At 32.7% G+C, this 138,148-nt stretch overlaps 13 protein-coding genes and 2 non-coding genes across 24 annotated transcripts; 4 read left to right on the forward strand and 11 right to left on the reverse strand.

Annotated features, from left to right (window-relative positions):
• Window positions 1-6,286: 6,286 nt before the first annotated feature.
• On the reverse strand, window positions 6,287-8,471 carry LOC112418504 (protein FAR1-RELATED SEQUENCE 5-like). The gene is made up of 2 exons (XM_039829005.1): window positions 6,455-8,471; window positions 6,287-6,300 (listed from the first exon to the last, which is right to left on the reverse strand). The coding sequence occupies exons 1-2, from the start codon at window positions 8,469-8,471 to the stop codon at window positions 6,287-6,289; spliced, it is 2,031 nt and encodes a 676-aa protein (XP_039684939.1).
• A 9,772-nt stretch (window positions 8,472-18,243) lies between these two features.
• On the reverse strand, window positions 18,244-19,520 carry LOC25479398 (uncharacterized). Its single transcript, XM_024774901.2, has 7 exons — window positions 19,504-19,520; window positions 19,237-19,413; window positions 19,055-19,159; window positions 18,899-18,962; window positions 18,703-18,798; window positions 18,500-18,602; window positions 18,244-18,347 (listed from the first exon to the last, which is right to left on the reverse strand). Exons 2-6 carry the CDS (start codon window positions 19,407-19,409, stop codon window positions 18,510-18,512), a joined length of 531 nt encoding a protein of 176 aa, XP_024630669.2. The 5' UTR covers window positions 19,410-19,413; window positions 19,504-19,520; the 3' UTR covers window positions 18,244-18,347; window positions 18,500-18,509.
• Window positions 19,521-28,279: 8,759 nt separating this feature from the next.
• Window positions 28,280-30,664, reverse strand: LOC25500948 (WRKY DNA-binding transcription factor 70). Its single transcript, XM_013589484.3, has 3 exons — window positions 30,302-30,664; window positions 29,910-30,017; window positions 28,280-28,789 (listed from the first exon to the last, which is right to left on the reverse strand). Exons 1-3 carry the CDS (start codon window positions 30,607-30,609, stop codon window positions 28,342-28,344), a joined length of 864 nt encoding a protein of 287 aa, XP_013444938.1. The 5' UTR covers window positions 30,610-30,664; the 3' UTR covers window positions 28,280-28,341.
• A 4,674-nt stretch (window positions 30,665-35,338) lies between these two features.
• Window positions 35,339-39,007, reverse strand: LOC120577466 (uncharacterized mitochondrial protein AtMg00810-like). Its single transcript, XM_039829006.1, has 2 exons — window positions 38,831-39,007; window positions 35,339-35,842 (listed from the first exon to the last, which is right to left on the reverse strand). The coding sequence occupies exons 1-2, from the start codon at window positions 39,005-39,007 to the stop codon at window positions 35,339-35,341; spliced, it is 681 nt and encodes a 226-aa protein (XP_039684940.1).
• Window positions 39,008-45,642: 6,635 nt separating this feature from the next.
• On the reverse strand, window positions 45,643-45,713 carry TRNAG-GCC (transfer RNA glycine (anticodon GCC)). The gene has a single exon. It is a non-coding gene; the product is annotated as a tRNA-Gly (tRNA).
• A 250-nt stretch (window positions 45,714-45,963) lies between these two features.
• TRNAG-GCC (transfer RNA glycine (anticodon GCC)) lies at window positions 45,964-46,034 on the reverse strand. Its single transcript has one exon. It is a non-coding gene; the product is annotated as a tRNA-Gly (tRNA).
• A 530-nt stretch (window positions 46,035-46,564) lies between these two features.
• On the reverse strand, window positions 46,565-50,559 carry LOC25500952 (protein CELLULOSE SYNTHASE INTERACTIVE 1). Of its 2 annotated transcripts, XM_013589486.3 has the most exons (3): window positions 50,157-50,559; window positions 49,922-49,968; window positions 46,565-48,506 (listed from the first exon to the last, which is right to left on the reverse strand). In XM_013589486.3, the coding sequence occupies exon 3, from the start codon at window positions 48,452-48,454 to the stop codon at window positions 46,769-46,771; it is 1,686 nt and encodes a 561-aa protein (XP_013444940.1). In that variant the 5' UTR covers window positions 48,455-48,506; window positions 49,922-49,968; window positions 50,157-50,559; the 3' UTR covers window positions 46,565-46,768. The 2 variants fall into 2 exon arrangements, with proteins under 2 accessions (XP_013444940.1, XP_039685272.1); XM_039829338.1 differs by lacking the exons at window positions 49,922-49,968; window positions 50,157-50,559 and adding an exon at window positions 49,177-49,195.
• A 5,954-nt stretch (window positions 50,560-56,513) lies between these two features.
• On the reverse strand, window positions 56,514-60,860 carry LOC25500953 (serine/arginine-rich splicing factor RS41). 4 transcript variants are annotated; one of them, XM_024773382.2, is made up of 7 exons: window positions 60,713-60,860; window positions 60,462-60,592; window positions 58,052-58,164; window positions 57,515-57,753; window positions 57,081-57,365; window positions 56,883-56,987; window positions 56,514-56,794 (listed from the first exon to the last, which is right to left on the reverse strand). In XM_024773382.2, exons 2-7 carry the CDS (start codon window positions 60,565-60,567, stop codon window positions 56,758-56,760), a joined length of 885 nt encoding a protein of 294 aa, XP_024629150.1. In that variant the 5' UTR covers window positions 60,568-60,592; window positions 60,713-60,860; the 3' UTR covers window positions 56,514-56,757. The 4 variants fall into 4 exon arrangements, with proteins under 4 accessions (XP_024629150.1, XP_024629152.1, XP_024629154.1 ...); XM_024773384.2 differs by lacking the exon at window positions 60,713-60,860 and adding an exon at window positions 58,336-58,587 and having other exon boundaries at window positions 56,567-56,794; window positions 60,462-60,595; XM_024773386.2 differs by lacking the exon at window positions 60,713-60,860 and adding an exon at window positions 58,328-58,587 and having other exon boundaries at window positions 56,567-56,794; window positions 60,462-60,595.
• A 9,905-nt stretch (window positions 60,861-70,765) lies between these two features.
• On the reverse strand, window positions 70,766-71,614 carry LOC25500954 (ethylene-responsive transcription factor ERN1). The gene has a single exon (XM_013589491.2). It carries the CDS (start codon window positions 71,612-71,614, stop codon window positions 70,766-70,768), a length of 849 nt encoding a protein of 282 aa, XP_013444945.2.
• Window positions 71,615-86,617: 15,003 nt separating this feature from the next.
• LOC25500955 (beta-glucanase) lies at window positions 86,618-89,491 on the forward strand. The gene is made up of 2 exons (XM_013589492.3): window positions 86,618-87,121; window positions 88,541-89,491. Exons 1-2 carry the CDS (start codon window positions 86,737-86,739, stop codon window positions 88,840-88,842), a joined length of 687 nt encoding a protein of 228 aa, XP_013444946.2. The 5' UTR covers window positions 86,618-86,736; the 3' UTR covers window positions 88,843-89,491.
• Window positions 89,492-90,364: 873 nt separating this feature from the next.
• On the reverse strand, window positions 90,365-93,041 carry LOC25500956 (heat shock 70 kDa protein 4). The gene is made up of 2 exons (XM_039828551.1): window positions 92,794-93,041; window positions 90,365-92,049 (listed from the first exon to the last, which is right to left on the reverse strand). The coding sequence occupies exons 1-2, from the start codon at window positions 93,011-93,013 to the stop codon at window positions 90,383-90,385; spliced, it is 1,887 nt and encodes a 628-aa protein (XP_039684485.1). The 5' UTR covers window positions 93,014-93,041; the 3' UTR covers window positions 90,365-90,382.
• A 13,669-nt stretch (window positions 93,042-106,710) lies between these two features.
• Window positions 106,711-108,679, forward strand: LOC25500957 (RING-H2 finger protein ATL39). Of its 2 annotated transcripts, none has more exons than XM_024772377.2 (3): window positions 106,711-106,982; window positions 107,279-107,373; window positions 108,301-108,679. In XM_024772377.2, exons 1-3 carry the CDS (start codon window positions 106,818-106,820, stop codon window positions 108,572-108,574), a joined length of 534 nt encoding a protein of 177 aa, XP_024628145.1. In that variant the 5' UTR covers window positions 106,711-106,817; the 3' UTR covers window positions 108,575-108,679. The 2 variants fall into 2 exon arrangements, with proteins under 2 accessions (XP_024628145.1, XP_024628144.1); XM_024772376.2 differs by having other exon boundaries at window positions 106,716-106,982; window positions 107,275-107,372.
• A 2,703-nt stretch (window positions 108,680-111,382) lies between these two features.
• Window positions 111,383-114,823, forward strand: LOC25500958 (protein-ribulosamine 3-kinase, chloroplastic). The gene is made up of 9 exons (XM_013589495.3): window positions 111,383-111,541; window positions 111,715-111,868; window positions 111,983-112,073; window positions 112,342-112,413; window positions 112,484-112,572; window positions 112,694-112,812; window positions 113,837-113,977; window positions 114,309-114,385; window positions 114,541-114,823. The coding sequence occupies exons 1-9, from the start codon at window positions 111,472-111,474 to the stop codon at window positions 114,685-114,687; spliced, it is 960 nt and encodes a 319-aa protein (XP_013444949.1). The 5' UTR covers window positions 111,383-111,471; the 3' UTR covers window positions 114,688-114,823.
• Window positions 114,824-115,604: 781 nt separating this feature from the next.
• Window positions 115,605-122,370, reverse strand: LOC25500959 (two-component response regulator ORR22). Of its 5 annotated transcripts, XM_013589496.3 has the most exons (11): window positions 122,259-122,370; window positions 120,032-121,329; window positions 119,881-119,945; window positions 119,547-119,760; window positions 119,373-119,459; window positions 118,141-118,311; window positions 117,586-117,738; window positions 117,045-117,482; window positions 116,881-116,954; window positions 115,964-116,567; window positions 115,605-115,852 (listed from the first exon to the last, which is right to left on the reverse strand). In XM_013589496.3, the coding sequence occupies exons 6-11, from the start codon at window positions 118,277-118,279 to the stop codon at window positions 115,830-115,832; spliced, it is 1,431 nt and encodes a 476-aa protein (XP_013444950.1). In that variant the 5' UTR covers window positions 118,280-118,311; window positions 119,373-119,459; window positions 119,547-119,760; window positions 119,881-119,945; window positions 120,032-121,329; window positions 122,259-122,370; the 3' UTR covers window positions 115,605-115,829. The 5 variants fall into 5 exon arrangements, with proteins under 5 accessions (XP_013444950.1, XP_024627531.1, XP_024627530.1 ...); XM_024771763.2 differs by having other exon boundaries at window positions 118,141-119,459; window positions 119,547-119,756; XM_024771762.2 differs by having other exon boundaries at window positions 118,141-119,459.
• An 8,983-nt stretch (window positions 122,371-131,353) lies between these two features.
• On the forward strand, window positions 131,354-134,699 carry LOC25500962 (uncharacterized). The gene is made up of 3 exons (XM_013589499.3): window positions 131,354-132,551; window positions 133,193-133,295; window positions 133,990-134,699. The coding sequence occupies exons 1-3, from the start codon at window positions 131,892-131,894 to the stop codon at window positions 134,529-134,531; spliced, it is 1,305 nt and encodes a 434-aa protein (XP_013444953.1). The 5' UTR covers window positions 131,354-131,891; the 3' UTR covers window positions 134,532-134,699.
• The last annotated feature ends 3,449 nt before the right edge of the window (window positions 134,700-138,148 follow it).

A 138,148-nucleotide genomic window follows, 5' to 3' on the forward strand; every position in this document is an offset into this window, starting at 1 on the left:
CTTTATAATTAGGGGACCAAAATAAAATCCGAAAATAAACTAAGAAATCAAAGCATAAATTAAGCCTTTACAAATATCTTCTTTTTATCAAAATTATCTATTTTTTTAGATGCACTACCCACAAATGCAGTCTGTCCTAACATGTTCACAATCGGATTGATTAAGTTCGGGCTTGATAATGAAAATGTGTGTTGAGTAAAGAACCCAACTCATTGAAACTTGAAAGGATTGGAGAACAGGTTTGACAAAACCCAACTCAATTCAACCTATGTAGACCTCTAAAAACAAAACATTAGTTAAGGATAAATCTTCATGGTAATTTGTGTTTGACTTTTAACGAATCAGACTTTAATTACCCATTTATAAACTTAAGATATGCGATTATTAATTTTCCCTTTTCTTAATAATTAAAGACTTAAGACACAGAAAAAATAAAGACTAAAAAATCAAGATTTGTAATATAAAAGTATTCCAATTTGTAAATGACACGTTGGTAACTACTGTTATTTTTGTCGTTGCAAGCAAAGATTCGCAGCACAACCTGCAAGGTTCACATTAGTATAAATAAATTGAATAGCATTCAAAAAAATTCCCTAACGTCATCCCAATGACACAATCACAACAACATCACCATTCCATCAGCACACAAATCTCACGTCTTCATCGGTCAGATGCCAAGATCTATCTGAATGGTGAGAAGCTTTTCTTTGACTCATGTGAATGGGGAGAGGTTAGACTATTATATTTTTCAATGTTGATATTTTAAATATAACAAAATATTCTCTATGTCGCATTGTATTTAGGCTATTATGTTTGTCACCTTTTTTCATTGAGTAATCTAGTAGTTAGGAATTCATTTTTAGAAAGGAATTCATTTCTTAAAGTTAATAAATAGAGTGTCTGATATTTGAACTTTGATCACTATATATATATATATATATATATATATATATATATATATATATTGAATGTCTCAATCAACTGAGTTAAGTTCACATGAATAATTTAATTACAATTTTAATCTCCCTATTTTACTCCACTTACGAAAGTGGTCCATCCATTTTAAAATCATATAGTTTTGGTTCATTTTTCATATTTCCGAACTCATAAATAATAATATGACATATTCTAAATGAAGTTTTATACAACTTGATAATGTGGAATTATCACCGATCATGAAATTACCGGAGAAAACGCTCTAACAACTTCAATTGAAATATGATATACCTTCACTTTATAAGTTAAAAAAATATGATTAAGTATAATATTTATTGTATGTAAAAATAAAACAGGAAACTTTTATATACACCTTGAATTTGATTGGGTACGGATTCCTTCTTGGTAAAATAAGGTTAAATTTATTTTAACCCACTTTGGTTGGCCTAATGGTATTGGTTTGGGATTTGAAAGTGTGCTTCTCTTCGAGATTTTAGATTTAATTCTCTCCGGTGCCAATTTAGGTGGGTTAATTTATCTTCTTAAAAAAAAAAGTTAAATTTATTTTAAAATAAATTAGTATAAAAATGTGATATTGTATTGAATGATTGGATAACAAATACATATTCAATCAAACTCCAAGTACCAAAGTGTTCGCAAAGAAAAACCTCAAATAATTGTTATTTCTTGTTTTTAGTATAAATTCGATTAATTTCTTTTTAAATTATATTCTCTAATTAATATTTTTTTAAGAAATCAAAATGAAATATATTAAAATAAATTGACTACCTTCCTAGCATAAGGTGTGCTAGAAACAATAGCCAAAAATATAACCGTGTCCGACAGTAGCACAACAGTTAGCCAATACCCACACATGATGTAGGATTTTAGCACTAGTTATGAAACGAAAAATTAAAAACAACAAAATTAGCTTTAAACCACCAAAAGGAAATGAGCTTTATACTCTTCAATATCTGATGGGGAGAATTTTCTTTTCCTCCGAATAGTCTTTCATTTATTTCCTTCCAAATTACCCAAGAATTAGCAAACCAAATCCCAGACAAGAACGAACACCACGATTTTGCATAATCTTAAAAGGTTATAAACTAAACACAATGATCCATAATGGTGGAAGGATCTTCTCAATAAACTCCTAGCCAATTTCTAACAAGTGCCAAATTTGACCAAAGAGAGTACAAGTCAAAAAAAGATGATTTTTTGTTTCTTGCAAACCACAACCAGGAACACATAACTGAGCCTCGTGTGAAATAATCCCTCTAATTAATAGTATGTGTATATGCAGTTCTAAGTTAAAAAAATATATATTCAATTTACATTTATGTTGATGAGAAACAACGATAATTAATGATGTAAATGTGATTTTTTTTTAAGAGACAATGATGTCGATTTGATAAAACCGTTATTTTGTTTTTCTTCATTCATAACTTGGGGCGGATGCATTCAAGTGCCATGTGTTGCTAAAGCCCCACATGCCCTTTCTCTATTTTTTTCTATAATAAATAAAACACATGCATAGTGCTCAATTTTCTGTAATGCAATTGTGTTGAGTTTGCTCATACATAAACATTTCAAAAGATGAAGCATGTGATATCTAGTTGAGAATAATAAAACTAAGTATTTTGGTTGCGAAATCTAAGACCTTATGTTCTTTAGTAGTAATGTACAAAGTGAGATTAAATACATATTCATATGATCATTTTTTAAAATATGTTCAGATTCTCAAAAAGGATAAGCCGTTTTGTTTGTCAAATGTCAAGTGTTGAACGTGTTTTTTCAACTATGAAGTTGTGAAAAGTAACCTATGTGACAAAATGGATGATTAGTGGTTAAACGACCGTTTTGTAACTTATATATAAAGATATGTTATTTTAACAATTAGCAATGATGTCATTTTAGCTCATTTTCAACAAATAGATAGGAGACGATTTTCATTGTAATGTATTGTACCAAACAATGTTACTTCTTATTTTTAATATAGTTTGCATTATTATTTCTTTAAATTTTTTAACCCCATATATACTAAATGTCTAGATCCGCTCCTATTCATAACTGGGACATAATTAATATTTGTGTGAAATAATCTACATTAGTCATTTTTGTGAAACCAAGGGTGTAATATGCTTTAAGATTGAAATTGGATTACTTAATTATTTTTGGTAAATAAGATAGGTTATTTTATTGAAAGAAGATAGATTATTTTATTAAGAAAGTGCATCGGAATATTATTCATCTAATTTTCTTTGTTAGAAAAAGAGCAAGTTGGAGTTGGAGGAAGATAGAAGGAAAGAGAATAATAATGTATAATAACTTAAGAATTAAGAAGGAAAAGGCCTTGTCAAAAAAAGATGAAGACTAAAATATCAAGATTTGTAGTATAAACTTAAGTATTGCCATTTGCAGATGACACGTTGGTAACTACCTTATTTTTGTCGTTACAAGCAAAGATTCGGGATTTGGATCCTCAGCTGCAGTATCTTCTGCTGCAATGTCTACGGCTAAATCTGAGCCATTGGATTAAATAAATAATTAATTAAAATAAATAATAATAAAAATATGAAAACTGCCCAATTACATCATGTCGTGCGCGCGTTATTTTGTTTTCGAATGGCAAACAAGAACACACAACTCAGTGAGTGAGAATGACAAAATCTTCAAAAATCAGATACACCGTCTCTTTCAACAATCACCTATTCAAACCCCTAAATTTCTTTTGGGTGCGGTATGTGCCGATTCAAGTTGCGAAACGCGATTTGAAGAACCAGGGATCAAAATTTTCATCGTTGAGTGATCAGTGGTCCTCTATTCAATTCTCATCATCTCACTTCTCATCTTTCTTGCGGTTCAAAATCTGGCATATACATGTTATTGGGTTCTGTGAATTGGGTTAAACCGGGAGATAAGTTTTTCAGGTTTTAACATTGATAAAACTAAAAAGAAATTTTGTTAGAAATCACTGCTTAGTGCTTCCTATAAAATGGATAAGTTATTGAGTGTGGCTCTGTGTGTTTTGCTATGTGCTTTGAGGTGGATGGTGAATTGGTGAGTAATTTTACTAAGGAGTCACAAGTGATTTTAACTAATATTTCTTCTGCAATTTTCTGGTATTGGTGGCTTAGCTTTAAAATTGCCTCAGTCTCAAATTCGGACAATTATTAGAATTGTTTTTGGAGGATGATCGCATTTTTCATTGAGTTCGAGTTGGACATCCACATCTCAAGCCATGCTCTTGTCATAGGATTATGTTTGTATTTTGCCATGTGAGTTGTTGGGTTGCAATTAGATTTATTGGCTTTACTGGATTTTGTACTGCATTTAGGAGGTTTTTTTAGTAAAAGTTAGTTCTCCTTAAATAGAAATATGGTCATTGGGTAATGGAGCAAGTTGTGTGGACTTATTATGCATGCCTTGTGGCTTGGTAGAGTTTGGTTTGGTTAGTGCATACTAGTTTGTAGGATTTGAAAGTGCAAAAGAGATTGTACAAAACTGCTATTAAGCCTTTATTTTTTTGAACATGTACTGGTTTGGAGTATTATATCATGTTGCTTGGATTTTAAATTAAAAAACTTATTTTAATGACGGTACAAACTCATTTTAGAGAAGTTAAAACAATATAACTTTTGATTATTTAAAAAAAAAATACATTATTAAATTCATTTCTTTTTTACTTTTGGAAGTCACGGAATATGCAAATTTGGCAAAATGTGTCGGAAACCTGTCAAGTTATTTTTGAATGTGCGCGTAAGTTGTTACAAGGATGGAAGGAAGCATATATGTGTAAAGCTAGGCTGGGGGAGGGCGAACAACACCGTATCAGCCGACAGGAGCAGCAGTTCAGTGCTGGGAGAGGGCGAACAGCAACCTGCTATGCGTGCTGTCAGCACCATATCAGCTGGCGGCAGCAATTCCACACAGCAGCAGCACATCAGGTGGCAGAAACCAGGCACGGGAAGGCTTAAGTGTAATGTTGACGTGGAATTCACGAGATCCTTGAATGTTATTGGTGTTGATATGTTTATAAGGGACGAAGCTGGACAGTTTGTGGCAGCCAAGACGCTACGGTCTAGTCCTATATGTGAATCGGGTATAGGTGAAGCTTTGGGCCTCTCATACGCTATCCAATGGGTACATGAGCTGAAACTCACTAATGTCGACTTTGAGATGGATGCCAAAAGGGTTGTAGATTATTACAATAAGGTAAGCAATGATATATCTGAATTCAGCGCAACCATTGATGATTGTAGACGTCGATGTTGTTATTGGTTTGAAAACTCTAAGACAAAAAGAGCTGCGTAAGGGCCACCTATATGTTAATTATACAAAAACAGCTGCTCCCGTATAACAAAAGAACGCATACCCCTTCCTCATAATTCACATAGAAAAAACTTAGACAAAAAACTCCAGCAAGGCTGCCACCCCCCAATACCATACCATTACCTACACTACTGTTTGAAAGAAAAACAAACCAAAAGCCATAGCAGCCAACATCCGTGCATGACCAGCCCTTGAAGCATGAACTGGAAAAAAACCACCCCACAAACAAAACCAAAGACAGCTACTGCACCTTCAATTTGTGTGAGTGTGTCCAAATGTTTTACATTTGTGGTTTCCACACAAGTATTCATCCTCATTTTATACTTTGGTTCTAATTATAACAATATAGAATTCATTTACTTTTGTAAACAAGAAAAGCAAATGGATGTTTTACTTGCATTGACATTTGACAGCACCTAATCAAACAACAAAGAAATAGTACAATAATTGTAAAAGGGGCTTATGTAAAGCAACACCTAATTAAAAATTCATGATAACACTTAAATAACTAATCAAAAATAGCAGCTAATAAAAAAAAAAAACTCATGTCAACACTGAATTTGTATCATAAGCTCTTCAACATCTCGATACAACTATGGGCCTCAATTCAAGTCTCTGGTACCATCATCAAGTTGCTCCTATAATTTAAAAAATGCAAATTAATATTATATATATAGATTTGAAAGTGAATCGTATAATTTGAAATTTACCATCAATAAGCTAGTAAAACTAGCAACACCGAATTGACTAGAAGTTCCATCGTCTCCCTACATAAAACCCAAAATAATTTAAACACTAAACATAGTTAAGGTCATTCACAAATTCAAATTGTTATTAGCTAACCATAGATGGTTGATTGTATGCATTATTAAGCCATATAGGTGCACTTGTAATTGACGATGCAAATGGTTGTTGACGTTGTAAATCACTAGTGTTGGACACAACATATTGCTTTTGACTTTGTGGAGCACTTATGTTTGACACTTCATCCCGCCTCTTTATATTTTTGGAACCCTGCTTACCTTTGTTCTTCTACACGAAAAAAAGGAATATAAAGGTAAGCTTATGTAGTCAACAAAAACAAAAAATAAAACTAAATATATTAATAATACCATAGGTTCTTGAATTTGTGAAGCAATGGACTTCGCACGTTTCTTTCTCTTGGCCAGTTTTGTTTCTACCCAACCTTTCCAACGTTTTGAACCCTTTGGACCTTCGTTGTTCTTAAACCCCTTTACTTGTGTTGCACAATCATTAGTAATTGATATCTCTTTAATATTGTTAGAGGTTCCATTCACTTGTTCACTACTTATTTGCATATTTTGAAACTTTAGCATTTGCTCGTCCAATTCATCAGCAGCTTCCTTAAGAAACTCAACAGCTTCTGGACTTCTACATCCTTCTGTGACTATCCTAATAAAGCGGGGACAAATTTCCTTATAACATTGTGCTGGAGATAAATCCAAGTCTTCTACCACATGACTAACACCAATAGTTTGTGAAGCTCTACTTCTTGCTATCTTTGTCCACCTCTTTAAAATATAAGGCTCAGGCACTGATGTAACGTCCATATGAATGAAGACTTTTAAGCAATGACAACAAAGTATGCCAAAGCTTTCAAATTTACGACAAGAGCAACAAATTGTATTCTTTTCCAAATCGAAGGTCACTTGCCATTCTCCCATATTCCTTTTCTTGGCAATAACATAAGTAGATGATGATGTTTGTATGTCCATGCTTTTCACAAAGCATGCTTCAAACAACTCATACTCACGTTGGAATAAGTCGAAAATAGTAGGAGTATAAAGCTTGGACACTTGTTGCAAAATATCAGAATATGAGTTCTTCAATCTTGGAATTTTTTGGCGTGCTTCAAATTCACACTTCAATTCTTTATACCGCTTTTCTTCTACAACATCTTCAAAACGCTCAAAAAATTTAATTAAATCCAAGTTCTTACTCATAAAATTTTTAATATCTGCATTCACACTTTCACTAAGTTGAGTGCTTCGCATCCCTAATGTCAAAGTCTTCTTCATGTAACAAGATGCCCATTTCTCCTTTATATTGTACATTCTTTGCAACCAATCATTTTTCTGAACACCATACTTTATAAGGAGGGATGTCCAACCATCTTCAAATTGTTCTACATCTTCATAACCATACATGCATTTCTTAAAGTCACTAAGAAAATAAGATTCCCCCTTCATTAAATTTCCTAAGTGTTTAATTCCATTTTGCATCAAGTGCCACGTACATAAACCATGGTAAGCTTCAGGCATAACCTCGGCTAATGCTTTTGCCATTGATTTGGCTTGATCAGTAAAAACTGTTTGAGGCATTTTCTGCTTATGTGCTTCTAGAAATGGCTCAAATAGCCACTCGTATGACTCAGCAGTTTCGTCATATAATAATGCAGCTCCAAAAATTACGGCTCCTCGATGGTGGTTAAATCCCGAGATGATTGCTAGTGGTCTGTGCGAACTATTTGTGCAATATGTTGAATCAAGAGAAACAACATCACCAAAATAACTGTAATCAACCAGCATCCTAGCATCTGCCCAAAACACATTGGTGATTTGATCTTCAATATCTAGCTGATAAGCATGGTAGAAAGTTGGATTTTCTACCGTCTTTCTTTGAAAGTATTGCAATAAATAGCCGGCCTCCCCTTGTACCAAACTTCTTTCTCTTTTTTTCCGAAGATAATTCTTTTGATCAAGACGTATAAAACCCAAGTTAGTTCTGCCTCCTACTTCTTTACTCAATAAATCAAACGATTTCTTTTGTTGTACACCGACACTATCAGCTAGTTCAATTTGTTGACAATGAATTTCAGAAACCTTTCGTTGAGACGACAACATATGAGTTGTTTCTGGCAAAAGTAACTCGTGGTTGTGGTCCTCCACAAAATCATGCACCATCAATTTTCCATCCACATTCTTAAGTCCTAACCTTGCTTCACAATTTGTTCTGGTCTCTAGTCTTGGATTCTTTGTTTTATAATCTCGCTTGTCTGGCTTTCGCATGCCTTCTTTGCAGCAAACAAACCTACAAGAAGAAACTGAACCATCCTTTTTCCTGTGTGTATAATCTTTCCTCACTCCGAATCCAACCTTACCACCGTAAGTGTTCCAGAACTCCCAAGCATCTTCAAAGCTACAGAAAACCATATCTACTTTTGGCTTCCAATCTTCATTCATCTTGTATCAAAAGTCTTAAAAATTCCTAAAAACAAAAAATGTATATCTTATTTGCGGTAGCCAAATGTATACCTTATTTAATTATAAATGAGTATAAACAATCTAAATTATCATCGTAAAAGAGTATATATAACTCACAAAAGAAACAATTATACATGAATATAAACAATCTAAATTAACGTAAAAGAGTATATATAACTCACAAAAGAAACATATATATAATATTTAATGTATCACATTTTAAAATCAATTCTCAACTCTGTTGGTTAGTTTTTTGTAATCATAAAAGTGAATGAGGACAAACATGTGAAATAATTTGTTTCTTATATAAGTAATGAGGACAAGTAAGTGAAAAATATTACAAGTAAAAGTAATGGATCAGCATATGAAATTAGTTATGACCAATGGAGAAAAAACAATAGACGTACCTGAGATTTGAGACAATCGAAAAAGTAAATAAGGGCAATTGAATATTAGTGTTCTTTGTGTTTTGGCACAAGCTAGTTAGTTTTTGCAGCAACGATGAATAACTTCCCTGGTAGAAACAAAATAACGCACGCACGACATGATGTAATTGGGCAGTTTTCATATTTTTATTATTATTTATTTTAATTAATTATTTATTTAATCCAATGGCTCAGATTTAGCAGTAGACATTGCAGCAGAAGATACTGCAGCTGAGGATCCAAATCCAAAGATTCGCAGCACAACCTGGAAAGTTCACATTGTCCTTTCACATTAATATAAATAAATTAAATTATTTTTTATCTAACGTCATACCTATGACACAATCACGACAACATCACCATTCCATCAGCACACGTCTTCAACGGTCAGATGCCAAGATCTATCTGAATGGTGAGTAATTAGACTATTATAATTTTCAATGTTGATATTTTAATGTAACAAAATATTCTCTATGTCCCATTATATTTAGATGTAGTCACAAATTTTCTTCGAGTAATCTAGTAGTTAAAAATATTTGATATTCAAACACCATCTATATATATATATATATATATATATATATATATATATATAATGTAATGTCTTAAGTTAAGTTCATATGAACGATTTAATTACAATTTTAATCCCCCTATTTTAACCCACTTAGGAAAATGGTCCATCCATTATAAAATTACAAAGTTGTGGTTCATTTTTCATATTTTCGGACTCGGATGATAATGTGACATATTTTAAATGAAGTTTCATACAACTTGATAATGTGGAATATAGATATTTAACAAGTATACTAAATCTATTGAAGTAATAATTCTAAGTTTGTATCAATGAGTACTGTGTTAATCTCAATTTTAGCAATAAGATTAATATGTCATATGTATAAAATTTAGGGTTACCCTAAGCAGTTGGATTTGGTTGCATAAAAAGTAAAAATAAAGCAATTAACTTGGTATGAAGATTAGATTAAAACATATGATCAAGCCTTCGAATTGTCTATTGCTCACTGTGAATAATTTGCTCCTCTTCTCTCAATGTTCACCTAGTTTTACGACAGATTAACCCAATAGTTTTGATCAATCTCTTGAATCAAACCCATTTCCCTTAATCTCTTGTTGATTCCTAACTTCATAAGTGTTACTAGTTCGTTAATCCATAAGTCATAACTCTCAATTTCCTATCTCTAGCTTAATATATTAAGTCAACGAGCATTATTAGGCCAGAATCAATAGTTATGGCTAGTAGTCAATCAATTTCTAAGGTCAATTTATATAATCAAGAAGTTAGGGCTAGTAGTCATACATAATCAAATAAAAGGCATTAAACACAAATAATACTGAATAATACTAGGATTTCATTGATGTCAAAGAGAGTTCTTACACAAAGTTACATGCTCACAACTTACAAATAAAGTCATATCGGCTTAATCAATCTAAAAGCTTAGCTACTCTTAACTAAGACAATTAACAACATAGGAATAATAAAACATACATAAATCAGGACCAACTATGAGTTGGTGTGAGATCCACTGTGTGTTTCCATATATGCTCTGAAATCGTTTAAAAATCGAATCATTGCCCTAAATTCACATCTGACTTTTATAGCTGAGTTTCTGTAATTGTCTTATTGTGCCATGTTACGAGTCCATCGCGGCACGATGGCTTCATCAATCTACGTGGCAGAAGACTTAAACTTTCATCGTGGTACGATCCATATCCAACGTGCCATGATTTTTCTAGAATTAAAAAATCACAATTTGACGCTCCGTCAAACGTGCCACGATACAGGTCCATCGTGGCACGATTTTTCAAGTAGCTTACACTTCCAAAATCTTCTCAAAATCGTGCAAAACTGGCCCATTACATTGTCATACGACCTTCCAGGCAACTTTTATCTAATGCTAGCATGTAAATCAAGAAAAAGACTATCTATCTTGTACATCAGGACATCAAATTATATTCTTTTTTAGTATACTTAGTATTACGTGTATACGCAGTTCATAAGTTAATATTTTTCAATTTACATTTATGATGATGAGAAACAACAGATAATTAACAATGTTAATTTGATAAAGAGTTGTGTTATTTGAACAACTATTTGGATGATAATTTTTGTAAAAACCATAAATTTATAAAAAAAAATGAGGTATTGATACAAAAATCAAAGTAATGGAGAGAGAAAGTAATAACATAATGTGAGTGTGAGAGAGAAAGTTGTCACAAAAATTATCAAAAAATGGTTGTACAAATATCTTTTTTCTTTGATAAAACCGTTATTTTATTTTTCCTCAGTCATATTCGTGAAACCAAATAATCTACTTTAATCATATTCGTGAAACCAAGGTACTAGTATGCTCTAAGATTGAAATTGGATTACTTATTTATTTTTGGTAAATAAGATAGATTATTTTATTGAAAGAAGATATATTATTTTATCAAGAAAGTTCAAGGGAAGATTATTTATCTAATTTTTTTTTGTGCAAGATTATTTATTTTGTTAGAAAAATAGCAAGTTGGAGTTGGGGGAAGATAGAAGGAAAGATAATAATAATGTATAATAACATAACAAGTTGCTAGGTTAGTCCAACTTCAATCAAAATGGCCAAAAAAGGAAAGGAATATATATATATATATATATATATATATATATATATATATATATATATATATATATATATATACACACACACACACATATTAGCCATTATATGTACATCTATATAAAGTAGCAAGTGAGAGAGTTGATTATTATTTGAGAATATGGAGAATCATGGCAAGGCAATGGAGGAGGTTATTTTATTGAAAGAAGATAGATTATTCATCTAATTTTCTTTGTTAGAAAAATAGCAAGTTGGAGTTGGGGGAAGATAGAAGGAAAGAGAATAATAATGTATAATAACATTACAAGTTGCTAGGTTAGTCCAACTTCAATCAAAATGGCCAAAAAAGGAAAGGAATAAGATATATATTTGCCATAGATGTACATCTATATAATGTAGTAAGTGAGAGAGTTGAATATTATTGAGAATATGGATAATTATGGCAAAGCAATGGAGGAGGTTATGAGAGGGTGTGAGTTGGCTAACCAACTAAGGCAAGTACTGCTAAAAAATAATGAGTTGACAACAACTTCATTAGCTCAAAATCTTGTCAACAATGTCATCAACTCATTTAATAGTGCCATATTCATCTTGAGCAATGACAAAAACATCCCTATAGACCAAGTACAAAATGACTTTTCTTCCATTAATCCAGTAATTAGATCTATCGACTTCAAAGAAACCTCTACTACTACAAGAGGATGCTACAAAAGAAGGTAATTATATCATTTATTTGTTGCATTTTGTATTTTTAAATATGCTTACATATTGTTTTAAAGTAGACAATGCATTTTTAAATATAAAGTAGTATCTATAGTGGATGAATAAGTTAACACCATAATTTATGTGTAAGACTTAATACTCAATTTACAATATTAATATTGTTAGACGGAACATATTTACTTGAGTTCGAATTTAAAACTTTGCGGTTGTGTGTGTGAGTTTAAGAGGATGTTGGACACGTTGTCCAAAAAAAGAATTAATACAATAATTTTTCATATTTATATTAACAAATTATGAATGATTAGAATATTATAATTATAATACTAGTTGTTATTTGGTCAAAAAATAAAATAGTTGTTACTATAAAAATAAATTATGAATGATTAGAAATAATTCTTTATCTTTTTTTTACTATTTACGACGTTGAATCTAATATAAAGGGCTAGAAGACACTTTTTATGAAGGTGTTTTTTAGCAAGTTATTCTATGAACATTTGTTAAAAGACACCAACTAATTTTTATGAAGGTGTCTTTTAACAAAGTTATAACTAAAAAGTGAAAATCAGGCTTCTAAGACTGTTATATGCATGTGGAGAATATTCTTTAATCCCCTTATATAGACTTAGCATTAGTTTGACTCTGAGAAACTCATAGATAATGTCCCCTTGATAACCTTAGGGGCCATGTGGAGTAGTTTTTAAGTATACAAATCCAACTAATACATTTGCCCAAATCATTTAGGCTGGCTTATTGTATAATTGAATTATAATAAGTTTATAATAATTAGTTTATGGATCGATCAAGGATTAGAATTAATTAAAATTTACATGCAGAAGAACTACACAAACATGGGAGAAGGTGACAGAAACTCCAACAGATGATGGGCATCAATGGAGACAGTATGGGCAGAAAAAGATCGCCAATTCTCAATACTTCAGGCGAGTAATAATTTTTATTAAATATTATTTGAATATAATTTGGATTTTTTCTTTCTTAATTTCATTCTAAATCACTAGGTTGAAATAACAACGGAAATTAGTTACCGAAAAAAGATTAGAGAAATTTTTTAATTTTTCGTATCTCTAAATTTTTGTTGCTATTTCAATTCTTTCTAACAGCAAAAAATTCTTATGTTGTTACATTTTTTCTAACCTAATTTTGGTCTTATCCAATTTGATATATACAGGACCTACTATAGGTGTACTCACAAGTATGATCAAAGATGCAAAACAACCAAACAAGTGCATAAAATTCAAGAAAATCCTCCCTTGTATAAGATCACTTATTATGGCCACCACACTTGTGAAAACATGTCTAATCTTCCTCACATCATAGATGACCCCAATGACACTTTCCCTATAATATTACTTAGCTTTAACAACACATTTTCAACTCCATCAAAGCATGAAGGTCCCTTTTTATCATCATCACATTTAGTGGAGTATAAGGAGGAAGTTCCTTCATCTTCCTTAGAGATCAGTAACCCTATATCCCCTAACCCTACTTTAGATAATTCTATATCTAGACTTGAATCTGATCACACGCAGTGGCGGAGCCAGGAAATTTATGGAGCCTGGGCGAAAAATTAATCGTAAATTCACATGTGATATAATATATAAACAGTCATAAATCGTTTTTTTTTTTTTTTTACCTAAAAAAAATCAAAATAAATGAAGTTTATCATTTTATCAACAAAAGTACAATTTAAAATAGGGTTATTAATTTAAATTAACCACGTAATATACGTGAAGTCTGAAAATTGACCCTGTAATTAAATAACATGTATTCTGACCATGTAATTCGAGATTTTTATTATTTATAACCTGTAATATACGCGAAGTCCAAAAAAGCAACTGAGAGATTGAATTTTTTCATGATTTTCCAGCGACGAGTTAAGAACGTTAAAATATGGCTTTAACAAAAAAATTATAAATTTTCGACAAACGACAAATTAATTATGAATTTTTAAAGTGTCAAAAGCTCAAAAAACAAAACAACAGAAATCTCGATCTATAAATCAAATTTTGAGCTCATTATTTGCAAAGACATCTATAAAAATACATAAAAGGGATTTGTAAAGTTTCATAGCATTTCGAAATCGTTTAAATTTATTTTGATTTTTCAACTGAAACGTGCAAAATTGAAATTTTGTTCCGCGTAAGCGTATACTCACAAGTCAAATTTAGTTCCCTATAGGCATGACTAGAACATGATAAGAAACATTCACAATGAAATTTTGTAAATTTTAAACGAGATACAAATTAATTATAAATTGTTTAAGAAATTCATAATTATGAGGGAATAAAAATTCATAATTAATTTATCCCTGGTCGAAGAAATTTAATTTTATGTAAAGCTATATTTTAACGTGCTAAACATGTAAGAAAAAAATAGTGAAAAAATTCAACATTTAGGTCACATGTTTAGACTACACGTATATTATAGGGTGATCAAAATTAAATAAGAAAAAATTCAAGTTACAATGTTAGAGTATATATTTTGTATTTTATTGGGTCATTTTTCAAACATAAAGTATATTAAAGAGTCAATTTGAACAATTAACCCGTTAAAATAAGAGAGATGAAACTGTCAATAGTGTGCCAAATAAAATTCCAAGACCTATTTACGTGTGACAATTTTCAAATTGCCCAAATTTTTCTTTTTATAAATGTGTTAATGAGCTTTTTGGTTGAGTCTAATGTGCAAAAATTATCGATCGAGCCCGGGCGACCGCCCGGGGTCGCTACACGGTGGAACCGCCCATGCACACGGATTTGATGTATGGGTTCTTGTATGATTCTGATGAGTTTAATGGTGATGATTTCTTTCATCCTTTTCATGGTTTTTGATGATCTATAATTTATTTCATTTCCATGTACAAGATCGATGAAGTTGCATTGTAATTTAATTCCAAGATGTGAAATGATTATGACTACCGCATTGATGATTAATAATAATTTTGTTGTGGACACTATAATATGCTGGAGTGTTTTGTTAGATGTATATTCATCATTTAATTATTTAATGTCATGTCGTTTTTATATTTAGTTATTTCGAAATAAATTTAAATTGTGAGTTAATTTAACGCACATAGATATAGTATCCAACAAAACATAAGAAAACCAAAGAATTTTCATAATTTTCTTCTCCTTTATATAAAAATAAATAAATTTAAAGTTTCTAAAACTTCTTCCTATTACTAGTGAAAATAATGATATTTAGGCCCTGTTTGCATAAATAGTTTATACTTATGCTTATAGCATTAGAGCTTATAGACTAGAGCTTATAAATCGCCATAAGTATATATATAATGATATTAGTGATTAAATGGGGGATTCACAACAAGAAAATAATAGAGGGAAGGGTAAGGACAAAGATGGCTATGTAGCTTGGACCATGGAGGAAATAATGAGTTGTTGTATCTCTTGGTGGATGCTATAAATAGAGGGTTATGTGATGCCAATGGGTCCCTTTGTAAACAAAATGTAGAGCGAGCTATCTGTTGGAACAAAATGTGTTTTAAAATAAACCTTAATGAGTTTTGATGATAACAAGGTATTAAAAATTGTCAATTGGATATTGCTAATATTTGTTCAAGTGTACAGGACCATAGACAAAGTTGATCAATTTAACAGGTCTTGGAAGAACAAAAGAGAGCAAAGGAATCAACGAGAAGAGAAACCTAGAAGCATCTGAAGAAATCTGCCTCTGAAGTTGAAAGTGCGTCTGAAGCCAAAATGCATCTGATGACGTCATCAGAAGCAAGACCTTCAGAAGCCAATTGTTCAGAAGCTGTATAACATCAGAAACTGAAGTTAATCAGAAGATTCAACCTGAAGTTTCAAATAGCTGTCTATTGGATTCAACCTCGTCTAAGAAAGCGAAAGACTAAAGGGAAGGTGGCAACTGTTCATTTGAAAAGCATTGGGTGCTTGTCCCTCAATGAGAGTTGACAAAGTACAAAGTGTACAACCACTACCTCCACGACTCTGCTTGTGTCTACGCTACAAGACAAGATAAACAGCTCTGCCTGCAGAAATGTTCCTTCAAGATAGGAATGAATTTGAACATGATCCTTCATAGGACAACTTCCAAATCAGGCAAAAGATCATTGGTATTTGATCAAGGTTTCTTAACGACTCTATTGACGTGCTTAAAGATCTCAACGACTCTCTCACACCACTATATAAAGGAGTGAAGACTTGAAGATCAATAGTGAGACAAGACATCAAGATAAAAGCGCCCAAACTCTGCCAAATTTGTTTCACACAAAGCACTTTGAATTTATGTGTTCATTTGATATATCTTAGAAATTCTTAAGTCTAGAGAGTCTTTCAATTGCATTGTATTGTGAACACCACTGATTGTATATCAAGTGTTCAAACTCAAACAATTTTCTGTGTAATTCTTTTTGAATAGAAGTCTCTTGCTTTAGTGCTTGAGCATAGGAAGTCTCTTGCTTTAGTGCTTGAGCAAAGGAAGTCTCTTGTCTGCGTGCTTGAGCATTTGTGAAGTCTCATACTAGGTGTAGTATTGAGCAGTTGTAATATGTGTGATTAAACTTAGTGGAAATCTCCTTGGAAGTGCAAGGGGGACTGGACTACTTCCAGTTTGTGGAAGGAACCAGTATAATTGCTTGTGTTTCTCTTTCTTCTCTCTACTCTGTTGTTAATCCGCTGCGTATCTGATTCTAAACTTCACATCAGAAGCAATTTAATTACATCTGAAGTATTATCACATCAGAAGCACTCTTAAACAGCTTTTGAAGTGATATCAGAAGAAGAATTTTTTTTTTGGAAAAAGAAAACACAATTCAACCCCCCTTCTTGTGTTTTTCTCACCTTCACTATCCTTCCTCAGCTCAAAGCCAAAACTGAATCACATAAAACTTATAATCATTACTTGAGCCGAATGAAGTGGTTTAGAACTCAATACAATAAGATGTCAACGTTTATGTGTAACAACTCTGGTTTTGGATGGGATTCTGTTGCAAAGACTTACACAACTACTGAAGAAGTATGGAATAATTACTTCAAATAATTACTGAAGAAATATGATTTTTTTTATTTTTTTTTGTAATATGTATAGTGATTTTTTTGTTTTTTAGTCCCATCCATCTCACAAAAATCTTCAAGAAAAAAGTATGATTGATTATGATTATTTGAAGATTGTTGTTGGAGGTGGAGTGTCTAGCGGGAATAATTCTATAGCATTAGACCCTGGGGATACTGACGCAACAACTTTTGAGCAAGAAAGTGAAAGTTTTGTAATGGAAGGTTTTCATATGATCCCAATAGTGATACATTCATAGCACAAGATAACTATGAACCACCTAACCAACCTCCATCACCTAACCAACCTACTCCACCACCCCATTTTTCTTTAGACTCAGAGGTTCCTATTGAAAAACGAAATCGCCATAAGAGAAATAGATCCGAGTACAGAATGGAGTTTTTACATCAGTTGAAAATGAGTTTTCACTACATCAGTTGGAAATGAGTTTTCACATCAGTTTGCCACCGATGTAAGGTGTCATGATGTGGTAAGTTCACACCCTTTCATATCAGGTTGCGGCTGATGTGAAATATTGAATTTCTACACCAGTTCCGCTTCCACTGTTGTAATAGACCCACTTTGAAATTTACGACTGAAGTTAAATATGTATATTTCACATCAGTTTTCAAAATCACTGTAGTGAAATAATATATTTTTTTTTTGGTGTAAATATTTCTCTTAAATGGCTTATCAAATAAGCTTGACACCTGCTCTTTATTTTTTTTTAGTAACAAAATGAAAACAAATTATGGATAATTTTAATGCAAAAAAAAAAGTTATATTATCTAATTGGATATTACATAATCAATCCTCTATTTTCCACGCCAATATTTCAATCTATAAAAGAGGGATATGAATACAATATAGCTAGAAATAATCCAATAAAACAACTTTAGGCAGAAATTTCAAATAAAAAAAAAATCCACAGCAAAATCATCATTGTAAATATGCTAAGCTTCAGCTGCAAAAAGCATCTCATTTCATCTCAGTCGTAAGCACCGACAATGTCTCATCTCAGCCACATCATAATCAATTTTCATCTACAAAAAACAAAATCAATTGAAAAAGTTATCTCAACTGCATAAACGCACTTGACACACCAAAACCACCACACATTAAGACAGATACAAGTCCGTTCAAAATTCTACTCTCTCTACAAATATCAAATTATGAGATTGGCTTTGAAACATACCATGTAAATCCTACGCGTTATACAAGTCAAGAAAACAAGTTGCCCATTGGTTTCGCAAATCATATAAGTCATCTTCAGTTAATGTCGTTGGATCATTGAATACCTACAATGTGTAGGTTAATATAAGTAATTAATATTAATAAGGATATATTTATATTTGGCAATACATATAGTATAAACATGTTATCATAAAATTAAAATACCTCCATCCAAGACTTAGTAATATTAGCAGAGATGATATCTAGCATATTCTTCATCACATAGTATCCACAATCATTGCCATTAGGTTGCTTTCTTGGCTACAAATGAATGGCCATTTTTATATAGTGATTAGTTCATATAATAAAAAAAAAATCATTTATTAACGTAAAAAAATGACAGAATCTACACCATACTTACTTTGGGACGAAACCATTTAGCCTTCTTTCTATTGCCCTGAGCAAGTTGATGAACCTCTAAAGCTCTGTGTCAACCAAATTAAAAAAATCATCAAAGTTATACATTTTAGTGTCGTAGGAAGTAATATATCAAATACAACGTAAAATATACACTTACTTTGAAACAATCTTAATCATTCCTTCATTAAGATCTCGGTGCATTGAACAAAGGACAACTAAACTATTGCCCTTGTGACAAATAATTATTAACTGCCAGTGTCCTTTGCACACGTAGAAGAACAATTATTAAGGTTTAAGCTATCAAAGATAAATAAGAAAAATATTAATTTAAATATATACTTAAATAGATATGGTGCTAAGTAACACACTTTGTTCAAATCACGCAACCTAGTTTGTATGTGTCCCTGAACTTTAGATTTAGTACTAGGATCAGTTGGATTAAAATCCAAGCATACTGGGTCCAAAATGCCAAACACTTTCGATCTATTTCTTGAGATACAGAGACGATGCATACACCTAGACAAATTTAAAATTAACACTTAAATATTGAATTGTGGATATACTACTAATCCATATTGATAATAGTAAAAAAGAAAATGTACTTACGTGCACCACAGTTGTAGAATAGACAAGTCAAGCCAAGCATTACCCACCAACAACTCTCTAATACACTTTGTTGGAATAAAAAACCTTGCGGTATTTGGCTCATGTTCTAATGGTATGCGTATATCTTCTTCACTTCTCCAAACCATGCATAGCAATTTTTGAACATTGTCGATGGTTAAGTCCTCCTTGTAGTTTTCTTGTGCAGCGGTACAAGAACCTTTTGTGCTTCCATGCACAACAACTTTTTCAGGACTACTATGCTCAATTTCTTCATTTATTTGCAAGGTTTGGGAGAAACCCATAGTCTTAAGTTTATCCAGAAATGCTTGTTGCATCAACTCACGTTCAACGGTCATCTTTTGTTCAAACTCTGCATCAAATTTTTCTTTAATCTCTCTTTCGAGATTTGTTTGAAGTTGTGAGAGATGCTGGTTAACATCTATGGTTTGGGTAAGACGTGAAGACCTTCCAAAGTAATTGCTCAGAGTATAACCTGGTCCAACACCACGGACACGACCACCATGCTCTTTTATCCCAATTGCCCTTGTTAAGATATCGTCACGTCCTTGTGGAACAAAGGTGCCGGGAAAAGTCCATCTTTGTTTGGAAGATTTTGTTCAGCAAACTGTAGAAATTCTATCACTCCATTATCAAACTCTTCACTTAATCGATTAGCTTTCATCCAACTACGATCCATAATGACGCACTGAAAATGAACACACGTTGAATCAAAGAATTGTGATGCCTACATAACTATTAGAACTTAGAAGACTTGGAGTTTGACCAAGTAAAAAACTTGGTGCTTAAGCAACGTAAATACTTACGCGGAGGTACGAGATTACTACTAGCTAGAAATCTCTTAGATGACACGCAAAAACTGCTATAATTTATTAAGCTGAGGTGTAAGACACACCTAAGAACACAAGGAACCAAACAGCTACAACCGGTAAAAACACGGCGATATTAGTTAAGCAGCGGACAGGCACACAAACTTCCGCACTAAAACAAAAAAAGGTCAGCAAAGTTGTTTTGACAGCAGGACAGAATTCACAATAATCCAATTAAACAGAATATCATAATTCATATATCCAATTTACATTTATTACAATAGCATGCATGTATTCTAAAATGCTTGACCAAAAAAAAGTTTGGTCAAAAAGTCACAATATTTAATTTATTCATATATTTATCACAAACATTTAAATTTTCTAATATAATTGCAATATAATACATATGTGCATTACCACACTAGTTATTATATATACAAGGTATCCTTCAAAAAAAAAAATTATAAATACAAGGTAGGAGATGATTTCAGTTTCAGTTTGAGCACATCACCAACAAGAAAGAAGAGTGAGATTACTCTCCTCTCACAATCTTGATTTTTGGTTCTTCTATAGCTGGCATTATTTTAACCCATTCTAACATTTTCCAACTCCAAAAATCTAAAAGAAAACGTATACTTTTTGTTACATTTTGCTTGGTTTTTTGGGATTATAGAACATGCATGTACTATTGTCCAAGACCATATGATGCTTGTATTCAATTTATAATTTCTTTCATATCATTGTTTTCTTCTTATATGTGACAACTAAAACTATAGACACAATTATTGGATTTTTGAAAATCAGATTCAAACATGGATGTATCAGAACTGTGTCCAACTGTTGATGCAATCAGAGCTTTCCTTGAATACTTGGTAGATCCATTGCTGCAAGAAGATCATTCTACCAATGATGATCTTCCATTATCACAACATGAAATGTTGGAATTAATTGAATTGACTAGTTTTAGGGATTTGCTGTAATTTGGAATTCAAATTAAAGTTGACTGATATCCTTGTATATCTTTCCATTTATTTCTTGTAGTTATGTTTTCATTTTTTATCTCCTATAATCATGGAGGAAACCTTGTATATATTCCCTACTTTCATATCAATGAAATATACCATTATACCATTTTCTTTTACATGGTATCAGAGCCGACTCCAATTACCTCTCATTTCTAGGAATTGGAGATTAGCTTCTGAATAAGAAAATGGCGAATGGGTCAGATAAATCAGATTCTGGTGATAAATCAGATTCTGCTCAAAAATCAAATTATGCTCCACATACACATGATCTGTATTCATCCCTCACACCTGAACGTCTTGATGGCACAAACTATACCGAATGGGCCCTAAATGCAGAAAACAAGATCAGAGGTCATAAACATTGGGGTTACATCTCTGGAAAGAAGGTCACACCTGCAACAAAAACCTCTGATGAATATGAAACTTGGGAAGATGAGAATTGTTTGGTCAAGTCTTGGCTTCTGGATGCAATGACAAAAGATGCTAGGTCGCTTTTCATCCGGTTACCTACAGCCAAGAAGATCTGGGAATCGGTCAAGGAGACTTACTCTGTCAGTCAAGATGCATCAAAGGCATATCAGCTTTATTGTGAGGTAATATCTATTAAACAAGATGGTGGATCCGTTGTTACTTACTTTGCAAAATTACAGAAACTGTGGCAGGAAATTGATGTGATTGAAGATTGTACCATGGTGTGCACTAAAGATGTTGAGACATATACCAACAAACTGAATGCGCAACGTGTATACATATTCCTAGCAGGACTTGATTCACACTTGGATGGGGTACGTGGTCGAATTCTTGCAACCATACCACTTCCAGGTATACAAACTGTGTATGCAAATGTCTGTGTTGAGGCGAATCGCCAAGAAGCCATGCTTTGTACAACACAAAGTGAAGGTGCTGCAATGGCTATGAAAAAGCCATTTAATTCCAATAAAGGAAACCGCAAATGTACACACTGTAATGGAAACAACCATACCGCAGATACTTGTTTTAAGATACACAATTATCCTCAATGGCACCCAATAGGGAAAAAGGAGGATGCTCTCAATAACAATACTACCGGTGCTTCTGGATTTGTTGCTAAGTCAGGTACATCTCAATCTGCTTGTTGTTTTTCTGTTGTTACTTGTGGTAATGAATGGATAATTGATATTGGTGCAACTCATCATATGACTTGTAATAAATATATGTTTACACATTTATCCTCTAATAGTCATGTTCGAGTCATTATAAATGCTAATGGTGTTTCTTCCCATGTTATGGATATTGGTACAGTGTCAATTTCACCATCATTATCCCTTTATGATGTTCTCTTTGTTCCCTCTCTCAATTGCAATCTTCTCTCTGTTAACCAACTAACCGAGTCCCTTAATTGTGTCGTCGTGTTCTTTCCCACACATTGTATTTTGCAGAATGTTCATACAAAGGAGAAGATTGGCAGTGGTAAAAAAAGAGAAGGATTATACTATCTTGAAGGTAACTCTCAACATCCCAAAGGAAAAGCTCTTGTTCACTCTATGAGTGATGGATTACAAGTTAGAAATATAGAAGATATTTGGCAATGGCATAAGCGATTAGGACACCCATCTTTTAGCTATCTCAAGAGATTGTTTCCTTCATTGTTTAGTCGTTGTGATATCTCTGATTTTAAATGTGAAACTTGTGTAATGGCAAAAAGCCACCGTGTTTCTTTTCCTATAAATAATAGTAGAGCTGATGCTCCTTTTTCAATTATTCACTCAGATGTTTGGGGACCATCCCCTTTCCCACAAATAATGGAATGAGGTGGTTTGTGACCTTTTGGATGATTGTACAAGAATGACTTGGTTATATTTTCTTAAACACAAAAGTGATTTGTTTAGTGTCTTTCAAGTTTTTCACAAAATGATAACAACACAATTTAAAACTCCAATCAAGATAGTTAGGTCTGATAATGGAGGAGAATACCATAATAATAAATTGACAACTTTTATGAAATCAGTTGGTATTCTCCATCAAACATCATGTCCTAATACCCCTCAGCAGAATGGAGTAGCTGAAAGAAAAAATAGACACCTTTTGGAGATTACTAGGTCACTCTTGATTGGGAGTAATGTTCCTTCTTATCTATGGGGTGAAGCTTTAAGCTCTGCAGTTTATCTTATTAATAGAGTCCCCTCAAGGGTGCTAAATTTTAGAAGACCTATTGATGTTCTTTCTAATCATTGCACACTTAACTCTATCAATAATTTACCACCCCATATTTTTGGTTGTGTCGTATATGTACATTTACATCCTCACCAAAGAACAAAATTAGAATCTAGAGCAATGAAATGTGTTTTTGTGGGATACAGCACCACTCAAAAGGGATATAAAGCTTATCATCCATCTTCAAAAAAATATTTTGTTTCAATGGATGTTACCTTTCATGAACATGAATTGTTTTTTCTTTCTAAAACACTCCATTCTTCACCCCAGAGGGGAAGTGATGTAGAGGTGCAGAATCATGAAATACGCATCCATGAAATCATGTTATTTGATACTATGCCAATAGAAAATCAAAATGAAATTCAAGATATTGAAGATGAGAATCAAGATATTGGAAATGAGAATATGACCGAAGATGATAGTATAATTTCCTCTTCAACTTCAAGCCCACTGCTGATCCAATCCTCAGAAAATTCTGCAGAGGTACCATCTGAAACTATTGCTTCTATTCATTCTATTGCCGATACAGAAAATTATGTTTCCGCTAATATAGAAAATAATGACTCTTCTTCTAGTCCATTAAATTTTGACCATGTTGTTAGCACTTACACTCTTCCCCCTCGTACTAACAGAGGACAACCTCCAATAAGGTATGAACCTGACCCTAATTGTAAGGTAAAGTACCCTATAAATAACTATGTGTCATTCCAAAAGTTGTCTAAGTCATATGCTAATTATGCATCTCAATTATCCATTGCATCTACACCTAGTAACTTGCAGAAAGCTCTAGCAGATTCGAGATGGACACAGGCAATGACAGCAAAAATGGAAGCATTGGAGAAAAATGCTACTTGGGAACTTGTCTCCTTACCGGTCGGAAAGAGCACTGTAGGTTGTAGATGGGTGTTTACTATCAAACATAAGGCTGATGGAAGTGTTGAGAGGTTTAAAGCGAGGTTAGTTGCAAAAGTTTACACTCAATCCTATGGAGTTGATTATGAAGAAACTTTTGCACCAGTTGCAAAACTCAACACAATGAGGATATTACTATCATTAGCAGCAAATCAAGATTGGCCACTACTTCAATTTGATGTAAAAAATGCCTTTTTACATGGAGATTTAATAGAAGAAGTGTATATGGATCCACCCCCTGGCATACCAAGGTACTCAAATATTTCTATGGTGTGCAAGCTCAAATATTTATATGGATTAAAACAGTCACCAAGAGCTTGGTTTGGAAGGTTTACTAAGTCTATGAAGTTTTTTGGTTACACACAAAGTAATTCTGATCACACCTTGTTTCTTAAACATAATCATGGTAAGATCACCGCATTGATAAGATATGTTGATGATATGATTGTGACTGGAAATGATCCTAATGAAATTTCGAGCTTGCAACGATATTTAGCTTCTAATTTTGACATGAAGCAACTTGGAGATCTAAAGTATTTTTTGGGGATCGAAGTTGCAAGGTCCAAGCATGGTATCTTTCTTTCTCAAAGAAAGTATGTGTTAGATTTGTTAACTGAGACAGGAATGCTTGGATGCAAACCAATTGAAACTCCCATAGAACAAAATCACAAAAACTTTTGTTGTGCTGATGCGCCTAGTACGGATCGTCAAAGATATCAAAGATTAGTTGGGAAGTTAATTTATTTGTCTCATACTAGGCCAGACATAGCGTATGCAGTTAATGTTGTGAGCCAATTTATGCATGACCCAAGAAAACCGCATATGGATGTGGTTGAACGAATACTGAGGTACTTAAAATCTGCTCCAGGAAAAGGTTTGTTATTCTCAAACCATGGTCACCTCAAAGTCGAAGGTTATACCGACGCTGATTGGGCCGGATCTGCGGATGACAGAAAGTCTACTGCAGGCTACTTAACTTTTGTGGGAGGAAATTTAGTAACTTGGAGGAGTAAAAAACAACAAGTAGTTGCTAGATCAAGTGCCGAAGCAGAATTCAGGGGGATGGCAGTAGGAATATGTGAACTGCTATGGATTAAAAACCTTTTAAAGGATCTTGGATGTGAACAAGAGGATGCAATGAAGCTTTACTGTGACAATAAATCTACCATAGAGATTGCTCATAACCCTGTCCAACATGATCGCACAAAACACGTGGAAATTGATAGGCATTTCATCAAAGAAAAGATTGAAGCTGGTATTATTGCATTTCCGTTTGTAAAATCATAACAACAACTTGCTGATATGCTTACTAAGGCAGTAACCTCCAGGACTCTTGCTGGTTCTCTTGACAAGTTGGGTATGTGTGATATTCATGCACCAACTTAAGAGGGGATGTTGGAATTAATTGAATTGACTAGTTTTAGGGATTTGCTGTAATTTGGAATTCAAATTAAAGTTGACTGATATCCTTGTATATCTTTCCATTTATTTCTTGTAGTTATGTTTTCATTTTTTATCTCCTATAATCATGGAGGAAACCTTGTATATATTCCCTACTTTCATATCAATGAAATATACCATTATACCATTTTCTTTTACAGAAAAAGTTGCAAAACAGGTTTTTTTTTTTCTTTCGTTCACCTTGAAACTTTTGTTATGGCAATCCAAATATTAACTAATAACATCTAGGTGACTATTTGGAACAGATTTCAGTTAGGCCTTTTTAAACAAACTTATTTTAAATTTAATTTCATTAATTAACATTTAATAGAAGTCGGTTTAAACTTGAGGTGATTGCTCAATCGTACGAGCTTAGCCTTGTTACCTCCGGGTAAAGAGGTAAAGAGTTCAAAATCCCCTCAAAGACTGTTATGAATTGGTCATTGGTGCCAATATTGTAAAAAAATTCTCATTTGATTTTAAAATTGAAAGATTAGTTAACATCAAATTGAAGTTCTTATTTGATTTTAATATCTAATTGGAGTTCATGATTTTAACATCTACTTAAAGTAACTATTAGATATGGCAATCCAAAGATTAATTAACATCTAATTGAAGTTCCTATTTGATTTAAAAGTTGAAGATCCACAAGTATTTCATTATATGATTATGATGTAGGTGCGTGCAGTCGTGTTATTGAACAACTACTACCACAGAAAACTGAATCAAGAGCTAGCATTTTTGCCATACAGGGAATTTTGCAACATCATTGTGGATCTGAGACCCGCAATGTTGGCATATATGAAATTTATGTTGCAGCCTAATTATACTGACTAAATTATGAACATGTTCAAAGAATTTCAACCAAAATTGACTGACACTAAGATAGTCCAACCCAACTGCAGTTATTTGGACCAGACTAGCCATTCTAGTCAATAATCATTGCATGTTTATCAAAAGGAAGAAAAATAAAAAGAGTGAGAATTCAGTTCTAAGAAGGGGGAAAATATCAATTTTGATAGAAATAAATCAAACAACTCAGACCCATAAATAAAATCAGGAGCCAAACTATGAAATCAATAATATCAGCAAGAACTTACTCTAAACTCAATTAAACACAAATTCATGATCAAGTAAACACAGAATTACAAATTAAGCATCACAATTTTGAAAAGAGGTTAGGGCTTCACGATTTTTTTTTTTTAACAGCAAAGGGGTTTCACGATTGAAAAGTCATCGGAGAGAGAGAGAGAGAGAGAGAGAGAGAGAGAGAGAGAGAGAGAGAGAGAGAGATGAGCAGCGACGGTGAGAGGTTCCGATTGAGCAGCGACGGTGAGAGCTTGGACGGATTCGATTGAACTTGGACGGTAAGAGGTTCCTGATTCGATTGTTTTTTGACTGAGTGATTTTTTTTTTTTTTTGACAGCTTGGAAAACATATGGATGTGTTTTACGGTGAGGAAGGGATAAGGTTGAAAATTTGTTTTACCTCAGGCAGTTTTAACCACCTGATGTGAAAAAAGATAGACAAAGTTTTCCCACAAATTGCGAAAATGCCACCGCGTGTTTTTCCCTTCATTTCAGTTATCCACTGATGTAAATGCCATATGCTATTAGGAATTCCCTTCATGTGTTTATGTCAACTGATGTAAAAACTCACACTGTGTATCTTTCTCTTCAGTTATTTTCCGTGCTGATGTGAAAACTAAAACCCCCTTGATGTTAAATCTATATTTTGTAGTAGTTCCTTCCATGGATGCCATGTTTCCTAACATAAGTCATGGAGCTTATTGACTTATCTTGCAAGATAGATCATGAAAACCCCCAATAACTGTATTATAAATCATGAAGATTATATTATGGTATTAAATTGGCGAGCCAACTATATGGAGTGGACTTTCAATTCCCAACCCATATGAAATGGCGGGTTAAACAGGTTGGTCCAACGAATCATACCCATTTTGCCACCCCTACACACACAGAGAGGGAGGGGGGTGGGGATGGAGAGGGGGAGGGGTAGGGGTAGGGGGAGAGGGAGAGAGGTTTTCTAAAAATGTGTTTATTTAGTTAGCAGTTACCTAATTTAAGGAACTTAGTTATAAACTACTTTGATTGGTTTCTTGTACATGGATGGAAAATGGATTCGAGAAATTGATTTACCACAATGATGAAGCTGATCAAGCTATATCATTCATAATTTAGGAAGAAGATGTAATATAATAACATTTTTATTTATAATTATCATGTTTTACTACTATATATAGCAGTCTTTTCACTAGGGAAAAAAATTACACAATAAAAATATGATTAGAAGGATGAAATTATTATCAACTAAAATAACAGAAATGATTATTTTTAAATTTGAAATTACAAAGTCATAAACTATAAATTAAATAAATCAAAGCCAATTAAATGAGCATCACTGTCTATAGTGGCAGCATCTTATTCCACTACGAAGCCATCAAAAGGTTGAAAGAAATCATCATTAAACTGAACAGTATCATACAATAAACCATGCATCATATCATTGTGACCATATTCAAGTGTAGAATTATGTAAAGTGAGATCAGAGCAAGGCAGGTTAGTATTCACTAAGGTTGATGAAGGAACTTCATCGTTATACTCCTCTGAATGTGTTGAAGAAAAAGATGATGGTGATGACAAAAAGGGACATTCTTGTTTTGTTGGAGTTGGGAATGTATTATTAAAGCTAAGTAACAAGGAAGAAGTGTCATTAGGATCAAGTATGATGTCAGGGTTGGGCAAGTTTCCACAAGTGTGGTGACCATAATAGGTTGTCTTATACAAGGGAGGTTTTTGTTGAATTCTATGCACATGCTTGGTTGTTAGGCATCTTTGATCAAACTTGTGAGTACACCTGTAGTAGTTCCTGCATATATCAAATTGGATAGGGAAAAAAATAAATTTTAGAACCAAAAGGATTATTGGGAAAACAAATTATGAAAGAGGGAAGGAAACAATATTCAATATTTAATACGCATGTGACATGTCAATAATCACAATGGAGCGGAGCGGGTACAAGTTTCAACTTTCTCGTCCTTGTCTTTGATTATAGTTACACGTTACCCTATCTGATTTTTGATGGGGGTGAGAAATTGAACTCCGTCTCCGACGAATTTCAAGGAATCTCCTCATAGTCTCCATCTCCATAGTGCAATAATTTTTTTAATAAAAAAAAGTATTTCCAATTAATTCCCGCCTCGAGCACAGATTTTTTTCCAAAACCTTAACCTACTATCAGAAATTAATTTCCACCATTTTTCTATTAATATAATCCATTTGGGGTGGAAATTTTTCTATTAATATAATCCATTTGGGGTGGAAAATTACCAAATACCATGTGTATTTGTCAATCACAAACTAAGAAAATGTTCACAGTATTTGAAAATTCAAAAATATCTCAAAAGTATGGATGACATTTAAAGGCTAGCATGTTGTATATCAGTGTGCGTACCAGCTATATCCACATTTTGTTACTCATCATGTATCCGTTTTTTGAAATTAGGGAAAACTCAAACTCAATCAAAGCGAGAAAAACCCGTTAAGTTGAGGTGGGTTTGGACGGCTACCCGTAGATACGAGTATTTTTCCATACCTACTCCTAAATATAGGATTTATTTCACTAAAATTAAAAAAGTTGGTTGTAATATTAAATTTGTTCACAATTGATATTGATCTATTTATTTATTTATTTACACTTAAGTAGAGAACAATTTAATGTTTTCATTAGAGAGATATTTATTACAAAATGCAAAACAATGTAACATAATAAGCGATGAAATTGAAATTTGAGAAGAGTCTTGCAAAAAGAGACAAAAAAAAAAAAAAATTAAAGTGTCTTAGTAATAATAACAGAGGAGAGATAACAACATAATCTCTAAACACCAGATTATATGAATCTCATAAATTTGGTGGAACGATTTTAACCAATAAATACAAGTGTGCTAAAAGTGTGATGATGATATTGTTCGACCATGATTAATTCTCACCTTAAGTATGGAGAATTGTTGATCTTTTTTTTGCCATATTTTCTCCATTGATGCCCATCATCATCTGTTGGAGTTTGTGTCACCTTCTCCCATGTTTGTGTAATGTTTCTGCATGGATATGAGTACATGTAATCCATTATTTTCAATGATCCATTAAAAAACTAATTATGGAAGACTACATTAAGCAAATCACATTCAATTATACAAATGCACAGCTTAAAATATATGTATAAGGACCTTAAATAATTTGGGCATATGCATTAAATTTATGGGTCATGCTAACTTGTACACTTCACGGTTATATTATTTCGTGCATCATTAACAAATATAATTAGTGTATAATAATTTTCATCACATTTGATGTAGAAAGAGATAATTCAAAAAGCTATTACCTTCTTTTGTTACATCCTCTAGTTGCAGAAGTCTTCTTCCAATTTTCTTTGAAGTCGACAGATCTAACTACTGGAGCAATGGAAGAAAATTCCTTTTGAATTTGGTCACTAGGGTTTCCTTTGCTCATGAGAAATATGGTATTGTTAAATGAGTTGATGACATTGTTGACAAGATGTTGAACAAATATTGAGGTTGGTGTTTTCATCAAATTATTAGTATTATTATTGAGCAGTAATTGCTGAAGCTGCTCAGCAAACTCACACCCTCTCATGACCTCTTCCATTGCCTTTATGTGATACTCCTCCATTCTCTTTATATAACACTCAATTCTCTTTCACACTTTCCCTACTATATCATGTTTCTATTTCTCTATCTCCTTTTAATCTAATTTTATAGGAGCTAACCTAGCAAATTGTAATCTTATCTTATACTATTATTATTCTCTTTCCTTCCATCTTCCTCCAACTAATTTTTTCATTTTATTTTATTTTTTATAAATTATACTTCCTTTCTTCATTATTATAAGCAAAATTTCAATTTTTAAATTTATTAAATAAGTGGCAAATAATATAAAGAAGATATATCAATTATTAAATAAATTGAAACGTAAAATTTTGTTTATAACAACGACCGAAGAGTATCTACAACTTGATAAATAGGCATGGAAACAAAATTTGTACCCACGGGTACTCGCCTGAACCAAACCCAATTTGATGGGTTTCTCCGTTTTGACTGGTTTGAGTATGAATTTGGGTTTTCCTCGATTTCGAAACACGGGTACGAGACATGTAATGGGATGTAGGTACCAACCCCGAACTCATACTCAAATTCGTTCCGAATGTAGAAAATCAACTTATTACCCTTTTTATATAAAGAGAAACGCAAATCCTAAATTATTTCACTCATACTGTCAGAGTCTCGGTCTATCAAACGACACTCGATTTATGAGTTCTCTCTCTTATCCTTACACATCTGACACCTTCAGTCTCTCTTCTCCATCACTGTAGCCATTGATTGTAATTATCTCTTTGTTGGATAATGCATTACAACATTGCACCCTGTGATTGTAAAATACTTTTTTTTTATCAAACAAAATGTCCACTGCGAAAATGGGACGGGAACACCCAAACGAAATGGGACGGGGATACACAAACTCGTCGGGAGTGAGGATGAGATTCAATTTCTCATCCCCATTAGGCATGGGTAAAGCAAAGGGTAATTATGTGAGAGTATAGTATGAGGATGGGAAAGATAAAACACTTCCTCACCCTGTCTCATTGTCATGTCTATTGATAAATTCCAAACATAATAAATATCTTTCATCATCTTATTAAAAAAATAAGAATTTAATGATGGTGGGTCGACAATCCAGCATAATTTTGTATATAAAATCAATCAAAACATTCAGAATTACCACTTAAATTAAAAACATTAATTGATGTATCAATTTTAAATGTTTTAATTAGTTGTATGTGCAAAATTGTTTTAGACTATCAATAAACTCAAAAGAATAACTCATCTTAATTCTCAAAAATAAATAAATAATCCTTAACAGTATGATGTCGTCGTGATTGTGTCATTTGATGACGTTATTATTAAGAAACAACCATGTGAATCTGACTCCTTTCAAAAAAAATAACAATGTGAGAATCTGACTAAATTTATTATTGTTAAAGCTCAATGTTATCATTCAATTCCGGCTTGTACGGATCTTGGCTATAAACACCGATTCTAATACGGTAGTTGTCCACTTGTTTTAAGTTAACTTCGGTTTTGCTTCATTTACATTGTTCAATTTAGAAAGAAAAAAAATATATCAGTAGTATATTTAGGTTAAATATGTTTTTGATCTCTATAAAATTGAGATTTTTTAAGTTTAATTCTTACTTGATTTTAATAGTTTTTTTAGTCTTTTAAAAAAAAAAATTGCACTATTAATCCCTCCTCATAGTGTTCTAAACTTGTCTTAAAAAAATTATTCAAAAATTTAGGAGTTTAAGGATAATTAAACAAACTTTGTTGTAATAGGGACTAAAATTAAAAGTAATTTTTTTTTTAAGAACTAAAAAAATCTATTAAAATTAAGTAAAAGACTAAACTTAGAAGTTCCTAATTTTATAGGGACCAAAAACATATTTAATCTATATATTTTATTGAATGGATTCTAAAAAATCTACCATCTGTGTCTATCTCTCGTTATTAGACAAATTCTACCACGGTGTCACTCTCTTCTCCTTCCCGCTCGTTGTTGCTGCCATCTTTCTTCCTCGCATATTATTGAAGAGGCGAAAGTGAAGGGCACACTACAAATATTAGGGACGAAACTTTGAATAGTGAGGACACCATATATCTCTTTCAATTATTAGCATATGCAGAGTTCTAAAAGGATACTGGTAAATAATTATTTTGGGTTGTTAAATGTGTTAAGTACTTGTCATCATAATACATGAATTTCTCAAAGTTACAAAAACATCCTCAAATATATATTTTGTCAATAATTTTATAGCTTAAATTTACTAGAAAGAATATATATGAGGGTCAAATTATTACGGTTAGTAATTTTATATGAGATGACGTGAGTCTCTTTTAACATAACTAAGATTAAGGGTTTGAATTCAACATTGGACATGCAATAATGTTAAAACTTGTATGAAGAGTTTGCAACCCATTCCGATTTTACAAGGCTCGAGAGATTAATCTTCCCAATTGTCCGCAGAGGATACCTGGTTCACGCAAAAAAAAAAAAAAAAAAAAAAAAACACATTTAAAGACCAAAATATCTATAAAAAACACATTTATGTTTAATTTTTTAATTTTAATATATGTATATTATAACAATTTATGTGTTTTTATTGAAAAAAATATATCTTGAGGTATCTCAATGACATATCAAACGATTTTAAATTTGTGTAACATTTTCTCTGAGTGATCTATTTCGGTTGTTAAATTTATAAAAAAAATTATGCATACATTAATGTTTATCGGTATCGAATACACGTCGGACACGATACTTCACACAATTTTGGACTATTGTGCATCACAAAATCCTAGCCATTCTATTATTTTTTGCCACATGTCATTTATCTATGGGATGAAAGATTAAATGGAGCATATCCAGATTTTCAAAACACTTGTACATTTTTTTATTCCTTACTTGCGAAAAGACGGCCACACACGTGCCCGTCTTTCCGCTATTTTATCTATGGGATGAAAGATTAAATGGAGCAGATCTAGATTTCCAAAACACTTGTACATTTTTTTATTCCTTACTTGCGAAAAGAAGGGCACACACGTGCCCGTCTTTCTGCTATTTTATCTATGGGATGAAAGATTAAATGGGGCATATCCAGATTTCCAAAACACTTGTACATTTTTTTATTCCTTACTTGCGAAAAGATGGGCACTCACGTGCCCATCTTTCCGCTATTTTTATTGCGCTAACTGTGTTTTTTTATGAAATTCTGATTTGAATTAAGACTAATAATATAAATTTTTGTTACTTTCGAGTTATAACAAACCAAACTAATCATGATTATTTATTTTAATGACGCCAACAATATAACAAAAAATTATATATAAATTTTTTTTTTATTGACACCAACAACGATTTTTATTATAGAAAAAGTTGCTTAAGAGCATAATTGGGATAATGAAAAAGTAAGTATAAATATAACATCCATGAAATTAAAATGGAATTTTTTTTCTTTTACAACATAATTATATCCTTATTTTTTAAATTTTTTTTGTGTGTAAATGTAATATTCTTCATTTTTTTTGAAGAAAAATTTGATATTTATTATGATTGGGGTGAATAATAAATTGCACAGTAGTAAACATTTGCACACATTCACAAGATTTGTATTGTTTAGTTATTTTTAGGGTAGGAAATGATATTTAGTTAAATTTTGTTAACCAACTTTTTAGCATTTCTACCAAGACCTTTAATTAGAAAGGATTTTGGTGGCAATCTTGCTTTGAAGGATTGATATTAAAAAAAAAAAAACTTGTGATACCATAGACCTGAAGTTAATTCCTCTTTGAAGTCTTGTGCATTTTTTGTTTTTGCACTAAACTCTCTATTTCTATCAATGGAAAGAATTCTCGATATTTCTCTTGTAAAAGAGGCGTTAGATAAGGTAACCCTTTTTCTCCTCTTTTCATTGTTTTTGATTATATGTTTTTTTTTTTTTTTAGCAAATGTTGTTTTTGTTGATGTTGTTTTGCATGAGATTTACGTATATATTGTTTATTAGGGGTCTAGGGAGGAGGATTGTGGATGTTAAGATGGAATTGAATTTGGAAAACAAGCAAGGGTACCTCGAAGGTTAAGGGTAGCAAATTGTCTCTTCGTCTGATTCTAGGCTTATTATTTCTTCTTTTCTAAGGGAGGTTGCTTGTTGTTATTGGCATTTGTACTAGATTTTGAATCCAAATGAAAATAAACTCAAGTATTAAATTGAATGTCTGAGAAATAAGAAATGAGATGTAATTCTTATTTTATTGTTATGTAAAAATCTGATTTACATAGAGAGCTGCTATTGATTTATATACAAAGTTCTAAAACTATTGAAGTATTGTAACTGACATAAACTAATAACTAGGAAAAAAGCTAACTGATTTCTCTACTATAAATGAGATAAATTAGCATATTTATTAAGTAATATCGCCCTAGAAGTTGGACTATTAATGTCACAAAGGCCAAACATGGAAATTAAGGAGCCAAAAGCGAGCGATAACAACGGTTTGGTCAGCACATAACAAAGTTAGCTGAAGAAGGAATGGAAGGAGATGAATAAGCCCACTCTGGATTTTCTCACGGATCGCGTGACAATCGGTCTAAATGTGTTTAGTTCTCTCATGACAGGTGGGGTTATGAGCGAGATAAATAGCAGATTCATTGTCATAGTAGACAGAGGCAGGTTGGGAAAAAGTAACATCGTGAAACAAATATTCCGGCCACTGTAATTCACAAGAAAGGCTAGCGAGAGTGCGATATTCGAACTTGACCGGTAAACCGTAGATTACTTTTTGGACTTCTAAGAGATGAGAGAAGAACCAATAAAGACACAGTAACCAGAAATAGAGCAATGGATAGCCGGGAAAGATGCCCAATCCGAGCCAGCAAACCAAGACAACTTCAAACGAGAATTGGCATAGAAGAAAAGTCCCTTTTCTAGGAAGCGCTTCAAATATTTCAAGACACGAGTAGCATCCTGGAAATTAATGTCTTGGGGGCGAGAAACAAATTGACTAAGTTGCTGGGCAGCAAATGTAATATATGGTCGACTTGTAGTGAGATAAAAAAAGCGTCCAATTAAGCTTCTGAAAGCAGATTCATCAGGATATAAGGGAGAATCTGGATCATGTAGTTTCAAGGAAGAGTCATGGGGAGTAGAACAAGGGTTCACGGCAAGATGGCCTCTGTCAGAGAGAAAATCCAAAGTATACTTGTGTTGATTGAGCAAGATACCACTCGGAGATCGAGTTATCTCAAGACCAAGAAAGAAGCGAAGTTTGCCAAGATCTTTAATATTGAACCGCTGATCCAAGGAATATCTGACATGTTGAATTTAAGTGAGATTATCACCCGCGAGGACAATATCATCCACGTAAACTATAAGAGTTGCTATTTTTGTACTAGAAGTCTTTGTAAATAAAGAGTATTCAGTAGAGGAATATTTGTAATCAATGGAAACAAGAGTTGTTGAAAGGTTGGCATACCATTGTCGGCTTGCTTGTTTAAGGCAATAGAGAGATTTTTGAAGCTTACATACGTTGGTGTAAGAAGTGGTAGCAGACTATGTAACACTCCGTTTTCCCAATATAAAAATTTCTTAAACAATTATCAGAGTAAACAACATAAACAAACGGGATATCACATTTAACATAATCCAATATCAGTTAAATAACAATTTAACCAAATAACTTAAACGTTGCAGTGGAAAATTGTTTCATAATTCATAAATCGTTTGGCACGTAGGCCCCATCAACATATCTCAAATGAGTTAATCAACATCATAAAAATAATCATAAATGTTCACGTAAAAGAATGAAGCATGCATAACAAACACCCCATCCCGTTACGTATCAGAGCGACCTAGACGACTCAGTGAGGAAGGGCCACTCACGACAGCAACTGCAAACTTAAGCACGATCACCTGCAAGTTACTCATACGAAGAGCAACATTTTCAAGCAGAAGGGGTGAGATTTCATAACACAATAACATTAATCAATGTAATTCGAAATCATAAATAACATCATTATCAGTCTTAAACAACATAGCATCTTTGATAAACAATTATCAAGTAATCACAACTTCAATCATAATCAATAACATATACATCTTTAAACTTGACAAATGCGACAATGCAACTTAGACACTTATATGCATGTGGTACCAATCGTCATCATAAGTATTAATATACTTTCATCGTGCGGAGGACAAAGCTCCTAAACGTGCAGAGGACAAAGCTCCTATCATGGTGAGGACAAAGCTCAATGAATGCTAATGCATGGACTCTAACAACAAAACATCTTAATCAACTTAACACATATACATCCAATAATTTGGAGTTCATCATCAGCTTATTCATAACATGCAACTTAGTTAAATAACATTTGCAGCATAATCAAATCACAACAGGTTTAATAACAAATCATTCTCAACAATTTCTTGATCATTCAACAATAATTCAAGTAAAGGCAATCAATCCATATTTCATTTCATAATCTCTTAACAGTTCGTAAAAACTTCACAGTTCACAGTCATTATCTTTAATAGGTCACATTAGTACCTAAAGTTCCTTTCCTAACCAAACTAAACAGCTCAGGTCTCACAATCCTCAAAAGCACTCAGTTCTGGAAGTGCTCGCGAGGCGAGAGCATCTGCTCGCCATGGCGAATACGAGCCAGAATCCCAACTAAGGTTTTTCCAGGTTCAATCTCGTTCTAAATCCTTTCCTAATCAATAGTAGGCACCTAAAGGTACTCAAAGGCATCTAAGGTTCAACTCAAAAGTCAAAAACTCAGAAAATGACATGCTCTCTGGTCAAGCTCGCTAGGGCGAGTAGGGTTGCTCGCCGTGGCGAGCTACGACTTGTAACTCGCGAGGCGAAGGGAAAGGGCTCGCGTGGCGAGCGATGAACATTCATCCCTCGCGAGGCGAGGATCATTGCTCACTATGGCGAGCGATGAATTTTGGCTCGGACAGAATGCAGTTTTCACACAATTTTCATCAACTAACATGGTTCTAAGCTTAATTTCACATCCATAATTCATCCTAAACATATTCTAAGGTTATAGGATGGTTTCTACATCAATCTAAGTCAGTTTTACCGTTTGATCATCAATTTTAGGGATTTGACCTAATTTCAAAACTTTTCTAAATCAATCCTAACTTTGTCAATTAGTCATCAGAACTACAACAATCAATATTACTGAATTATTAGTCTCACCCTTACCTTGTATTGAAGAAATCAGCCCTCCTAGTGATTGATGAAGGATTTTTACCTCTCATAAAACTATTTACACGTAAGTATAATAGGATCGTGTCCACAGGGAGTTGCGTATTTCATAAGCATTTTCACAATATTTGTCGCATTAATTGTTTGGGTATAAATTGTTTGTTTGTGTAAAATTATTTTCCTAATCGACATAATAGTAAAACGAGAAGAGATAAGGCTATTTTGCTTGCGGTTAGAGACATCAACCAAGCGTAACAGCTGCAATCTCTCGATCGATTAACGGATTCTAGCTTTTTAAACTATATTATCACAATCACTCGACAATATCATTCGTGTTCAAATGATATCGTTATTTCTAAGGGATCGTTTAAACATCGATTTCCCAAACATTTAAACGATCACAAAGTCGTTTGGGTAGTTTAATCGACGATTTCCGAACCGATTAAATTACCCAAAAGCATTAAGTTCTAGATTAAAAGCGATTATCAAATATTAACATCCATGTCTAGAGTGATAACTTAAGATAGATTGTTATTCTATTTCTAGATTCAAAAGTATGTGTCCATATCATTTTGAATCTCAATAAAACAATAAAAGCAAGAATAACAACAATATTGAATAAATAAGCTAGAACCATATATTAAAAGATCAAAAGATTACATAATAGCTTGTTTGAATACCTCAAAACTACAAGAGTAGATGTAGCTACATATGTCTATGATAGCTTTGCAAAGGATGAAGAAAGGGTGAAGATTCCATGACAAGATCCATGATGTCTCAACAAATCTTGGCTTGAATCTACTCCTAACTACCTTGCTTTGTGTTTCTCTCTCTAGAAAAGCCCTAGTCTCTCTCTAAAACCAGAAAAATATGAATAAAAATGTAATAGAATATATTGGAAAGAGAACAGAAAACTATTTATATGGGTTGACTGCGTGCCAGTTCGCTTAAGCGAACATCCAGGAAATCTAATGTTGACCATTGAGGAGCTGCCACGTGGTCCTTATCTTCTGAAGTTGGATGAACTTCGCTTAAGCGAAACGTAAGCGAACGTGTGAGCGAACTTTCCTGGAGCTCTCTGGAACTGGTTCGCTTAAGCGAACCATAGGTCGCTTAAGCGAAATGACCTTTTCTTCATGAGCGAACTGGAAGCGTGCTAGTAAGCGAAGAATCCTGGTGCTCTCTGGAACTGGTTCGCTTAAGCAAACCATAGGTCGCTTAAGCGAACAGAGCTTTGTCATGAGCGAACTGAAGGCGTGCTTGTAAGCGAACAGAACGGTTGCTCTCTGTAACTGATTCACTTAAGCGAACAGGGGTTCGCTTAAGCGAACAGACCTTGGTTCAGGAGTTTCCTTCTTTTGGTCCTTGCTTGTCATTTCCTGCATAAATTGGGTAGAATCAGACATGTAAAGCATAAATGGTAATATTACACTCAAACGGTAGCTTTTCCTTAGATAACTTGCAAAACAAGACACTAATTTGCCTAAGTTAACACATGAAATATGTTACTTTTGAGCACTTATCAGTGATTCTCTCTTCTCTTGGCTTTTTTCTCCTTTTTCCAAAGTTTGATCGTACGTGCAATTGTTTTCTAAAAACTAGGTCTATCTCTTATATACTTCTTCCCAATATCTTATCTTATCTCACTTTCTCCCCCAAAACTATCTAAAATCTCAAAACAGCCCTCAACTAAATATTTTTATTTTCTTTTCAAATCTTATTTTATTTAACAATAAAATAAGTCTCATAATCTTATCAAATCACCAAAACACATCAAATCTTTCAAATCAACTTAAATCATCTTAAATCAACAAAACTCACACATATATTATATAAACATAATATAATTGCCTAAACTCGATTAAATAAATAATTAAACGAAAGTGGGCGTTACAGACTACAGTGATAATCTTCAAGATATTTTTTGTTTAGTTTTAGGTCTTGTAGAATGTTTCAATGCATCGGTGGTAGGAGGAGGAGAAGGAGCTGCAGGTGCAGGAGGAAGAGTAGAAGTCGGAGGGGTAGGCTTAGATGATGGAGTAGAAGATGGTTTAGGCTAATTATTAATCTAAGTTGGTTGATGAAGGATGGAGTCCTACTCGTCAAGAAGAGTGAGATCATAGGAATCAAAAGATGTTTGGGGACTAGATGAAGTAGAAGAAGATGTAAAAGGGAAGAAGAAAAAAAAAGGAAACTTACTTTCTTCGAAAATTACATTTCTTGACAAGAAAAAGGAATTGGAATGGATATCATAGGAAAGATATCATTTGGTTCCTTCTCTATATCCAAGAAAGACATATTTTCTAGCACGAGCGTGGAAGTTAGAACGGTTGTGTTGGATAGTAGAAGCAAAATCTAAGCAACCAAAGACCTGTAGGTGGAGAAGAGTAGGTGGTTGTTTATGGAGTAATTCGTAAGGGCATTTATTGTGAAAGAGAGGAGAAGGAATACGATTTATAATATGCACTGCATACTGCATAGAAAAATGCCAAAAAGGAATAGGAATGTTTTATTGAAAGGAAAGGGCTCGGGCAACATTAAGGATTTGTTGATGTATCCGCTCAACAATGCCATTTTGTTGAAGGGTTTCAACACAAGATCGATTATGAATAATACCTTTAGCTTGATAAAAGTCAGACATTAAGAATTCAGGCCCATTATCACTTCTTAAACACTTGAGTTTACAGTTGAGCTGAGTTTCAATGAAAGAAATAAAATTGGCGAGATGTTGTCTAGCCTCATTCTTTGTTTTCATGATAATGATCCATGTACAACGACTAAAATCATCAACTACTGTAAGGAAATATTTATGGCCAGAAATAGATGGGATGGCATATGGTCCTCAAATATCAGCATGTAATAAATCAAAAATATTAGAAGTACGAGTGAAACTATAGGGAAAAGATAATTTTCTTTGTTTTGCATAATGACATATATCACAAGGAGTCGATATTCTTTAAAATTTACAAAGGGAAACTGTGATGAAATACATTTCTATATTGAATCCAATATGTGTCCTAGTCTAGTGTTCCATATGGAAGATATTCTTTAAACATTAGTTATTGACACTTAACAAAGCACCAGCGCCATTAACTTCGGGGGACGAGCCACCCCAGCTAGCCTGGGCACTAGCCCAGGATCAACTTCTACTTTCTTTGTAGCAAGTCCATCTATTGCTAGAACCTCTCTCTTTTCCTGCGGGTTTACCTGCGAATTTTGCCAAGGATTTTGGTTCCCAGGTAAATGTAATATCTTCGTGGGTAATTGTTTCCTTAGGATTTTAGGATCCGCAGGAAATGTGCAATTATCTGCAGGAAGGAAGTACCATTATATGGGAAGTCTATAAAATTATCTGCAGGAAATGTGCAATTTTGCGCAGGCTCTATAAAATTCCTAGCTCCACACTGATTAACTTGGGGTATTTGTATCTTCAGAATAGAAAAAGGGACAAGAATATGTGAGCCATTAGAGGTCTCAAAAATTAAAAATGTGAGTGCAATTTTTCTTTGAAAAAACTGGATAGAAAAGGAGGTGCGAATAGTAGCATCCGTTCAGCATTTGAACCATAGCCACCCCTATGCAGAAATTAATAAATTTGATAAGGGTTAATAGTGTTTTACCCCCCTGTAATATAGGTCATTTCCGGTTTTACCCCCTGTAAAATATTTTTTTTGGATTTCGTCCTTGTAATTTGATGATTTTTGGTTTTGGACCTTCATGAATTTTGACAGTACAAAATCAAAGATATGATAGGGGGTAAACCGAAATTTGCTCAAATTAACAGGGGGGTAAACCGAAATTTTCTCAAATTACAAGGGGGTAAACCTAAATTTGCTCAAATTACAGGGAGTGAAATTTTCCATGAAGGTCCAAAACCAAAAAATCTTCAAATTACAAGGATGAAATTCAAAAAAAATATTTTACAGGGGGGAAAACCGGAAATGACCTATATTACAGGGGGGTAAAGCACTATTAACCCATTTGATAACTTTGATGGAACTTGTTCAGCACACTCATGAAAATTTCAACAAGAAATTATAAAAAAACAGAAAAAGTTGAAGTTAGGTATCTCTTTCATCTCATATTAAGGAATTAATTCAACATTGGAGGTATAGATTGGTTAGATGTTAGTGTTATGGTGAGATAGTAGAAGTTTGAACTTAATGCCTATTTATAAGGTTTTTTTTTACTCATTTGTAATATTCTATTTGATCAATACAAAAAATTTGAAGCTTTTCTCTCATTTCTTTATGGATGATGTTTCATAACATTTAACAACCTGACAAAAATATAAAACATACATGTTTTTCTAAATGAAGCTGATATTTAAGACTCATAAATCTGAGGAAGTTAAAAAAGAAGAAGAAGAAGAAGCTCAGAGGTATATTTATCATCCAGTTTTTCAAGATAGGTGATTGTTATCGCGATTTTCGGGTGTCAAGTCATTAATTAGGCTTGAACCTTTCAATCTTTGATATTCTCTATTTTTTCTTGGGAAGGGCAAAATTGAGAAAAACCCTTAGAGTCTAAGTTCGGGGGTCGTTTTCGCTACGGGAAGGTGTTAGGCACCCGGAACGATTATGGTATTCCATAAGAACCGTTCTCCTAAGTTTATTCTTACGCTTTATTTTTATTGCCTACTTATTAAAAAAGAAGTTTTATTTGAGTGAAGAATGGGGGAGAGAAGATGATTGAGATTTTATTTTACTTGGCTTGGAGGAGTTTTAACTCATTGCCTACGTACCCTTTTAAGGGATCAAAACCAAACGTAGTTCATTCTCGAAAATTGTTTTTGTTTTTGTCAGTTGATTTTAAGTTTGAAAAGAAAAAGAGGAATTTTGAAGAATGGAGATGAGAGGCCTCAAGGGCGTGAGATTTGGAAAATGTGAGGTGGAATTAGTTATTTTGCAAAATAAAGTCTAAGTATGATTAAAATTCATTAAGATTTTTACTTAAGAAAATAAAAGGAAAATGAGGAGTTTTGACTCCTATTTTGGAAAAAAGGTTTTCAAGTGAGGTTATTCACATTTTTTGGGAAAATGATTTTTGTCTAAGCGTTGTAAGACCTAAGCATACATCTAAACATACATTCCCTAATCATACATCTAGAATATCCATGTGGGGTGTGTGCATGTGTCGGTGCTTGTGTCGGTGTACATCACTTATAGTGTCTATAGTCCTTTACATCGAGTCCTAAATACATGCTATGGTCTTGCAAGAATTTAAAAGATGAATTTAAACTAGCCTAAAATATTACATAACCATCTTAACATAGAAATTAAGAAGAAAAGAAAAAAAAGAGATAATGCCTAAACTATGAGAAATTGAAATGAAAGAGGTGAGATGCTCATGGGATAAATGAAACATGAAATGAAATGGTTAGTGATATAAGGCATGAAAATGGTAAAAAAAAAAAAAAAAAAAGGTAAACAAAATTGAATAGAATAGCAAAAAAGAAAAGAGCAATGAAATGAAATAAAATGGCAAAATATACCTAGAATTGGTTATAACACTTAGACATGCACATGACCTATAATTCTCTCATCATAGCAATGTTAAAGAGGTTTGATTTTGAGCTATAATGTGAGGATAATAAGGACACATACAAGCTAAGCATTATAACACAATTATAGGAATATTTTACACTTTATTTCTTGACACAAAAAAAAAAAGCACATATATATTTATCAATTTTAATGATGAAAAAGAAAAAGAAACAATCAAAAAGAAAAAAAAAGAGAGAAAAAAAAATACATCAAGAAATATATAGGAATTTTTAGGAATTTTTCTAAACACAAAAATGTCAAAAAAGGTGTAAAAACAGTATTTTAAAAATAAAAAAAAAAAGAAAAAAAAACAGTTAAAAAAAAGAAATAAAAAAAGACTCAGCATGGTTTAATCTGGACCGTTGGATGAATCCAGAGGTCCGGATTTAAACCTCAAGATCTCATCACAACCATTAGATCAAAATGATCCAAATCAAAGAGTTTTAAAGAAACAGGAACACAAAAGACCTTAAATGACTACACACACATGAATCCACCCAAGAGCATCCTGGATCGTTGGATCTGAGATCCAACGGTCTAGCCTTGAGGTCACGTGAACGTCAAAGGCCACTCATACATACAATCAGGAAAAGAGATGCAAAGCAGCCCTCAGATCTTGGAACGATCCGGATCTGAGGGCTCACAACGTGAGGGAGCATCCAATAGCATGCACGCGCGCGCGTAGGAAAGCAAGGTAATATAAAAGGGAATTCAACAAAAAAAAACACAAAATCCACAAAAAACTTCTCTCCTCTTTGAATTCTAGAGAGAGAGAGTCTGAACTCTCTCTAGAATCCAGTTGTCTTCTCCGGCGAGCCATATTTTTCCGGCGAGGTGGCGGCGCCGCCGCCGGAAAAAAAAAAATTTGCTCCGATTCAAAAATTTTTTACATTTTCAAACATCCTTTTTTCTCCCATGCATGAATCTGAGCTTAGTTTTTTGAAAAAGAATTTCAATCGGAGTAGATCTGAGTTTGAAGTTGCGGTTTTGAATGAAGCTTTTTCAAGTTTTTTTCTGCTTTTTCGGTTAGAAACTTCTAAAATTCTACAGATATACACTTGATTCGCCTTTGTTGATGTTCTTGAGAAAGAAAGATGAAGTTTGAGTTTTACCTGTGATTTTCGGTTGGAGATTTCGGATGAGTTCTTCGGAAAACTTCGATTTGATTCTGTTTGTGGATTTTTGCTGTGTGAATCCGAAAATAAATCGGTTCTTCTTCTTCACCGGTTCGACTTTTCTTTCCCTCTTCTTTTTCCTCAAAAAAAAACGCCTCTGCGATCGTGCTTGAGTTTGCCGCTTTCAGTGGTGAATTCGTACTTGAATTGTAGAGCAAAAACGATTCAGTGATGAAGATTCTTTGATGAATCTCTGAGAATCGGAGAAAAACTGATGAATCTGTTGAATTTGAGTTCTGGAAAATTTTAGGGTTTTTTAGTTTGTTCTTGGTGATTTTTCTGTTTTGATCTAACAGAAAAGAGAGAGAAAATTGAAATCTGTTTTTGGTGATGTGTCAATGATTGTGTGGATCTGTGCAGAATAATGCTATTTATAGACTGCCATGTGTATTCCTGGACCAATGGGGGAATGCCATCTGTTTTTGGACTTAGGGACTCTTCTGCAAAAAAGAAAAGTGAAAGGACTGGACTGCAATAAAAAAAAGGACTGAAATGAAATTTTTAAATGTTTTGGACTAAAATGCAAATTAAAATAAAATTGGATTACAATTGGTAATTTGAAAAAACGTAAAGTGAAACAAAAAATAAAATCAACAAAAGGACTAAAACGAACCAATTACTGACATGAGGTATTTTAAAATACCTCCCTGTCGAAATTTTGACAGGAAAAGACCAAAATGCCCCTAGGGACTAAACTAACTCAAATTGACTCAAATGCAATTTTTGAAATGATTTTAAACAGAGATTCAACAATGATTTGTACAGACAGGTTTAAAAGACTCAGAGGCAAACACAGGGACTAAAATGGGTTCCACTGCAGGAAATGACCAAAATACCCTTTTGTATGATTTTTTTTGAAATAAAACGCAAGAAAAGTAATGCGATGTTTCTGAGAGTTCTTAAATGACTTATAATGCAAGAAAAGACACTTTGAATAGTTTTATGCAAGAAAATTGAGCTTGAACGTGCTTTGAGACAGAGACAGTAAAATATGCAGATGAAAAGAGAGTAAAGATTCAGAGTAAAACAACAGCGAATTGACAAATATCAGTGTTAGAAAAGAAATTTGAACGAGTATTTTTAGGTCCAAAATCAGGGTATAACAGTGATGTTACCCAACACCACATGCATTATCATCATAGCTCATTCAGGGGTTGCACCAGCCAGGAATTGAACCCGGGTCTGTACCATGGCAGGGTACTATTCTACCACTAGACCACTGGTGCTTTGTTGTTACAATCTATGAGAACATAGTATATCTTGTTTTAGTACACCAGCTCTTCAATGTCGTTTCAATATGTTGCACCTCTTTAATTGATTGAATAAGGTTCCCTAGCACAAAAAAGGATGAAAAGAAATAATGAAAAAAAAAAAAAAAAAAAGAAGGAGCTCAGGGGTATATATGTCATCCAGTATTTCAGGATAAGTGATGTTACCTAACATCACAGATGTCATCATCATAGCTCCATCTGAAGTTGCACCAGCCGGGAATCGAACCCGGGTCTGTACCGTGGCAGGGTACTATTCTACCACTAGACCACTGGTGCTTTGTTGGTCAATTCTAATAATATACTATATGTATCATCATCATATTATTCTTCTTTTTCAATGTTGTGTATTCTTCCTTTGTTGCTTAATATACATTGTAAAATATCATTTTGCAATTCATTCAGTAAATTGAGGAATAAAAATTCTTTTGGTCCTTGTTATCTTGTCATCAAGTTTTTTTAGGAGAAAAATGATTGTGTCACTTGTGACAGTAAGTAAAAAGTGTTATGGTGTTTGACATATTGAAATTGTGTATGGTGTTTTACATATATCGACGCAACATCAACACATGTTACAATCAAATATTTTATTTTGTTAAGAGTCAATTTTATTTTAGTATATGGGATTGTGCTTCATAATTTGTCGATCAAAATTCAAAGTAATCGTACTACTATTAGGTTTTAGTGCACCGGATGGTGGGACCCCTTCCCGGACCCTACATATGCAGGGGTTTTAATGTACCGGGTTGTCGTTTTTTAGTACTACTATGAGGTTTTACTGATTAGAGACTACACAATCTAAGCATTGATTGATACATTGATTACAAGATTGATTAAATATATAATCTAAACATTGATTACACAAATTACCAAGGTTTTGCATACCACAGTTTTACATTCTAAGCTACTTGTTTCATTCAGACAATGAAACAGCAACATTGATAAGAACAAAAGTGAATAAGAAAGTGCTTAATGATACAAAAACTAAACAGTTCCAACATGGAATTTTTCCATTATTTTCTGCTAAACAAACTTCTCAATTTCCCTCTTTCCAATCTTTCACGCAACTTTTTAGCTCCTGGAATCTCTATGTCAATAAGCTTCTTCAAATACCCTATTGCTCCATATGATATCATCAACCGCTTACATTTCTTACAAGAAGAAAGTGATCCAAGGCAACAAACTGCGTATTTTTTCGCAGTGTTTTGTGGACTAGGATCAAGCAATTGAACCAAATTCGGCACGCTTTTATCATCCTTTTTAACCTCTCGCCGATTCTGAGACAAAATCATCAAACTGGCAATTGCTTGTGCTGCAAGTTCTCTAGCAGTGTTTGCTTTAGCCTCAAGCATGTTGATCAATAGAGGAATGCAACCAACTTCACCTAACATTTTCTTCATCTCAATTGAGCTACAAATCCTGCATATAACTGATGCAGCGCATTGTTTCGCACCTAACGATCCTGACTTCAAAACATGAACTAAACAAGGAAGCAATCCAAGAGAAACCAGAGTTTCCTCGGAAACCGATGCAACGAGATTCCTCAATGCACCAACAGCGGATTCTTGAGGAAGTGGACCATCAAGATAAGCCAGAATGCTCCGAACGCCGCCTTCTGATATAACAGACCTTCTCAGATTCTCATTGCTAGCAGTCAGATTCTGCAAACACTCAGCAGCATACTCTTTAGTTCCTAACAACATTCCATTGTTAAGAAGATTGATCATAACCTTAACAACACCTTCTTCATCCAAAACCTGTCTCACTTCCGGAACAGCCGAAATGTTCTTCAAAGTACAAGCAGCTGCAGATTGTGAAACAGAATCACCAATCTGACAAAGCTCGACTAACGGACGAACCCCTCCATGTCCGACGATTGCACGAGTTGTGTCTTCCGTCATAGACAACCTTTGAAGAGATACAATAGCCTTTTCTTTACTAACAGCACTACCTGATTCAACAAGCCTTATAAGTGGTGGCAAAACACCTTCAGCAACTAACCAACTTTCGCAGCTACCACCGGATTCAACGAGAGAGCATATAATACTAACTGTTTTCTCCCTTATCCTTGTTGATGTTGCTGTAAGCAACTGAACCAAAGCAACAACATTGCTCCTGCAAAAAACAGCCAAAACATTCTTCTCATCTTCTCTCATAATATCATGAAGTCTATCCAAAGCTTTGTGTTTCGATTCCAAATGACCGATTTGAAGGCGCGCGAGTAGCTCCTTTATATTGCAATGTGTTTCAATATCTGATTCTGTTATAGAACCAGAAACATTGAATTGCAAAGTAACTTCACCAAGTACACCAGTTTTTGTTAACAAGCTACAATCCTTTAAATTCAAATCAAGCTTACCAATTAATGCATCAAGATCACTTTGCATTCTTAGTTTTCCTTCATACTTTTCTTTCAAACATAACTCAGCTAATTCAATACCTTCTCTTAGTGTCTTTGACACAGCCTGCAATTGTTCCTTGCAAAGTGCATTCTTTGAAAAACAAGGGTGGCTTGATAAATCTGATAGCTTTGATGGAACTTGTTCCAATTTTGAAATGATCATTTTCCACCTACCTTGAAATCCTTTTACCTCTCTTGCTTTTGTAAGAGCAATAGGAACAAGTTCTTGTGAGTTCAACAACCATTCTTCTGTTGAGCATGTATCCACTGTGACAGCAACTGTACTATCTTCCACCATGGTTTGAAAATTTGTAGGAGTGGTGTTGTAGAAATGATGTTGATCACCAAAGCTGTAGAACAGAAGAAAAGCAAGCTTAAAGAAATGACCAAACAAAGATACCAATTGTAGAAAGACAATGATATTAATTTATTTGTTAGTATATAGAAAGTTAAGAAGGTTGTGGAGCAGTAGTTATCATCAAATCCTTATATTATAAATCAAGACTCCAATAGAAAAATTCTTATACATATAAATATAAAGAGTAAAAAATATTTTTAAACCTTATAATTATCTAAACTTTTGTTGGTTCTTACAAATTATAAACTTGCATGCTTTTAGTCCTGAAATCCCTCTCTAGGTGCTAAAAGAGTGCAGTTTTACAATTTGTAAATAGATACAAGATCTATAAAATAATTAGGGATTAAAACTTGGGTTTATTCGCTGATGTTGGCTTGAGACCTTAGAGTGTGCTTTTCTTAATGTCTGAAGTTTGATACCCCTGAGACAATTTTAGTAAGTTAGTTCATAGAAAGTTTTGTTCTGGTTTTAAATTGGACCCCGCAAGTAGACGGAGGGATCAGACTCTCAGATTATTCGGTCCTTAGACTGAATACCGAGTTTAAATAACTAAAAAATATCAAAAGAGTAGGCCAACAAAAATAACTTATGAGAATCTCATAATCACACAAGAAGCTTGTTTATTAGTTCAGATCATGACTTGACTATAAAATGTGATGTACCTAAAGATGCCACCCCATGAGTATTTCTCTTACTTTAGCAAGTGATCATTTAATACCCTTTGGAAAATTCCAAAACACATTATTAAATTTTGATATGAAAGATAAAGTATGGTTTATGAGAATGGCTGTTGATGAAAATGAAGGAATTGGCGTGTAACTACTAACAATAACAATACATTTCAATTAAGTAGCCGTCGGTGGATATTATTATTTTTTATACAAATCTAAATCATTAGGCTTAAAAATATCCACCTCACATACATTAACTTGTACAAAATGTAATAATGGTTACTTTATAAGGGTGTTTTGGTAATTGAAGCAAATCATGGTTGGTGGAAAGAGTGTCAAAGTTAATGTAAAAAAAGTTTCGACATGATATCAAAGGAGAGTTCTTAGATGTGATTTTACATCTTTGTCCTCATAAAAAAGGAGAAGCCTTGCTTTGAAGGGAAGACAAGTAAGTCTCTATCAACAAGTTGTATTCAATACAAGTATATATCTCCAATCAATAATCAATTATTACGGTGGAATTGAACCTCTCATATTAGTACGTTCATGTGTCACATATCGAGTTTAAAAAAATAAATCAATTATTGTAATAACCTATCACAAAAATTATTATTATTACTGTTAAATTCAGTAGAGATCACAAAAATTATTATTATTACTGTAAAATTCAGTAGAGATGAGCATGAAAATAAAAACAACCATGAGAAATTAAGATAATTAATTTGAATAAATTTACCTCTTACAAACTTGACTTGCTGAAAACAACTGATCCTTTCACTGTTTCTGTAAGCAAAAAATAAAACTGAAAGAAATTAGAACTCCACAAACATAAGCTACAAAAAAATAGCTCAATTTCACAAAATAATTCAAAAATACAGAAAAGAAAAACATAATTTATTTTTCCTGTAAAAAGTGATGAAATCAAAGCAAAAAAGAAAAAAAAAATTACAAAATGAAGAAAAAGAACCAACCTTTAAGAATGAGTAAGTAAGAAAACAAGCTTATGTAGCTTAATCTTCAAACTTCAAACTCAATGTCACACTCTGTGTAATCCAGAAAATGTCTATAGAGAGCACTACACCAACCTTCAAAAACTTTGCTTATAACATTCACAATTTCAAATGCTTCCAAACTCATCAATCAAAAATACAACTGGATTTTCATCAAAACCGTAACTTTTGATTTATGAGAATCAGAAACGCTTATATATTATAATTTATAATTGAGAATCAAACACCAAAAGGGTACAATTACAAATTACAAATAACAATATTTACTCACAACCCATGATTCAAAAATCAAACTTTTTGACTCACACTACAAAATGGAAGTGAATGTAGATTTTGGGTGGTTATAAGAGTTAAATGTGGAGAAGATTCAGTGATTGAACGGTTGAGATTGTTTTTAAGACAGAAACGTTACCGTTGGGATTAGTTAAAATTTGAAAATGCTAAGGTTTTTGTTTTTGTTTTTTTTTTATTATCTTACGTTACCTAGGAATCTAGGATGAGATGGAGAAAAGTGACACGTGTCATGTGGGGTAGGGTAATACTTTTCAAAATAGGTTTGAAATCACACGTGTGTGAAGTGGATAGATTATTTATGAAGATCTTAGAACTGTGTTCACTGTTTTGAATTTGAATATGTTTGACATTGATTTGTGGTGAAATTGCGAAGATGCCACTCATGTTTTATGAAGCAACGTATGTATTTTTCTATGGTGGGGATGAGGAATCTGTCTTGTAATTGGAGGGAGCGTATGTGATTGTTTTTTTCTTTACTAACAACACAAGTGGGGTTGTATTGTACTTGGTCATGACAAGAGTTTCAAGATCATTCAAATTGGAAAATTGTTCTTCTTCTATTAACTTTTGCTCATTCTCCAGGAAAGTACCGAAAGTATCTCTATGTGACTTAAATCACATTCATAGCATCAGCGTAATTTAAGTTACATTGAATCGGTGTGAATTAATTCACGTTTAGTACATATCAACGTGACTTAAGTCATGTAGTGTTATGTTATAGAACTACAAATTCAGAAACAGAAACCATTGATATTCAAAAACTTCAAGTGTGATTTTGCTTGCTTCAAGTGCGATTTTCTTTATTCTTGCGTCAATCAATGTTGATTTCTACTCCAAAATCAAGTAAATGTTTATTATTCTATTGCATTTTTTTTTAATTGTTAAATTTTTTGGAGAAATTTCATATATTTAGGTTTTTAAGATTTGATTTGCATGTTTGTTTTTAGAATTATTAACGATGAATTAAGTTACAAAATTGTTGTTTAAATATTGATTAGAGTAAGTTTGATTCAAATGTGGTAGGTTAGAGTTAGGTTAGAGGTACAATTTTTTTTTAAAATTACCCAAAAATAACTCGTCTTTATATTTTTAGGTATGTTGTACTTAGGAATAATTTTTGAGTCTTTGAAATAAACGCACCCTTAAATTTTCTTTCCTACAATTTTATTTTTCTAACAAAACAAGGTGTTAATCATGAGTTTGACACGTATGTGAAATTAATATGAAATTGCTAGAAAATAGAAATGATGTTGGATTTCCAAATTTGAATATTTGTGAATAAAAAGTAGAACTTCACACCGTGTACGTGACTGGCGGAGAACCAGCAAATACTTACAAAATGATTGAAGAAATCATGCATGCATGCTTTTTGGTATTGTTGACATTTTTGTGTTCAAGTTCAAGGTTATTTTTTTATGCCAAAAATCAAATTGACATGAATGGGAAAAGCACAGAAGATACAATCAATGTTGTGACTTGTGATGACAGTTCGATTATGGATGTTAGTGAGAAATACATTTTCACTTCTTTTATTGCATACACACACATATGCATGTTGCCCATATACATAGGGAGAGATGCATACTTACATTTTTTTTACATGGTGAAATATGTTTAGAATCCTTATATTTTGTGCATTTTTTGAAGAATAGTCCCTACATTTCATTAAATATTTTTAAAATCCTCGCATTTTATCTTTGTTATCAAAATTAGTCTCTGCTGTTAATTCTCTAACGGAATGGTGACGTGGTAGTTAGTGGGTTCCAAAATGTAAGGACTACTCTTCAAAGTCACGCAAAATATAGCGACCAAAAAATATATTTAACCTTAAAATAATTGAAACTCACTAACTGTCACATCAGCATTCCGTTAGAGAATTAACAACAATGATTATAACAGAGATAAAATGTAAGGATTTTAAAAACATTAATGAAATGTAAGGACTATTCTTCATAACGACGCAAAATGTAAGGACTAAAAACATATTTAACCATTTTTTATATGAACATATACGTGCACACACGTTTACATGTCCCCATGCACATAATTGCTAAAATAACAATTATTATCACATTTTTAAATGTCTTTTTATAGTTTTCAAACTATACTACTCTTAATCATTTATTATCTCATTTCATATATTTTTCTTTTTGTAATATATAGTTAAGGGTATTATTGACAAATCAATAATTGATGTTTCATTGAACTTCAAAAACGACAATTTAATTGAAACAAAATTTTCCTTCGAATGTGACATTTCAAAAGGAACATATGGAGTATGAAGTAGGATCAACTTATTTTAGCAATAAACTACATAATTTCTATAATTTTATATAAAATATTAAATTAATAAACTCATATATGTGAATAATACAATATTAGCACATGCATTTTTTTTTTTTTGTAAAATCAAATTTACTTTATTATATTGAAGGTAAAATTAGTAAGATATACATCAAAATATGGGATCATACTTTTTAAACTTCAAAAAGTATATTTAAAAGTTTAAATTCAATTATAAAAATGAATTATCAATTTGTTTAAAATTGTGTGAAATTTTGTATATTTGATTTACATAATGACAATTTTCAAAGTAGAGCTTAATCAAAATTAATATTAAAAAATACGTTGCTTTGACATACAGACACACATGACACATGTGTATAGAGAGAAAGAGATATATGGGAAAATAAGGGTAAGAAACATCATTGGTTTTATTGATAGATTATTATACAACGAGATAATTATCATAGTGCATGCATACCTTCAACAAAAAACAAAAAAAAAAACATAGTGCATGCATACATTTTTTTCTTTTTTGAAAAGAGGTGCATGCATAGAGTAATCAAATGGGAGAAAAATGCATATAAATAGGGGGAAACCAGAAACATCATTGAGTACGCCAACGCAACTAGATAGGTGTGGCGTGGGGCTCCTTTTCCGATTTATGACCTTCAAAGTGGGTGTCGAGAGTACTTTCCAGACTATACCTTTTAGAGGAAACAAAAAGTTTCTCTCCCTATCATCTCTCTTTTTAAGTAGTGATAATTGAACAACCATTTTAAACAATTTTTGATACAATTTTTTTTTTTTCTTTTTTTATTGGTCAAAAATAATTGAGAGAGAAAAATGAAGAGAGAGAATAAAAACATAATGTGAGTATGAGAGAGAAAGTTGTCTAAAAAGTTGTCACAAAGTGGATGTACGAATATTTTTTCTTTCTTTTAAACGTGTTTGCATAACCAACGAGATGGACATGTTCGCACGTCCATTCTTTCCGAGAAGAAAATAGTTATGGTGATTTTTCCGTTAAGTTAGATATTTCCTCTAGGATAGACTATATGATCCTTCACCGAGGCCCAGCCTCTAGGATCTTGTCATGGTTGACTATGGGAATCTGGTCTGATCTGATCGATATGTATTTTGTCTACACAAGTTTAATAAGAAACCAACATAACTATTTTCTTAAGAAATATCAATTGTCTAAAATAACAATTGTTATCACATAAGGAGTATACAACAACTAAGCCTTATCCCACTAAGTGGGGTCGGCTACATGGATCAAATGACGCCATAGTGTTCTATCATACACCAAATTTGGATCCAACTCATTGACCTCTAAATCCTTTCTAATGGTTTCTCTAATAGTTTTCATAGGTCTTCATCTACCTCTTTTAACTTGACTCTCCTTCATTTGATCTACTCTTCTTACCACGGCATCTACGGGTCTTCTCTCTACATGCCCAAACCATCTAAGCCTATTTTCTACCAACTTTTCTACTATAGGTGCTACCAGGGGCGCAACCCTTCATTGACAAGGGGTAGCCTTGGCTACTCCAAAAAATATATTAATCTTTAATAAGTTGGTGCAAATTAATATTCGGCTACCCCAAATAACAAACATTGAGCTGCCCCAAACAAATTCAGTTGCCGAAAATTAACATAAACAAATTAAATGGACATTGAGTTTCTTGCAAATAACCTATTTGTTTTACATTGGAAAAGACATTATTAATCTATTTAGTAAACGGTCAATTATGGATACAATTGGTTTCTTGAAATGCATTTTACACAACTTTTTTAAATAGCTATTGTCAATTTTAATCCTTTGTTGATGCTTTAATTTACATTTCATATAAGTAAAAATTATTGTCATTTTTTTTTCATGTATTGATTAATTTTCAAATTAAATTTGTTTTTAGTCTTTAGAACATTTGCGATTTTTGAGTTGTGTTTATAAGATTTTGTTTGATTTTTGTCCATAATTTTTTGTTAGAGATTAAATACAAGACTAAAAACACTTTTTTAGTAAATTTTTTAAAAATTGAGACAAAAATTGAATAAATTTTTTGTAAGGACTAAACCTAAAAAACTATAATCTATGGGACTAAAATTATTTTTATCCTTAAATTTAATATATTTGTTTTAAAAATATTTTATTCTTCCTTTATATTTGGCCCCTGCATAAAAAAAATTCTAGCTTCGCCGCTGGGTGCTACCCCCATTCTCTCTAATGGTGTCATTCATAATCCTATCATGTCTAGTCTTACCACTCATCCAACGCAACATCCTCATATCTGCTACACTTACATGATTCTCATGTTGACTCTTAACCGCCCAACACTCCGTACCATGCAACAACGCCGGTCGGACGGCTGTCCGATAGAACTTTCCTTTCATCTTAAGTGGTACTTTCTTATCGCACAAAACACATGAGGCTCTTCTCCATTTCAACCACCCAACCTGAATACGATAGCTTACATCTGCTTCTATTTCTCCGTCATTTTGTACGAAGGACCCAAGATATTTAAACCGTGTAACTTGGGGTATGATATGATCTCCAACTTTCACCTCCAAGGTAGACCTACTTCTCCTTCCGCTGAAGTTACATTCCATATACTCCGTCTTGCTTCTACTCAAGCGGAATCCATACGCTTCTAAGGCTTTCCTCCAGGTCTCTAGCCTCCAGTTCACTTCCTCCCTCGACTCACCCACCAAGACTACATCATCTGCAAAAAGCATACATCTCGGTGCTAACTCTTGGATGTGTTCCGTCAATACATCCAAAACTAAAGTAAAAAGATAAGAACTTAAGATTGACCCTTGGTGCAATCCTATTGTTATGGAAAAATCTTCGATAGTCCCATATTTTCTTAAGAAACCTACATAACTATTTTCTTAAGAAATATCAATTGTCTAAAATAACAATTGTTATCACATAAGGAGTATAAGCTAGCCATATTTGACGTGGTCAAATAAAATCTAATTATATGCTTGACTTGACAGGGGAGTAGAAGACAACACAAATTCATTTGAAATTTTTTAAACACTTGAATGAAGACAAGAGAGTAAACCATTAAAACTCGAGATCCGGAATTTTCAAACCTAGTGGGTGCAAAGGTCATGCTTTGACACTGTTGCAAATAAGTTCTGAAACTCGATTAATTTTCATAAAAATATGAAAGGGGATTCAAAACTTGAGTTTGAGACAAGTCAAACTCCAGCCCTCAAAAATTCAATCCAAACAACAAATAAGACAACTCGTTTATCCACCTGATTGGATGCTACTTGCCACGGATTGTTCCATAATTGGGCACAACATATTGCTCGTGACATGGTTGAATGGAACAAAGGGCACCATAACAAACAACAAAGATAAACTTTAATAAGTACACTATTGAGCAAAATCCAAGATTTGGAATTATAACAAGAGTCACGTTAACCAGTGCCTCCGGGCAACTAAAAATAGCAAGAAAAGAGAAAATTAACATTTAAAACAACACTTTTTCAAGTTTTAAAAAATAACATACATAATTTCTAAGAAAACATTTCTTTTTATAATTCCTTAACTAGTGCCCCGGGGCACTAGTTAACATTTCCCTTATAACAATAACAAGCAATTATAGGAAGTAGAAACAGAATAAGCAAGGATGCAACTACAAGACTAATCATGTGAAAGTCACTAAAGAAGGCTCGCAGATCCAATCAGTATATATGAACAAGCAACAAGGAAGAGGATTACCATTGGTTAAAATTTTAAGTAAATAATTTTTCAAAAGAAAAATCACAACGCAATGTGTAGCATAACTGTATCTAATATATAACAATGTCTTTGCAGATTGCACATTAGATCCTGACCACAAATAAAAGTAAATACAATAAAGAAATCCGGGTTTTCTTGGTGCCAAACTATGGACTAACATAAGTTGAAACGGAAAAAAGAAATGGTCCAGCAACAATTTCAAATACAGTTCTATTCAGCTACTCCTCAAGATCGTGACCTATCACGAGGTGGGGGAGATCGGCTGCATGAAAAGTAAAATAGTTAGAACATAATGATAAAACTACCCAAAAAAAATCTAAAAAAAAAAACAATTTAAATGGATCATATACCTATCATATCTCCTATTCATTGGGCTTTCAGCTCGTTCATATTTGGGGCTTCCTCTTGCTTCTGGTCTGGAAGGTGGATTTGATCCACGGGGTGGGGGTGATCGGCTGCATGAAAAGTAAAATTACCAAAATACAATGAGATATGTTACTATCCATAAAATTAAAAAATCAAATAAAAATTAATTAAATGGATCTTACCTATCATATCTCCCATTCGCTGGGCTTTCAGCTCGTTCATACTTTGGGCTTCCTCTTGGTTCTGGTCTGGAAGCAGGATTTGATCCACGACCATAATCAGGGCTACCCCTACCTCTACGATAAGGACTTGGGGATCTGCCACGACCATACCTCCCATCAGGAGAGCCACGACCATACCTACCATCAGGGGAGCCACGACCTCTTCTATCAGGACTGTATCCATCCCTTTTGACATCATCATCCCTTATAGCATACTCCACTGTGATAACACGGTCCATAAACTTGCTGCACATCAAATATAAAACAATTAAGCCATTGAGATATATAGCCCCTTACCATCATTCCTCTCCACAAAAATGGTGGAATGTACTATGTTTCTAAAGGATAAAACTTGGGAAAAATAATAACTATTCAACAACTCAGGTAATTACAACCTCAGGTTAGTTGCTTCCAAAGCTTTAGTGGCTTCTTCCTGCGTTTCAAATTGGATAAAAGCGAAATTCCTTCTGATCCTTAAATTTGATATTTTCCCATAGGGATCAAAGTGTCTCTCTAAATCCCTTGTCCTGGTGTGAACAGGATCAAAATTTATAATAAACAAAGTCTTCGATGGTTTTGTATTAGTTGAAGATTTCTTTGAATCGCCACCAGACCTTCTGTTGTCACGTTCTGCCTAAAAAACATAATATAACAGAATGTGTATATTAAAATACCCAAAATTAAATAATTCCAAAATCATTCATTTGAATGCAAATGTATCTGTCACACAAATGAAAACATCCACCAAAAGTATAGCAATTCTCATGATAATATCACACCATTATTAAAATCTAACAAAATGTGGTAAAGTTTTCCAAAATGATTTATAACCAAAATGATCCCCAAATGCCAAGCTTTAAAGTACATGATGATGCGTCATAACAATCAACATTGTTTAGATATCCCTAATGCAGTTCACTATTACAACATACCTTAGTCCACTCAACACGAATTCGGCGCCCCTTTCTACCAAACTCTGTTTGATCAAGTCTTCTGATTGCATACTCGGCATCACGTTCGTCTTCCATGTAGATAAAAGCAAAACCTACAAAACAAGAATGTTAAAATAAAACCATGCAGAAATATTTCAGTTCAATATTATTTGAAGACTCCTTTCATCAAGATGGCGTAGGGAGGAATGCCGCATCAGGATATCAGGTATGAGAGATAAATTCAACATAAAACAGAAATAAACTGTAAGGAAGTACCACAACACCTGCCACATTTGTGAAATCATCATGGTTCATATGTTGAAACATGTCGGAAATTGAACAGTGAGCAAAAGTCATGAGGAATGAAAAAGCAATGAATGCTGAGTGAGGAAATGCAGAATGGCAGGGCTAGGGCGGATCAGATTATTTCTTCTGGAAAAATACAAGAAGGAGAAGCTGGGGCACTTCTATAAAAGAAATGCAGAGAAGCACATCCATCTAAGAGGAGCATGGACATTCATATTATCCAAGTAATCCTGCCACAAAGAAATTGTTGAGTATGGGGGTTCATATTTTAATGACAGTTTTTTTTTTTCTTTTAAAAGGAAAAGAAAATGTACATCCATTCACAAGTAACAAGTCAAAGAGCACCATCTTGACCCTTTTAAGAATCATTTGAGGACGGAAATCGCATGATCCAATTCAAATTCAAGATGAAAACAAAAGGTTCAGAAAGCTAAGGCCAAAAAAAATTAAAAATCAGCGCTTGTACAGTTTTACAATTACAAGCATCCTTGGCATTAGCATAAGCATACAAATAAAAGGATTGCACTACTAGCACTCTCCTTTGCCAAATGTGCAGCATATAAAAGACCAATTTGAAATGTTTAAAAGTTTCGCAATCACGTAGGATTTAGGCCCTGTCTCTAATTCTTTTTTAAAGTATTTTGTGTGCAAGTCCAAACTGATATCAAAAAAGGGTCAATGAGTTCTTTGAAAAACGATCGCTTTCAATGGTTGTACATAACATTTTCCTTTCTCCAAACAGTACTATAACCCCACTGCAACTCAACACAATAGAACACTTTCATCTTGACTTCAAATTTGTCAAACACCACCATCCATCATGTAACGCCGGTCACCAATCTGTGAATCTGCTTTTTCGTAACAGAACCTACCTACCTCTATAAAATCGATCTGGGTAAAATCTATCCAACCACCACATAACAAAATCAAGCAAAATACTCCAACAAATTCAGCACAACAAAGCAAACTGCTCACAATCATCACAGCCAAAATAATACTTGGCCATCCAATATACAAAACTTACAATTTAAAAACACAGACCATAGTAAGAGAATACCTACACCCTATTTGGATAACCAGCTTAATTAAGTGTTTATAGCATTAACGCTTATCATATAAGTACGTATGTATAAGTTATTTCTATAGCACGAGATAAAACAAGGTCAAACAGCGTCAAATAACCTATAACATTGTTTTCATAAGCTATCCTAGAGAGCTTATAGACTTGTTTTAAGTTGATTTCATAAGCTCTCCGAACCAGTTCCACAAGTGCATATAAGTCAATCCAAGAGACTAATAGTAAAGAATAAGCATCAAGTTGGACCTTAAACTATCACACTCTCATCAATTTAGTCTCAAAATTATAGAAATACACTAAATAGTCTTGTAATTATTTTTAATCCATCAAGGTAGCCCCTGAATCATCATTCTCTCTTCTATTTTAAAAGGAAATGAGGGACCACCAAGTATACTTCTACGCTTCAGGGACTAAGGGCCTATTTGGATTGATTTATTTGAGCTTATCTCCTGGCATAAGTTTTGTGAGACTGTTTGAGAGAACTTCTAAAAACAGTATTAGAATAGGAAATATTCTTAATCAACTTTTGTATTGAATAGCCTTTAGTAATATTTTGTAGAATCAATCTGATTCAACACTTCTGTATATATACACATTTCATATATGAAAGAAGCAAGGCAATTATCCTATTTAATATTTAATTTACATAAAAATATTACTAAAGGCTATTTAATACAAAAATTGACTAAGAATATTTTCTATTCTAATAAACAGTTAATGACAGCTTATAGCATATACAAAAACAAGTTAACTTTATTTTATCTTTTGCTATAAAAATGGCTTATGCAAGCTTATACATAACCTCTTAGCTTATCTTGATAAACGCGTGCTCTATAAGCTGCAAATAAGTTGTTTGTCCAAACATATCCTAAATTGGTGAGAGAGTGACCGTTTAAGGACCAACTTGATAGTTTATTCAATAGTAAATAACTAATTAACCTCCAAAAAAAATCACTTTAAACCTAAAACTTAAAACAAACTCAAAATTATAACCAAAAAAATATGAAATGATGAAGAATGTTATACCAGACTTCAAGTCCACCCTATCAATCTTCCCATATTTTCTGAACAGCCTCTCAACATCAGATTGTCTTGCGTCAAAATCCAGATTTCCACAAAAAATTGGCTTCATTTTTCCGAATGCTTCTGCAACAAACCTGCAATGCAATGTAAGAAAAAATGGATTATTGCGATTCGGAAACGGTGAAATTGAACGAATTGTTGGAGAAAGAAGAAGGAGATGTGGCGGATCTGAAGATCCGTTGAAGGATTGGTACCTTTTCGGAGGGAGATAGGGTTTGCGAATGAAACCCTAGAGTTGAGGTTTGGGGGAAATTACGAAATGCAAAGGAAAGAGAAAATGGTGATAGAGATAGTTACTTCTGTGGGTTAACAGAGCAGCTTTATCATGTAATATACTAGTGTAACGCCCCGTGCCAAGCACGGGATACATTTTATATAAAACAATTTAACAGGTTTACACATAAATAAGTTTTTTAGATATTATTTGACTTTTTTAGTTTGATTTCATTTATAATTTTAATATTATGTAGTACTTTATCTTCATATTTAAAATTGAGACAGAGTTGGTAGGGACATGCCAACTCTACTTAAAATAGTGAGAAAACTTACAACTATACTTAAAATATAAAAATACTATAAATAATTAGTATATTCTTAAAAATATATCTAATTACTAAGAGGTATGATTACATCTGTTATAAGAGGTACGAAACTTTCATCACTTACAATGTGCCAACATGCAACGATGGTGCGATGAGTGACGTTGTCCCCCCGCACCATCCTTTTTTCCGATTCCCACAACAATTTGTGTCATTGGTTTCCGATTCAATCAGTACCACATCTGCTACGGGTGGTGGTTGCTTAATTGTTGGTATTCGTAAATTGTTGGTTGTCACCGACGATCTTGTTTGGTTCTATGTCTTGGCTTCTCAATGGCAGAACCCCCGCATTGGTTTGGTTGAAACCCAAAAGGGTCCGTTCTTTATCCTCTATTTTGCCACCGTTTTAGACCTTTTTCTCCTCTGTGTGGATTGGTTACGGTGGATCATTCGAATCCGCCGTCTCCTCCCTTTCTTTGGAGGTGGTTGTGGTTCTATATTGGGCCATAATTGACTGTTAATTTGATGTTGATCATAGCAGTAAACAGTTAGTGCGTTTGAATTTGTTAATTACCAACGTGTTGGCGGTTGAATCTACTCCTCACTCTCAAGAATATGTATGTGTTTCGTATCCCATTAATCCTTGATTGACATGAGACTGTGTGGACTTGAAAGAGTCGTTAATGCTTGTTGTCGTTGTTGCAGTAGCACGTGATCCGATTTTGTGTTGAAGATCGATCAATTTGCCAAATTATAGACCCGATTTGCCCTCACAAATGTCTATCGTTAATGGTATTCGTTTGTTAGAATTAATTAGGGTTGAATCCACTTTGTTGGTCTTTTTTTTTATGTATTACTCGTTAGGGTGGATCTACTTGGATTGACTGTATCATTTTTTTTTGTCCTCCCAGGTTTTATATAATTTTTTCCTTTTTTTGAATAATATATATGAGCAACTGACAATCGATTAAGTAAAAATTATTTTATTGAATCCTTATTATTTTTAGTGTGGACAGAGTGTGGAAGCTAGTAAAGTCAATTGGTTTAAGTGAGATAAGGTGTGTCTTGGTCGATATAGTTGTTGCTTGAGGGTTCATATAATGCAGAATTTTAACTTATCTTTGTTACGTGAATAGTTTTGGAGGCTGATATGGATCAATGGGTTTGCATTTTAGAGTTTTAGCTTCTTAGAATAGGTAGGGTGAGTTCATGTGAAGAGTGGGGACAATTAGGCGTATGTGTGGTAAAATTACTTCCATGATGTTAAAATAGGGGCGAAGATGGGGATTAGAAATTGGTTTGATGACAACTTGATGATAGTGGAGAGTAATGAGAAAAATACTCCTTTTTTTTTTGCAATGATTCGTGGTTGTAGTGTGGTCCATTGTGTGATATATTTAGAAGAACTTTTGAGTTATATCAAAATAACTCTATGTCATTTAAGGAGATACGTAGGTTTGGGTTGGATGGGGTGGAGACGATGTCATAGAATTTTGCTTGAAATGAGATTGTTGTTATTTGATGGACAACATTATTTTTAAGGCTAGCGTTTTTTATAAGTTTCTTTAAAGTTGATCATGGTGAAAGGTACCCTGATAAAGGGGTATATCATCTAGTTGCAAGTGGAGCATGATGTACCTATGGCTCTAAAAAATCTCATTAGGAACAAAGTAGCTCCTCTAAATGTCTCTCTCTTTTCGTGGAGGCTCTTGAATATCTGAATTCTAATAAATGAAAACTTAGCTTGATGGAGTATTTACAATATGGACTTATTTTTATGTTCTGGCAGATGTGAAAAAGAGGAGAATTATCTTTTTTATTTTTAGTGTGAATTCTTTGGTAGCATATGACATAATATTCTAAAGTGGTTGGAATTATTGTGTTCTTTCAATTAATTATTGTGAGGGTACTCTTCATTTCAGTGGTTCTCAATTGTTCCAAAAAAAGTTCGTTTTAGTTTTCAGTTGATTTTGCTGACTTGCATTTGGATTATTTGGAAAGACAAAAATTCTTACATTTTTGTCACAAGAACCAGTTTATGGTGTTGTTAGATAAATTATATTTCTCGTTTACTGGATACAAATTGCTAAGCAATCATGTATGTATTTTGAGTTGAAATGTTGGTGGAATAATCTTTCTACTTGTCTTGGTTATTCTACTCATGATTTGGTTCTTTTGAATCTATGCATCTTGAACTTTGTATTTTCCTTTATTGGACACATCTTGTGCTTGAAGGGTTTTTAATATAATTGATTTGAGGTCTCCATACAAACAAAATTTACCCCAGTCAAGACACCAACTACATCAATATATAATTTATTTCATGTTGTTAGAAAGGGATGCGAGTTTGAAATTAGTTTGATGATAAAAATATGATTCAAATTACATTTCATGTCGTAAAAATTATTGAAAACATCATATGCAGTGTAAACGAATACATGTTTGTAGGGACCAAAGAAGATTTAGGTATTTTGATTTTTGTGTTAATTGTAAAATTCACTTTGTATTCGTTGTGTGATGGTCTATACAAACCACTGTTGTAAGCAAAATCAAATGAGAAAATCGTGAACACCATTCCCTCTTGAAGCTGCTCCTTGAACTTGTAGATCAATGTTCTTCGTATAAACGCACCTATTCGATCACCCTAGATATGAACAAAAAAAAAACAAAAACGGTATGAAAAAAGTACCTTTCAATCCATTAGAACCAACTCCATAGAAAATGATATTTTTATTTTTGTAGTCTTGAGCAAACCAAGCACGAACAACCCTCACAACCAATGTCCACGATTATTTTCTTAGCGAAACATTAGAGCTGAAGTTGTGTTTCGTAAACATTTTTCTTTGCAATTGAAAAAATTAAAGAAATTATTTAGAATATAGATATCAGAGAACCATAGAACAGAAAAAGAAGAACTATATTTTGTGATTGTTGTGTACTCGTACCAAAAACGCTACTATTGATATAGAAAAATAGTACCATAACGGTTAATATCTATTAATTATTATTTTGACCGTTTTAAAATTAATATTATCAACGTATTTAATATTATAAAATGTGCATTAAACGATTAGATTATATTTCATGTAACCTACAAAAAATTAACTTCATAACATTTAAAATTTAATAATATCTTATTAATATTAAGTAATATAATTTTGTAACAAATAAAAATTAATTATATAACCTTAAAAACTAATTACTACAATTAAATTTTTAATTAGTAGGTTACTGTCATAGTGTAACGGACCAAAATTCAAAATATAATTTATTCAAGTTATTTATTATAATTTTGTAACCTACCAAATTTTTAATGTACCATATAAATGTTAATTGAATAATAATTATATTAATAATCATTTGATTGTAACGTACAAATTTTTAATGTAACATATAAATTTTAATCGAAACAATTATTATATTAATAATGATTTGATTGTAACCAACTGTGTATTTTATGTACAATTTAATGATTAATAAAAAAAGGTTTTTAATAATAATTATAATTATTAAGCTTGTATTAAAAATTAGGAGAAATTTTTGGAACAAATGCCAAGTAGGATTATGATGATGTGGACATTTTTAGAGGAGAGGATTTTGAAATAGGCTATTTCTAAAAACTCTAAATTGTTAGCATAAAGATACGTCGTTTACCTCCTGTAAAATATTTTTATTTTTATTTTTTTTATCATAAATTTTAATTTTTGTATGGCCTATTAAAGCGATTTTTTGAAAAAAAATAAATTATTTTACAGGATATAAATCAAAAAAAATATTTTACTGAGGATAAACCTGGAAATTGTATATATTACAGGGGATAAAGCACCATTAACACTACTTCTGTCGTAAGCATAGCTTAGACCGGATTAAAAAGCACCGTTTATATGGAAGAAAAAAAATATATGAGTAAAAAAGCAATTACCCCTGAAATTGTAAGTTTCGTCAATTATCTTTCTGAATTTAACAAAACTTCAATTACCCCTTAAAATTGCACAACGTTAATCAATTTATCTCATCCGTCAAATTCATATGTAAGTCAACATGACGTTTTGCAAATACCCACCCTGAAGTTTTGCATTTATGTGCAAAATGTCCCTTGAAAATTTATATTTTTTTCTTATCTTAAAAGTGACTGCATTATCACTGAATTGTAGAGCATATTAGCTAAGCTTCTACGATATACAACCATATATGTTCCCTGAAACGATCAAACATTAACCATATATTAGAGCTTAATGATATGAACGTCAGCATAACAAAGTACAACCACACATGTCAGATGGAAAACTAATGCATAACATACATAATAAAGCACATAAATGACATATGATTGACATAACCAAGAAGTCAAAATATATCGCTTTGCTATTGCTCATTTTAACCACACCAAAAATTTCCACTTCCTTTATATTGTGAGCACTGCACACTCTACACCAACACACTTCTCTCACTTTCAAGAAAAAATACATATACTTGTTACTTCTCTCACTTTATAAAAGATCTTGAAGGAAACATGGTATTCTTCCCCTGATAGGATTCAAAGAAATGGTAATAATATTATATTATGTATATTTCACTATGTTTTATTAAGAGAATAAAAAAAAAAAAACATGATAGCCACCATCCTTTTGATCTCTAATGGGGTGAAGGACAACTTGAAAAAGAAAAAACAACATCTGATGTTGGAACAAAGAAATGTTTTTATGTTTGTTTTGTAAATATTCTTGAGTTTTGAACATTATTGTAGGGTTTACCAAATATTGTCAATTTGTTTTACCATACTGCCAATATATTGTTGTATACCGACAAAACTTAGCTAATATGCTCCACAATTCACTGATAATGCAGTCATTTTTAAGGATAAGAAAAAAATATAAATTTTCAAGTTCAGGATGCATTTTACACATAAGTGCAAAACTTCAAGGGTGTATTTGCAAAACGTCATGTTGACCAACAGAAGAATTTGACGGATGGGGTAAATTGATTAACGTTGTGCAATTTCAGGGGGTAATTGAAGTTTTGTTAATTTTAGGGCGGTAATTGATGAAACTTACAATTTCGGGGGTAGTTGCCTATTTAGTCAAAAAAATATATTCTCACATTTTTTGAAGAAAATTGCTCTTCTCCCAACAAAAAACACTCCCTCCCAACTGAATCGACGAAAGTATCTCTGCGCGACTTAAGTCACGCAAAGTACTTTCCGTGTGAGTTAACTCACGCTCCTTTGGCCGTTGGCGTGACTTAACTCACGCTCTTTTCTGCACCACATAAAACACTTTTTTTGAACGGTGCTCAGATGGTAAAACTTGTTTTTTGCACGTATTTTGACACACCATAATGGTTAGATACAACCTAGGCATCCATTCCCCTGTAAATATCCTTCCAACATTCGCCATTTCTCACACCATAATCTCACATTTTCTCCTCTTCACTCTCTCATCCTCTTCCTTCTACACCAACAATATTTTTTTTCATCGTTAGTCTTTCATAGAAAGAGTCCTCTTTGAAAATTTAAGACATTGTATGAACGGTCAATGAGAATGCCAACTCACTACAAAGAAGTGTGGTCTGTATGAGTATCATGTTGACCATCGAGGTCTCTTTCGCCTTAGACAAGAAACATACCTTACCCCCAACCTCCTTCTCCCCCACCATTTATTTCTCCTTCCCCTTCCCCCATCACCTTGCACCATTGGTTTAGCTTTATCCTAGAGATTTAGTTTTACCCTAGAGGTTTAGCTTTACCCCAATCCCCTTCTCCCCTCCCCACAGATTTTGCTTTTCCTCCATCTTCTTCTGAAACAAATGTACTTTTACCCTAATCCCCCTTCCCTAGACAAGAAACATACCTTATTATAAATATATCGATATAATAATAAAAATAAGATTTTATGTGTATCAATTTTGTTCTTTATTTTTTATATATATCTGCATTTATTTATTTTATGATTTTGGCATCTAAATAATATAATGTCTTCGAAGACTAATTAAACCCAGCTTTAATTCGAATAAAGTTGTGTATTGAATAAATTCGAATAAAGTTGCACAATATCAATTCAAAAAATACACAATTTTATTTAGTTTTAATTTCATCTACATTACATAACATTCTCCCTAAATATATGTGGTATCATCATGATGTTGGATTTAAGTTTAATTATTGGAAGTTTGCAGAAAATGTTGTCATTGAAGTCTCTTATACTTCGGGTAGAAATTTGAAACTTCCTTTGATAAGTCAAAGAATGAAGAGAACACAACACATGTATTCTATTAAATCAACTATATAAGTTTTCACATCGAATTCCTTCACATAGGATGAGTAAATGAATGAGGTGCATTCTCTTACGCCCCACTCATCCTATACAAAAGAAGTCGATGTGAAAACTTATATAGTTGATTCGCAAGAATACATGTTGTGCTCTCTTCATTCTTTGACTTTTGAAGGAATATACAAATCTCTACCTTAAGTACCAGACACTTCAATGCCTACATAGTCGGCAAACTAACAAGAATTAAACTTAAATTCCAACAAAATAAAGACACTACATAATAATGACGTTACGATGGCAGAATCAAACGCTTGAGAATATCTTTAGGCGATCTTAGCAACGTAACATACATATCGATCCACAGGAACATGCTCCTCACGTCGTCGTCGTTCGTTAACTCCGGTCGACTGAACGTTATTCTCCCATCATCGTACGATGGACATTCATACCAAACGTATTCCACCCTCCTTGTGTCTCTGGGGTTGAGTTCTTCGTTGATTTCATTTAGTTGATCATTGAGACCTTTTAACATGACATTAATGTACCGAACCTTGAACAACTAAGGATTTCCACCGTTGACGCGTATGCAAACCCTGAACAAATCAGCCATTGCTTCAAATCTACACCATAAAAATTAAACAATCAATGAAAAACTCATTCAAACATTTCATCAAACACTTGGAGTGCAAATTATACATAAACCCTAAAACTCATAACTACAACATAAACATGCAAACATCTAAACAATTTAGTGATATAAGTCATTTACAATTAACATTGTATAATATTTTTCAAATTTACAATAGAAGTTGTTACAAGGATAATATTGAGATTTTAATTAATCTAAGGATAATTTTAACAATGCAATAAAATTTTAAAGAGATCATCTCTCATCGTCTCTGAAAAACTTCAATTTAAGGGAAGCAGAAAAGTGAATCTTGAAGGGATTTTGTCCCCTCCTCCCACATTTAAAAATTAAATCAAATACATCAAATTAAAAATATTTTCTTTCCTCCTCTCCACTCCAAAACTCTCGAACCAAACATACCCTTAAGTTCAGTTAGAAAAGTGCATATAGTACATTATTTAAGTTATCATTCTATAAAAATGTTGAATTAACTACGCTTGCAATTGACTAACAAAATAATTAATTAAGCAAGTCCCTTGGCAAACCTAAAAACATTACCCGCTTCATCTTTAATACACTTCACTTGATTAGAATCTCTTGTCTTTCTTTCTCTTCCTTTAGCAAACCTAAAAAATATATTTTTCTCCCTCTTTAATGCCTAAAAATTGGTATGAATCGGTAAATAATTTGAGTTCATTCTTCTTTCACCGTCATCTTAGTATCATTTTAACTCTCTTATAATTTTTTGAAGTTTCAACATTTATACTACTAGATCAATCTTTAAAGCTTTTCCTTTTAATTTTAACTTTATTCCCCATTTTTTTTTCCACCAACAAGATTCTTTACCTTCAAGTCCAAGACATCTTGATTCTCTCATACTAAATAATAGTAGTAGTAAAAAAAAGGAAATGCTAACAATTGTCGTTAGGCTTTGTTTGCGAATTTGGAGGGGAGGGGAAGAGAAGGTTTTGAGGGGTGGAAAATATAAGAAAAAATGGAGAAATCTTTCAAAAAATTTAAAAGAGTAGTATTTTAGAGAATTATAAATTAATGCATATGATGACTATATTTTTAATTTTAAAAATAATATAACAATATATATTAAATTTGAAGAATTCATATAAACCCTCCAAAGCCCCCAAAAATCCTTCTCCAATACAATTTTTTAGTTCCCCCAAATGAGGAGGGTTTAATATTTTGAAGAAAAGTTAACCCCCCAAAGTCTCCCATTTTCCTCTATTTTTTCCAATTGCTCATTCATTTTTTTTCCAAGTCTTCCCCTCCCTTCCTCTCCAAACTCGCAAACAAAACCTTAATGCATTTGATAAGATGTTTAAAGTGATAATTTTATCTTAAAAATTATGTATTCAACACATTGAAACGTTAAAAAGTAACTTTTTTTTTTTTATCATAAAATTAGGTGAGTGTAGAAACTATGTGAGTGTATGGAAAGAGTCATAATGGAAAATCCAAGTCTAAATATTCTTTTCCCACGTGTACATAAACATTCGACCAATTCGACCAATCCTATTTCCAAGGATGTAGAAATATTCATGTCTCAAAACATAATATTGACATGGTCGTCCCATAAAACTTTTTGAATCCTACGTTACTGCCTTCACCATGTCCCCATTTTCATTCTCTCTCTAGCAATAATTCTTGTCATTATTTTCTTTAGGTAAAATTTTGTTAAGGAAACTAAAAGAAGAAATTGTAAGTCAAAAAAGACACTTTTTAAATTTTTAATGTATTGATTATACAACTTTCAATAAAAATATTACTATATTTACTTCCTTAACCAGTGCCCCGGAGGCATCGGTTAACATTTTCGTTTTCTATATTACAAAAAGCAGTATCACATTCAACTACAAGAAGTATATCACCTGGAGCTAAACATCTGCAGAAATTTCTATACGTTAAAAATCAAGTTTAAAAATTATGGTGCAATTTTTATATTGACTTTTTTATAAAGTTCTTCGGTTATTGATATAATCTTAAAATTCACCTTATATTTAACTTGCTTTTTCATTGTTTATCTTGTTATTCAAACGAGCTACTACATATAAAAACAAAACCAATTATTTGTGCAATCCATATATAGGTGTACCTACCCACACATTATTCTCTCAAATGCTCAATAGATCCAAAAATACACCACGTGCTATAAAGAGCCTAAAGTGAAATGATAATAACATAGTTGCAAAAAATAAATAAATAAAAATATTAATTATGCTCTTTAAGTAAAAAGTATTGCCAATATATTTTCATTCCAAAGATGTTTAATTACAATCACAAATATACTTTGGCATATCTATCTATATAATTTGCAGCAACTCAAATTAACATAGTTGCATCCAAGACTTTACATATAAAATCGATTTGAAATGAGAGTTCATTTTTCAGCCAAATTTTCATTTATCATTAATTTCATATTCTTTGGCATAATTAAACTAAACTTTTCTCATATAAAACTAAAGTTTTGTTCTGTATGTACATACATGCTATAAGAACATAGTCTTCAACTCTTCATCATATAACATAAGAGTTTATGCTCTTGATTAACTTTTTGAAAAGATGCCCATAACAAATTTTTAGCAGGCATCAATCAAAATAAGCCAAGAAGCACCATTATGATTATCAATATCATTACATGCATGTTTGGATTGAGGAGAATTTCAACGAAATCACGGTGACACCATGATAATTTTTTTTCATTCTCCAAAGTTTAGTTTCTACCAAAATCAGAGTGATCCATCGTGATTCCATTGGACTTGCCGTTAATCCAAACACGAATTTCATGTTCTTCCAATTTTACTTCTTGCTACCATAATAAGGAGAGGCATAACCATTACAAGGGGATCCACAACTATTATATGGAGAAGCATAACCACTATAAGGTGAACCACAATCATAAGGAGAACTAGAGAAAGTTGGAGGCACAAGAACAGAAGAAGATACCTTAAACCTCTTACTACTTGAACCTTCACAAATATCAGAACTATCATCATCAATCCACCCCATGAGTTGTTCCAAAAAACCTTGATCACCAACATTAATATTAGCATTATTGTTAATCTCTCCTATATCAGATCCATCAGAATCTAACCCTAGATTCTGAAATCCAAACCATTCAGAGCTACAATCAGAAACCCTAGAAGGGTCACCATCATTAGAGGGAACAATGATACTAGGCTGCACAACTTTCTCTATGTTCTTCATATCCAAAGCAGATATTTGATTGTAATTATGATTCCTACGGTTGAATATGCTAGCAAAAGTAAAATGATCACTCACTCTACTCTTTGAAAACTTGTTGTTATTATGATCACTTGTTCTTGCCATAATACTTTGAAGATTCTTGCTCAATTTTGCTTTCAATGAAGCAAAAGTTAAACTGTTTTTTGCTTCATTTGTTTGTGGTGATGATACTAATCCTTGATCATCACTGCATGGTGTTGTACCGTCTGTTGATACTGCTAGGGCGAAGTTGGTTCGAGCATTTTCTCCGCGTAAAGCTCGAGCAGCTTCGTCGTAAGCTCGAGCAGCTTCTTCTGGTGTGTCATAGGTTCCAAGCCATAATCTTACATGTTGAGATGAGTCTTTGATCTCAGCTACCCATCTACCTGATGGCCTTTGTCTCACACCAATGAATCTTCTCATGTTCGGTTTTTTTGATTTGGTTATGTTGTTTGTAGCAGAAGCATATTTTGTAGCTTCAGTTCCAGACATAATTTTTTTTTTGCTTAGATTGGCTAAAAAAATTGTTGAGTTTGGATTTGAGTGTTGTTTTGGAAGTGGAGTTTATATTATTGGAATGATAAATATTGGTGATATGTTGTAGTATTTATATGTGTAAAGTTTTGGAATTCAGTGAAATATGATTGCAAGAATATAGAATATACCCATCTCATCAATTTTTTTATTTGTGCACGTATGTCTTCAAGTGTCTAACATTTTTAATACTTATATTGTGTGCTTGATTTGTACTTGCAAGTTGATCTCCTTTCAACTTGGATGAGTTTATTTGGTTAGTGAGAATTCTTCCAACTTGGTAATATGTACACTGTTGGTATTTTGGGACAATCTAAATCAATCATTATATTGAACTAAGAACAAATACACAAGTTAGTTTGAACACCGCAGCTTCACTCACAACCTTAAAATATTATCAATGTGGCCTTCTAATGTGGTCTTTTAACTCACACTTTTCACATAAATATTCTCTCCTTCAAGTATGAGATTCTCTGCATCTTTGATCTAACATCAAGAACCACTCTTGCACCTTAATAAGTCAAACCAAACTCTGATACAACTTATGGGACTTGAGGGGAATCTAAAATATATGAGAATCATCACATTCGGTTAAAATTCGATGCACACATCACATCTTCATTCATAACCTTAAATATCAGATACAACGCCCCTTTCAGTCATATGAAGTTCAACAACTACTTTTCCAATACATATGTGTGACCTCTAACTCACATTTTTCCCATCAATTGTTGAGTGTATTAACAAATATGCGTGTTTATACATATAAATGGATTTTGACAAATAATTTGAGTTCGAGTAGTTTACATTTCGTCTTCACCAAATCATATCCGGATAATCCATAAAGTTGATTTGAGATTAAACATAAACATCAATTAATTCATCACACATTTAATGTGTGGAATCCAAATCCCTTGGAACGTTAAAGTTGTTGACTTGTGACTTAGAAGTTACATGTATATAAATAAGTTTAAGGTTGTATACATCTATACTCTCTAAAATTCATTTGATGGGAGTCTCATACATCAGATCGCCATTGATATAATAAATAAACAAAATGTGCAAATTTCGATCGTTGATTGAACAACTCATATTTCGACCTTCAATCATCGGTCGAAATATGCAAATGTTGGAATTATGACAAAAGATAATCCAAATTCCAAAATATCAGCCTTCTAGAGGTTTGTGTTTACAGTTTTGTGATTTTATGGCTTGTTGTTAATGATTTATATGGTGAAGTTAAAAAATATAGTACTAAGTGAATAACCAGGTCAACGTTTCCTCTTTGGGATTAATGGTACGTAGGACTATTAAGGTGGTCAATTAATATTTTGCTAAAGTCCAAATTGAACCGTGTTAATCAGTAGTAGCCACTAAATCTTCCAAATTCAAATTATTTTTACAACGTATGCCTGCAATCTGCGCCAAGAAACAGGATATATCCGCCAACTTCAAGTAATATTGATGCATGTAAATTTTTTGTATTTGTAATTTTGCATAACTATTTTTTATTTTATCTTTTTGGTCAAATAGCTTAAGGTTTGGATTCACACATTTTAAACGTAGGGAAATGAGATGTCTGAGGTTCGAACTCCGACCCATACATATATTATGCAATGTCCCTATTAATTGAGTTAAATTTACGAAGGCTTCAGGCTGCATAACTATTTATAACTAATTTCATTTGAATTTAGTTGACCATGCTTACTTTAACATTTTACTTTTCTGTAGCTCAGTTGAATTTTGCGTCCATGCTAATAATATATGGCAAATTATGAAAGTTATGATTTTTTTTGCATAAATGTATTACAATATTGTTAGTCTATCTTATTTTGTTGGTCTCTCGTAAGTTCACTCCGCTTGATATAAATATAATTGTATTTAAGATGCTAAAAATGGAATTAATCAATAAATGCACAAAATAAAAAGATAAAATTTAAAGTTTTCAAAATTAAAAATACACAATTTTCAAGATTTAATTTTTATTTTTGGTTTTTTATCTTGTGTCCTTAAAGCACAAGCTAACATTTCCCTCTAAGATAATGTCAAATATTAAATGCAGATATTAGATATTTCTTTCAACGGATGTTTGAACTTTAATTTGTCACGGTGTGAATGTTTAGTCTCTTCTACAATATCAAACCTTTTAGTAAATATTGTTAGTCTTTAATTACTGCAATGTTTTATATATACTCCATCCACCAGATCCAAATTATACGACGTTTTAATCATTTCACATAACTTAAGAAGTGCAATTAATGTTAAATGGAAAAGAGATATTATAAGTCATTTTACAAAATTATCCTTCATTAATGATATAGAAAAGATAAATTAAGGAATTGAAAAAAGTATTATGCATTCACCAATTTTGTATTTTTTTGTGTTAATTTTTCGTTCGCGGGGAAAGAGATTATGGTAATCCGGGAATTTAATCAGGAGGTAAGTAAAATTTAGTAAAAAAATGTTTCACTCGATAGTCAAATTTGAGGTTTTCTGAACGATTTGTTCTTATGTGAAGTTTATTAACCACCTGAGCTCAATCATTTGATTTCAATTTAATTAACCAACTTAATTGATAGGGATATTGCATAATATATGAGTAGGTTAGGTTCCGTTTTTAGAGAAGTCAAAGTTAACCCAAGTATTATTTTAAGTACTTATAGAACATGATATTAAAACATATAAGTATATTGAGGGACTAATATTACAATATTAACAAACATTTTAACATAATGGACTATTTTAACTAACATTTGTTTATAGTATACAAACAAGTATTATTTTAAAATTTGATACATTAAAAATACTATTATGCCTATTTGTTTAACGTTCATGAATAAAAATGGCTATTATCCAAAATATAATTAACCATAAATTTCATGTGTTGCAAATTTAGATGCAGTTGAACACATGACATATTATGGTCAACCACATCTAAATTAGTGGTATTGAAGTTATGTTGTGGTTAACTAGTTTCAACACAGTTCACAAGAAAAAGAAAGTAGTTTGAACACATGATATATCAATTACATATCTATTAATCGTAATTAATAATTTTTTTAATGGGATGAATAATCTATTTAAATTGCTTTAATCACTTAAGAATTTGTCGTAAAAGTTTTTTTAAAAGCTAAATTAACCCAACTAAATTGATACTGGAGAGAATATCAACTGAGTTCAAGGTGCATACTTTAAGGTCCCAAGCCAACACTATCAGACCAACTCAAATGGATTTTGAATTCGTCGTACATGTTATGTAAAAGATCATGGATTAAAATTACACGATTCTAATATGTAGGAGATTAAAATTTAAAAGGGAAACTAATTTTATATAAGATAATTAAAACTTCACCTTCATTTTTGTTTTGTTTCGGTCAAAATAAGTTTTACTGTTGTTAATTTCCAACTTACATTCTTTCAAATTGCATGCCCTAAAGATTAAACTCAAGTTAATATTCTTTTAGCCAACTTGTCTCTTTCTTTTTTTGGCATAAGCCAACTTGTCTCTTTCTCTTGTGTAAGTAAATTACTAATCATGTAAATTACTGCAAAATTTATCCATAGCTAGAGAGCTTGGGAGTTGGCTAAGCCGTAGCCGAGGCTGTTCGTTTAAAGTACAAAGCAGACAATACAACAAGAAGCATACAAAATTAGGGCACAAACAAAGAACGGGTTCGCAACGTTAAATCATAACCCTAATATACATTATAATATCAATTGATAAAGTTTATTTATAGCTTCTAGTGACGTATTGGAATTTAGCAGTTGTTGATAGAATGAATTAAGGGCTCCACTTATTTTTGTACCCTTGTTTTTTCTTCTGTTTCCATTTACCCTTAAATGCTTTCACCTTATTTTTATATGATATGATTTAGGATTATTTAATTTGTTGCAAATTGTGTTTAGCGGGTGAAATTAAGATGGCTATTTTGTCCTATTGTTGAAGACGTGGTCCATTTGAATTATGACTAATCACCTAAATGTGGCCTTAAGATTAAGATGCCACTAATTTCGTTTTTGTCAACTTGGAAGTAAGAGATTTGTCCTTTAATATTGTGAGCTTTTGGATAATTGTGTATTTAGAATGTCGACACCTATCAAGTTTTTTTATGTTTGTGCAAGTATTATTGCCACTTACCAATGATGATTAAGGAGAATACTTGCAAAGTTATTGAATTTATTTAGTGTATTATTATTTTTGATTTAACTAAGTATCTGTGTGTAATTATAGCTTATAATTATTCGAATTAAGTAGAAGTCCACAAGTAACAAAATGCTCAAGAGTAAACTTTAACGCATTTGTAGAGTTGATTTTCAACTCGAAGTGACTGGTTTAGGCAGAAGTTCAACATCACTAGTTAAGTGTACTTAATATGCCTCAGGCAAACCAATGTAAACCAATATGGTGTTCAAATAAGTTAGATATTTGGGTGTCATAAATATTTAGTTCGCAGTTTGATCATAGGTCAGGGCACTATGAAAAAACATACAATAGTATTGGGTATTTGAAGTTGGTTTTGTTTGCGCTACCGCTCTTGGTGTTGAATATCTTGAGAATTTGATTTATGGATTCTTGTGGGCCGATCGGTTTTGCTTCGAGACCAAGAACCAGTGTTTAGTTTTAAGTTTTTGGATGGTTATGGTGTTTTCTCCGGTGTGCTGTGAGTTTAGGGTGTCTTGGTGAGTTGCTTTGGAGTTTGGTGGGTCGATCGTTTTTTATTCGAGATCGAAAGTCAGTTTCTAGACTCAAGTTTTTGGACTTTTGTTTGGTGTATTCTTCGGCAGACCGGGATTAATTGGTGGTGAAAATTGAATGAGTGTTGGAATAAGAGGTTTACGGGGCGTTGATTTGGGCTCAGTTGCGGTAGAGAATGTGGGGGTGTTGTTAGAGTTTTTGTTCGGTTTGGTGGTTTTTTAGGAGGGGTTTTCGTGCAACTTGCGGGAGTAAGGTGTTTGGGACTTGTTTTTGTGGTCATTCACGATGGAGGTTGAGGCTTTGACTCACAATTAGGTTACGTTTTTATGTGAAGGTTTAACTTTATTTTTGGTGTTGTCTTTGATTTGGTGGTTGAGTTTTTGTATTGGATTTTGGTGGTAGCATTTGATTGTGTGCTATTTTTATTGGTGGTTTGATATCAAGGGTGTATGAGTTTTCTTTTGGGTGTTCCGCCTACATACGACGCCCTTTTTATTGTTGTTCTGTCTTATTGGTCCCTGTTCGTCGTGTGCAGAAACCTAATTATTAATAAATTTTGCCATTCAAAAAACAAGTATTGGGTATTTGATGAATATGAGTTGAGCGGGCCGGTGTTACATTGATTTACCGAAAAAAGAAAATCTCACGTAAATAGCTCAGTTGTGAACTAAGAGACATCAAATAAATTTTAAAAAGGAGATTCATACCCTAAAAACTAACATAACTATTAATTTACTATCATCTTCCTATAAAAAAAATAAAAAATAAATTATACTCCCTCTATCTAAAAATGATTAACATTGTTTGACATTATTCATATAACATATTTTAATCATATTTTTCTAGTGATATATAAAGACACATGATATCATTTAAAATATTTCATTTGTCTTGATGAATATTTTCAAAATTTATCAACTTTTTATAATTTGTACTATTAGATAATTAAATATATAACTATTCAAAATTGTCAACCAGTCATTTTGAGACAAAGGAGTAATAGGGAGTCCTATGGCTATGAGTTAAAAAAATAATTTAAAATTGTGATGGGGCTATTTGTTTTAAGGCTGGTGTCACATGCTCCCCAAAAGCCTAACTCATTCAAAAATTCCAAGGTTTTGTCCAATTTTCAGTGTAAGGTAGCAAAATCAATTTTCTTCTTAGTCGATGATATCAACATATGTGTGGGCTCATCATTCTGCTAGAATTGTACTTCTCCGTAATCAAGTTGACTTGATCTTAATTTCTAAACTCAGAGAGTCATGCTAGCTATTTAAGCTCAAGTCCTCATGAATTAAGTTGGCAACTTCTGTATGTAATGGCATCATTTGCAGAATCTGTTAAATTTGTTTGATAAATATCACTATTTGTATATTTTGCATTAAAACTAATTATCAATACTTTTGACAAAATCACACTGTTCTTTAAATAATTTCATCATATCAGATTGGCTTGCTTTTCTTTTCAAGTAAATCATTTAATTTTGATAAAATTAACAACGTGGACATTTTTTGTTTTGTTGAAGTTTTCTTATCTTAAGTGATAGAGATTACCGATTTGCACGAATCGACCAAATTTATCCCCTAATTTAACGAAATATTAAAATAGTCTCTGAATTTGTAAAATGTCAATCAATTTAGTCCCTCCGTTCAATTGGAGTGTTAACGGTGCTGACGTGGCCGTTAAGCTCTCACATGTCAGATGTCGCATAAGCATGGACTAATTTGGCCGATATTGACCAAAATTTTCAAGGACGAAATTGATTGATTTGCAAAAAATGATCTTTCCTCCCAACGACTCTTTCTTTCTTCCCCAACGACTCTTTCTTCCCCCAATATTAGAACCGTAATTTTACAATCTTTAATCTACACTCCAAAATCCCCAAAATTTCTTCCCTAATTAGCGATAACGTTCTTCCCCGATTCAAAAAACTTCAAACCCTAATTATTTGACTAACTATCAAATCAATCCCTACATTATATTAAAAACCCATCAAATAAGTCCTTGAATTATTTAATCAGATATCAATTTGATCCTTGAAGAATATATATCAGTAGCAACAATACTATCTTCTTCAGTACCTTGAGTAGCACCAACACTGTCCTCTTGATTTCCTTGAGTAGCACGGACTGTTACATCCATTCCTTGAGTACCATCAAAATTTTCCTATTAATTATATACTCTATTTTGCACACAAGCAACCAAACAGTCTATTACCACATTTATTTCCTCAGCAGTTAGTATGTCAACCTCCATAACTTTGAATGGAAGAAAGACAAGATTGATGGAGAAGGTTCAGTCCATGGTTAAGGTTAAGGAAAGTGGTAATGATGAGGTTTGGAGGGAAATGTTGATGGACAAAGTTGATTGTATGGGAAGTGAGCTTAGGTTGATTAAGTTTTTAATAGTCATAATTTGCTTGTTTGAGTTTTTTAACATGCTATTGTATTGTTCTAGGTGTGTAGAGTTGTAATGAAAAGAGGATGAAGATGAATGAAATGTAGTCTTTCAGTAATAATTTTACCATCATATTAGTCCCTAAATTAATTGTCTAACTATCAAATCGATCCCTACATTATATTAAAAAGCCATCAAATAAGTACTTGAATTATATAAACATAAATCAATTTGATCCTTGAAGTAGCCTCTGCAATGTCTGATAGACAATTGACAAGTGTACCAAAAACTATCGAAGTTGTAAAATAATATCGTTCCCACAAGGACTGTTTTTAATTTCAATAATTCAAAGGTGTTATTATTCAGAATGTATAAATGTTATTTTGATTTGTCACTAGGCAGTTGATTGGTTTGATTGCATAAAAGTAACGACAGAAAATAAAGATTGGTTGTAAAGAATGAGAGAGAGATGAAATCAGGTCTTTCGAATCATCTATATTCCCCTAATTGGTATACTGCACCTATTCTTTTGGAATGGTTTTCTAGTTCCACGATAGTTAACAAAATAGTCCTAATCAATCCCTTGAGTTAGGACCCTCTTCTTAGATTACAATCCCTAATTCCTTAGTTGATCTAATATTCTTTGAAGGTTTTATGCACTTTAACATAATATCACTAACAAACGATTATCCATTCCTAGACTAACCATGTTTATTAGAACAATTCAATTAGGTCTAAGTTAAAAGCTATGGTCAGTAGCCATTCGTTCTCACTAAATTATGTTTATATTTGATCAAGATATAAAAAGCATTAAAAGACACCATATCACCTGTCAAGCCCAACCAATGGCAGAATTCATTCAAGTTCACTCCAGAACTATCTCGCAAAGAAACAGGAATATTAAGGCCATCGAGTTTCCTCCAAGAGTTACTTCTAAGGCTGTATATCTCTCAGAAGAGGTCATACATCTCTACTACTGCCTCAAGGAAAGTGTCATTATAATCCATCTCCCAAAATGGGTTATCCTTCTATGGCGCATAAGCCCAATTTCCATCGAACTCTAAGGGATATTGAACCTTCTGAATCACCTTATAATCATCTCCCACATGGTCGTACCCAAATCCCAGAAGACGTAAATTAATCTCAATATTATCGTAGGCTTGAAGGCTATGAGGAATGATATTAAAATCCCCTGTAGAAGGGTTCCACAATACAATTGTTATGTACATGTCAATACCTTTGTAGAGACAAAGAGTGCCATTAATACAATTGTTATGTACATGTCAATACCTTTGTAGAGACAAACTCTATACAAACCCTAGTTTTGTTGTTGCCTTTCTAAACCCTTGTTTCAGCCCCCTCTATCTCTCAAAGTTTGCTCTGATACAAGGTCTATATATATAGTAAGAGTATCGCTTAAAATTTGGAACAAATTTGCACTCAAAAATATGTTTCTGTTTTTCGCTGCCAGCACACCATCGTGCCACGATGCGATCCCATCGTGCCACGATTTTTCCAGTACATTGCCTCAAAACTGAAACCTCCAATCGTGCCACGTTGCCTTGCCATCGTGCCACGATTCCTGCAGATCCTGATTTTAAGTTAACTCTCACATACATGATCAAACACCTCAACAAAGCATATACACCACTCACATAAGATCACAGTAGCATATGCATATAGCATCATAGGACAATTCCGATTAATTCCAAAATTCACCTAAGTTCGTCTCACTTTATCATTTTTTCAAAGAATTCCATTTTCAAAGCAAAACCAAGTTAAAGTTCATGAATACCATCTAAAACCATTTTATAAATCATAGTTACAGTAAGCAATCTTAACCCTACCCTTTTCTATAATGAAAAAAAGTTTCAGAAAATTATGCATTCTTGAACATTTTTTAAAAAGTTTGATTCAATTCACAAAACCAATCTCAATTCAATCCATTTGATGTTCCAGCAAGAATATTAATCAAAACAGCAAAAGAGCATGCTTAAAAGATTGCATATGACCTATACATGTTGGCCCCCAAGCACCTGAACGTGAAACAACATGAATTGTTGTTCATGTATAGGTCTGGCTTGTTGCGCCTAGGCGTTGGCTTGTTGCGCCCATGCGCAGGCTCCCAGCAACTGTCGACGCTGCAAAAAGCACGTTTTGATGTGTTCCAGCCACGGGTTTTCGTCAATTTTTCCCCAAAGTGCTTATTTTGATCCCCCATTCACCCAAAGTGATTAAAAGGTTGTCCCAAGGCTCAAACACATCAAATAAGCTCTTTTCACAACACTCAAAACAACTTATGCAACAATTGAATTGATTTTAACTTAAAACACAAAAGTTCCAACAATAACATTTCAATTCATTCCAATTCAACACAACAATAACAACAACTTAAACTTAACATCACCCAATTTAAGAATTCACATCACCAACAACACCCAACAACATTCAAGGCATAATTTCATGAGTTACAACTTTATTTTCACCATTTTAAGCAAAAATCGCAAAAGGTTCATATTATCATACTTTGACCATGGAAAATCAACAATCAATAGTTACAACTTTATTTTCACCATTTTAAGCAAAAATCGCAAAAGGTTCATATTATCATACTTTGACCATGGAAAATCAACAACAACAACATACTTAGCATCAATTTAACATGCCCAATCTTATTATCAAGGAAGGAGCACGAAAATTAACATTAAAATTCACAAAAGTCACAATTCACAAATAAACACTTATTCAACTAATTGAAAATATGAAGGTTTAGCTTAATTGATGATAGGAATCTATCCCCCTTACCTCTAGCTTCAAAGATCCTATCTATGACTTCAATTTAGCTCCTCTAACCTCAAGTCTCTAGCCTCTTTTTCTCTTCAAGATTTTCTTGTCTCTAACCCTTTTCTCTATTCTTCTCCTATTTCTCTCTCTACCCCTCTCTCAAAATATTTTGTGAAGTGAATGAATGAATGGAAAACCTAACTGGGTTTGGTTTCTAATTGTCATAATGGGCTTAACATTTTTACCATCTAATTCTCCAAAAGTTACTACTTACTTAAACCCTTTTATGTCATTTTGCTCTTGGCTTATAAAAAAAAAATCCAGAAATTTTAAAAATCTTCTTAATTTTGAAAAAAATCCGAATATTTTTTTGATATTTTCTAAAATTTGAAAAAAAATCTAATGTTTTTTTTTTCTGATTTTATTAATTTTAGAAAAATAATCTTAAATTTTTTCGATTTTAAAAATTCTTAGAATAAAATCTGAATATTTTTCTGATTTTCTAAATTTTGAAAAAAAATCTTAATGTTTTTTCTGATTTTTATAAAAGAAAATCTTAATGTTTTTCGATTTTTAAAATATTTGGAAAATAATCTGAATATTTCTATGATTTTTTTTCTAATTTTATAAATTTTAAAACAAAAATCTTAATTTTCGAAAATAATAAAATTGCAAAAAGTAAGAATTTTTTTTGGAGCTGCAAACATAAACTATAGGAATTTTGTCAGATGTTGATTAACACTATCACATTAGTGCTATTCTAGCTTCAGAGCAGCAAACATGATTTGCAAACCAGAGTTTGATATCAATCTTCATACTAGTATTACAAAGAAATCAATAGGCCATGAAATTAGCATTACTAGGGCAAAGAATATGTTGCATTATCACATGGTTTGTGTTTGTGGTGTAAAATCCTTAATAGATGATGGCTCGTATCAAATTGACATCTTGATATATTAAGATATTAAATTTCAGACTAGCAAGTAATGTAGCTCAAGGCAAAAAGCCAACACGCTGAATGATTTCATCTTTCTTATTACCTTGTATAAGTAGTCATAACAATACACATATTAGCAATGGAACAATAGAGCAGCAAGAGTTTCATCCTAAATGCCCTCCCATATCTTTCCCTCCAACACTTGGAGGTTGAGATGAATACTTGTTAAAATAACAAAATTATTTGGGTACACATATATTTTAATTTTTGAATGATCAAAATTACAAAGAAAATATCCAAATGTATCTTTAATAAGCTATTGTGGTTTTTAAAGTGTTTTTTTAAAGAGAAATGCTAGAAACACTATGTTTTAGCACCCTCTGTAACATTCACTCTTTTATTAGGTGAAATCCATGTGAGTCTCAAGCCACTTTATGTGAGATTCATTTCGAAAGTGTGGAAGTGTTAATATCACTCATCTATATTGTAAAGTGTTTTTGTTAGGAATTTTATGAACTAAATTGATTAGTTCAAAATGCATTTGATGACTATATTGATTAACAAAAATTATATTTATAACTTTGATATATTTAAAGATTGTAATAACCATATCAAACACGTATTGTGATCAAATGACTATTTACTCAAATTGTTCCGACTCATGGATATTTGTTGATGATGACCCACAGTAGGTATGAAATCATATTAGATGGGGTGGGTGATCAACGTAAGCAGGGCCGACTCAACATTTTAAGAGGCCTAAAACAAATTTTATAATGAGGCATTTTGAAATTTAAAATAAACAATGCTTATTCAAAGCATAATTCCTGCTTTATAATTGATCAACTAAGACCAAAAGGTTTTGAGGCCTTAAAATTGATCAACTAAGCTAGATAAATATTGATTAATAGTATGTTATATTATATATTTAGAGCTAAATTGACTTATTTTGAGGTATTTTTTAACCCAAAATCTTGAGGCCTAAAACCCTTGCTTGGGTGGTTTGGCCCTTAGGCCGGCCCTGATCGTAAGTGTGTCACAAATATTTACGGTTTCTTTTTATCAATTGGACAAATGCAAGATAGTGATTATTGTAATGAGACTGATATTAAATTTGGAGGATAAAATAAAATTCGAAAGAAAAAAAAAATACACGAGTTTTTGAAATTTGTGTTTTTGGCATTTTACTACAAAATGTTAGTTTTATTTTCAGGATCAAGAAAAGGAATAATTTAGTCGAATCAAAAGCAAGGATATAAAGTGCAAGGATAGAGACACAACCCGTGTGCTTGCTTCAAGAAAATTTGTGAAAATAGGCAGTGGTTGGCGTACGACCTGTGCGCCTTCATAAAGGGCATAATTTCAAAGGACATCAACAAACACGACCTGTGCGTTGAGGCACACAACCAATGCGCCATGTGCAGAACCAAAATGGTTGTTACAAACTTTTGAAATTCTCTCATTTATGACTTGTAACTCGAAATTAATGCATTGTCTATGATTCTAGGCTACAAATATACCCAATTTATGTGGCAAAAGACATGACTTCATACTTGTAATCTTACTCCAAAGTTGAAATCAAGTTCCTATATTTTTTTAAGTTTTTGTTCTTTATTTGCATTTCTGTACTTTCTTGCCTTTATTTTTTGTTCTTTACATTTCCAGCAATTTTTATTTCAAACTCTTTATCGCTTTGTTTTCGTTCCTTCATTTACTTTTATGTCATTTACTTTCATGTCTTTATCTTATAATCCTTTGTATATTATGATCATGTGTGAGTGGACTTTTCCTAGTGTTGTTGGAATAATTTAATGATGGAGTCCTAATCAATCCCAAGTCTAGAATCTATTTTATTTGAGTTTCTATTCTAACATAACCTTGTTATTATTCAATCATATTTCAAATAACGAAGTACTGAGATGTGAAGTTTGATGTTCAAACAAATGAGGTTAGATAAGACAATCAAAACATGAGAATAGATTTGAGAGTGTTGGGACAACAATGTTGAAATTAAATGGTCTCAACAATTATCAATCATGAGAATAGACTCGATCATTATTTCCAGATACATTCATGTATTGTTAGAGGAAACATGAAATACCAAATGGATACATTGTCCTTAGAAACGAAATCAGTATAAAATAGACTCGAGAGTTTACCTCAACTCATTTTGCCAAGGTAAACTCGATTCGAGAACTCGTGCGAGTTTACCTAAAATTAAAATTATATAAATTTATTTTATTCATGGCATATATAAGCTAATATGATATTGTAAATAGATCAATAAGGTAAAATATGACTTAATTTCAAAGGCAATTATACCAAACTACCATAATAAAATATTATGCTCAACTTAGCATCAAAATACAAAAACTAACGCACCAAATCATAAGTTTCATAAGTCTTTAAGTTTAAGTCATCCATAAATCAACCCAAAAAAGCATGTTTCACAAGTTCCTAAAGTTGTTATTAAAACTATCAAAAAAATAAACTAGTTAATTTCTTCAAAAGGTCAACAAACACCACCGCCGCAACCCAAATCGACAACGCAATCATCGGCGTCGCAATCTGAATTTCCACCGCCGGAATCGCAACCCTAACTGGTATGTGCTCCCCTGTTCATCGTTTGAGAACTTAGAGAAGAAAGAAAAGGAAACATTTCATCTCAGGAACAATGTGTTACTGTAAAGGTAACTATTCAGTAAACGTTTCAGTCTTTGGGTTTGTAGAAAATGAATTGGGTTTTGAAAAAATTGGGCCCAAAAAAGGGCCAATTTTTTTTTCTTAGATGTAAACTCGTAAAACTCGGTAAACCCGATCAAGTTTACACGAGCTTACACGAGTTTACCAAGTGTTAACTCGGTCAAACTCGTCAAACCTTTCAATTTTACCAGAAACCGAGTTAACACGATTTTGGTACCTAAAAACGTAAACTTGGTAAGCTCGTCAAACCTTCCGATTTTACCAGAAACCGAGTTTACCTCTGAGTTAACACGATTTTGGTACCTAAAAATGCAAACTTAGTAAACTCGGAGAGTTAACACTCGATTTGCGGAACATTTAAATAGAGGATAGATAGGAAAATGTCAGATTTATCAATATGATTAAAGCCACAACCTTAATACACTTTATAATTTCTGAATTTTAATCAAACAAACATTCCTCTTTACCTAATTATTGTCTTCGGGGGTGTTCGCGGTACGGTTTGAATCGATTTTGAGATTAATGTCATCCGATCCAAAATAAAAATCATAAGTGATTCGATTCGGCTTAGATGACTATTTTAATAAAAATCTGATCCGATTCGATCCAAATATATGCAGTTTAATTTGGATAGGTTTTTAGATATTCAAAATGCAAAATATTTAATTGTTTATTTACTTTTTTTAAGAATATAATATTTTATTAATACTAGTATCACACAAACACGATAAAATAATATGTTTAATGCAAAATATATTATAAAATTAAAATTATAGTATGAAAATTATGGATTCTTTTTTAAACACATGAAGTAATAAAATATAGATTAAATTAGTGCAATATATAAGATTAAAAACTAATAAACAACATAATAATGCAATATATAATACTAATAAAAGAATAAATACATATTAATATTTTCTTTTGCGATTCGGTTCGCTTTGATTCTGTTTTGAAAAAATAATCTAAAATTCGATCCGATTCTAACGCTTTTTACAAAACAATATCTAAGCGCATTCAAAAATATTTCGTTTTTTACAATTTTCAGTTTTTTAGATTGATTTACTGTTTTATTTTAGACCGGTTTGAATTTAAACATTACTAATTTTCTTTAAGCTAACAAAAACTAAAAGTTTGGTTTTTTTTTTGTTGTAGAAAAAAAAAAAAAAAGTTAGATGGGTGATTCCTAAAACTACTGTTGAGTTGATATTTTTTTCACCACTCCATAGAACTTTAACTTGCAAAGACAATACATAATAGGATTAATGGTGCTTTATCCCCTATAATATAGGTCATTTTTGGTTTTCCCAGTATTACATGATAAATCACCTTTAACCCTACATAATATAGCAAGGTGTAGGTTGAAACTCAAGCCACCAAATACGGTTGCGGCAATGCCACATATCTTTGTGGATTAAAAAAAGAAAACAGCTCTTTCTATCATTCATTCATTCCAATTTCAATGAAATCAAACAAAGGATTCTCGGAAACCATATGATTAACATATTTCCTTTCCTTTCATTGACTTTTCTATTCCTTTCTCTTCATCACCCTACAATGGCGGATCAATCGCTTCACCAAACCCAACCATTGAAGCAAATCGCAATCGACTACACTCCAGAAGCATGTAACCACTGTCCTATCTCCAACACCATCGCCCTTACCTATGACCACCGCGGCGGTGCACGGTGGCGATCCACAACCCGTTTCCTATACGGAACCTTCACCGCCAAAATTCAAACTCCAAAAGGTAACACAGATGGCCTCAACTTCAACTTCTACCTTTCCTCTCTCGAAGGTGATAAATTGCAAGATGAGATTGATTTTGAGTTTCTCGGCAAAGATAGCACCATCATTCAAACCAACTATTACTCTAACGGTAATGTTCTATATAGTTAGAGATTTGTTAGAATTAACTTAAGTAGTTAGGCTCTGTTTGGTAATAGATGATAATATAGCTTATAGTGGATGGATTTATAGCGGATAGTTGATAAGTTAACTTATAACTTGTAGAAAATAAGCTAGTTGATTGAGTTTGTAGTATTTGATAAAATTAGGAGTTGAACTAGCTTATAAATACGAATTGACGTAAAAAAGATAAATTCAATTAATATTGATTTTTTTCCTATTAAGGTTATATATTCAATTAAGATGAGAGAATAATTGATAAACTATAAGTTATTTGAATTAGTTTATCAAAAAACAATATGGCTTTGGTAAAATATAGCGGATAATGATAATTTAGGTTATAGCTGATGAACTTATAGCAAATGACTTATAAATAAGCTAGCTTATAGCCAATAACAGATAATTTAGCTGATTGAATTTGTAGTGTTTGGTAAAATTAGCCGTTGAAGTAACTTATAAACTCTGTTGTCAATAGCTGCCGCGCCACCCGCTATAGCGGAGCGGAAAAAATCAGCACACCGCTTCTAACCGCGATGGAGTCAAAGCGGCCCGCTATTCAGCAGTGTGGGGTGGAGTCAATGCTGCTAAAGCGGCCTCTACACACACACACCATGCAGAAAGACGGGCTTGCCCATTACTTTAAACCGTTTTAAGAGTAGTTTTGTAATTTTTGAAACGTTAACTTCATGAATTATGAATACTTCATGAATTTTAAGTAATGTTCAAGGTATTTTAGTATTTGTTTTTGAACAATATGGTCTTTTAGTATTAAATATAGTAGTGTCCACGCCACAAAATAGCGCCCGCTACGTGACCTGCTCCCGCGACGCACCAATTTTTGGGGGTGGCCGCGCTGCGCCGCATTTCCGCTTTGACAACAGAGCTTATAAATATGAAATTACATGGGAAAAAATGTGCATTTAATTAATATTTACTTTTTTTAATTAAGATTGTAGGGGTAAAATTGAGATAAAAAGTGATAAGCTACTTGAATTAACTTATCAAAAAATACTAAAGGCTTGTGAGAAAGTGACCATTACCAAACGAGTTTGTTTTTTAGTCATATGAGCATATAAGATAAGCTATAAACTCAAAAACAGACCCATATGCTGGTAAAAATAAGTTAAAAGCTCATGAAAAAATGACAGTTATCAAACAAGTCTTTTGTACTCATATGAGTTATAAGCTATAAGGTCAAAAATATGTTTTGCCAATAGACCTTGGAAGTTAGTTATGATTAGGTGGAAGTTTGTTAGTTATAGATCATTATATAAAGGTGTATCATACCCTAATTGTATCATTATTTTTCGTTGGATTATTTATGAATAATTCATTTTTTTCTCAGTTTATTTTCTCTTAATTAGTTGAACTCAACCATGCTTCTTAACAGGTAATGGAAACAATGAAAAGATTCACCAACTTGGTTTTGATTCTTCTGATGGGTTTCATGAGTATGGGATCAAGTGGGGTGATGGGTTGATTGAGTGGTGGATTGATGGGAAGTTGTTGAGAAAGGATGAGAGGAAAGAGGGTGATATGTTTCCTGAAAAGGCTATGTATTTGTATGCTTCTATTTGGGATGCTAGTTGTATCGCTGAGGGAGAGTGGACTGGGAAGTATTGTGGAGCTGATGTTCCTTATGTTTGTCATTATAAAGATATTCATGTTCCTTTGAAGAATGCTGTCGAATGATCGTGTCTCTAGATCTTGTACTTTTCTGTTTTTATCTTCTGTTTTCAGACACATAGTGTTCATGATAGGTGGTCCGCTATGGATTGGTACTTGAAAAATCTCAAAATAATAGCAAAGATTGACACTTCCCTTCAGAAGTAGAAGTTCATGGTACTCTTTGTTCTCACAACTGAGACGATAATCTGGTTGATACTGATTTGACAAAAGGTAGAGAAAACGAAATATAAATCGAGTTTTGAAGAATTTATATCTATTTACACTGTTAGGTCACTGTCTCATAAACTTCAACTTGTGAATACCAACATCAGTTATTATTGGAGTTTCGAGCAATTTTCAAATACTGGATCCCTTTATACTGGTGAACCGCCATACTATAGAACTTGCCTTGTTTCAAGTGTTGTTCAATTTGAGCATTGTCATTGTTTGTTGTACTTGTTTGCCACGTGATTTATGGGCATTAACATGTTAATTGATTGTTTGTAACTTGACATGTAAGAGCATCTATCTCATGAACAATTTAGAAGCAACTGATTTTGGGTTGTTTAGCCTATATGAAGTGGTTCTGATTATGCCACATTATATTGTAATTTTTGGGATTTTTGAAATGATATCGAAAGTGGAATGAGTCTGCTTCTCTGTCTAAGCTGAATTTGACTGTCTATTCTGCTTAGATTTAAGCAGAGTGAGAGACTTATTTTGTTTCTTGCAATAAAAGTAAAAGCTCAACATTATATTCTCAAACATTGGTCTGATTGGAGTTAGCAAAACTATTATTACACACAATGTGTATTCTAAGTAGAAATCTGAAACAGACAATTCCAATCTAGTACCTTATTCTTATGTTTTATACTTATTTATGTTGATTTTTTTAATGCTTAAAATTTTATTGAGGGTTTACTTGTTTTCGTGATAATGTCTACGTCTACATTCTTATTTCTTGGATCCTTTCCTGATATCGATCAGCTTCAACTGCTTAATCCTTTTACAATTATTACATATCTCTGTTTTTTTTTTTTGTTCTAAAGAGTCTAACGGCGAAACTCACAGACACTAAGTGTTGAGAAATGAAGAATCCCAGATTCGTGAGGTGTACTTATGGGGCTTTTTATATCACTTTACTAAATTTACAATGGAAAAATGTGTCTGTCATGCTGCATTTAATCATAATTCACAAGCCTAGTTGTTTATCAGAAAGTTATTAGCTTCAAACTGATTATATATAAATTTGAAGCTGTGGAGCTTAATTGGTTGGTGAAACTGTACTAGGGAATGTAACATTTTTTCATGCAGATATAGTAGTTTTATGTGCTAACAGAACACAATTGTTCTTTCATTTGGAGCATGGCTTATCAAACAAGAATGAAGACAAAATAAAGGACATACTAAGGTAAATCTATGATGGCTTATCCAAGTCTACTCACTCAAACAATAACAAGATTAAGTCCAAATATAGCTTATTTTATCAAAATATCATAAGAGAAGTAAAATAAGAAGCTCCAAGATTTAAACATGACGAAGCAAATCAAATAACAATTTATCATTAAGAATCAGAATCACTTTCTTCACCGGAGTAACCTTTGTTGATCTTATTCAAAGCAGATCCAAAGATGCTCTCAAGCTCCTTCAAAAAGTCCAAAAACACAAATGTATCTTCCTGCTTGTTTCCATCAATCAAGCTTTTTCCCTTTATCATTGCAGAATCTATCAAAATTTTGTCTACAGGTGTCAGCATGGAACTAACACAATTATCCTTCATGATTTTCCTCACATGGTAAAGATAGTCATCCAAAGCATTGATTGCTTTAACTTTCTTTTTGAACTTCATATCTTCAGCCTTGAAATTCTCAGCTTCCTGGATCATTCTCCCAATTTCTTCACTTGATAATCTTCCATTTTCATTTGTTATTGTAATATCTTTCTTATTACCACTGGTTTTTTCCTTCGCAGAGACTTTTAATATACCGTCAGCATCTATAGCAAAGCATACTTGGACAGGAAGGTAACGAGGTGCATGAGGAACTGAAAGACGAAAGAAACCAAGCAAGTTGTTTTCGCTAGCTATCATTCTCTCGCCCTCATAAACATGAATTCGGACTCCAGTTTGGTTATCATATGCAGTAACATATCTACCTGTCTTCTTGACAGGGATGCAAGTGTTCCTAGGAATCATAACATCCATAAGATCTCCTTTTATAGAAAAACCAAGAGACAAAGGTATAACATCTTGCAGCGTCACTTTCGGAACAGTCTTCATGCCTTCACTCAACAAAGCAGCCTGAACAGCGGCACCATAAGCAACAGCCTCATCAGGGTTGATGCTCTTGTATAACTCCTTGCCCTTGAAAAACTCCTGCAATAGCTGCTTCACTTTGGGAATCCTAGACGAGCCACCAACAAGTACAATATCATCTACACTACTCTTGTCCATCTTAGCATCGGTCAAACAACTTTCAACGGTCTCCATACACTTTTCAAAGAGGTCCATATTCAGTTGCTCGAACTTGGCTCGAGTGATTGATGAGCAGAAGTCAATGCCCTCACATATAGCATCTATGTCAATTGTAGCCTCTGTATCGTATGAAAGTGTCCTTTTCGCCTTCTCGCAGTTAGTTCTCAATCTCCTTAGGGCTTTTGAGTTCCCAATAATGTCAACTTTGTTCTTCCTCTTAAACTCTTTCACAAAGTGATTCACCATTCGATTATCAAAGTCCTCTCCTCCAAGGTGAGTGTCTCCGGCAGTGGCCTTGACTTCGAAGACATTATTCTTTACTGTAAGAAGAGACACATCAAAAGTTCCACCGCCAAGGTCAAAAATAAAAATCCTTCTCTCTTCAAGACAATTAGCTCTCTTTTGAATGCCATATGCAAGAGCAGCTGCAGTTGGTTCGTTGATTATCCGTATTACATTGAGGCCAGCAATGACACCAGCATCCTTGGTGGCTCGTCGCTGCGAATCATTGAAATACGCTGGCACCGTAATCACTGCATTCTTAACAGGTGACTCAAGAAATGCATCTGCAATCTCTCGCATCTGTGATAGAATCATAGAGGATATTTCTTCAGCAACAAAGTGATGTTCCTTCCCATTGTAGTTCACAAGGATCTTCGGTTTGTCATTAGCACCAGCAGTGACCTTAAATGGCCACAACAGTTGATCCTTCTGAACTATGGAGTCACTATACTTTCTTCCAATTAACCTCTTTGCATCTGCAAAATTAAAATGGTGATGTATATAATATGTTTTCTCAAAGGTAACAACAAAACATAAAACATAACAATTAGAATAATATATAAAGGATAACAGTGATCTGTTACAGCTGGACGAACTTCAGTAACAGCAGAACCAAACAATAACAACAGCCGGATCCAAGGAAGATAGAGTAATCCTGGGTCAGAATAGTGGACATGCACCACAAACATAGGTGGACAGTTCCGGTGAGAGGCGAAGTTAAGTGTAACGAGGATGCTTCAACGACAAAAATTGTTTTAGTGCTGCTATGTGTGATAGAAACGAAAGAGGTGAATTCATTTGTGCTCAAACGGTGTGGAAAAAAGGTCAATCAATACCTCAAGAAGCAGAAGCATCGCGTCTAAGGCAAGTGCTTTTGTGGCTTACGAATTAGGGTTTCACTTGAGTGGCGATAGAGCTAGATAGCAAGCTATAGTGGTAGACGGATCTCGAGTAAGCTTTTGTGGCTTATTAATTTGGTGCTAGTATTATTTTTTATTCCAAACTTTAGGTTAAGTTTTATTTGGCGACAAGCCAACAATGTTGCTCATTGCACGGCCCTTATGATTATATTCCAACATGTATTATGACTATTTTGATGAATGAAAATTATATACATCTGCAAAGTTAATTATGTTTTTGATCCAGTAAACCTCTTTATTTTTTAGGGACTAAAAATTAAACAATGCTGGAAACATAAAATAAAAATAAACAAGAATTACCAAAGATAGTGTTGGTGGGGTTAGAGGAAGCTTGATTTTTGGCAGCATGACCAATCAATCTCTGAGAATTAGTAAAAGCAACACAAGAAGGTGTTGTTTTGTTTCCTTGATCATTGTGAATTATTTCCACACGATCAGTTTGCTCTTGCCATACTCCAACACATGAGTAAGTTGTGCCAAGATCAATTCCTATAGCAACTCCTTCATACTTTTTTGCCATTCTCTTTGAAGTGAGTGAAATGAAACTGTTAATAGAGAAGATTTTATGGATTGGTTTTAAATTTGTGGAATATGAAAAGTACATAAGCTGAATGTGTTATGTGCATGTGTTTGATTCCCTAAAATGAATTCATACAGTCCCTTCTTTGTCGGTTCACATTGCATGCGTTACGTATGGAAATTCTGCATTAAAAAAGTTTGAGTCTTTTGGTTGATCGGCAGTAATAATTTCATTATTTATTTTAGAGTGAAGATATTTTTTTTAACCCTTTGATTCTTATGAGAAGTGGCCCTGTTAATTTAGAATTTAATAGCGAGGTAAGTATAGTCTGACCAAAAAATATTGGATTTGTTATTTGATGAACTCGTTAATCACTTGAGTTCAATCATTTAGTAAATGAAGATATTTTTTGGTCAAATAGACGGGTGACTAGAAATTCGCCATTGGTGATGATTGAGAGCATTGACGGTTTGCTGATTGGAGGTAATGGTAGTGTCGATGAAACACTATGTAGCATTTGACACTTTTGATCGAAGACGTTATTCGTTTTTGACATTGACACGACACAACACATCTGATTATATTCTATATATTGTGTTATTTTCTTAAATTATTATCAATGTCGATGTGTCCAAGGTACTTCATCTATAAACACCTAAACAAGCATTGACATTGACATGTCAACACATGTAATAATTTAATAAATGAATTAAAATATATTGAAAAATTATTTTGACTAACGAGTTGCACAATCAGATATTATTTTAAAATTTCGATACATTAAAAAACTATTATGGTTATTCGTTATACATTTAAAGACCAAAATGACTACCACATTTTTCCATCGACATGTCCCAATCTAAAAATTGTGAGTTGATACTTGCAAAACACTTTAACATTTAAGTCAACTCTTATAGATGAACAGCCTTGTATGGATAACTTTGTAAGACAAGGGTTCATTGCCTTCATGTGTTCCAATCGAATACTTTTTATATTTATAATAATTATAAATTAGTAATATTAATATTATATTAATAATAGATAAGATTTTCTTTTGACAATATAGGAGAAGATTCTGTGTTGTTGAGTTGGTTTTGTAATTGTTGTAACTCTTGGTTCCTGTAATAGTTTCTAAGGCACACCTTATGCTCTAGGGACTGCTTTGTTATATAATCTTATTTTGGCTTTTTAAAAAAAAAATAGGAGAAGATTCTAAACGGACAAATCTGAATAGGGTAATGGAAACACGACATCACGGTAATTATATATAAAAAATAATTACTGTTGTTCAGGTTCGGCTTTGAGGAAATGCAAGGTGCTCAATCACGTCGGGCCTCCAAAAGCTACGGGCCTCCAAAAGCTATGGACCTCAGAAAAATCAACTCTAATACCCACCCCACTTAAATAAAAAATAGATATGTTACTTCTTTACACGTTTGAGTTTTTTCTAGACTTTAGTTCTCCTATCCGAACATAAATCTTGTACTATCAAACTACCTCCAATTTGTATAATCACTTAATCAGTCAATTTAAAAATCTATTTCATTGAAAGAATCACAACAATCATTTCTTTTTCACATAAACCATTTGTTTTCCCCTTTCCCACAACGGATAAATGACAAATTCAAACGACGCCGTTAGTAAATTATACCTCTCTTTCACTTAATTTTTTTATATTTCGTTTCATGTTTAGAAGCTCTTCTTATTCTGATTTTTTAATAAAGCTTAGCTACACACAAAAAAATTGTGTTTTTATTTTATTGGGAGCCTATTTTAAATAGAGAGCCAAGCCTCCTATTTCATAGGGACGGCATGCTGTTATTACAAGTTATTTACAAAATGACCAATATATCCATCAAATTAAGAAGATTATGAGTTTAACATAGGTTAATAATGAAACTTTGTTGGAGATTGATATTCTGATAGTAGCAGTAGATGCGCTATTATTACAAGTTCTGACAAGATATAAATATAAAATACAAAATCTAGAGTAATATGTATTTTTGATTAAAAGTTTTATATGACTTTTTTTTTAATCCAAGGAAGATTGCAATACAACAGTCCCCAAAAAATATATTTTAACAAAGGGAAAACCAAAAAGAAGAGGAGGGACATAAAGTCAAAATTATCAAGTTTTTCTGCACAATCATTCCCTTAGAGCATCACAATGGTAATGGTAGTTCCTTAACAAGGACTCCTTAAACAGATCACACATGACATATCGCTTATTTATAATATTTTAATAAAAATACCTATTAAGGACTCAATGACTCCAATGGTAATACACTAATAAAGATTCTAATGAAAAGTACTTAAACATGTCCCACTATCTTTACATCATTAAACAAAAATAATTTACTTATTACTCATTTTTACAGGTGTGATCAAGTAGTACACATTTTATTACTCCTTTATGCAAGTGGAACCCAAGTAGTACACATTTCATTATTTTTTTAAACGTGGGGTCCGTTAGTTACTCAGGAGAGAGAGGATCCTTATATAGCTGTATGTTCCTTAACGGGGACTCATTTTTTCTTCCTTCAATGAAGGGTCCTTAATGGGGAGCGATCCTTCTTAAATAAGGACTTCCCATTAGAGATGCTTATCAGAATATATGAGTTACAATAAAAGTCATAGAAACACATAATAATTTACAGTTCTCCCATCTAAGCCAAAGTAAGGAATTATCTTGGGAGCTTTCAAAGCCAAAGTAAGCAGCATAGTGGATGCCAACCTTTCTGATAGGAAGTCTCAATAGCAATCATTGCAACAATAATTTCAGCTTCAAGAGCATTTGATATACCCAGATGAAGAGCAAAAGCTCCGAAACAATCTGCATTTGAATTTCTAAAAAAGCCAGCAAAAGCAGATAGACTAGGGTTTTCTGAGAAGCACCATCAATATTACATTTTTACCAATTAGGAAAAGGAGGTTGCCATATGATTTCTTTGATGGAGGGAGGTTTCAGATGCTTGATGTTAACACTAAAAGCCTTCAAATTATAGAGGTAGCGAAAATACGACATTAATGGCTGTTTTTGGATTGTCATTCAAATTTGAGAATCTTTTCAGATTTCTATAATACCAGATCACATTAAAACACTTTGTGATAACAACTAAAATGGTGAACTTACAATTAGGTGACCTGTTTTTTTGCACAACTCAAGAATTTCTTGCACTGAGGTAAATTATAGTATAACTCTTTAAATTTGTTGAATATTTTATAACTCAAAAAAGACTATTAATTGCCCTTAAATATTTATCAAATTTAAAGCTTAAACCAAAACAAATTTTAATACTTTTAAAATATTTTCTTATTTTAATGTAAATTAATATTAAACATATTAATATCACTCTATTTTAATACATGTTCAAACATGTAACAAAAAAAATATGCATGTTCAAACATTGAACTATATAAATGATTATACTTGGTAAAATTCATGAATAAAAATGTTTTATGTATTATTATAATAAACTTGGTCAACATAGGATATATAAAAACTTTTGTCAAAAAGAAATACGCAGGGATAATAATATAGTTAATCTATAATTTACAAATTTTTTATAATTAAAAAAGGATTAATCTAATCAAGAGAACTTAGATTAGATGATACTCGTTTCTTTTAGTTTAACCAATGTCTCGAGTTTGAACACAAGTTTAGATATGCAACGATATTAAAACTGTTGTCACCCTTGAATCCATAATAGTCAAAGGATTAAGCTTTGCCGATTGAACAAAAATATCAGGTTTTTCAAAAATTGCCTTTAATCTTTAAAAAATATAGTCTTCTCTCACACAAAATATTATCCTTTTCTCCCACTATTTTCCTCATTTTCTTGTTTTATATAAAAAATTAAACTCTCCAACTTCCCATGTTCCTTGTTTGCTTCTTCTTGCACTACTCTTCTAAATTCTCATTGGCATATCTTCCTTCATTAGCACTGATGGAGAATTATGCAAAGAAAACATCATCGATGAAGGCATTAGAGAAATTGTAAGTGTTCTTCTCTCTTCCTTACGTTTTCCAACAATGTAAACAAACTTCTTGAATACATTGTTGGAAAACGTAAGAAAGAGAGAAGAGCACTCATAATTCCTCTAATGTCTCGATCGATGGTCTTTTCTTGGAGTAAACATCCATTGATGCTAATGAAGAAAGAGAGATCAATGAGAATTGAGAAAAGTAGTGCAAGAAAAAAGGGAACAAGAAACAGGGGAAAGTTGGAGAGTATTTTTTATGTAAAACAAGAAAATGAGGAAAATTGTTGGAGAAAAGGATATATTTTGTGTGAGAAAATGTTAGTTTTTTTAATAGATGGAAGGGTATTTTTTTAAAACCTGGTATATTTTTTTTTCAAACGGCAGAGATTAATCCTTGGACTACTATGGATCTAAATGGGTAACAAGAGCTTTAATATTGTTACATGTTCAAGCTTAGTTCAAACTACATAATACATACCATGGTTAAATATAACGAGACTCGTGTCATCTCATTTAAGCGCTTTTAATTAGAACTATTATTTTTTTTAATTATAAAAAAATTCTTAAATCATAGATGAACTATATTATCATCCTTGCGTTTTTTCTGACAATAATTATAATCCTCCGTTGAACAAGTTTATTATAATACATACTTAAATTTTTTATTTTTTTTTGTCTTAGATGAAGTGGTAATCTACTGAAAATAAACTCACGCAACTGTGAGATCCTGGGTTCGAACCCGGATCACGACGTCCGGCCTTGCAATTTCGGCATTTGCCAGTTGAGCTAGGACTTCTAGACTACTTAAAATATTTTTATTCATGAATTCGAGTAAGTATGAACATTTTTTGGGGGAAAGTATAATCATTTATATAGTCCAATGTTTGAACATGTATTTTTTTGTTACATGCATGTTTGAATATGTATTATAACAGATAGATATGATTATGGTTAATACTATATTAAGATAAGAGAATATTTTAAAAGTATAAAAAAATTATTTCATTATATTTTAAATTTGATAAATAAGGGTAATTTTTTTTGAAGAAGATAAATAAGGGTAATTAATATAGTCTTTGTTGAGTTATACAATATTCAATAAGTTTAAAGAGATATATTATATTTTACCAAATGTCACAATAATATAAAAACTTTTAATTAAAAAATACATATTATTGTAGGAGTTTAAAGAGATATATTATATTTTGCCTAATGTCACAATAATATAAAAACTTTTAATGAACAAATACATATTATTGTAGGATCTTATATTTTTACTGATTTTTTGTTAGAACTCTTAATAATAACTCATTTGTATAAAAAAAATGTTTCTTAGTATTCCTTTAGCCTTTAATGTTTATGATAATTGGTCACTTATACTTCCTTTTTGGATTATAATAAAAGAAAAATAAGAATATGACTTAAATTTATCTTATATATCAATGAACATCATTTATAATATTAAAAAAAAAAAAAAACATCATTTATAATATTGACTTTGAAGAAAAAATTTAATTCCATATTTTCACCTCTCCCATGGTAAGAATCATGTGTTATCTTTTACTATTCGATTTGTTGTTTCCAACTCTCAAGCATGTTTTTACATCACTGTTGGTTTGTGAATTAAGTGATTGTAGGAGTGGGTTATAGTTTAGATCAGTTTTGAGATAAAAATCATCCGATTAAAAATAAAAATAATGTGAGGTTCTGTTCGGTTTGAATAACATAATAAAAGAAATTATTTGATCTGATCCAATTGAATGCAGATTTAATTATTTGGATCACTTTTTGTATAATCAAAATACAATTGTAATTTTTTTTTTTTATTAATGTTAATACTACACATTTGGGTTGACCTAATGGTTTTGGATTGGCCTACTTTCAAGATCTCATGTTTGAATCCCACTGGTGTTAATTTTGGTGGGAAAAGTCCACATAGATATGTGTATTGGCTTTAAATGATCCCCCGCAAGTGAACAATAGAATTGAACTCGTCTGATTAGTCCGTCCTTAGACTGGATATCGAGTTTTAAAAATAAATAATATTAATAGTACACAAACACGGTGAAATATTAGGTTGGATAGAAAATAATATATAAAACATATTAGAATTTAATATTTGTATAATACGAAATGAAAATGATTAATTATATTTGAAATATAAGAAGTAATAAAAATATAGATAGATGGAAGAAACTTACGCAGATCGTGTTATTGGTGGCTGTTTCTTTGAACACATAGTGTCATTCTTTGAAGTAGTTGTTGCCCGAGATGCACCATGACTGTCAAAAAAATTGAGATAAAAATCATCCGATTGAAAATATAAATCATGAAAGGTTATGTTCGGTTTGAATAACAATTTAAAAATTATTTGATCTAACCCAATTTTCTATTAATATTTGATCAAAATACAACTGTAAATAATTTTCTATTAATATTAATATTACACATTTGGGCTGGCGTAGTAGTTTTGGATTGAAATATTCGTAAGATTTTATGTTTGAATCCCCCTTGTGCCAATTCTGGTGGAAAAAGTCCACACAGATCTATGTGATGGTTTTGAATGATCCCCGCAAGTGAACAATGAGATTAAACCCCTCTAATTTATTTGTTCTTGGTCCGGATATCAAGTTTTAAAAATAAATAATATTAATATTACACAAACACAGTGAAATATTAGGTTTGATAGAAAATAATAATATATAAATGATTGATTATGATAGAAAATAATATAGAATTTAATATTTGTATACTACAAAATATGAAAATGATTGGTTATGTTGGAAATATATGAAGTAGTAAAAATATACTCCCTGTGTCTCTAAATGGATAAATAGACAATTATTGTGAGACGGAGGGAGTGGATAGATGGAAGAAACTTACACAGATCGTGTTAATTGGTGGTTGTTTCTTTGATCATATTGTGCCATTCATTGAAGCAGTTGGTGTTGCTCGAGATACACCAAGTTGAATTTGCCTAGTATGATCCAGACAAGAGTATTCGCACGTTACGACTATTATTATTGAGCATGTTATTTTGATATGTCGTATTTTTCCACCTGTCTCTTTTAAGCCGGTTTGTCTGTATTTAATATACATAAAAATTATGGTAAATTTAAAAATATATTAAAATTATTATAAATTAAATACATTTTGTTAATTTTACGGGTAGAGGGTATTAACCAAGGCACTTTTGTTGTTCGTTCAAAACTATTTTCAAATCGATTTTAAGATTGACGGTCAATTCAAACCTTCTAGAAGGATTCTCTTAAGGGATAATTCAGGAAAAACATTAAATAGGTAATTGTATTGAATATTTTATAAATTAAATCATACTAAATAATAATACTAATTTATTTTAATCAATGTACAAAAAAAAAAAATGTTTGATTCAATGTATCAAAGAAAAATACAGTAATAGTTTGAAGTATTTTTTGAAAAGGATAAATATTTCATTCAAGTTTATCCTATGAAATTATGGTGTTTTTTATGGGATTTTTTTTTTTTGTGTGGGAAAAATGAATTCTATAAGTTTTTAAAAAATCTAATAATTTAATTCAACCATAATTTTATTTTTATTGATAAGTTTTAATGTAAAAAATTAAATCTTTTAACTTTCTAGAAATACTTTTTTTTTTTACAAAAACTTTATAGAAATACATAAAGTTTGGCAAGGAAATGGCTCAAATCGCCTGCAAGACACGAGAAATTACCGGACTGGACAACATAAAGCTACAGTCCCAGTAACTCGAGGAACTTAAGAGACGCCAAACTGGATGGCATTAAGCCACAATACTGGAAACTCCGGACGCCTCACAAGGAAAATGATATCAAGTTGAAACATTTAGTATTGTACCATTTGTGTAGCCTAACAAGAAAGGGAGGTAAGAATATTAACATGTTCTGCACAATTAAATGAAAAATGGGCCTTTGACCCATGTCACTTTGGTTGACCCGAGAGAAAGAAAAAAGAGGTTCAGCAATTCTTATAGAAAGGGAGCCGCACAGTAACTTAAAGGAGAGGAAGGAAGGTCACATTTTTCTGGTGGAGGCAGCACCACTTTTGGAGTGATTTAGTTTTTGGAGAGAGGTTAGGGCATTTTCTAGAGAGAGAAACACAAATCAAGGTAGTTAGGATTAGATTCAAGCTATGATTTGTTGAGACATCATGAATCTTGTCATTGAATCTTCATCTCTTCTTCATCATTTGCAAAGCTATCTTAGACATATGTAGGTACATCTACCCTTGTGGGTTTTGAGGTATTCAAACAAACTATTATGTAATTTTTTGATCATTTAATATATGGTTCTAGCTATTTATTCAATATTGTTGTTATTCTTGTTTTTATTATTTTATTGAGATTTAAAATTAAAATGATATGGACACATACTTTTGAATCTAGAAATAGAATAACAATTTATCTTAAGTTATCACTCTAGATATGGATGTTAATATTTGATAATCACTTTTAATCTAGGACTTAATGTTTTTGGGTCATTTAATCGATTAGAAAATCGTCGATTAAACGATCCAATCGACTTTGTGATTGTTTAAATGTTTGGGAAATCGACATTTAAACAATTCCTTAGAAATAACGATATCATTTGGACACGAATGATATTGTCGAGTGATTGTGATAATATCGTTTAAAAAGCTAGAATCCATTATTTGATCGTGAGATTGCAGTTGTTACGCTTGGTTGAGTGTCTCTGACCCCAAGCGAAATGACCTTATCTTTTCTCTATTTATTTTATGTCTAATAGTTTATAGGTTTACACAAACAAATATTTTAATTCCATACACTTAGAACAATATTGATTGTTGAATGGCTGGAATATCGCGCTAGTCTCTGGGGAGACGATATACAATACTTACTTTTGATTGATAGAAAAATATTACATCATACGTAACGAGGTTTGCTCACGAGCTGTGGGAGTTACCTACGATTTTCATGATATGGTTTGCTAGCCAAGCCCTACCTAACCACTATTTATACTCAGGTCTTAGCCTTAGGTCGGGTTGACACTTCTTACCCTAAATTATGACTGCACCTCTTGAACGCACCATTAACTTGGGCGTCGGAGAAAATGCAAGTACACAACCCCTCTTTGTTTCATCGGGGACCGACAAACAACTTAACCGAAGTCATCACTTCACCTCAACTCAACTAAATCAGGCAAACAATAAACAGTTTGGTGGCTCAGTCTCGTCAAACGGCAGACTTAAGCAGCTCAACTATCCTTTTTGATCCAACCGGACCATCCATGCATGCATGCGCGCGCGCGCACACACACATATATATATATATATATATATATATATATATATTAATTATTGTAATATCTATACTATTTAAAATTATTAAAATTGACTTTCAATATTCAATTTAAATCTTTTTTATTTTAAAAAAAAGTTATAACAAAAACAAATTCAACCAAAATAGGTAGTTAGTTTTCAAATTTGAATTTATTTTTCTTAGGTAAGCTAGGAGAAAGGACATGCCTCAGAAGGGAACAACGACATCCTAACTAGGTTGGCACCCCACGAAACCTCCTTCCTAAGCCACCAAACTCAAAAAATATTTTATTAAAAAAAGGAGAAAAAGATGTACAAGAGGGGGGACTAGGACAAAACCCTTCAAAGCTAAAAATACAAAAGAAGAAAAAAAGAAAAAAAGAAGAAGCAGACTATGGAAATCTATAGTTAGGCAGACTGCACCGTTCACGAAAGAAATCAGAGTGTAGTTCCGGAGGTAAAGAAGCCAACCAACCTGAACGAAATGACCCATATTGGCCAATTTGTCAGCGTAGCAGTTACCTTCGCGGTAAATATGAGAAGAAATAACCTTAAAACCAAGATGTAGCGCATTATGCCATTTGTTACAAAGCATAACCAAGACTAAGGAAGAATTTCTATAAACCTTCACAACACTTGTGGAGTCGCTCTCTAGCCAAATATTCCTCCAACCATTTTGCACCGCAAATTCAATGGCAAAAATGAACCCATTAATCTCAGTATGAAAAACAGAAGAAATGCCAAGATTACAAGTAAAGGCCCCAAGAAATGTCCTTAGTTGGTCCCTGAATAACCCACCACAAGCAGTGTGCCCTCCAATGACTGAACCATCGGTATTGACCTTCAGCCAAGGAGGAGAGGGGGCCTTCTACAACACCATAACTATTTCTTTGACCCTCTGGTTATGGGGGGAAACCGAAAATGAGTCAAGAAAACTAAAGTCTGAAGTCAAACAATTACCTGTCAAGGAGTTACCACTCATAGCCACTAAAGAGTGTGTGCGCACATTGGCAGCGTGAATTGTCACCTTTCTCATAGAGAAGTGTAATGTGTTACGAGATAACAAAATAGTATGTAGAGTATGCACCACCGCAACCATAAACATGTCAGAAACCTGAGAAGAACCGCGAAGCGGAATACAAGAAAGAATAGAAAGAACTGTGGAAAGGTCCAATACACAATTAAGCTTGTCACCAAGCCAATACCAAAGCTCTACAACAATGGGACACCATAGGAATAAATGCTCGGATGTTTCCTCCGATTTCAAGCAAAAGGAGCAAATTGAAACTATAACACAACCCAAGTTTCGAAGATTTTCATCCGTTGGCATTTTACCATGTATAAGCTGCCAAAAAATAAAGGAGTGGGAGGGCGGTATACAAGAATTCCAGAGGTGCTCCGCCCAAGGAAGCAACACATCAACCGACCTAAGGAAGGATAATGCCTGCTTAGCTGTTAACTTACCATCAACAGACTAAGGCTAAACCTGAGTATCAGGGAAAAGGGTACTCAGCAAAACAATAAGCTATAACTGATTAGTCACTTTAGGGTGAGAAAAACACAAGAGTGTTAGCTTTTTCTTGTTTTTAAACTAAGTCCAAAGTCTAGAGTGTAATAAACTTCAAATTATGAAGCAATGTTCATAGTCTAATGCAGCGGATAAAGTAAAGATAGAGAGAAAAGATAAACACACAGAGCAATTATCTTGGTTCCTTCCACAATCCGGAAGTAGTCCAATCCCCCTTGCACTTCCAAGGAGATTTCACTATAATCCAATCTGATTACAAATGCTCAAGCACAAAAGCTAGAGACTTCAAATACTCAAGCACAATAGAAAGATATTTCCTATGCTTAAGCACAAAAGCAAGAGACTTCAAAACAAACAAATTACACAAAAATAAGTTTGGTTTGAACACTTGATATACAATCAGTGGTGTTCACAATGCAAATCAAATCAGACTCTTAAGTTTCTAGAATTTTTAAGATAAGAAAGTTGTTAAGAAATTCTGAGTGTTTGATGCACAACAATTTTAGTAGAGTTTTGACACAGTTTAAATGTTGTAGAGTCTCTACTAATCTTCAAGTCTTCTTTCCTTTATATAGAGGTGTGAAAGAGGCGTTGCAGAGTTGTCAGCACATCAAAGAGTCGTTGCTGAAGCTTTGATCATGTCACTAATGATCTGTTGCTTTATTTGGTTAATAGCATAGGAAGGAATAATTTGAAATTCATTCCTTATATGTAGAATTAACCAGCAGAGACACAACTATAGTAGTATTCTGCGCAGACAATAGTGGAGTAGTGGTTGTACAATTGTACTATTATCCTTTCTCTTAGCTCCTTCAAAGGATAAAAATCCAATGCCTTCTAATTCCTCTAAAATAGTCGTTTCTCCAGGCTTCTATTTCTTCTGCAAACTTGTGCTTCAAATAACCACTTTAATTGACTTTAGGTTCTTTACTTCTGACTCTGATGAACTTCAGACTCTAGGTGACTTCATACTCTGATTGTCAGCTTCTGATGGTCTTCAGACTCTGATTTCTTCAGACTCTGACTTACAACTTAAGCTTCCTTTGTAAATTCATTTGCTCTCATTTGTTCTTTTAGAACCAGTACTTAGTTTAAAGACTTATAAATTTTAGTATATGATCCTGCACAGTTGAACAAATATTAGCATATCCAAAATAAAAGACGCATGAAATGAAGGGTAAATGTGAAAGAGTAGAAAGAGAATAAATCCACATTAAAAAAGAATTGCGTTGATAAGGATGAAACATAAATAATGAAAAAACATCCTAAAAATCTTATATTCTTTTATATATATTTCCTATGATCATCTATACTATATATAAAGAGCATAAGAGATTTTGGGCTATCTTTTTTATTATTTCAATTATATCATTGGAAAAATTATATTACTTTGTTAATTTCATTAAAAAAATTATATTATATTTAATATATTGTTGGTGTAATTAAAAAAGAAACATAGTTTGTTAGGTTTGTTATAAAAAGACGATGTGGTTTGTTGGGTTTGTTATAACTTGAAATTCACAAACATCAATCTCTATACTTTTAATCAAAAACAAAATTTCATAAAAAAAACATCATTCATAACTAGCGAAACGAGCACTTACATGTCCGTCTTTCCGCTTTTTTTATTGCACCAACGTTTGAAAATTAATAACGGTATTTTTTTTATGAAATCTTGATTTTGATTAAAAGTAAAAATATAAATGCTTGTTGCATTCAAATTATAACAAACTAAACTAACCATTTTTATCTATTTCAGTGACACCAACAATATAACAAAAAAAATATAATCTAAATTCTTATCTTTGTAATGACATCAACAACAATCATTATATTAAAAAAAAATTGGTTAAGGGTATAATTGACATAATGAAAAAGTCAGCCCAAAATCTCATATTTTCTTTGTGTAAAGTAAATAATAGATATGCCCATATAGTTTGTTATACTTTTTAAAGGACAAAAGAAAAAAATTGGACATATAATCATATCTTGTTTGTTACACTTTTATTTTAATATTTGAATTTTCACTTATCTATTTGTTATATGTGCTTTTATATTGAAAGTTGAGGATACTTTTAAAATGAGAGAAAATCAGCCCAAAAGAACTAAAAACATATTATTTTATTTATATATAGTATACATTCACAAGTGTTAATGTAATAAAAAGATCGGTGTTCTCTCAAAAAAAAAAAAAAAAGATCGGTTTGCTAGTTATTATAAAGAAAACATCACGTATAAGATCATTAAAAAATGAGGACACATCAATTATTCAATCAATTTAAAAAGAATATTTTTACTTATAGAATTTATTCAAGTTTTTTTATATATATAGAAAAAAGATTAAGTTACCTGCAAGTTTGACTTGGAACCAATGAAAAACATTCTTAATTCATTTGTTATTATCATTGATATTCTTGACCTTTGGACAAGAGAACCACAAATAATAAACCTTAACTTATATTCAAAAGTGACCAAACCAATAACTATAGCAGCGGTTTCAAAAGCTGTTTAAATCCAATGAACTTTCCTAACCGTTATGATCATTTGTTACTAAAAACCAAAGATTTGATATAAACTCTCAACCGTCTGATTTTGATTACCTCATTTTCAATTGGTCAAAATCGTATAATGGACCCCACGAATATGATTCCAAGAGGCAACAGAATCAGCCTTCTTCTTCCACAACTCTCTACTTCTCTTTCTCACCATTCATCTTCACTTTGAGTCACACCAAAGCCACTTGGATTCCACATAAAAAATATTGATATTTTTTTTTTATAAGGGTTTATTTTTTTGGGTCCTCAATAAATTTTTATTGTTTATCATCTTCTTTATCTTTTGGAACTTGTGGGCTGTGTTATATTGATATATACTATAATATAATATATAATATACCTTGGAGCTTTTATTTTTTTCTTCTTCTTTGTTTTAGCTTCTTGTGTTTGTTTTTTGTTCTAAAAAGATTGGTTTTGTGAAGTGGGGGTGTTGAATTTTTTATGATGAGTTCAAGTAACAATTTGGTTACTACAATTATTGGATTTGGATTGAGTGCAACTTTCATTGTATTTGTATGTACAAGATTAATTTGTGGAAGATTTAGAGAAAGGCATGTGGGATCACGTACTATATATGAAATGGAATCAAGACCAGATATTGAACGGGTAAATTTCAACTTTGACTTTTTTTTCTTGTTCACTCTTACTATGAGTTGACTTTTTTATTTGTTAACAATGATTGCATAATTATAAAGTCAATTAATTGATACTATACTGTTACTTTATTTTGTTATAATTTTTTTTTTCTGGATTTTTGTTCTTAATTTTTGAACTTGGCAATATTTGTTCTTGAGTATTAATTTGGCTCAATGAGTAGTTTTTTTGGTTGTTTATGTCATAGTGTAACTGTTTAAGTTGGATGGTTCAGATATTAATTTTTGCATTGTTTACTTGATAGCCAGAATATCATGGTAATGAACCTGAACCTGCATTTGTTGCTGCAATCCCCACTTTACATTTCAATGAAGAGGCCTTCAATCATCTTCAGTGTACACAGTTAAGTATAGTCTCTAATTTGCATATCTTATATATTGACTGCAAGTTCTCTCATAAAAGTCAGTATAATTGTTGTGTCTCTTACTCTTTTTGTGTTTGATATAATCCGCTGCATTCAGAACCTGAGTCAGACTCTGAACTCACTTAGATTTTGATTGGATAAACACTTTTAGAGAATTATTTATTTTAATAATAATCTTATTAAACATGCATTTTCTAATTCTAAGTAACAACTTTTAGAGTAAACTTTGTCAAAAAAAAAAAAAAAAGTTTTAGGGTAAACAATTATTTTGGTTATGAATATATTAAACGCTCATTATAATCATTGAATGTTTCAAAACTGCAAAAAATTCATCAACAGGTCTTTGCTTAGCGTGTTTGGCTCTCAAATGTGTCTTTTCTTAGTGTGTTTGGTTCTCAAATGTATCTTTTATTAGTTAGTTTGATCTTTGAATGTATCTTTCGTTAGTCAGTTTAGTTCAGAAAATGACCAACAAATTACCTACAAATATTTTATTTAGGGGTCTTGTTAACGAGTCCCCCTGGATACCCTTTAATAAGCATCCTAAATTTAGTAATTATTATTTCAAAAAGTCAACTATTATAATTTTGAAATGCCTTGAATGTACATTTTTTTTATAAAAACTTAACAATTAAAGTGCTTAAAGAGTGTCGTTAATCTATCCCTTTATTTATTTATGCAGTTTTTATTATCCTCTAAATCCAATCTAAATTCAACACATGGATTTGCTAACCTAATAAGACAAACTTAGGCAGCATATCTTATGCTTTGATCATTGCTTACCAATACAATTTTGCTTTTTCTAAAAAAAACCTAATAGAAAAAAAAGAACTATTCCAAATTTAGCTATTTTTTTTATAGCACAAAAATTTTGTCCTTTTCTAAATTTCATTTTGGTTTTTACAGGTGTGTGATATGTTTAGGAGAGTACAAAGAAAAAGAAATATTACGCATAATACCTTATTGTGGACACACATTTCATCTTTCATGCATTGATATGTGGCTAAGAAAACAATCAACATGTCCTGTATGTCGTTTGACATTACATAATGTTTGTGAAGAAAAACATGTGAGACCTGTGACATTCACCATAAGACAATCTCTTGATGAGTCTAATAGTACTTCAGAAGGGAATGAGAGACAAGGTGAAGTTAATGCAAGAGAAATAGAATCAAGCTGAAGTTGATGATATAGGATAGATATAGATATAGATATAGATTATAAAGAAGTTTTTGTTGTATATTCTTGATCTTTTTCCTTAAGGGAATGGAGATTATTAGACACACTATTTGATTACATTACATAATGAAATTTTTGTGGGTTTTACTAAATAGTTTGGTTTCACTTATGTTTTTAATTAAGTGGTTATTTAGTGAAATCCACATGAAATATATTGAATGATAACCGGTATATATTGCAAAAAAGTGTCTTGATACTAGGGTGTCAATATACATCCATAATTGACGATACTCGTAGGGATTACCTATTTAAAACGTCATTTAAAAGTCTATGGACGATGAATTTTTTCCGTAGAAATAGGGATGGGGAGAAAGTTATCCGACTGTAGCGGGGAGATGGGGCCATAGATCATACTCCAACTCCGAGAAATTTACTAAAATTTATATCTATATATATAAATATTTGATATATTATATTTATTTTTCTTTCCACATATCATGTGTAATTTTTTTTTCAAATGTAATTTTTACTATTGAGTCTAGTAAAAAATAAAAATTGTGTAAACCGTATTCATATATAAAATAATAATGATGATAAAATAATAATTTTTTCAAAAAAAATTATAATGAATTTAGTGTAACCAATTAGAAGGCTCACAAATGTCATCAATTCAGTCCAAGTGGAAAAGAGTTCAAATCTTTTTAATCAAGATATTTACTAAAAAATATCTCTAGTGCTTGTGAATGTGAATGTGAACGGAACAAATTCTATTGAAAGAGGTTTCCATTGTACCTCACACTATCTCGAGAAAGGTTTCTTTATCCTCTTTTTAATTCTCTGCATCTTTGTTAATTAATGTAATGTGTATGTTTCATTCTAGTTTTCGACACTTCTTATGTTGAAATTCATATATCTTAGTTAATTTAATTCATTTTAATTTCTTAAAAAAAAATATGTTTACATGATCATAATTTTTTGGATATAGTAAAAATTTATTATTTAATTATTTTAAAAATACATAATATTTCTTTTGTTTTTTTTATATAAGATAAATTGATATATTGATTTATATATTATATCATATACATTAACTTTTGTCCATCCACTTGTCTTTTTTATCGAATGTATATTTCTTTTTATTGTTTTCAAAATAGTTGGGACCGCTCAAGACCTTTTTCAAAAATTAGTTTTGTAGTTTCAAAAGGATATTGTAAGCAAAAAAGAGTTTCAAAGAGGATATTATGCATGACCAAATAAACCCTCCACGTTAGATTCATCCTTAGTGGCACTTTCAAAATGAACTATCAATAAATAAATAGCCAATTTACGTCATCACGATGCTGACATGGTCCTCTGTGCCCTACACTCTCATCGCACCACCACCCTCCAACATCTTTTTAATTTTTTAGATAACTCTTTATCTACTTGATGGAAGAAAGTGTTAAGAGTCCCACATCGGTTAGGAGTTGGTCTGACAATTTATTTATAAGTGGGGCAATCTTCACCTCACAAGCCGGTTTTGTGGGGTTGTGTTAGGCCCAACTACGATTTCTAAGAGAAAGAAAAAAAAACCTCAAACAACACTATGCTCAGGTACTTTAGCTTACGAAAATTGCTATTCTCATCATTAGTCTTGCTCCAAAACACCATGAAAATATAAAAATACTTCAAACGGTAGTTAACTGTCGTCGGAGAACAAAAACAACAGTATTAGTCAGCGGTATTTGACTGACGTCAAAAGGTATTTTCGTATTTTCTTGATGTTTTGGAGAAAAAATGATGGTGAGAAGAGCATTTTTCCTACCTTAAAGACGTTTGAATAGATCCATGATCAACCAATTGTGTGGAAAATTTATTATTTTTAGATATTTTGTATGAAAAATAAAGGATATTCATTTAGATTGATATTGTAGTACAAACTTAGAGTATACATGTTAATAACATAAAATGACAAAACACATAAGCCTACAAATATGAATACACTCCAGTGTGCAAAGTACCCACGCCTTCAAGAACGTTAATGACACCAAAGTCATTATTAAATCCGCAACATATTGAAGCATATCCAACAATCTGAGCCGAACAAAAATCGTGACAAGATGGGACAACAAAGCAAACGACGAACAAAACAACGTAACACTAAGAAGACGAAATCTTGAAATAATAAACTAAATATATGTGAAAATTATTTATTTGAATAGAAGGAAAGAAGTTCCCGTGATCATAGCTCAATTGGTAGACACAGGGTTGCATAATATATGTATGGGGTTGCGGTTCGAACCTCAAAATTTCCACTTATTCACCTAAAAAAACGTAAAATTCTATTAATAATTATTAGTTGAATTTTACTTATTTTCTGAACAAATTTCATATTATCAAAATCTTCTACCCCATAAAGTTTAAAAGACCATCATTCCTGTAAAGTAAACTTAGCTCAGTTGGTAGGAATATTACATATTATATGCTGGGGTCGGGGTTCGAACCCCAAACACTTTACTTTACTTCCCCACATTTAAAATGTATAAGCTCTAGACACTAGGCTACCAAACAAAAGAAAATAAAAGATCAACACCAAAAAACCTTTACCTTCAATATTCAATCGCACTTAACCCAACAAAGCAAACTCTAGAAATCCATCTTTAAAAAAATTAAAAAATTGACCTCATTGTTTTGCAAAAAATAGATTTTAGGAAAAGAATCTAATAATTTTTTTTTATTTTAGAGCCATAATAATGTTTTTCAAAATCTCAACAAATATCATTATTTATTTATAAAAAAAAAGTTTTATTTAAATAAAAATCCATAACAAGGCACTCATAGTGTGTGATTGGTGGAAAGAAAGTGTTGGTAAAGCCAAAGGAAGGCAAAAGAAGAAGAAGAGTTGAACACGTGGGAACCATGATGTCCACTTCAACATTCTTCTCTTCTCTTCCTCTACCTTCTTTCACCAAAACCAAATCACTACCAAGTAAGTAACAATAATAACTACCTCGTACCATCTTGTTTAAATGCCTTGTAACATGTCGTGTCCAGTATTCGTGTCTGTGTTAGTGTTTCATTGGATGAATTTATGATGTGTATTTAATTAATGCCTTGAAGAAATATAACTAACATTTCTCAGCTTATTGTTTGTTTTATTAGTGTGCAGCATGAGTAAGGATCCGGTTCGTGAATGGATTCTCTCTGAAGGAAAAGCTTCAAAGATAACCAAAATTAGTCCAGTTGGAGGTGGTTGTATCAATTTTGCGAATCGCTACGACACTGATGCTGGTTCATTCTTTGTTAAAACAAACAGGTAGTATGAACTATGAAACATACATTCTGCTGTTTTTCTTTCTATGGAATGAGCTATCTGTTGGTTATTTGGATTTGTTGGATTATGTTTCTGAAAGTTGAAACTTTATATCAGGAGTATTGGTCCATCAATGTTTGAGGCAGAGGCTCTTGGTTTAGGAGCTATGTATGAAACCGGGACCATCCGTGTGCCTAAGCCGTACAAGGTGAGAAGATTTTACAGTCTCTGAAGCACATACACAGACACAGAAGCTGGACATGACACTAACACACTGATAATAATTTCAGAACATGAAATGATTGAATGTAACAACATATCTCGGTGTCGTATGTCATTGTATGTTGGACATGCCTTCAATCTGAACTGACAGTGTTACATAGTTAGCAGTAGTGAGTTGTGAATGAATCAGGAAGATACCGTTTTTGCGAGTTTGTTAGTGGGAAATTGAGGTAACATATTAATAGGATTTGTAGGTTGGATCGCTACCGTCTGGTGGTTCTTTCATCATTATGGAATTCATAGAATTTGGAGGATCAAGAGATCAGGTGAGTCTATTAGAAAGTAGTTCCAATAAGAAGTACATGCGGACTTAAATTTTAACTTCTTGCTTCCCAGTCTGTTCTAGGAAGGAAGCTTGCAGAAATGCACAAGTCTGGAAAATCAAGTAAAGGCTTTGGTTTCGACGTTGAAAACACCATCGGCAGGTATGTTATTGTAATTGTTATGGTTATGGTTATCATTTATCATGTCTTTTTTCTAGGTAAGGAAGTCTTTTGTAATTTGTACTAATTGATTTTTAGTTATATAATCTATATTTTGATGTAGCACACCACAGATAAATACCTGGTCTTCAGACTGGATTCAGTTTTACGGAGAGCACAGATTAGGTTACCAGTTGCAGCTGGCATTTGACCAATATAGTGACAGGACCATTTTGGAAAAAGGTAACTTTGCTCCAATATAGTGACAGTACTACTACCGTTCTTTCCATTCGCCGATTTTGGCCATACACCTGATTTTAGTGTATGACATTTATATTGAATAAACTGAGCAGGCAATTGAAATTGAGTGCACAAACATATTAGATGCATGTAAGATTACGTCAAGCGTACAATTCGGATTCCTTGCAGTAATAAAAGTACACAGTAAACACTCTCGACCATTGATTTAAGATGGTACAGTTCAGATTACACGTTCACTAAAACGGTTTTAAACGGCCATTAATTTAGATCAGAGGGTTGAGGTCGGTAATTGTTTGATGCAGTTACTGCAGGGAATCCATTTCCCAAGTTTACTGTATAGGGAAAACAGGAGGCTATTATTTTCTTGAGGATAGTTGTATATATTTTGATCTGTCATGTATGAACAGTTCCTTGTTTTTACATATATTCTTGGTGCCTTAATCCTAGAACAAGTGTCTGTGAGACAAATCAAAAAGAACATACTACCTTCAATTAGAATCTTAATCTCAATTAAGTATTATTACAAGGTCTTAAATAGCAGTCGTGATCGCATTAAAGAACTTGCATTTTCGGCTGTTACGGACTATGGTCATCATAATGTAAACTATCTATACCTTTTTTCGGCTGTTCCTCGCGGCGTAACAGTGTTTTAACACAGTTGTTTCCGTGATTTTTGTTCACTCTGTTACTTAAAACAGAAAAAAAACGGACACTATCTCTACCTTTTTGGTGCGACCGTTTTCACGGTAACGGGATGTTTTTCAAAACCTTGGTTATATATATTGCAGACATATTTCATAAGAGACTAAAAATGTACAGCTAAATAGTGTTATGAGCTATGTCAAACTTCGCCATTTGTTTGTTGCATTTTCTCATCGAAATTTGGAATCATAACAAGTACTAGCGCTTATTGCAGCATTACTTAGTTTATAATGTTATAAGAAAGAGTACTAGCCTCTCCTCCAATAAGACTCTACGATTTATATCTGATTGACTTGTTCTACAGGCCAGAGACTGGTGGAAAACATTAAGCCGCTGTTTGACAATGTGGAGATAGAACCGTGCTTGTTACATGGAGATCTCTGGAGTGGTAACATAAGCTCAGACAAAAATGGAGAGCCTGTCATATTGGACCCAGCATGTTATTGTAAGTCAAACATTTGTAAGAAGCTGTTGTTTGGCAACCTGTGTTTGGGACCGGATTATCTTGAGGTGTAACAAGTCGGTTTGGAATGTTTTTTGAAAGAAAAAAACCTAACCAACAAAAAAGAGACCGTTTAATTAGTTTTTTGCAATTTTTACTCATGAAATCCAAGCCAAACCGATGAAGAGCAGGTTGGTTTGGTTCGGTTCAATTTGGTTGACATTTCCAAAAGACTTTAACTGAGATGCAGGCCTAGAAGTATTAGTTGCAAGCTAGAACCTCTAGCTATTATAAGGAAAAATTGGACTGACTGTTACATTGTCTTGTTCTACAGATGGACACAATGAGGCAGAATTTGGTATGTCTTGGTGTGCTGGCTTTGGAGGCTCATTCTATAACTCTTATTTTGAGGTAATATTGTATGAAGCAAAATAATTAGTATCAGATAAAATAGTACATAGATATACTCACTTGCAATGTTTTAAAGAAATTCAATCTTTAGCATGTGAAATATCATTTGATTATGTAATTTTCAGATTTTGATAAATTTCAAATAATCTCTCCAGGTAATACCTAAACAGCCAGGCTTTGAGAAGAGGAGAGACCTATACTTGCTGTATCACTATTTAAATCATTACAATCTCTTTGGCTCTGGATACAGATCATCTGCAATGTCTATCATTGATGATTATCTAGCTTATTTAAAAGCTTAGGATTGTAATAATTATTGACAAGCTTAATCAAATGAGGCTCTTCTCTTGTACATTTAACTAATAACTTTTCATCTTCAGTACTCTGAAATGGAGAAGTAATATACCAATGCACAGACATACATTTGTTTTCTCTTCATTTTGATGATCAAAGAAAAACTTTAGGTGGGTAGATTGAATTAAGATGCTACTAATGATTTTTTTTTTTTTTTTTTTTTTTATTTTTTTTTTTTAGTATAAAATAGCTGAATTATGTCTAAATTTTCAAAAATTTGGGTCATTTTACGTCGTAAATTACTGTTACGAAGTTTTCAATTTCTTTCGAGAAATGAAGATGATTCCTACTTAATGATAAGGTGGGTTACATAAACTTAAGTTGGCTTATTTCATTTACTTCAGAAACTAAAATACTGAATCAGAAAAATATTCACATAGCTATTCAATACACATACAAGAAAAAGTTAATTTGATTCTAGAGTCTATTAGGTGAAGATGCTGAGATTACAAATACCAGCTTCTGGTTTTCACAGTGGGTAGGCTCTCAAACGTGATCGTCTGGGTGAAAAAACGTCAATCCAAACAGACGCATAGACTAAAGAGAAGCATCGTGAATTGGGTCTCTAAGCCTTCCAATTGTGATTCGTCCCTAATTCAGGCTTAGACCCCCCTTCCTATGTCAACACAAATGAGCTCAATACTCCATCTACTGGGACACGATGAAGACAATAAGAAACAGTAAACCAATTTTTTTTTTTTTAAATTGTTAGATTCATACCGGAACATCGACCCTAGATACGTTAAACCACGCTAATTATTTTGATTTAAGGTTCAAGCTGTAAAACAAATCTATATTTCTTAACTGGATAGCATCATGTAATTGATCACAAAAACCATAGTTGAAGACCAAGAACACCAAAAGATGTAGAATGGATATATATTAAGAACAGAATGCCACTGCATGTTAGTTTTCATAATATATAAGCAAACAAGTATCACTGTTGTTGTTGACCTTGTCGTTATTCAATGCAACAACTTAAATCAAAACCAGCAAAAGCCGATATATATAAAGACCAAATTCCCAACGAAAAAGTTCCAGAAAAAAAGAAATTATTGAATCCTTATTGTCTTGCCATCCTTCCACATCTTCAAGCAACAGCATTCACATTGCCTGCCAAATCAAAGTGGCCTAATTAGAAATTTTTAACAAAAAAAAAAAAGATAAATAAAAAGGAGAATATCTGTAAATAATAATAGAAACAAGAAGAAAATGTAGACTCACTCGTGCTCGCGGCCCGAGCGCAGGCGCAATGAAACATTACTGGCATGTTCATACCTCGAATCGTTGATAACCACATTTTCAAATCCTCATCAGTAAACAGCTGAGTTCCTTTTGCATAAAAAAACTTATCATAGTATGCTTTTTCATCTGGTGGTAGTGGTGGCATAGGTAGCACCGTGCATAATGGTTCGCACATGTCAAAGGTCAGCGGTGTTGAAAAATTCAACTGTTGTCCTGCATTAGAAACTTCTCCATCTTCTGTATTAAAAACCTGGCTGATCTTTTCAGATACATCATCATTAACACGGTTTATAAACCTACCAAGGCTGGATGTGGTGTGCGCAACACCTTGCTGTTCCAATGGCAGGGACAGCTGATTTTGACTGAAAGGTGACTCCTGACAACTTGAGCTTTCCAAGGGAAGAAAAGTTGCAGAAGTGTCAAGAATATGCACAGGCACAAAATTACTGAGATCCTTCGGATCGTTGATCAAAACTTGTTTTTCTAAAGGGCATTTTCCTTGACTTTTGTTAGTCCGAGACACATATCCATTCACATGCTGTTCCATTGCAGTAGCACGTAGGTTCATAGATTGACGATATCTCTGAAACAATCAAATGTACTATTAGGTCGTGATTAGAATACCACATGATAATGCAGAAACAGAATATGCAGCTGGAGACTAATGCTGCTGCTCCGTGCTAAAACATAACTGAAATTAACAATATTGAAAACAAATTCAAACTTTTTAGTAATCCCCAATGGTGGGAGCCTTGAGCACCGGTTTCCCCTATTTTGAGTTTCAGACTTTACATCAAGCAATACGCTTGGACATTTTCCACACATGTCAGTTATTAAAAAGTGTACAAAAAAGAGTTGTACAAGATAGAACGCGTGCACCATTACAAAGAACAAACCTGTAAATAGTTTGACGCACTCTCTTTGGTAAACTCTTCCACATTCATAATCTGGAATATTGTCTTCGAACCAGCTTCACACAAGAAAGACAACAAACGTTATTTTTTACTTATAGCTAGTAGCACTGCAGAAATTCATAAATAATACGCAAGGTCAAACTCACCATCGATTCCAGCTATTTCAACAGCTTCCAAGAATTTCCTATGTAAATCATCGGTCCAGCTTTTCCTTTTCCTGTTCAGGAGTACTGAGTTATCATTATCAGGAAATTCATGTTCTTTACCATTTGCACTTCGGAGAGTCTTTTCTCCTGCATTCAAGGATGGTTGGCCTTCTAGACCAATTGCATTTTGGCGAGATCGTTCTCCTGTATTCATGGATGGTTGGCATGCGAGACCCTTGGTTGCCATAATCACATCTGACAGACGCCACACGAAGTCAGGTACTGCTTCAGTGACTGTTGTTTCATATCGGTTCCACACTGCAAATCGCCAAAGGTCATGTAGATCAGAAATCTGAACTGGCTTTCTAAAACACCACTTGGCTCCAAAACCAAGAGCCCGTGATATGGAAGGAGTGTCATCATCATAAGCAGTCATAACTACAAATGCAACAAATAGTTACTGTCAGATAACGATTGATCTCAGCGACAAGCATGTGAGGCTATAAGTAAATAGTAAGCCAAAGCTAGTACTAGAACTTACTGAAAGACGGGAGATTAGAGCTTTCTCCCATTTTCTCGATGAGCTCATATATTTCCATGTCTGGCAACTGAACCTCCACAAGCACAAGGTTAACCTCATTCTTCTTCTCACAGATAATGGATAATGCATCGGAAGCTAGTGAAGCTGTCATAACTAGTATTGAAAGAATGTCAAGAAAATTGTTTCCAAAATAAATAAAAATGGAGACAACATCCCAATAGTTTAGCCTTAAGAAGCAAAAATTAAAAATCACGGTTACGTTAAAATAAGTTATCAGATTATATGATGATCTCAAGCGAGGAAGACGCATGCATACATTAAACAAGAAACTATTAGCTGAAAGAACAGAGTCAATGAATATGATAAATTTATCAAAAATTAATCCATAATGAATAATCATATTGATTTCTATGGTTAGTAGATACAACAGCTAGAAATATGGAAATATCTGAAACATTAAGGTTGCCACGAAACCTGAGTGTAGTTCAGCAGCATAGTAGCTACAAATATAAATATAAAAAATAACTTTTAACTTCCAGAATAAGTGTCAATTACCTTCATATCCAAGTGAAATAAGCATTTTTGATACAATTGTTCGGCATGCCGAATTAGCATCCACAACCAACACTTTCACACCGGCTACTGGACCATGGTACCTCCTCAGCGTCACTGACTGGGACTTGTCAGACTCCATGATAGAAGAGAGTAAAATGCATAGAAGAATATCTGAGTGCAAAAATTTGTTGAGTGAGAGAAGGAGCATGTATGATGCATACTCATAATACAAGTATCAGATATGATACAACACATTTTCATTACAACTATATGCATATACTTAAAAAATGTAATAAGATGCATCTAAAGATACATACACAGAATTGATAAAGACAAAATCATAAAATCTCATAAATGTATAGTTGTAATTTAAAAAATCCAAACTAACAATGTATTCCTTATACATTACTTTATAAAACTAGAACACAATGCTTTGGATATTGTTTATTTCAGATTTGGAATAAAAATCTAATTAAATTGAATACTATAATTATAAAGCAAACATAATTGCAAAACAAAAAATATACTTTAAACTTTTATTAGTACAAACATGCATCAACTTATCAATGAAAAGAGTCATGCATTGAAATGGACTGATACGTACAGGATGAGAATAGAGCTGTTTAAATGGACACATAAATACAATCACACAAAAATATTGTATTGACATTAGCACTTGCACAGAGAACAAAAGATGAAAATCATTGTGACTCAAGTTAAAGAAATTGACAGATGAAAAAGTCTGCATTAGAATTAGATAATTATGTTTCAGAAAGAAAAAATAAAACTCGGATACTTCACGGATATTTACAGGTAAGATATCCAAGAGAAAATTGGTATCGCAGATATAACTGATATCAATACATGAAAGAAGTCAAAGTACTATTGTAGCCTCCAAACTGAGCATAAGTCAAATTTTTGAATCAGCTTACAACGGCCGCAACACAACCATAACCACAATTAAGACCTTGTCGCAACCAATAGCACCGCGACCACAACACAATTAAAACCTTGTTAACAATTATCATCAAAGTGGAACCCCCCCACAGAATCCGACATTAATTCCACTCATTTCATTCCGAATCAATCAACAGAGATTAATTATATCAAAAGGAGTGAACTACATGCAAGGGAAGATAAACGAACACAAGAAATTAGAGAAATCACAAACAACAAACATTAATAAGATCCACTAAATACGATGATTACATTAGGGTATTCGATTCACTTACCTGAGTAAAAGAGAAACGGCCGAACAAATGAAGGCGTAGGGTTTGCGACGTTGCACTTTCATTTGAAACTTCAACTTTATTATTTTTCTAAGATATGAATAAATGTTTACTTAATTTGATGGCTAATACAAGGAATCAGTTAGAATAACGAATCCGACGACCTTAAATTCATACCATGCAGATGTGCCACCTGTCAGCACCTTTTTCCAGTGTTCCAAGAACTTTAACATGGAAAGATGGGGTATCCCCTTTCAATATTAGTCCTACCTCATTCCATTAAATCTTTAACCTGAAGCTTTTATGCAATCCGGTGATCAGCCACTAAGCTAGCCAACACCTTGCAGCAGTGGATTAAATTGATTGCGGATGCTCTTTAGCGCATGTCTACCTTTTTAAAAAACAATTTTGGGGAAATGAAAATTATTATTAATAAACTAATGTCCGTTTTACAACTATCTCGTATGGGATTTAAACTTCGTCTCTTGATGTTACAAAGTCAAACTCTTACCAATGAGCTGACACCTCATGGACAGAGTATGTCCTCCTCATCTTTCAAGTATCAAATCAATATCCCTGCACAAGACATGGCATTAGCATTGAATAGTATCACCAAAAAATGAGAGACGAAACATGACCTAAATATATGATTAAGGACTCACCATTTCAAATCTCCATCCAAATTGTTGGCAGAGATCTCACCATAGTTGGCCCCATAAATTCTTATCAATTCGTATATAGAGGGAGGCTGAAGTAGAATCCAATTCTGTGTGATAAGACCGTGCACCAATAGAATAGTTATCATTGCAGAATCGGAAACACTTTTAAGTTATAGACCTTTTAAACTTTAAACCCATATTTCAACCTTAAGCAAATAGCTGAAACTTATAGATTGGTTGATTTTATTCACTTAAAGCAAATTCTCTTTGGCCTAATGAAGTATCAAGCTAGAGTTTGAAACTTAAACCCCTCACCCAATATTACGATTAAGTTTTTTAATCAACAATCTTCTGGTGAAGTATGCAGCTAAGAGCAACATAAAAATTCAAGCTTGAGGTCTCCCAGGTTTATGATTATGTAGAGATATGATGCTTGTATAATAAACACTAAACCCTAATACTCTGCAAATGCAATGCAGATCTGTCACGACTGGTAAGGTGTGAGAGAGTATATTCTCTATCATTCAGCTACTCTGTTATGTAACTTCCTAAGTTAGACCTCTAAAAGTATAAAGCTAGAACTTCTTTGTAGTATAACAATCAAGTTTTCACAATTTAAATAGAAAGATATTAAATGGTAACCTTGCAAAGTTACGATCCCAAAGCTCTTTATTTTTTCTTTTACACATAGTGTAGTAGAAATTACATCAAAAGTAAGAAATTTACAATTACAAGAAAGAAAAGTATAGTGTAGTAGAAATTACATAAAAAGTAAGAAATTTACAATTACAAGAAAGAAAAGTATATCTAAACATGTTAGAAAGTGGAATTTTTCCTCTTAAACTCAACTAGGAGCAAGCAATATGAAACCTAATATTTGGTTACATATAGTCACTAGCCTATGGCTATGTTCAACTGTAAAAAAAACTTATAAGGCCTACAAATCAATGCAATTCTACTATCGCTTCAACATTCTCCAGAATTACTAATAATGCCAGAAGATCCAAAGAACAAGTGAGTTAAATAAAAGGCAACGTCACTATGATTCTGAAAATTAGAGCTTGAAACTTTCCTCTTTTTCTTTGAGGTCTCAATTTCAAGTTCTGCTGCCTTCACTGTCGAAATTTTTAGACAATTCTTCCCTATATTTGTCACTAATTTCTAGTGATCTGGTTGAGTGATGGAACTTAGTAACACTTATCTGGATGCTTCTTGAGTTCGGTGATGCTCGCTTTTCATTTTCTTGAGAAGGTCGAGGTTGAATTCTTTCATTTTCTCAAAATCCTTCAGCTCCTGCAAATCTAAAGCAACAAGGTTCACCCTTAGACTAAAACTTCGGAACAAAACAAATAAAACAGAATAACCATGATACAGGTGACTTTAACAGACAAATTCTACCTCTCAGAAAACAACAACAACAACCAAGCTTTATCCTAAAGTCTCAGAAAAAGAAAAAAAATTGTGACTTCTACCCTTTTTCGCTTCAATTATTTTGCCCGGTCTACACTGGATTATACAAGAATGTGTCAGTGTGAATCATACTGAGTACTCGGTAAATTATAGACCACTTCATATCGTTGTTTTTGAGAGGGATGTTCAACTCTGAATTCAATCCAAACTTGAACCCTAGTACAGCTATGCAATTTAAGAAAGCACAAGAATTGAAATGGGCAACCTTGGTTCCATAGTAGAAAGTTATAAAGATTGAGAAAAATCGATCATCCACAACCCTTGATGAAGGATTCCTTAAAACATGTTTCATATTGAACGAATTATGTCTTATACATGCATCTCCAAAACGAAATGGTAACAAAGTTAACTAGATTTAGATATCATTCCAAAAGAGATGCATATGAAACTAGGTCCTGTTTGGATAAGCAACTTAATTTGTAGGCTTAAAGATTATAAGTTATCTTGGATAGCTTATGAAAATAAGTTAAAAACAACTTATGAACTAAGAAGCACAGACACTCCTGGGATTAGATGTGTCCCGTTGTCGGACACGTGTCGGTGTCCGAGATGACACCAATACATATGATTACACTGAATTATATCATTTTCTCAAATTATTAGCATTTCGGTGTGTCTGTGTCCATGTTTCATATTATAACGTGAATGATTACAGTGTAACAAGAAGATAACTTAATAAATTACAGTGCAAACAAAATGTATCATAAATGAGGAATTCGGGAAAATAAAACTTAAATGGGAAAGAGGAAACAGTATATACCTGTTGATGAAATGAACGGAAACTACGTTCCGAAATGAATGAATAATTGTAGTTTTCTTGTGACGGAGGATAATCATTGAGTAAGGAAGAGCGAAGAGCGAAGAGAGTGAATATCAATACTTTGTTTAAATACTCCAATATTCCCTTCCTCTTATTTTAATTTTCTTTTAGCATTTTTTCTCTTTTTTTTTTTCTTCAAAATAATTGTTATTTTTTAATATCAAATTAGCATTTATTATTTCACCATTATTTATTTAAATTCATCAAACTTGACTAGTTCACTAACTACAATTAATAAGAATATTTTTTTATAAAAAAAAATTAATAAAAATATTTTAGTAAATGGTATTAATTTTATTATTAAAATCAACACAATTAATCATTTCTTAAAAATCGTATATAATTTTTAAACGACTATTAAAATGAGATGGATAGTATTTTTTTTTATCATTTAAATATATTTACTTTGGTTTAAATATATTCTTTAGTCCAATATATTTAATCAATAATGCATTGATCATTTAAGTCATTTTTAACTGGTCACTTACCTTCCTTCAAAAATAAAATAAACTAGTCGCTTACCTTTTTAAAAAGATTCATGTTCTATTCCATTAGGCTATGTTTGGTGGTTGAATTGTTGAAGAAAATAAAATTGTAGTAGTATATGTTTTACATAATAATAGTTTTTTAATCAAGGATAAAAATGAAATGTATCCATGAGCATAGCTCAGTTGGCAGGAACAACATTGTTATATGCAGGGGTTGGGGTTCGAACCTCAAACACCTCACTTATTTACCTTGAAAAAGGTCAATTCTAGCCATTAGACTACTTGACAAAAAAAATAGAATAAAAAAGTTATAAGTTGTTCCGTTCTGTCTATTCCATGGAATGGAAACATTATCTCATCTTATTATTATAAAATAACCAAATAATGGAATGGAATCTGTACCCCATTCCGCTCCGTTTCACTCCATTCCATTCTGTTTCCGTTCCATTCTGTTATGTTCCATCAATCCAAAGAGAGCTTTAGTCAGGACTAATAAGGTTATTATAAATTTTCAAATCGTAGGAAATAGATTTTTTCACAATAAAATTTCATTTAAGCATTAATTTTCTTTTTTGGAGAAAATTTAACAATTAATTTAAACACCAAATGTATATAGGTATCTATGGGTGGCCCATAATTATCTCATATTCTTTTTACCGATGATGTTTTGTTGTTTTGTGAAGCTAGTGCTGAAAAGGTCAAACAGGATTAAGGATTAATACCTTAAGGTCCAAAGCTATGTGTTCTAGGATGGTTCCAGGGGAAAGAAAGCGTGAAATACAAGACATTTCAATTATTAAATTTGTGGTGGATTTGGGACATTACCTTGGTTTTCCTCTTGTCAAGGGTCGAGTTTCTCGAGATGTATATAATGACGTTGACCAAGTTTCAAAAAGACCAGCTACTTGGAAAGGAAATATCTTGAATAAAGAAGGACGAGCCTGCTTAGTGAAGTTTGTCATAGCAGCAATTCCTGTTTATACCATCCAACTTCACTATCTTCTTACTTATGTTTGCAACATGTTAGATAAGATGGCAAGGAGTTTCCTTTAGGGGGCGATGGGCTTTCTCAAACTTGAAATCATGTTAATTGGAATATGGTTACAACTCCTAAACGCTTTGGTGGCCTAGGTCTTTGTGAAACTAGACTTACTAATTTAGCTCGGCTTGGTAAGTTAGCGTGGAACATGCTTCATAATAAAGATAAATTATGGGTGAAAGTTCTTTCCCATAAATACATGGGCAACACGTCTTTATGGATGAATAAGAAACATAATAAACTTTCGATCACTTGGCGCAGTATTCAACATGCCATTACAAATTTTGCTGCAGGGTATAGATTTTGTGTAGGTTCCAGAGACTCATTGCTTTGGAATATTGACTGCACACAACTCGGTTCCCTCTGTTAATTGGTCCCATTTGTTAACATCAATGGTTCGGTTATGTGTTTGAAGGATGTGTGGTAGTGGTAGGTGGAACTTGCAAGGATTTGCCGCTATGATACCAACCGATATTGTTCGTTATATTCATCAGCTTCCAGCTCCTAATAACTTGGAAGTACGACATCAAGATGTATGGACTTGGAGGCATGCAAAGAAAGGTGAATATACTTGCTCGAGTAGATATTATTGGCTTCTTCAACAAAATAGAGATTGGAATGTGAATTGTAACATGAATTGGCTTTGACGCCTTAAAGTACCAGCAAAAATCCAACACTTTCTATGGCTTTGTTTTCATAATGCTCTCTATATTAATGTTTGTCGGCATCATTGTAAAATGGTAGCTTCTCCAAGCTGCACCCATTGCTCTTCACCCATGGAGGATATTCTTCACTGTTTACGTGATTGCCTGCAATCTAGAGAGCTTTGGCTCCGCTTGAATATGGGAGGTTATAATAATTTTTCTCTAAATTTGATATCAAGGTTTGGCTTCATGAGATAACAAATGGTACTTCCTCTATTTTGTTTGTTGTTACAAGAGTATGGTATGCTTGGTGTTAAGAAAACTGTTGGCGTAAGCCCTAGAGGCCAATAGTTTATGTTAAACCTATCTTATGTATCATGACTTTTATTATTGAATAATATATGACACTCTTTATTATATTTAGATAATGTTAATAAAGTCCTTAGAATAGATAGTTCGTGTAATAATATATTAAGTGTGACTTAATCATGAGATTACATTATCTTAAAGAACGCTATTCTTAAATGTATCCGTAGTCAAAGCTTTAACATGAATAAAGGATAATAATAAAGCGTCGAGACTATTATGTATGTAGACTGATGACCGCATCTCATGGGTCATAGATATGAGATATCAAGTCTATACATAGATATAAATATTAGGAGTAATATTTATATTGGATTGACCCACCGTGAGAATACTACATAGTAAGTTATGAAATTGTCATAAGATATTCTCAAAATGATAATAATGTATATCGCTCTTAGACCTGAAACCACTATGATCCCTAGATGTGGACTCAAGTGCTTTGTTGTCATTCTAACGTTGTCTGTAAAAGGATAATCATAACGTTGGTTGATGGGTACTTGATGAATCATGCTAAGGGGCATGAGTGTCCTAGATGAGATTTGTCCCTCCTCATAAACAAGAGATATATCTTTAGGTCTCTTGATGAAATATGACTGTAAAACTGCATGGCCATGCCGAACTAAGTCAATATGAGATATTGGACTTATTCGTTATTCAGTATATTTCGGAATCAAGAAATATAATTATTGATCTATACAAGGGTGACAATACCTATGCCTTGGGATCAATAAAAGGTATTGAGACAAAGGAGTAATTGTACACATGAATATTATCATGATTGTCTGATTCATTGTTTACGTGATTGCCTGCAATCTAGAGAGCTTTGACTCCGCTTGAATATGGGACGTTATAATAATTTTTCTCTAAATTTGATATCAAGGTTTGGCTTCATGAGATAACAAATGGTACTTCCTCTATTTTGTTTGTTGTTATAAGAGTATGGTATGCTTGGTGTTAAGAAAACAATATTATTTTTTAGGATCAACATTGGTGTATTCAATATGTGGTATGAAAGACCTTTTTGTTACATGATGAATGCATTTCTTATTATCCCAATCTTCGTTTGGACCCACAATCATCACGCCTCTTAGCTCATTGTATCACCCCCCCCCCCCCCCCCCCCCCTAGAAGGTACACTCAAACTCAATATTGATGGTAGATTTCTAGAAGATTTTTGTTGTTTAGGTGATGGTAGTGCTGTTTGCAACCACGATGGAGATTGGATAGCTGGTTTTCTCACTATGAAGCTGGAGGTGATGCGTTATTATCTAATTTACGTGCTATCCAGATAGGTCTTGATTTTTGTAGTAAAAAAGGCCATATCAACATTATTTGTGAGAGTGATTGTTTGGAAGTAGTTGACCTGATTATTGTTGGTCGTGATCATACTTTGAACACTTATGCTACCGACATCCTTCATAATAGAGATTCTTTACATGGAAATGAAAATACAACATTGGTGCATGTTTTTAGGAAAAAAATATGTGTGCAGATTTTATGGTTAAGGAAGGATCACATGCAAGGTGCTATGCTCACTCGAACTGCCCTCCGCCTGGTATGAAATCTGTCATCATGGGAGATAAGCTTGGAACTTAATTTCGACTCTCTCGCTTTTTTCTTTTTGCCTCGTTACATTGTAACACTACAAAAAAATACACCCAATGTAAACCAATGTAAATTTTTCGAATGTGCCATAGAAACTATTCATATGTATATAAGGGTTGCTATGTAAATAAGAAAGTTTGGATGTATAAAATTAAGTAAACAACAAAGTTTGGATGTATTTGTTATATCATAAACAAAAAAGCTCATCTATACAAATTTGATGTCAAAGCTCAAAAGTGCATCTTATTGGAATACTTTGAACGCTCTATGGCATACATAGCGTATAATTTTAAAATTAATACAGTTGAAGAACTAATACACATCAAATTTGATGACAAAGACTCTGACAATCAAATGTTAAAGCTAGTGGATAGTTTTAGAGATTGAGATTGCAGAACCAGAAACACTACTAATATGGGTTTACTTTATAAGAAATCCCAAGACAACAAGCTAGTTGAATTATGTGATTCTGACTATGCTGGAGATAGAACTGAAAGGAAAAAAAAAACTAGCAGAAACTGTTAATTCATTGGTGGAAATCAGATCGTCTAGGCTAGTAAAAGACAATCCATTATTGCACTATCTACAACTGAAGTTGAATACATCTCAACTGCAAGTTGTTGCATACAATTACTTTGGATGAAACATCGGTTACAAGACTATCATATACGTGAAAACAATATTCCTATTTTTTGTGATAATATTGTTGTTATTTGTTTGTCTAAAAATCTTATTATGCATTCAAGGGCAAAGCATAATGAAATTAAGCACACTTTATAAGAGATTATGTTCAGAAAAGAGTTTTAGATATTAAGTTCATTGACATTGATCATTAACGGGATGACATATTTACAAAACCTTTAATAGAAGAAAGATTAAACTTTATTAAGAAAAATGTAAACATGCATTTCATTCAAGACTGATGATTGAATCTAGGTAGTGCTCATGAATCAGAATTCTAGTTAGAAGGAATAATGATTAGAACTTCTGATTAGATCACCCTATGATGGAGTTGATCCTCTGATCAGGTGAATAGAGCAAGCACATTATCTGTATGTTGTTCATCAAGAAGGAGAACACAGGGAAAACGACAAATGTGCACCCAATATATAAAGTTTGGTTTAGTATAATCCTAGGTTGTTTGATGCCTAGAGATTCAAGCATTGATAATATCAAATGGGATCATAAGCACATCATTTTCTTTCTAGCAAGAAAGCAAAAAGATGAGCCTTCCTTATTTTATGTTCAGCTATTTCAAATAGTGCATTGTGGACTCAAGGTTGGCAAAGAAGAAATATATCCCTTATGAAAGGCAATTTGATTACAAAATTTGGCAAGTGCCCTAAATCGTTTCAAGTAATAAAGGGATAAGTAAAATCGTCTCCACATGGATTGTTGTTTCAAGTAAGCAACTAGCTAAAATTATTCAAAACAGTAAAAAAAAAAAACAAATTAAATGGAGGGAGGTTTAATTTTGATTTGATTGCACAAACCAGTTTAGTTTGATTGAAGAAAAGTAAATAGTTTTGATTGTAGAGTGTAGCGGTGGTTAGAATTCCTTAAATTCCCTCTATATTCTTGTTAGATTAAATTTAATTATGTATTAGTTATGATATAAGGGTTCTATTTAGGTGATGAGTTTGTGGGATATACGCGATATACAGGTATAAGGTCATCAATCCTAGGGTCCGTACACTTTCATAAGTTTGTTAGAGTGGATCCTTACTCTCTCAAAGGCAATTGAAACATAAAAGAAATGGTATTACTAAATTGTCATATAAAGGCTCCACGTCGTCTATGAATCTTAGAAGTACACCACATACCCATTCTATCCTTAGTAGTCATACATAGGGATAACCCTAACTCTATCTTACTAAGGATAAAGAATAAAGTTTACAATGCAACGTTCAAAAAAGTTGACAAGAAATATCTTCTATGGCCCCCTGTTTCTGTGCTCAATTAAGATACCCTAGGTATGTCAAATTCTCAAGGTTTTCCAAGAGCATTAATATATTTGCATATAAAAATTAAATAAATCTCAAAACATGACTGAATAAAAGACTTGAATTAAATTGATCCAAGAAACAATAGAGGTTCATTTTAGAATCCTACCCAATTAAGGTTTAGTTACTCATGATAACTTTTTTTGAACAAGGTTACTCATGATAACTAAAAACAAATTACAAAAGAAATAAAACATACTATAAGGAAAGAGGTTGATGTGAGACTCCTCCATTGATGCTCCTAGCAGCTGTCTTTCTCTTGAACTGCTTTGTTCTGAATGAAAATTTGTGATTGAGAGGAGTTGTTTTTATAGGCTGATTTTCAAGTGAGTTTGGGCTGAAAAATTGGGATTTTTCCAAAAACCGTTACTAAAAAACAACAAAATGTGTGGACCATGATGGTAATTTTAGTGAAATTGGAAAGTATACCAAATGATACCAAGTAGGAGGAAACCTAGGTGTCACCTTCCACTTGCAGCTGACAATATCCCAGAATTGTATCTAAGTTTCCTAATCTGGAAGCTAATGTCCCTTTGGTGCCTTTGAGGCATGAAGATATGCTCATCACTGCTCATATGACTGTTCATTCTATGTCAACTTCTGAGTTCCATAACTTGAAGACTTAAATCAGGGTTGAATTAACATCTCAAAGAGTCACTCAAGTTCAGATGAGAGCCTAGATGCATACATAGTTAGAAAATCAAGTTGCATCGAAATCTCAACTAGATAGTTGATGTTTCCACAAACACTATGCGTTTTTAAGGGTGGAATGGATAAATGCAAGTATACACTATCCAAGTTATAATATAAAAAGTTATCAATCCTTCATGGACTGTGGCGCTATAGATTCATATAGCTTTCTAGTAAATAACTTGTTTGTAAGAAAATAAAATAAATCATAAGTGTCATTAACAATAAAGCAAAGATAATAAGTTGTGAACACAGTTAAAAAGACATAGAAGTTCTAAAAGATGAAAGAGTGTTTTAAATGACTTTCAGGAAACCTGGTGGCCTTAAGGGTTTGTACACTAAGCCATCATGCTAAGCATGGGAAGACACACCATGACCGAAGTACAATCACAGTACTTAATATGCAACATTACTAGGTTATGTCATTAGTAGCTCTCCAACGATGGAAGCTTCTAAGCCTGACATATGACTAATATACTAAATAGATCACAACGCTTCTCATGGTTCCTCTAAGATCTAATTGGGATTCAAGAAGTCTCTTTTGTTCCCGCCACCTTTACAGATACTTAGGGACGTAATTCATATCAAACACACATTTTTCATTCTCGTCATAATTAAGTCTAAGGAAATTATAACATCACAAATAAAAGAAATAAAAGTGATCAAGTTTTACCTTTAAAGATTTTAAGTTCAAACAATTTATTTGAAAGAAGCACAAAGCTATAACTGTATAAATCATAAGCGAAGAATATTGGTTTACTATCATTGTAGATGCTCTAATAAGCACTATCAATATTCATTTTGAGGACCCCCGCTAAAGGTTTACTCCATACCAGTGATGTAGTGATGTTACCACTTGTTTTCATCCATGAAATTATAAATTTCCTCAACTTGATTGAGAATTTGAGCCCAAAGAGTGGGGTCATGTCAGAGTGTCGAGAAAATACAACTCTTCACAACATATTAAGAGCAACATCAAACAATAACTACCATGGAAAAATCATATTATGAGTGTTGTTAGTTAAGAGATTCCATTCAAACAAAGCCAAAGTTTCCAAGCTATAGAATTTACTCCAAATATCATCTTTAATAATACTTATCCCAAAAAGATTTCACATCATGGCAATCTCTAAGGATAGTACTAAATTACAACGAGGACATATATTATCTGCAAACATAGCTCGTTTTAATGGTGGTTGGGGTTCAAATCTCAAACCTTATACATATTTTATATTATTCATACCAACTGAATTAAGTTCATAAGGACTCTGCAGATATATCTCTATAACTGTGATCATACAAACCTCTATATAAATTTTAAAATATTTTATCATATTTGGTTCCTAGGACACTTTCATATTGTTTGTTAATTACCATATCAAGTAAACTATGATACCTTTTTATGTCTTATAAACAAGATGCAATGGTTCTAATCCATATTACATATATGGACAAAAAGCACAAATTACAACTGTCCCTACTATTCACTACCAGCAAGACAAGGGCAGAGCAATAGTAACAATGAGTTGGTATATGTCCCAAATTGCTGCATGTGATCAAGAAAGTATCAAACAAATATGGACCCCACATTGATATGAGTCAACTCACATATCGTCTACTAAACGACATCCTTCTAATTAATTGAAAAGACCCCTCAAATCACAAGATTCACAAATTCCTCAATTTCACTCATAGTAAGACATAAAATATATATAACCCATGATTAAGTTAATCATTAAGAACCATCCATGCTTCTACACTTTTTTGTCTCATTCCCTCTCCATAACTATTATCATTATAATATTCTACATCCACCACAAGTTGAATATTAGTCCCACACTATTCATATTGGACCATCTTAATGGCAAGCGTACAGTGGCGGATCTTTAATTTTTTTTTTTTTGTCCCAAATATTTTTAGAATATATATAAATCCGTTTTAAGATATTAACGAAATTATGAATTAGCTTAGTAGTTTATTTTCCTAGAACTACCATAGAGAACTTTTAAGATCAATTCCCAGTGGCACCTGCAGGTCTTCATTAAAATCCGTCACTGCAAACATATGAACTTTTAAGATTCAATATCTGTTAGGTATTTTTATTGAGGAGAATTTTTTTTAAAATTTTATAAGACTCAGAGTTTCACTTAAGCCCATCAATCTTAAGTAACCTAAAATGACTGTCTCATTGCGAATGCTCTTAGTATACTACCTCCACAATCTTCCAAAATTCACCCGCATGGAGCACCCCATATATCTATGTTATTAGTTATATGGCTTGATATCATTGAGATCTCCACCTAGAAGCTACCTCCCTCCTTCTTCTCATTCTCCCACACCTTTAAAATATAATCCACTCCCTTTATCCCCTCACTCTCACACTCTTCAATTCTCTACCAACCCTATCATTCCATTCATTACTTTTCTCCTCTATCTTTATATTAGTCACCATCATTGTAGTTGCATTGCAACCCTTTGTTGTTACAAAAAGTTGCAATTCTCCACCAACCTATCATTTCATTCATTACTTTTTATCTCCCAATTTAAATTAGTAACCAAGAACAATCATCATTTAAAGTGACATTGCAATCCATTGTTATTATAAGAGAATCACAGTCAAATACAACTGATACAACTTTATCAAGAGTCTAGCGACGAAACTCCACGTACTTATAAGTGGTGAATTGCGGGTTCGAATCTTACAAAAATAAAACTAAACATTCCTCTTTTTGAAAATGGAGGTGCAACAAAGAAGATTCAACACCATGGAGAGAAGACCAAGAATGTTGAAGGATTTCCTAAGTGAGAATCCAAATTCAGACTCAAACTCATGTTCCTCAAGTGGATTCAAATCACTTCCAAGAACATCAAAACCATTTACCAACTCCATTCAAATCCACCACACACATTCATCATCAAAATTTCAAGCCCTAATAAAAACCATAAAAAACAACGTTACATTCTTCAAAATCACAAAACCACCCTCCACCATCCTCTCACTACCACGAACCTTATCACGCAAGTTATCATCAAAGCGAAGAAAAACAAGCCAAAGATGCAAAGGTGAAAGAGAAATCGAAATCGAAACCAGCACGGTGAAAATCAAAGACATCATACGTTGGAAATCGTTTCGAGATATACAACAACCGTCGACGATTCCATCACCGCCATTATCACCTTTTGATTATCGGCGTTATGTGACGGAATCGTCGACGGTTACTACTGCGACGACTTGTTGTGGTAGCAGCAGCGACGGTGATTCTAGTTGGAGTGACGGTGATTTTTTTAGTGAGTTGTGGGATGCAGAAAACGACGACGTTGAAGAGAGTGGAAAAAAATTGTTTTCATCTTTTTTTGTCGGCAAGGATTTGGTGGCATCGTTCGTTGGGGACAAGGTGAATAATTATTAAGTGCATGCATTTATTTTGTTTTTAGCGTTGATTTTTTTTTTTTTTATAGAAAAAAACAATGGGACCTATATTTTATGCACTATACCTTTATTATTATTCCGATAGAATATGATAGAATATTATGCTATTATTTAATTAAATTAAATATAGGTGATTTTATGCAGTGAGATAAATTTTGATTGTTATTGTATTTTTTATTAATATTTAATTAATAAAAAGTTAATTATTGAAAAATATATTAAAGAAATAATGATGGTTAGACAATAGTTGTTTTATTTATTTTATTTTCTCTGTCGGTGGGAGGCTACTGCCTGCTGGGGCAGTTGTATAGAGTACTATATTTTATTTGTGGCCAAATAATTTATTGTCAAATTTCATAAAACAAAATAATTTATGGTCAAATCAATATATTCGATATTTTTTTTCTTATGAATTTGATGTTTGTGTGCTGAATTATCTAACATAAACACATGATTCTTTTATGAATTTGCTAATGACAATAATAATTATAAAAGAAAAACCATTACCACCAAACTAACAATGTTATTTTTATTTTTTTTGTAACATCTAACGTTGCTATTAGGATTATTGTTTTGCTGATAATAACCTGTATGTAATCTCGACAGGATGATTTGACTTGCCAAGATGAACAACACAGTCCAGTTTCAGTTCTTCGGGTTGCAGAAAATGAATTTTCAATCTTTGACCAAAGCCTTGCCAATATTGAAAGTAAGTTTCTTCTTTCCTTTCAATTAACCAATGTGTTATGCATTATTAGACCAACCAATACAATTAGTAATTTTGTAAAATTGACAATGTTCTAAAAGTCTATAAAGCACGGACACTCTTCAGATTAGGCGTGTCCTGGTGTCGGACACGTGTAGTGTCTGACACCGATACACATCGACACATATAATTACACTTAATTATGTGTTTTTCTTAAATTATTAGCAGTGTCAACGTGTCGGTGTCTGTATCGTGTCCAATGTGTTATGCATTATTAGACCAACCAATACAATTAGTAATTTTGTAAAATTGACAATGTTCTACAAGTCTATAAAGCACGGACAATCTTCAGATTAGGCGTGTCCTGGTGTCGGACACGTGTAGTGTCTGACACCGATACACACCAACATATATAATTACACTTAATTATGCGTTTTTCTTAAATTATTAGCGGTGTCAACGTGTCGGTGTCTATATCGTGTCCAATGTTCGTATCCCTATCCTTGTGCTTGAAAGAAAACAAAATTCAATAATCAACTATTTAATTCTTAGACCAATCATGACATTTAACAATTTCAGTTGGATTATCTTATGCTATGCATATCGAAAAATATTTAGTTTTTAATTTTAGAAGCATAGCATAATTATTGTATTATTTTATTAGAGTAATACTAACAATGTTTCATTTTTGGAACAGGGAGAAAACAAAAAAAATTCAGACAAACTTCTGATAAATTTGAGAGCCATGCAAAATTTGACCTGGTAACCTTAGATGAATGTCTCTCATTGGATGAGAATTCATACTATGGCGAAGAATATAAAGACGACGATAAGGAAGAGAAGGACCAAAAAACCGAAGAACAAGATTGGATTGAGGAAAGGGCAAAGCAATTACTACATATTGTCAAAGCAACAAGTTCATCGGTGCAAAATTGCGACGACAATTTAGATATAGTTCTGCTGGAATTTTTCAAGGAAGAACTAAGTGGTAATAGAAACCAAAAGAGGAATAATGAGGGGCTTGAGTTGGAGATAATGAAAATTGCTGAGGATTGGATAAATGAGTCATTTGAAAAAGCTTATGATATTGTGCATGTTAATAAAGATGCTTATATCAAGGAGATGGATAGGAGAGGTGGATGGAGTAGGTTTGATGAGGAGCAAGATGAGTTGGTTATGGAGATTGAGGCAGCTATATTACAAAGTTTGATTGATGATATTTTGGACATGGATGGTTAATAGTTGAGACTTGAGAGGAACCTTTTTCACTCCTAAAAGTACTCCGAATGTAGATATTTGAAAAAATTAAAAATGCGGTTTTTGTGCTGTTTGGATGTATACTTCCAGAATCCTGTGTATATTTTACGAAACATGTGGATTGGTAATGTTGTTCGCTAATGATTTCTCTTTCCGAAATTTAGATTAGATCAAATGCGCCATTTTCCACTCTTCTCGAACAAAAATGCTCCGATTTTACTGCGGTGTAGCCCTCGAAAAACAAAAAAATAGGTCTTTCACATAAATTTAGGCTTAATTACACTTTTGGTCCTCGTGTTTTGGCCTACTCACGAAACTGGTTCTACCCTTTTAAAACAGAACAAAACGGTCATTCAATTATCATTTTTGTTGCATTTTTCGTCCTAACCCCCCATTTTATTCTCCAAAAACGCAGAGAAATGACAGTTTTAGACCTACCCCCTATGCTCAACCATGAAATAAACAAGGAATAAAGCATGTGGGTACAAAGAATCCACTTTATTCAACACACTAACCAAGAAAACCATAATTTCTAAGATATGTTTTAAATTAGGTTTTTTTTGTTAGTGTGCTGAATAGAATAGATTCCTTGTACCCACATGTTTTATTCATTGTTGAGCATAGGGGTAGATCTAAAACCGCCTAAAACTGCAATTTCTCTGCGTTTCTGGAGTTTGAAAATAGGAGGTAGGACGAAAAATGCAACAAAAATGATAATTGAAGGACCGTTTTGTTCTGTTTTAAAAGAGCATGACTAGTTTCGTGAGTAGACCAAAACACGAGGACCAAAAGTGTAATTAAACCATAAATTTATCTGTTGATTGAAATTCATTTGGACCATGCTAACTCTAATAATCTCCCTATGAAACCCTCATAAAGTTCACATGGATTGCTTTCCTTGTGGTAACTTGGGATTCAAGTCACAGTTTATGATGCTCTTGGAACTTGGTGATTTGAGAAGAAATGCTGCATAGGGGTTGTAATAGGTAGCTATATTTAGTTTATGACTTAAATTTTGGAGAGAAGTAAATGAATTCATAGATCTCAAGTCATAACTCATGGCTTCTTTTGTTTTATTGCAAGTCTTTAGGAAGTATTTAATTTTGGAGAGAAGTAAATGAATTCATATATCTCAAGTCATAACTCATGGCTTCTTTTGTTTTAATGCAAGTCTTTAGGAAGTATTTAATTGTTCCACAAATCTGTAAAATAGGTTAACAAATATGCCTTTAATACATATATTTTCTTGCTAATGTAACAAAAAAATAATATCTTCTTGCTAATGTGTTGATTAGTATTAGTGCTCGTATTATTTTATGTATGACATTATTTTTATATTGCTAACGTAACAAAAAATAAAATAATCTTGCTAAGGTGTTGATTAGTATTAGTACTGGTATTATTTTATGTATGACATTATTTTTAATTTGAGACATTTTTTTTTCCGTCAAGTAGCCAGGTTGTTAGAATGTGCGGTATTCGTGGTTCGAATCCCGATCCCTGTATATAACAATGTATTATCTCTGCCAACTGAGCTATGTTCATGGAGACATTACTACAACAAGGGAAAACTCAATCTTTTAAGGGTCCAGATTGATCTTACAATGTCTAGATGTTGAGTATCATCGTCCATCAAACGTCTCAAATGGAAGCAATGAGGGTGGAAAATGTTGAGTATCATGGTCCATCAAACATCTCAAATGGAAGCGTCTGGTTTACCCATATGAAGCTAAAAAAAGACAACAATGTGAGAATCATGTTCTTAATATTTGGTCAATACAGTTCTAAAGAACCAATCGAGTTGGATGCTTCCATGGTCAGATATTTTGAAGATTTTCAGAAAAGTTTAATCCGGCTCATGACTACGTAGAAATCAAGACATGCATGAATAGATCACATGAAGATTTAAGCTTGGGTGATCCATGACCTTTTATGTGTGTTTTATCATGTTGTTTTACGGTGTTGGATTATGTTTGTTAATTTATTATGTCGTCAAATTTGTGTGTTTAGGCAAAGCATAATAAGGGGATACTAGGGTTCAGTATCGTATTCTAGTGTGTTTAGACTGATTATTGGATGCCTTGAGAATGCTTTCAAGGTTGCTATTTATAGTAGTCTGAGGGTTGGATAAACCCTCTATTTTAGGCGTTTAGTTATGGGTATAAGGATGCTTATACAGGGATAAGGATGGTTATTTAGGTATTTTATCCGGCTCTAGAATGTACTCATAGGCGTCGCCTTGTGTGCTCGGGCCCTCTGGGAGGGTGCTTTCTCTATTTTCAGCCCTTATGAAAGGCCTTGTGTCCTTTATCCGGGTTTTCCCAGTCCACAAGCCTCCCAAGCACGAGCCTTGGGACTAGGCGAAATGTTTTGAGTCTGAATACGAGGCGTATTGTTATGTGTTCCTTTGTTCTGGCTCGTTCCAACTCATCTATGCTCTTTGAGGGGTGTCTGGGTTTTGTTTCTGGGTTTTCCCGGCCCATAAGCCCCCAAGCAGGTGGCTTGGTACGAGGCGAGGTGATTTAAGAGTTTTTCAACTTCAAGCGGGTGTTCCCTTTACTATATGAGTCGGCGTGATGATATGATGCCATATCTGATCTGACGGTCGAATTTCGCTCTTTTCATTTCCACTGATGTGTTGCTATCTCGAGGTTATTTCCGTACACTTCCCTGTTAGTAATCATGCAAGCAGCCACCTCCTTGGAACTTTTGACAAACCCTTGCTGAAATCTTTGTTACCGAACTGGTAAAATTTCAAGAAAATTAAATTCATTAAAATCAAACAAGTTCAGATGCATTACAAAATTGGGGACTTATACAATATTATTCAATACACTCTTCAAATATGAATCGATACAAAAGGGAACAACAGAAACAAATAACAAAGCCGGGAAAAGGATGGGTTGCCTCCCATCAAGCACTTTATTTTATGTCATTGAGCTTGACGCTTCAACCATTGTTAGGGTGGAAAAATGATAGAAAAAAATATGGCATCATTCTTCTTCCTCTTGTTTGGTAGGAATTCTATGAACTTCATACAAAGAAGCATATGCTCCCATGCTCCAGTTGCTAAATCTTTGTCATTTGAGCTCTCCCACCTTAAAGAAGGACATGTATCCATTTGCACATGAGTTAGTTCTTCAAACCCTATTTGTTGAGACTTCAGGTAGAGACCAACATTCATCACTTGTGGATTGTCTTCCACCACAGTAGCCTGACACTCGGTCTCCATCTCAACCAAATTCTTCTGAGACTCATATGCTTTCTCAACAAGATCACCACACTGAACTTCAAATTTCTTAAATGAAACTTGATTTGACATCAAAAAATCATCTAAAATATTTTGAAGTTGAGTATTGTAATCGATGTTGAGTGCCTCTTTATTCCCTTTACAATCACTACCCTGATACTTTTCCTCATAAAGATCAAATTTCACATTTAATCTTGCGAGTTTATAGTCCCAATGTCTTATCTTCCAAGATAGCAGATATTTTTCATACAACAGCGTAGCAATTTCTTCTGTGTCATAAAGGTCAGACTTGTCTATCATAGCTAAACATGAAGGTATCAAATCATTAAAAAAAAAAAAAAAAATCAAT

Source organism: Medicago truncatula, chromosome 8 (genome assembly GCF_003473485.1).
Source record: "Medicago truncatula cultivar Jemalong A17 chromosome 8, MtrunA17r5.0-ANR, whole genome shotgun sequence".
Classification (NCBI taxonomy): Eukaryota; Viridiplantae; Streptophyta; class Magnoliopsida; order Fabales; family Fabaceae; genus Medicago; species Medicago truncatula.

Bases quoted from the DNA above. Each gene is read 5' to 3' on its own strand.
- LOC112418504 (XM_039829005.1), bottom strand. From the start codon at position 8,471: ATGAATGAAGATTGGAAGCCAAAAGTAGATATGGTTTTCTGTAGCTTT.
- LOC25479398 (XM_024774901.2), bottom strand. From the start codon at position 19,409: ATGCATCGTCTCTGTATCTCAAGAAATAGATCGAAAGTGTTTGGCATT. The intron at 19,160-19,236 runs GTATATATTTAA...CTACGTGTGCAA, and splicing joins TTAGCACCATATCTATTTAA to AGGACACTGGCAGTTAATAA. The intron at 18,603-18,702 runs GTATTTTAATTT...TACACATTGTAG, and splicing joins TTACTAAGTCTTGGATGGAG to GTATTCAATGATCCAACGAC.
- LOC25500948 (XM_013589484.3), bottom strand. From the start codon at position 30,609: ATGGAGGAGTATCACATAAAGGCAATGGAAGAGGTCATGAGAGGGTGT. The intron at 30,018-30,301 runs GTAATAGCTTTT...ATATCCATGCAG, and splicing joins AGAGGATGTAACAAAAGAAG to AAACATTACACAAACATGGG. The intron at 28,790-29,909 runs GTGAGAATTAAT...TGATATATGCAG, and splicing joins AACAATTCTCCATACTTAAG to GAACTACTACAGGTGTACTC.
- LOC120577466 (XM_039829006.1), bottom strand. From the start codon at position 39,007: ATGACAAAGCTCTGTTCGCTTAAGCGACCTATGGTTTGCTTAAGCGAA. The intron at 35,843-38,830 runs GTTCGCTCACAC...TCCTTGGATCAG, and splicing joins TTCCAGAGAGCTCCAGGAAA to CGGTTCAATATTAAAGATCT.
- LOC25500952 (XM_013589486.3), bottom strand. From the start codon at position 48,454: ATGGTGGAAGATAGTACAGTTGCTGTCACAGTGGATACATGCTCAACA.
- LOC25500953 (XM_024773382.2), bottom strand. From the start codon at position 60,567: ATGAAGCCAATTTTTTGTGGAAATCTGGATTTTGACGCAAGACAATCT. The intron at 57,754-58,051 runs GTATGTTGTAAT...TATGTTTTTTAG, and splicing joins TTCGTGTTGAGTGGACTAAG to GCAGAACGTGACAACAGAAG. The intron at 56,795-56,882 runs GTATATGATCCA...CTTTTCATGCAG, and splicing joins ATGAATAGGAGATATGATAG to CCGATCTCCCCCACCTCGTG.
- LOC25500954 (XM_013589491.2), bottom strand. From the start codon at position 71,614: ATGAGAAGATTCATTGGTGTGAGACAAAGGCCATCAGGTAGATGGGTA.
- LOC25500955 (XM_013589492.3), top strand. From the start codon at position 86,737: ATGATTAACATATTTCCTTTCCTTTCATTGACTTTTCTATTCCTTTCT. The intron at 87,122-88,540 runs GTAATGTTCTAT...GCTTCTTAACAG, and splicing joins AACCAACTATTACTCTAACG to GTAATGGAAACAATGAAAAG.
- LOC25500956 (XM_039828551.1), bottom strand. From the start codon at position 93,013: ATGGCAAAAAAGTATGAAGGAGTTGCTATAGGAATTGATCTTGGCACA. The intron at 92,050-92,793 runs GTAATTCTTGTT...TTAATTTTGCAG, and splicing joins CCCCACCAACACTATCTTTG to ATGCAAAGAGGTTAATTGGA.
- LOC25500957 (XM_024772376.2), top strand. From the start codon at position 106,818: ATGATGAGTTCAAGTAACAATTTGGTTACTACAATTATTGGATTTGGA. The intron at 106,983-107,274 runs GTAAATTTCAAC...TTTACTTGATAG, and splicing joins CAAGACCAGATATTGAACGG to CCAGAATATCATGGTAATGA. The intron at 107,373-108,300 runs GTTAAGTATAGT...TGGTTTTTACAG, and splicing joins AATCATCTTCAGTGTACACA to GTGTGTGATATGTTTAGGAG.
- LOC25500958 (XM_013589495.3), top strand. From the start codon at position 111,472: ATGATGTCCACTTCAACATTCTTCTCTTCTCTTCCTCTACCTTCTTTC. The intron at 112,813-113,836 runs GTAACTTTGCTC...CTTGTTCTACAG, and splicing joins CAGGACCATTTTGGAAAAAG to GCCAGAGACTGGTGGAAAAC. The intron at 113,978-114,308 runs GTAAGTCAAACA...CTTGTTCTACAG, and splicing joins ATTGGACCCAGCATGTTATT to ATGGACACAATGAGGCAGAA.
- LOC25500959 (XM_024771763.2), bottom strand. From the start codon at position 118,348: ATGCTCCTTCTCTCACTCAACAAATTTTTGCACTCAGATATTCTTCTA. The intron at 117,739-118,140 runs GTAATTGACACT...TTTCAATACTAG, and splicing joins TATTTCACTTGGATATGAAG to TTATGACAGCTTCACTAGCT. The intron at 116,568-116,880 runs GTTTGTTCTTTG...TGATTGTTTCAG, and splicing joins GTGCGTCAAACTATTTACAG to AGATATCGTCAATCTATGAA.
- LOC25500962 (XM_013589499.3), top strand. From the start codon at position 131,892: ATGGAGGTGCAACAAAGAAGATTCAACACCATGGAGAGAAGACCAAGA. The intron at 132,552-133,192 runs GTGAATAATTAT...TAATCTCGACAG, and splicing joins CATCGTTCGTTGGGGACAAG to GATGATTTGACTTGCCAAGA. The intron at 133,296-133,989 runs GTAAGTTTCTTC...TTTTTGGAACAG, and splicing joins AAGCCTTGCCAATATTGAAA to GGAGAAAACAAAAAAAATTC.